This window comes from Miniopterus natalensis, chromosome 7 (assembly GCF_054644295.1).
Source record: "Miniopterus natalensis isolate mMinNat1 chromosome 7, mMinNat1.hap1, whole genome shotgun sequence".
In the NCBI taxonomy this organism is placed as follows: Eukaryota; Metazoa; Chordata; class Mammalia; order Chiroptera; family Miniopteridae; genus Miniopterus; species Miniopterus natalensis.
Genome location: NC_142087.1, coordinates 67,006,278 through 67,150,456, shown reverse-complemented (window position 1 = coordinate 67,150,456; position 144,179 = coordinate 67,006,278).

The following is a 144,179-nucleotide window of genomic DNA, read 5'->3' as shown; positions in this document are numbered from 1 at the left end:
GGTGTGTTTAGCTACAAGTAACAAAAATTCTGACTCAAAGCATCAAAACATTAAGGTAACTTGTTGTTTCGTACAATAAGAAGCCTTAAGATAGAGCCCCAATAATTTCATGGGGACCCTTTTCATCTTTTTGTTTGGCATCTTAGGTGAGGTGACCTTGTGTTCACAGGTTTGCCTCATGCCTGCAGGATGGCTGCAGCAGTTCCAGGCATCACATCTGGTTATTTCTTCTCATGAGAAAAATAAGCCTTTCTTATATGTCACTGGAAGAACTTCCCTCTTATCTAACTAGTTAGACTAAGTAGTTTTTTAACCATCTTTTAACTGGAAAGGTGAATAGAATAAAGATGATTAGCTTAGAACAGACATTAGCAAATGTTTCCTGAAAGAGTCAGATGGTAAATATTTTAAGCTTTGTTGGCTGTGAGGCAAAATGTAGGACATTATGTAGGTACTTATATAACCATTTAAAATATAATCATTAAAAAAATATGAAAACCATGCTATATGAGACAGGTTTCTCCAGAGAAAAAGAACCAATAAGATGTGCATATATCCACAGGGATTTATTTTAAGGAATCACTCATGTTATTATGAAAGTAGGCAAGTCCAAAATCTGTAGGGTGGGCTAGCAGGATGGCAAGCCAGGAAAGAGCCAATGCTGCAGTTCAAGTCCAAAAGCTACTTGATAGAAAAATTCCCTTTTACTCATGGGAGGTCAGTTTTTTATTCTATCAAGCCTTCAACTGATTGAATGAGGCCCACCCGCATTATGGAGGGGAATCTGCTTTACTCAAAGTTCATCAAGTTAAATATAAATCTCATCTAAAAACACCCTCACAGAAACATCCAGAATAATGTTTGGCCAATTATCTGGGCAAGATGGCCCAGCCAACTTGTCACATAAAATTAAATTGCATATTCTTAGCTCCAGGCCATGCAAAAACAGGAGGCAGGGCAGATTTTGCCAATGTCTGGCTTCGTTTGTACCTGAGATGAGATAAGATCATTTTTCTTAAGAGTGAGACAGTCAGTTAACAAGGAACAAAGATGATGGGTAGACAGCCAACACAGATTTTGAAATAATAGATACAGAAGTCCTTTGAGAAAGTTTAAAACATTGCATTGGAATGTCAGGCAGAAATCCTGATCCAGCACTTGCCCACAATTTTTTTTGTAAATGACTCAATATTTCTGTTTGTTAACTCATGTTTGCCGTATTCTTCCCTTTCCATGCAGGAGGCACTTGCCATCCTGTTCTCCAGGCTTAAGAGCAAGACAACCTGTGACTAATGTTGAAAGGAGATGAGCCGAGTCGCCCACAGTGGTGAACAGTCTACTGTAGGTGATGAGCTCACCAGAGTGTGCGAGCAGATGCCTTCCACCTGAGAGGGGCACTTAAGGGCCAAAGCTCTCTGAGTTTGGGTAGAGGTGCTGCAGCATGGACTCTCTCCCCGGAGGTAAGGTTGGGGACAGCTCCAGTCGCCCTGTGTGCAAGGGTGGGCCTGATATGCTAATTATCCTGGCCAGTCCTGTAGGGCTCTTTTTCAATTTAAATCAAATGATACGTACTCTAGTAGCACCATGCACTGTGCTGGGCACAGGAAATGTACATTTGTGGAAGGTCAGGTGCCTGCCCTCCTGAAAAGCATAGTCTAGAGACAGAAACAAATACAAACATTATCATGTGCTCTTTAACGTCGGTGGGTGGGGGGACACTGTCACCTGAGTGCACATTTAGAAATGTGGGAGGGGTGCTTTTGGTTTCCACAGCAACTGGGGCATGCCCCTGACATTTGGTGCCTGGTTGCTGGGGTGTCAGAAGTCCCACAGTGATGGGATGGCCCCCTACAGCAAAACATTGTCCCACTCAAAATACCATTTGTCCCATAGAAATGAATGAAGGGAATGGGTGATGAATTCCAGTTGAGGGGAGCAGAAATGTAACACCAGCCCCTTTCCTCTGATCTGAGGGGAGCTGACACCCACAAGACAGGAGAGCTGGAATCTGCTGGGCTGCCTACTTTGGATTAAGCTCACAGTTCTGTGAAATTCAGAAAAGGACTGGGAATAGCTTTGGTGGAACAGAGCCTCCACTAATGGTTTTGAAGACGGCGAATTGCACAACTCCAGGGAGAGCCACTCATGTTTCAATCACCATAGACTTATGTAACTATTACCACCTTTATCTGGCAGATGGCAATACAGTATCTTGAAGAAAGGGCATCCTTATTAACTCACACTGAGCTAGTGGCAGGGCTGGGCCCGAGGGTGGCAAGAGAGAGTGATGAGGTGTAGGTGGCTCACAATGCGAGAAGTTTTGGGCAGCAGGACTCAGGCAGTGACTGTGGCCAGGAGAGGACCTTGGTCTCTGACCAGCATGTTGTAGGAGGAGCCATGCACCAGGGCTTCAGCAGGCTTCAACCCGATGGGGGGACGTGTTTGGGTTACCACCCACAGTGACAGATACTCAAGGATCTTTGCTGTCCTTCACTGACCTGTTTGGGAGGCATTTCGGTCCCAGGTGGGAAGAAAAGACATTGTTCTGATCACCTGCAGAGACAGATGGAGCCCCCCCCGAAATCTAGCCTGGATGTTAGTACTGATGGTGCCTCACGCACACCGAGAGGGTATGAATAGTTTACTACTGACATAATAGAAGATTCTGGGGAGAGCAGGGCAGGCCACTCAGGCAGGTCTGACATGACTTCCTGGGGCACTGGGAAGGGTGGCGCTGGGGTGAGAGCTCCCAGGCACAGAGGCTTGTTGGGCACCAAAAGAGAGGGTACTCAGATTTTCTTTTCAGCTTGCCCAGCTGTGGGGCACCACTGGAAGAGGGAGGGGTGAGGCTTCAGGGCTGTCAGCAGTCAAACAAGAAGTGAACCCAGACCCATTGTTACACACATTCTCTCTTTGGGATCCAACCCTGATGATTCTCAGACATTTGTGATGTTGGCCAGGGAGGAGGGCAACAGGGCTCTCCGGGCCCTTCTTTCTGCATGGCCCCCACTTCCACCTGAGAACAGCAGCAAGGTAGGAAGTTGAGGCTGGCTTAGTGCCAGGAGGCATGGGGCCCAGTGGCTATAGCATAGTTAGGTAACAGCATAGCTAGGTCACTGGAGTCTGAGCCAGAACCATTGAAACTGATGGAGCTATTAAGAGCTGCTTTAGCTCCTGGATCCTAGAACTTCCCTTGTACTCAGCCCCTTGGGCACCTCTATTAAGGAGCACCAAGTGTTTGCTAAAGACAGGATCAGGGAGGTATGATTAAGCACAATGCAAATTAAGAAATGATGTGATGAGACTTGGTTTTCATACTTCCTGAACGAAAAGTTCCACTGCTCCTAGCCTTCCTCCAGAGGCTTAAAAAAAAAATTTTAAAAATTTAAAAAAGGATGAATTGAGCTTGAGATGTACCACAACCTTAATACACTTGGGGATATAAGCAAGTAAGAAAAGAAAGAAGGCAAAGTTATTGAGGCAACAATTCAGATTTAATTGCATTTGATATAGACCACCCTTTAAAAATAGTTTTGTCGGTTAAAGGCTGCAGTAATTTATGGAACTATCTTATTGCTTCCAGGGAAGTTGACAAGTCTGGACTGAATCAAGAGAATCAGCATAAATCTCAGCCGATGCCTAATTTTAGAGATGTCTGGTCCTTGAAGAAGTCTTGCCACAGCCAGATGGGGTGGGAGACAACATTTGAGGGTGGAAAAGCAGGAGGTGCTAAACTGAAGCTCAAAAGGTTAAACCCATTTGTGTGGCTGATAAATCCTGAGCAGAAATGAATTGGATCATGGGGAGTGTTATGCACCATCACCTGGAGCCCCCGGGGGGAAGCTGCAGAAGCCTCGGACGATTACAGAAAAATGATTTAATTCCTCCAGACCTGTGTGTTGTACGTCTACAAAACAACAACTGAGTTCCTTCTCCCTGAAAGCTGTCCCAAACGAGATAGCAGGGTGCCCTGGGCTCTCCAGGACTTTGCTTCTTTATGTGTTCGATACAGAAATGGATCTCTCCTCTGTGCAGCCCACTTCCAACCCCTGTGTGGGTCATTCCCCATCACTGAGCAGCTTTCCCTCTTATGACCTGGAGGAAATGAGGCCCCCTCCTCTGAAGCATTCTTCTATTTAGTTTTTGCATATTCTCTGCTTTATTGTGTTTTTTTAAATTTGTCCATTTGTTTACACCTCTGCTTCTAAAAGTTTCCCAAGGAAAGCCTGTGCCCTGCTCATCCACGTGGTGGCCGCTGTACAGAGCACTTGGCACGTGGGGGGAGTTCAATTGTGATAGAGACTGAGCTGAACTGAATGGATTAGGCTGGTGGTCTTGATGGTAAATTATAGCTTTTTAGCTTCTGTGATTTTAAATTCAACTAACTCATTGAGGCCAGACTGAAGAAGGGCACGTAGCTGTTGGCATGGTGTTTAGACTGCTCAGAACACTGGTTCTAGTGCTCTTATTGTTACGATTATGAGGATAATTATTATATTATTCTAGAGGAAGGGAGAACACGAGTTAAGAGACTTTCTGAAGCAGCTGACTCACTGCTTATTCATTTAAGGGGATGTGTTGCCAGGAACCAAAGCATCAAAGATCATGTTGTGACACATCTGAAGTTTAAGATTGTGATGGATCTGGGAAGTGCCTCTTAAGCTTTGTTCCCAGACCATCTGCATGAGAATCTTGCTTAATATGCAGATTCCTGGGCCCTTGTCCTAGACATATGGAATCAGAATTGCTTGGTGTTCCTAGCAATCTGCATTTTAAAAATTTTCCAAGTGACTTTGATGCACACTAAATTTATAAAGTAGTTTAGGCAGGGGCTTGGGCATGGGGACATTTAGCCTACGTAGCAGTCCTTAGTGTCTTTCCCATGAGGATGTAGAGTCTACTTCTGTGTTTTAAATGCATTGACTACTCTTCGTGTGGTGAGGCTGCCTGGTCCAAACACAGATTCATGTGCTTAATTTTGCTTATGAATTGCAGGGATTTCTTTTTACAATTTAATTTCTTGGTAATTATGTAAAATATTTACATAGTATAAAGTTAAGACTTCAAAACAAGGTATAATCATATAAGTCTTACTTTTATTTCTATTATTCCACCCTATTTCCTCCTTCTACATAGGTAACTAATTTTCTGTATTTTTATGGTTTGTCTCCCCATTTTTTTAAATAGAAGATTTATGCACACACACACACTCTGATGTGTGTGTGTGTGTGTGTGTGTGTGTGTACCATAGTCTTTTAACCTAGATATTATTGATGTTTGGGCTGGATAATTCTTTGGTGTGAGGGCCATCCTTTGTATTATAGGATATTTAGCAGTATACCTGGCCTTTACCCACTAGATGCTGGTAATATCTGCTCAGGTGTGACAATTGAAAATGTCTCTAGAAGTTGCCAAATATCTCCTGAGGGCCAAAATCACATCTGATTGAGAATCACTGGTTTGTACATATATGTACATTTACCAATATGGTCATTTATATATACATTTCTTTCTCCCATTCCTTAATACAGTAACAAACTATCCCTATTTTCTTCATCTTATTTTTCCACTCAACAAAATATATCCTGGGGATTACTCCTGAGTATTATGTAGAGATATTCCCCCTTCCTTTTCACAGCTGTATAGTACTCCATTGTCCCATTTTGTTTCCTACATCTTAGCCTTCTTCCAGATTTTATACACATGCATACAGAACAGGTTCAAATCATTTGGTCTAGCACTATGAGAGTTTCAGGTGCCCAAGTGATGAGGAAAATTGGGAAACAAATTTAAAAAACAGAATAATTTATCTTCCTCTTGACCCCACCTATCAACACTTTCTTAAGCTCCAGAACAAGTTTCTCTCTCTCTTACCCATCAATGACTGCTTTAAAAAAATTTTTTTTTTAAATTCTTAAAGCTCAAAGTTGTTCATATCTAAAAAAAGTACATTTTTGTCATCATTTTAATTATCATCACTGTTTTATCATTATTGGGTCTATTTCTGGTATGTCCAGTGCCAATTTCCAAATGGGTAGATTTGAACATGTAGGCTGCCCAATGATTTATCCATTTTATGCAGTACATTTATATTTTATCTTCAGATTTGGGGGGATTTAAAAAAAATCTTACTGTACCAAAGAGAGGGCTCTGTCCACGACAGTGGCCCTCAATTCATGTCACCAATTGTGATGACTAAGTAATGAATCCAAGTTACGACTTGGGATTAAACCTAGAAACTTAGAATCCCCCATCATTGCTATCGAATAGCAAATAAAAATGTAGATTTCCTCTGAAGATCAGCAGGTGCAAAAAAAAAAAAAAAAGTTACAGGATATGAATTGGGACAAGGAGCTCTCTTGGTGTTGAAATGACTCTCAGAACAGGATTCTGGGGCCAGCCGCGCGGAGCCCCAGCTGGGCCAGAGGAAATTAGGCCTCAGCTCCCACCAAAGGAAGACACAGAGGAGCCCTGGGCTTGGAGTGATGATGGGCCAACTCTTTCTGTGTCACAGAAGCCATGGAGCACGCACCCTGCTCCCTCTGACAAGTGAGAAGTCCAGGCGCAGATGAATTATTTTGACACTGTTATCATACAGACCAGCTCGGTACATTTACTCAACGCTGAATATTAAAACCTACTTATTTTCTCTCTTAGTTCATATGCTGTCTCCCTTCCCCTCCTGCCCTGTCCCCATAACACATTACCTTATGAGAGCTGAAACTTCAGGAAATTCTTTATTTCCATATGAATATCACATTCTGCAGTTTGGAAAAGTACTAAGGTATAAAATGTACCCCATTCTGACACGGCCCCCAGGGGAGTTAGAGGAGGTCTTGTTGAGGGGGGGGGAGTGTGTGCTCAGTTGGCAGAAAGGAGAACATGCAATAAGGAGTGTGATCTTTCCTGTTTTTAAAAGGAAATATTTTGTCAGAACGAGGCATGCAGCCTACTAGCTCAGAAATTTAGGATATCATTTTCCCAGTGGCCCCCGAATTATTTCATCAGAGCCTTTCCCTATCTAATTAATGAAACCCGCCTCTCTGAACCCTTTCCTACAGAACTGCAAATTTTTAACATCTGTTTTTAAGTGTCCCTCATCTACAAACAATGGGCCAACGATAACACGCTCAAGAGCAAAACCCCAAACATGACTTCGTAGGATGGAAAAGTGGGAGAGGTTCCTAGGGGGCAGTTGAAACGTCACCTCGAACAAGTCATTTGCTCTTCAGTAATCTTCCTCTCTCTTATCTCCCTGTCCTTAGGCTCCAGACGAACCTCACCAGTTTTTCGCTTGTCTTTAATCATAGGAATAGCATGTAGCCTGTTCTCCCGTCTCCTTGCCGCTCCCACCCTCTGTCATTAGAAGGTTCCCTCTGTTCTCATTTCCTCTCTTACTTCATTGTGAGCAGCTGGGCTCTGCGCTTACAGCAAATTAGCTGTAAAATAAAGCAGCCTTTCTCCCCTTTTTCTTTTTTTCCAGGGTGCTGCCGGAGAAAAAGGTGGTTAGAGAAATTCTCCTACAATAAACAAGTGTTGACAAGGATCCAATAAGCAGAAGCAAGCAGCCTGTCGGGGGCTCCCTCACCTGAGGACCCCCCCTTGTGGCCCGGATCCCCCTGGGGTCCCTTGTGCATTGCTCCCGCTGCAGCCTCCCAACTTCTTTCGCAGAGGCATTTTCCCCTCAGTTTTTGATTTTCACAGGCATTCACCAAATGAAGTCCCGGTTGAAATGTACGTTCTTTAAAATATTGAAATCCATCTGCAATCTTAACGCTGTTGGCCGCACTTTCTGTAGATGTTTAAAAATGCAACAGCCATTGTCCCAGCCATGCATCAATTTAAAGAGGCGGCAGCCACCAAAACTGCGTGGTCCCGAGGGGAAAATTCGTTCTAAAGATAAGGAAATAGAAATAAGTTGGATGAGCGAGCCAGGCCTGGGTAACGCCTCAGCGGCTGCTCTCAGACATCTGAGCCTCCACGGCCCCGAGGTGGGCTTTGGTGCTTTGTGCCATGGTCTGCAGATCCTCAGCGGCCGTCTCTCCTAAAGGTGCCGAGTGACCACACACTAGGCCTCTTTGTAAGGTCAAGTAAAATCCTCTGCGCTGGGTTTCAAGCACATGGACAAGGTGCTGCTAATCATTGCAACTTGGCCTCTCTCCTGGTGGCACTGAAATCTAACATTTTATCACTTGTCTCTCTATCTCTGGCCACCTAGCACAGGCTCAACTCAAGGTGGGTGAGCTGAAAGAACACTTCAGCGGAGGGATGAGTGGTCACCTTACTCCTTGCTGGACGACACTTCATCACTATACTCAGTGTTTTTCAAACGTTTTATTAACCAGTGGAAAAAATTGTGGTTTTCGCAAGTAATACATTACTTGGCATGTAAGCATGCAAAGCAGCAAAAGGAACATTTGAGTAACTGTAAATTATTCTGTAACTTAGAAATTTATGCAACTTTAATTTTAAACTTAATTTATTTTAAAGGCATTCAAAGGGAATTCTGAAGTATTTTGGCTGACCACAAAAAATTGAAGTTGGGAATTAAGGGTGACCGTTGCCACATTATAACAGCTTCATGTCCCAGTTCTATTCTGTTTATTTATGATTGTTGTTTTGGTTACAGGGCATGGAGACAATTCTGATTTAGACATTTAGGTACAGGGAAATGGTAAGATCTTTTTCTTTTTATTAAATTTACCTCGCAACCTCAGAACATTCTCTATTTCCAAGGAGATAGCTGCAGAAGCAGGGTTCCAAAGTTGGCCTAAAACCAAGTTAACCTGATACTTCAAGGTTATAGTTAGTGGTACCAGATTTGTTCATGTCACTTGAGTATTTTACATTATGGTTCAATAGTGGTTAAACATTTAGAATGTCATTTGGATCAAATGTTTGCAGGATCCCCGAAGCACCAGGTGTATACTCCAGGGTGAAGAACATGGGGTGGAAACTATTGCTTGAGGGTGTTTCCAGGGAGACCGTGGGCAGCACCAGCAGCTTCTCGGGAGCAGAGCCACCAAAACTGGTGAGACAGGAGTCACATGTGCCTCCTTAAGAGCCATGAACACTCTGGAAGGGGTCCATCTCCTACTTTGGGATTGTTGAAACAACTTTTCCATCCTGATTTTTGTTTATGGTAGAATTTCTCTAGACGGTGCCATGCAAGTTGAGGATGCTGGAGAGAGGAGCCTGGAAGCCTTTCCTGATTCTCAGGGTCCTAGAGCTGTGCGGTGCAATGCGGTAGTCATTAGCCACATGAGGCCGCAAACTTAACTTCTCACCATTTACGAAAATTACATAAAATTAAAAACTCATTCCTGCCTTCTCACTAGAGGCATTTCACGTACTCCATAGGCACGTGCGGCTATTAGATACCATATCAGACAGCACAGATTTAAGACAATTTTATCATCGCAGAAAGTCCTGCTGAGCAGCTCTGCTCTAGAATGAGACCCACCTCTCAGTCTGGTGGTCATTTTGAGGTTGCTCTTGAAAGCAGCTTGTCAACCAACATAGCGTCATCTTTCCAGTCAACACAACATCTCTACACTGAATGGGAACTATTGAAATGAAAGATAAGATGAGGGAGAAAGTCTCCAGGGATATTTTCTGACCCACACTCTATTCCTTGTTCTCAATGGCCCATTAGAATGAGAGAGAGTAAAATGAGGCTTATATTTGGGAATTTCCTTGAAGGATCCTAAAGGGAAAACCTGGTGATTAAGAGAAAGAACTCTGGAGCCAGGCCACAGGTCCTGAATCCACACTGTCACTTATAAGCTATGTCACCTTGGAGAAGTAACCTCTCTGTGACTGTTTTCTCTTTCAGGATAATAATAATAATAATAATAATAATAATAATAGTGCCTACCTCACCAGATCAGTGTGGGAATTAAATGAGATATTGTACAGTGCATAACACCTAGTAAGTATTTGATGTATCTTAGCTAGTTTTATTGCTAGCACAACCTGCTCAAATTAGAAATTACATTATGGAAGTAATTCTTTGAATAACAAATTCAAAGATATGAAACACGAGAAAACTGATTTTAAAAAAATCTCCCAGACAAGAGCACAGTAGTAAAACTGTGCGCTGAGAGGAGGGTGTCTGGCGAGGATTAGGGGCCACTGATTATCACAAAATGCCTCATTCTTGAGTTTCTTTAATTCATCTCTCTAAGGGCTGGAGGCTGTCTTCAAGCGATGCTTTAAATAAGAGAATTGTCTGAGTTCTTGCTTAGCTGGGAAAGTCTGTAATTGTCACACCTGAATGACAACTTGGATGAACATTAAATTCCTGAGCCCTAAATCATTCTTTTCAAACCTGGACATAATTTGCACCATGGTTTTCTGACATTCAGCGTTTGAGAGCAATGCGCCTGATTTTAGCCCTCTGTTGGGGATATCTTACCTTTGTGTGCTCCTAGGATTAGGAGGCAAGGACTCAAGTGCAGGCAGCTTCCTTGGGAGGTGAAAATAGGGGAGCGAACAGGCAAGGCAGGGCAGAAAGGCAGCTGCTGGCGGGCGCGTTGTTGAGAGCGTGTATCAAGCCAGATCCCGCGCTGCACCCCTGGAGCTTGATCATGTGGCATTAATTCTGGACGTCTGTCCAAATCACATTTCTCAAAGGTCCCCTCTCAGAGAAGGGAGGGAGCCAGGGCATGGAGTCACCAGATCCTGCCTGTCACTGACTGAACACAGCTCCCGGTGGGCACCAGTTTCTCAGCACTGCAGGCGCCTGCCAGAGGCTCCGGGAAAGGCCTGGTGAGAAGAACCCAGAGCTGGCAGTCGGAAGCCAGGCTGTCTACACCGAGGTGGTCAGGAGGGGGGCGCCCGGGGGGTGACCCGCAGTGTCTGCTTGAGGGATGCTTGTGTGGGGATGCTCTCTTGTGTGCAGATACTTGATGCTTGAATAATTGATGGATGGATTGATTGTAATTCCACATTTTTTCCTCTGTTCTTTTCTGTCCCTTTCACTTTCTCCGAATCTCACTTTCTCTTAGTTTTTCTCATTTTCTCATCTCTCTCTCATGCTCTCTTTATTTTTTTTCCTTTTTTTCTTTAATTTTGCTCGCATTTGCTCCTGTAGCATGCAGACTTGGCCCTGAAAACCTCTCCTAAGTTTTATCTTTGCTTATCTCTTTGGCACTGGTAGTTTTCTCTTGGTCTTCTGGAATAGCCACACTTCCTAAGTTTTAGTTATGTGTTCTGTCCTGTGTGTCATATTCTCTCTCATCATTTTTGTCTCTGTTCTTTCCTTTGCATTAAGAATCAATTTTCTGGCCCCCCTGGGCATGGCTCAGCAGTTGAGCATCCACCTGTGATCCAGGTGATGGAGATTCATGTCCCAGTCGGGGCACATGCCTGGGTTGCGGACTCAATCCCCAGTCGGGGGCGTGCAGGAGGCAGCTGATCAATGACGACTCTCTTATCATTGATGTTTCTATCTCCCTTCCTCTCTCTGAAATCAATAAAGATATATTTTTTTTAAAAAGAATCAATTCTCTGGTTTGTCCTTCACATTGCTGATTTTATTTTTTGACAGTGTCAGATCTACCTTTTACTGTCTCTAAATTAGATTTTATTTTGTCATAGGAAACTTAGTTTTCTTGCAATTCTTCCTAATGGTGTCCAGCTCAATTTTCATGTCAATCTATTCTGGATTTCTACTGCTGTTTCATAGAGACCGTGACTTCTCCCATTCTATTGAGGATATTGAAGATTTTTCTAAAAATATCTTGTCCTTCTAGTAAATCATTTTCATATTTTCTTTTCCTCTTAGTCTTAGGATAATGTCCATTTCTTTTAATCTTCAGTTATTTTCTATCATCTGTTTATATTATTTTTCTTTTTACTTAACTTCAAAGAAGGCTAAATCAACCCAGATGACCATTTGTCAAATAAAAATGTGCGTGGCTTTCTCCCTGATTCTATTTGCTGTCCTCTGTTGGCTGGAATGGCAGTAGGAGGGCAGGTTGATGTTTGTAAGTCTCAGCCCTGGCTCCACTGTGGAGCTGGCCTTCATCTAGTGAGGCTTGACTGGGCCAAAGAGAGATCATCCCTGCCCAGTGCCTAGTCCTCTTGTACTGTGAACCCATGAGAGGGGGAAACCTAGACTTGCAAACATGTGCAGAGACCAACACTATTTGTGTTCCCACCATTGTCCATATTCTGTTACTTGTAAAAACTATGCTTTTCAGAATGCAGTTTGCACCATGGGTTCCACCTACTTCCATACATACATGTATATTTAAATATTTAGTCTCTCCATGGATGTAGAAATATGAAGAATGATGGGAATAACTGAGTCGTATGTAGTAATTAAGAACTCAAATTCCAGAGCCAGGCTGCCTGTGTACAAATCCCAGTGTGCCATTTATTAGCTCCAAGACCCTGATAAGGTTACTTAACTTTTCTCTGCCTCTGTTTCCTCAATTGTGGTGGGGATAATAATGAAGTACCTACTTCACTGGATTGTTGTGGATATTAAATACATTAACATACATGAAGTGTTTGGCAGAGGGCCTGCCACATAGTAACTGCTCAATAAATGTTAGCTCAGATTCTTACCTCGCAGAGCACCACCTGTGTGATGGGAGAAACGGCCACCACGTTTCTGGTGTGAGTGGGTAGAAATGAGGGAGAAGGTAGTGAGGGAGAAACAAGGATTTTATAATTGACTCTTGGTTGATTGGTCAAGAATGGGGAATCTAGAACCTAGCTGCCTGAGGTCAGACCTGGTGAGACTGCTCTAGGTCATGATACAAAGTGTGCTAAGCATGGTAGCCATGAATGGTTTTCCCACCTCAAGTTCCATTCGCCTTGTGATCAGTAGAAATCCAAAACTCGTAGAATTAGAATTCTGACTCCAGGTCATCGGCTGAACTTAATTTTTGGTTTTGTGGTGAGTTTTGATTTTTTTATCCTGCTGATCTGGCAAATTGCTCATATCCTTCCTGTTTAAAGCAACAAAGGAGAGGCACTGGGAGGCATGGGGTGGCCTGGCGGCTGCCCTCACTCATGCAGTGTGAGAGGGAAGGGAGGTCACCCTGAGCCTTCTCAGTTTGGGAGTATGGGACACTGACCGTATGGCCACATGGGTAATGGGATGAGATGCTAACACGAGTTCAGAATGGGCACTGGTGCTACGCCTTAATTCTACTTGAGTAAGGGGGAATTGTTCCTTGGCTGGTTTATAAAGTGTTCAGGAGAGTATCTGGCAAATAGGAAGTGCTGGAAGTGTTTGAACCAAACAACCTTATGAGGCAGGTATAATTATTAAACTTACATTTTACAGATGCTGAACATAAGGTAATATAATTTGTCTAAGGTCACACATGTAGTAGTGGGTTTTCTACTAGGTCTGACCTCAGGCAGCTTGGTTCTAGATTCCCCATTCTTGACCGTTTGACAATTGCAACACTTGACAGTCATTTGGAATTTTGCCATGGGCCTCACTGAGACCACGTTGCTCATCTCCAAATGGAAAACCAATTAGGAGAGCTGATTCTGTCCCCATCAAGCAAGGTTTGCCAGATAACCTTCTCAAGTCTTAATGCTACTCTTGACAGTGTCATCTTCTAAACCGAAAACACCGACTCTCCGTTTCTCCCAGGCATCCTTGCATGCTTGGTGTTCACCGGAGCCAAATAAAAGGTGAATGTTGGACAAGCATCTCTGTAAAGGTCCATGAGGTACCTGAGATGATATATATGTAAATATATACATATTTCCTTAATATATAGGTGGATGCCTTCCTTCTTTAGGTATCATTAATATTCTGAGCACCTTAAATCATTTTTTTTAACTTGGGTAGAGAAGAGGTTTTGTGTGTGGAATTTAACTGAGCTTTAGCCACTCTCTCCCCACTCGTGAAGCGTAGCTGCACCGCCATTCGATGCTTATGTAGGTAAAACGCCAGCACGGGTCAGAGAGGCCTGTCTGTGGAGACATCTGCTCCCTGAAGCCCCGTGAGTAATAGCCTGGCCACGGCGTGAGTGGGAGAAACAGCTGCTCAGCACGCAGAACCGGACTGCTGTGCAGGCAGAAGCAGGCCACGGGGGGAGGGAGCAGGCCGGCGACAATGGGGCTGCAGGCGGCCAGAGGCAGCGTTCTAGCAACAGCTTCTCCTCTGCCTCTCTCCTTCCCTAATCGGAGCAGGATGCACGCTGCGATAGGTGAGATAGCACGCAGGCAGATTGGCCACCAGATGGTACAATCTTCTATTTAAGAAATATTTGAAAGGGCAACAAAATACAGCAGGAACCATCCGATAGTCCACATGGCTAATGCAAAATTAGCCAAAATGATGGCGGCGGCGGCAGTGGGGTGCTGTGGGGTGAGATGTGAGAGAGGCTAAGGGGAGGCCCGCTCTGTGATGGCCCGCGGGGCAGGTGTCAGTGGAGCCTGAGGGGCTTCTCCGTCATTGCACTGTGGTGCTTTCACGTGCTTCTAGGAACCCCACTCTGTCGCCTGTGTTTGAGGACTTCCAGGGCCAAGGTGATGGAGCGGCCACGGCGACCCAGCCTGGCCTGAGTCTCATGAGCCAGGGAGGTCTCCTGTGTTCTCACTTGGCTTGTCATTACTGTCCTGTGGCTCTGGATCTGTCGAGTGGCCTTTCCTTACTGAGGTTCCATTACAGCATTATTCGTCCAGGACTCCACGCATTGCCATCAGCATCATCGTGGCTGTTGTTATCTGACCTTTTATTTTGTTCCAGATACTATGCTAAATACACTATCTATTCATAGTTAATACACATCGAGTGGTTACTACATATCAGGCCTATGTTGCAATGACTTACATATATTGTCTTATTTGATCCCTACAACAAAATAATGAGGCAAACACCATTATTATTATTTTAATTTTACACACTGGGAAAAGGAGACCTAGAGGCCCTAAAAGCTTGCCCAAAGTTACATGGTTATTAAGAGGGAAAATTTGTCGCCCTGGCCGGTGCGGCTCAGTTGGTGGGGTGTTGTCTCTTGCACCAAAAGGTTGCCTGTTTGATTTCCGATCGGGGGCATGCAGAGGCAGCCGATCGATGCTTTGTTCTCATATCAAAGTTTCACTCTCTCTCTCTTTTCCTTTCCTCTCTCTCTAAAAATAAAAAAATTAAAAAAAATTTTTAAAAAAGAGGAAACATTTTTCTACTCCAGTCAATGCTTTTAAATGCTATGCTCCACGGCCTCTGATGTACATTTTCTATTTTCATCTTTGTGACCACCCTATGAAGAGGTTGTCATCATTCCTAATACTTAGAGAGTTGGAGGAATTCCCTGGGGTCTCATGTCTAAGATTCAAGCCTGTCTTACTCCACAGGGGGTGACTGGCCACCATGCTAGCCCGTCTCTTCTCTACCAGCTTCTCTAGCTCCTCTCTTACCCTGACTAGCTTCCTCAGCTTCCATGCCTGAAACCTCAGGGACATATTAACGATATCTTTAGTTACTCTACAAGTTTTATTTCTTCCTCTTTTTGGGTGTCCCTCTCCTTGTTCCTTCCTTCTCTATCCCTATTGCTATCAATCAGTCCAAAAGACGTGTCTTGTCACTCACAGTATTATTAAAATCTTTGCCACGTGTCTTCTCTCAAATAGCATGTTCCCCTGCATTGTGTCATGACTTCTGGGCATGAGCCTCAGAGACACACGCTGTCACCCTACAGTCTAGACGTAGGTGAATTATAGGTTGGCTTCTCTATTAACTAGCCCCTAAAACTACTAAAGAAGAGATACCTGTGTGTCTATATGTGTACTTACATTCACCTCAGTGTAAAAATGTAGAGCCTGGTATGTTTTCCACCGAAGTACACATATTAAGATGAAATCACAGGTAGAGACGGCTGTCATCATTTTTGTAATGGGCTCCAAGGAGACAGCTGCTGTCTTTAGGGGCGAGCCATCCCTCCTGATGGACTCTTCTCTTTGACCATCAAGGAGGGAATGTTGGGCACTTGGATGTTTAAGTTTTGGGATGCAGCGAGGTTTCACTGTTCATAGAGGATGTCTTCTTGCTAATTACAGCAAACAATGGGACAGAAAAGGGGTTGACTAACCCACTGACCTTGCATCGTAAGAGCAGAAAGAAATAAAAACTGAACAGACCCCTGTGTTTTTCATCCCCCCGAGGGCTCTGTCTGTTCTCAGGCCTGGGACTCTTTCTGCTTTCCCCTCTGGAGGGTTCCTGTATGTAGCATCTCTGTGTTAATTAACTCAGCATGTGGCACATAAAGGCCTGACAGCAGATAGCTAATGTTTTGGATGTGCACACAGTTTAAGGATTAGCTCAGTTCCAAAGGACAACTTAACGTTGCCACAGTACAGTTGACACTTGGTGATCCGAGGCAAATTCTGGGTTCTGGGCAATCTTCCCTCTGCCACGATCATGCATGTGGGCCCCCCGTCCTCACTCTTAGCTCTTAGATATTCAGATAAAACAAACCAATTTTAATATATTGATTCAACCTAGATAAAATCAGGAAGATACATCTTGCAATTGCCAATGAAAACCACCACCACCAACAACCACCTCCTGCAATACATTGGGTTGTCTTTGCCTATGCTTGTTTCTCTGACACTGAGAATTTCGTAAAATATATTAAAAATATATTAATATATAAAAAAAAAACCCTTAGAAGGCAGTTTCGCATATTAGGTAGCCCCAAAGCCAAATTCCTTAGGATAAGTGTGTGGTGAGAACATATCGTGGTATAGAAAGCCTTTGGCTTGATTTCCAGCATTTTTGAGTATTGAGCAATGTCAACTCTGCAAAATGGCAGCCCACAGGCCACATCTGGCCCTTTGACATGCTTAATTTTTGTGTGTGTAGTGCTTTTAAAAAGTTATAATTGAAAATGTGGGAAGCTTTTTTTTTTTAATTTGCATTTCTGGGTTTCCTTGCTCTAGACCTGAGTTTGTTTCTTCACGGCAAAAACTGACAGGAGCCAAGCAGCAACTGTCCCTCCATTAGGTGGGTAGGGAGCACATGCAGCACGGTGCTGACTTCAGCCTAAGCACACTATGTTTGAAATGCTGATTCCTGAACCCCAAATTTTGCTTCCTTGTTGTTCTGCCAACCCTGTTTGCTAAATATCTCCCTTAGTTCCTAAGAGTTTCTTGTCTATTTTTCTTAAGGTAGGCTGTGAAATAGGACAAACTGGGCGGAGTTGGGCAGGGCCCATCTTAGACTTACTTTTTTTTTTTTTTAATATATTTTTATTGATTTCAGAGAGAAAGGGAGAGGGAGAGAGAGATAGAAACATCATTGATGAGTGTGTCATTGATCGACTACCTCCTGCACATCCCATGCTGGGGATCGAGCCCACAACCCGGGCATGTGCCCTGACCTGGAATCGAATCACGATCTCCTGGATCCTAGATCAGTGCTCAACCACTGAGCCAAGCCAGGCCGGGCTAGACTCACTTTTTATTTAGCTTTTACAAAGTAGAGTTTTCATTAATATTGACCAATTGCCCTGAAATCACCTGGTGAGTTCCTTTTTAAAAAATCAAAGCAAATATGCAAATATAAAATATGTGGAAAGGCTGGCAAATTTAGCCATTTGGCATGGCATTTAAAAATGGATATAGAAACATTTTTAATGTACTCTTTCAAATGTCATGACAGCTGTCCAAATTTGTAAATTTAAAATATATTTTATGTTATCACATACATTTGCTATACACTCTATCAAATATATGACTAATATGTGAAAACAAATATGTTTGCCACCCAGCTGACTCATGCTCCTTGGGATAGTGGAGACTCCTTGAAGGATCAACAAAAGCCCTTTGTGGCTGGAAAGAGGGGCCCCAAAGCTAGAATTTTTTTTCTCCCCAAGGGATTTGTTCATGGATCAGCTTCTATTTCCTTTGAGATGAAAGGCACATACCACACAGTGCCACAGAATCATCAAGGTACAGATGAAAAAGCACAGGTCTTATCTTAAAGACATGGGTATAGTTATTTAAATCATTCATTCATGCACACATTCATTCATTCATTCATTCATTCATTCATTCACCTATTCATTCACTCAATGAATATTTATGGAACGCTTACTATGTGGTGCCTATTACCATGTTAGATGTTGTGAAAGGATATATATCTGAACAAAACTTCTGATTTTTAAGGAGCTGTGTTAGTTATCTAGGGCTGCCATAACAAAGTACCACAGATTGGGTGGCTTTAAAAACAGAAATTTATTGTCTCACATTTCTGGAGCCTGGAAGTTGAGTATTAAGGTGTCATCTGGGTTGGTTCCTTGTGAGTACTGTGAGGGAAGGATCTGTCCCAGGCCCCTCTCCTGGGCTTGTAGATGGCCATCTCCTCTCTGGGTCCTCATGCCATCTTCCCTCTGTCTGTGTCAGTGTCCAAGTTTCCTCTTCCTATATGTACACCAGTCATATTGGATTAGGACCCACTTCAATTACCTCATTTTACCTTAATCATCTCTGTGAAGGCCCTATCTCCAAAATTCTGATGTACTGGGGGTTAGCCTTCAACATGAATTTCTTACAGGGGTGAGGGAATAATTCAGTCCACAACAGGAGTTTATAAGATAACTATTTCTCTTCCATTCTGCTTATTGGTCCTGCTGCTTTCACTAGCAAGGGGGCCTGTCTTTGACTATTGCTAATAGCCACTCCATTTATTCCTAAACAATACTGGCTTAGACAATTTCAGAAGTTAGTAAGATGACAATAAACTGAGATTGACTCGTAGACACCAAATTTCAGTAACTGGACATGGAATGGAAATACAAATGAAAGGGTCCAGATTTGGGGTCTAGCTGTGTGTCAGCTCATGGCCAGGAGTAGAAATAAAAGGTCTCCATGGTGTTTTCTAGTAAAATAGGCTGCCATGAGATGTGGGTGAATGGAGAAGAACAAGCCAGTCAGGATAAGCCAGAAGAAAGTTCCAAAAAGTTGAAATATGGGGAACATAAAGGCAGTAACATGACCCATGTAACTCATCTCATATACGGACAAAGGGAGAAAGAACCAAAGAAGAGAGAGAGAGATCTGGGACTAAGAAGTGGAGTCTGTGGGGAATGTGTGACCAGGTACAGGTGGGATGCTACACTGTTGACAGGACTTGGCTAATACCTTCAGACAAGCTCATGCTGGAGCCAGAAGGAAGCTTTGTGGGGCCCTGCTCTGTGGCAGAACTGAGGTGAAGGCATCGCCTTCTTTACCTGTTTTTCAGGAACTTTCTCCTCTCCTGGCCTTTTCCCTCCAGCATCTTTCTTGTTTCACTTTTCTGGTGTCTCAGCGGACATAGGGTAAAATGAGAGCTGAGAAAAATCTTCATCTCTCTCAACAGTATATGGAACGCCCATAGGTTGAAATGCTTCCAAATGCAAAGGAATTAATGGTAAGCACTGGAGCTCGTAGGTTGGTCCGTGGGTTCCTCTCCAGCATACTCTCAGATCGCACCATTGATGAAGCCATTGTAACTTCATTTAGGTGGAAGGCGGGCTCTGCCCCCTGCTCTCTAGCAGCCTTCCTCAAACTTTAACCACTGGGCTAATCACTGGGATATTGTTAAAATGCGATTCTTATTCTGAGGGTCTTGGGCGAGCCCAGGCTGGTCCACTTACATTTTCAGTAGCAAAAGTCCATGGGTTGATGGAGTCCAAGGAGACTCAAGGAGAGCCTTGTCCCGTCATTCAGGAACTTGAGACTCAGTGAGGTTCCCAGGTAAAGAAGAGGAGATACCCCCTGGGCTCCTGCCATCACCTTAACTTTCCCTAGCTCCTGTACTCATTAATAAGGGCTAGAGAGAAAAAAAAAATAACAATAAGGTTCTTAATTGGATGCCTGAAAGAGATACTGCATTTCCACTGATTAAGGCAATTAAAGGTGCAGACGCTGCTGCTCAAAAGCTGACATCTTCAGGTGTCTCATAACAAAAATTAATACCACTGCTAGCTGTGCCACCAAGTCATGCTGTAAAGTAAATTAATTACTGCAACCAAACTAATAATAACGGTGTAGGCAGAGTCGTAGCAATCTTGTGGCTTGCCATTGGAGACTGAGCAGGGACTTTTGCCTCTCTGCTACCCATGAGCGCAACCCAGCAATTGCTGACTGTAACATTTCTATTGTATGGTTTATGCTAAATATGCATATCTTAATTGCATTAGTCAAAATAATTAGCTAATATATTTTTGCATAATGACGAGGTAAGCAAATATCACCATAGCTCAGTGGTTCTTGCATGAGTAAATTTGGAAAATTAATAGACTCCCAATTTCCTAATTATCTGTCTTTTATTCCATGCTCAAACAAAGAAATGCTACTGCACACTCCTGGGTGTCTTGTAATTTAGTTTGCACCTTGAAAATTTTAAAGCACCTGTGTTTGTTCCCCGCCCCCCCTTTTGCAGGAAAGTGATAGAAAAATACAGCTTCTCCCCTTTATCACCCTTAAATTGAAATGTAAAGGAAACAGCAAATCAATACAGCTTAATTCCTATAAGTAAGTGGGGCCTTGAGTTACAAGGCATTCGTAATGCATTAAGAAGTCATTATGAAGTTGAGACAGTGGTCAAAATTCTTTCCAACGTGACGGTGCACAGCAGGGGTCTGAGTTCTACATGCATGGTGACATTTCTTCCCACTGTCCTTCCCCTGGAGTCTAGCAATCTTCTCATTTGCATCTCTGATGACTTCCCAGTTTAAACTTAGCTGTTTTTCATTTCTTCACACCTACACTGCATTGTACCTTTCTTGCCACTAAACATAACAGTCTCCTCCGAGGATTGTGTGGCTGTTGAAGAGAAAAGCTCACAGTTTTGATTAAAATGCTGGGTGGACCCCAGCTGGATTCCTTTGGGTCCCAGGTAATTTCTTTGGGCTTGTGATTATGAACCAGGCTAATACGCTGAGCTCCCCTACAGAGCATCATGATTTAACAGAACCTGGCCATTCCTGCCGGAGGTGTCAGCTCTTCCTCATTTTTCATGAGAAAGCATATCCTTAGCATGCTAATCTAATGCATAAAGAAAACAGGAACCTGCCCAAGAGGACATTTGAGCAATATGCTAATGTCATCTAAAGAGCTTACAAGCATTCTTGCCTGTGTCTTCTGATGGCAGGTTTCAGGCCACCACTTAAGAGGAAGAGTGTGCTGGGGCCTGAAGCCCACCGCATCTGGATGAGACCCTCATGCCAAGTGCTAAGCCACCAGTCTAACAAGAGGCAAGTCGTTTAGGGGAGAAAGCAGCTGGGTGAGGATTTCCCTTAAGTTTCCGATGAGTCTTTAGATTTTGAGTGGCTTATGGGAAAGCCATCTGCGACCTGATAAGAAAGGAAATCTTCATTGATGTCACTTTGTCTCTAAATAAGCTCTGATTGGATCAGTTCTCTCAGCAGGTGCAGTACTTGTCAGGATTTCCGCCTGAGACCACTCGGGCTGCCTGTCAGCACACGCCGTCCAGGTACCTGGAGCAGGTAGGAGCTGCAGGCTGCGGCGTCCTCAGGCATTCACTTCCACACTCGCCTGCCAATCGCCAGGAACTATAAAAGGGAATGTAGGTAAAATTTGTTTTACTTTGTACATTTGAGTATAACAGGCTTTGATTAAGATGAGGAAAGAGATGAAGACATGTTAAATGGTGTGTGGAAGACCATGAAGAAGCAACATCCAATTTTATAGGACGATAGCTGGTACAAGGAGAATACACATGAAAGCCAAACTTGCAGTGTAGGCCTTGGCCGGTGGGGAAGGGAAAGCCGTTCATTGTCAACCATGCACCAAATTACCCTAAAGGCAGTTGAAAACAGGAGGCCAAAGGAAAGAGAGAGCTGGAAATGAAGGCTTGGAAGAAAAATTACTGATGGAAGAGAAAGAAAGGCCACAGAGGATATTCGGAGAGGAACCCCCCAATTCCCAAGATGGTAATGTAATGAGAGGAAAGTAATTAGGAGTTAGACCAGAGGATGGAAGAACATAACCAAAGCTGAAATTAGCCAGTACGTGGATGAAGAGAAATGGGGACGAGAGGAGAGAGGGCCCGAGGGGTGAAGGGAATAGTAGCTGTACAATCCTCATGCTACACGGCTCAGCTTCCTGTGGCTTCTGACATGAGAGGTCGTGCCTGTATCTGAGTTATGGAGATCCTTTCATCTGGGCTAAAGCTCGAGGGTGAAAGAAATCGGATTTCCTACCCTTTACTCTTTTTTGTTTTGTTTTGTTAATCTTCACCCAAGGGTATTTTTTCCATTGATTTTTAGAGAGTGAAAGGGAGGGAGGGTGGGGAAGAGACAGAGAGGGGGGAGAGAAACATCGATGTGAGAGAGGCACATCAGTTGGTTGCCTCTCGCACGTACCCTGGCCGGAGCAGGGCATCGAGCTTGCAACCGAGGTACTTGCCCTTTACCAGGAATCGAACCTGAAACCCTTCTTTGGTGTGCAGGCTGATGCTCTAACCACTGAGAACACCAGCCAGGGCTCCCACCCTTTTCTTAGTTCCCCAGATTCCTCAGGTGAGGCAACAACGTCTTGCGTAATAATAGTCAGGTATTTCCCTCCCCCACCCCCCACAGGAATAAGAAACATCACATAGGTGAAGGTGGGATCTCAGAGCAGAAGATCAGTTTAGAGAGGGAACGGGCCAGGTCACATGTGACCTTTTCGTCACAATCTGAGGAGTTTGAACTGAATTCTGAGGGTAGCTGACAGTCAGGAAAGGGCTTAAAGCAGCATGAAGCATACGGTCAGCAAGCCAGCTGGAGGAAGCCCTCAGTTATGAACAGCTAACCTTCACGTGGGAGGTGCAAGAGTGCTGAAGGCATATTTTTGGCCTTCAAAGAGCTGATATTCTTCAGTTACGTGAATAACTGAGTAATATTTTTAAAAATCCCCAAATAATAGATTAATAATAAAGAAACCATGTCAGAGGAGAAGTAGGACATGATTGACAGGCGGATTCCAGCTACTCAAAGTGTGGTCCATGGATCAGCAGCCTTGACTTCACCTAGGAACTTGTCAGAATGCAGGCGCTCAGGCCTCCCCTCATATTGACCTGAATCGGAATTTGAAAAATAACAAGATCTCCAGGTGATCTACCCGAGGTCTTGCCTAAGAAGACTTGCAAAAATAGCAAGTGCAAAGCCTTCGGTGTAAACACAGAGTTGATGAAGAGAGTATGTTTTGTTCAAGGGGTTGCTTTCATTGTCTATGATGCTTTGGGGCATTTACGAAGGCACAGGACAGGTCCCCTATAAAGGTGTGCAGCAGATAAAAGGGAGGAGCTCTCAGATTCTCCAGGCACTGCCCCTGTAGGAATTGGGGGAAGAGGGAGGAGAACCCTGGATTCCCTGGGATGAGGGGAGTTGTATTACAATTTCGACAAGCTTGTTCCTGCGCAGCTGGGTTGGAGGAACAGTTTCTATCTCCTGTACTATTTGAACCCAGGAAGCTTTGGGAAAAGCGGAATGATAGGAAATGAGGGAGATGAAATTCCTTAGGCACAGTTCTGTGCTGCACACTCCACTCAAGTAATTTTACAAAGATACAAGCGAACTAGACTATTTCTAGAGCGGCCAGATCCACCTTTCACGAGCATGGCTGTAGTGAAATGTTGGGTTCTCCCACCTTGCCCGCCTTTTCCTCCAGCCAGTGACTTTGCTCAAAGGGGTCCCTCTACATATAACAGCCCTTGTTACCCCATCCTTCATACCGTCCCTAAATTTCCACTCAGGCTTTGAACCTCAGCTTACACCTCATATCTCCTTGATGGCAAAATTAGACACTTTGCTCTCTGTTGTCCCATGGTAACTCATCCATTGCTCGGTCTTAGTCCTTACTGTGCCATAATTGAGAGTTATTGTGTGTGCTTCATGCTAGACTCTAAGTTACTCAATACAAATAACGTATCTCATTCATGTATTTCCAGCCTCTATCATTATATTGTGGACATAATAGATGCTTAATAAATATGAATTTAATGAAAAAAATAAATAAGTGAACCTATGAATCAATAAATGAGGAATGAATGAAATCAGATGATAGAGGCCTGAAGTGCCAGGTGAGAGTAACTGGAATTCATTGTGCAGCGGTTGAGAGGAAAATGCAGTCGTAGGGTGTGAGATGCACTGATTTAATTCACATGTTAAAGAGCAAAACTAGAAGAAAGAAAAAGAGAAAACGTTCACAGAGAAAACAGAAATCCAGCGAGAAACACAGCCACAAAAATCTGCAAACTCATTTGTCATAAAAATGCCTCAGCTCTGCATCTGGAGATTTGGGCAGTTACAGGCGACAGGAATATGTTACACTTTCTTTTTTACATCCCCGTTGGCAGACTCTCTGGTAACCTCAGTCGATGACAAAAATCATTAAGTAAGGGTGGCCTTACATTGAAGATTACCTGTGTCCTGATGATCGATGGGTGTGATTTCAGATTGCTGTGCATTTCCTCTATTATTTCCAGGATTATTCTTACTTAAGGTATCAGACACATGAAGTGTACCCAACAGAGGTACCACGGTATGGAATGCTAACCAGTGGTGTGTGTTGGCTCCTATGCCAGCTCCTGTGGGACAGGCCTTTTCTTTGTTGGTTTTACAGGCAGAGCCTTCAAACTGCTTCTGCTTCTTTCATTCATCGGTGTTGCAGAGCTCTTGGGAAAGTCAATGTACACATTGAACAGACTTTACATTGTCTTGGTTTGACTTTGAGCTGGCCTTCCAAGTGTTTATTACAGTACAATTATTAGAGCAAGGAATAAAGTCAGGGTCTTTCATTATCAGTTCCAAATTTGGGGAAACATGCTGTGAATTTGACAAAGGGGTCTGTCTGGGGGAATCTTGGAGAGCTCTCAAGGCAGCATTCCTAACACAGGACCTCAGTTCCCGTTGCACTGGATATGGGATTCTTAATTCAGGTCCCAATGTTTTCAGAATGTGATACTGGGCTGTTAAACAGCTGCTGTGTTTAACCACAGATGTGAGTGCATTTTATAGATGGGATTCCTGTGTGTTATGTGTGTGTGTGCGCCAATAAACAAACATGTATATATTTAAAACCAATATTGACACAGTGTTAAGACTGAAATCTTTGCAGTTAAATCAGGAAATTCCAAAGTTACATTTCCTATAACAGTATTATTTTCATCTCTTGCACATACTGTATTTTGAGCCACAGCCATTTAACTTTGAAAACACCTGGGAACGGATCACCACAGGCCTAAGCTGGACAATGTAAAGCACTTTCAGGAATTATCTGATTTCCGGGGTGTTTTAATTATACATCTTAGCTTCACGTTAACAAATCGAAGTTCAATTTAGAAAGGTGAAAGAGAAACAAATAAAGGAATCAGGAAAGATGTTTTAATTTATGAGTCAAAAACAAGACACATCTCGTTTTATTCTCTGGTTAATAATCTTTATCCAAATGGGAGCTGAAAATGCAGAGGAAATGTTCCTCGTCTTCAGCTCAACTCTTATTGTTTCAGCCTTCTACACTCAAAAATAGGAAACCATTTTTCTTCAAAATTGGCTTCCATTCCCTTCCTTAATGAGGACTACAATCTTGCCAAATTTGAAGTTCACAGCTTCAGTCATTTTTGAATTGCAGAAGCACAGATAAAACATTTTGATATTTTTTTATGATGGAAAATAGGCAGTTTTCCCTATCTAGGTGTATGGCAATATTCTCAGATAGAGCACATCTAAGTTTAGACTTGAATGAGTTCCACGGTGTCGAAAGTGCCGGATAACTAACACAAGTGGCTTTTGTTTCATTACTGTGTGTTGTCTTCTGGCTACCCTTCCATTGGGTTTCCTTTTATGGCTGTTTTCTGGTTGGCATGCTTTGTCAACAGGTGTTGATGGCCCGTCACGGTCTGGAACTTAGTTATCCGAGTTTTAACTTGGTGCCCCCCACGTTTTCACTTTTAATCTTACTGCTTATTAGGTTTCTGCCTTCTTTTATTCTGCTTCCAAAATCTTCTGAGAGTTGCCAGATAATAAGAGACAAATTGTGCAAATTAAATGTCAGGAAGTGGTGCATTAGTAAGTGAGCTTTTTGCCATCCATGGTACAGCCGATTCCCTCCTCTCTGAGCCAAATACTTCTCCAAATTGAAATAGGCTTCGTGAATTTCTTTTTTTTTTTTTAAGTTAAAGTATGACAGCTGCTTATTTTTATTTTTGTTCATCTGGTGAAACCAGAAGGGGCCCAAAGAAGTCATTAATGTCCACTGTGTGGGGGCTCTAGGAAATGCGTGGAGGGGAGAATGCATGAACAGTATTGTCCACCATATGCAGACTAGAAACATCCTTATGTTCAGGGTCCATGGGTAAGAGAGGGAGTGTGTTATAATTAACTGTATAGTACATATGGTGGGCTAGAAAGTTTACTCCTTGGAGACTAGTTTAGTTATAAAATCAAACAAACAATGAAAACAGAGTCAATTAACAATGGCTCTCTCAAATGCTGTTATGTAGTGCCTGTGTATCATGTGGAAGCCCCTGGGGTCAGGAAACACAGGTACCCACTTTTCTGGACAGACTGTATCAGATGAAGTTAACAAAGCCAGTTCATAAGAGCGAGGGAGAGAGAGAGACAGAGGAGGGGAGAAAGGGAGGGAGAGAGAGAGAGGTTTATTTGTCACTGAATGCCCTCACTGTGGCTTCATGAAGGACTAAAACGTCTGTAAGAGAGTCCTTTTCTCAGAGCCCATTTTACAATGGTCATCTGAGAGTCATCTGCCAATATTGCCCTTCATCCACCCACTGGATGACCAAGAACTGGGTTAGAACTCCAAAATCTGCTCCCTGTGGCTGCATTTTCAGGTCAGGCAGCTATGAGTCTCGCAGACTGAATCTTTGCTAGAAGAAGATTGCTCCGATTGGTAGCTTGTGTATGCAGGACAGTGAATATTTTAAACTCGATTAATCCGACCATCCTCTCGAATCTGGACAGGCCTCCATGCTTCTAGATCATGCCCCCTGCCAAGAGAGAAGGGAGGCCAGACCTGGCAACTGCAGCAGCAAATCTGGTTTTGAAGAGCAGTTTAGCAAGACGGCCTTTGATCACGTTCTTTCGCTTCTGATGCCTTCCAGACAACCCTGAGGGCCCCGTGGATGTTAATAGGAGTATCTGCAAAATGTAGACTTCCCTTTTGCATTAATTGTGATACTATTCATAGTCACATATGATCACATCAGTAGCTTGCTCAAGACCCTTAATGGCTCCCTCTGTCCTTTAGGATAAAGTTACAACTGTTAACAAGCTTATATGCCCCTTCTCTTATTTTTCACCTTCATCTTTCTTTTTTTTTAAAAAAAAAAAATTATTGAATTTATTGGAGTGACATTGGTTAAAAAAATTATATAGGTTTCAGGTGTTCAATTCTATAATTCATCATCTGCGTGTTGCACTGTGTGTTCACCACCCAAAGTCAAGCCTCCTTCCATCACCGTATTTCCCCCCTTTACTCTCTTCTGCCTCCCCTGCTCCATTTCCCTCTGGTGACCACCTACTGTCACCTGTCTATGAAGTTTGTTTGTTTGTTTGCTTAATCCCCTCACCTTTTTCATCCAACCCACTACTTATTCCTTCTAGCATATTCTTCATTTCTGACTGTTTCTTTTTTTATGGTTTCTATTTCCTTTTTAATGTTTGCTATCTCTTTGTTGAAGTTCTCACTAAATTCCTTGGGCATCCTTATAATGATTTATTTGAACTCTGTATCTGGTAGTTCGCCTCCATTTCATTTAGCTCTTTTTCAGGAGATTTCTTCTGTTCCTTCTTCTGGAACATTTTTTTTTTTTTGTCTTCAAATTTTGACTTCCTCTTTGTGTTTTTATTAGGTAGATCTGTTATGACTCTTTCTTGGTAGGGTGGTCTTATGTGCTAGGTGCCCTGTGGAACCCAGCGGCATAGTCTCCTTCGTCACCGAATGTGAGTGCTCCAGGGCTGTCCCTTGTAGGGGTTATGTGGGTCCTCCTGTTGTGAGTCTTGATTGCTATCGCTAGTTCGTGTGTGAGACGACCCTCAGCCTGCCTGACTGTGAGGACTGACCCTGACCTCAGTGTACAAGCTGCTGTGCAAGTGTTGACCACGTGAAGTAGAATTTGCCTCAGCTGGGTTGGGTGCTTGCCAAGATCTCCCACTTGTGAGAGACTGGATCCTGCTCTGATGTTGTCTGAAGCTGGCCACTGGGTGTGTTGATCCTGGGGCCTCTTGGGAGGGACTCTGGTGCAGGCCAATGTCAGATGCTGCCTGTGACTGGCCCTGGGCAACCTATTTGGAGCAGTCTTGATGTGGCTTCTTCTCTTAAACCTTGGTTATAGGACATCCATTCAGCTAGTCTTCGGTTGTTTGCTCAGGTCGAATGCTCCATATTTTCTTGTAATTCCACTCCACCCTCATCTTTCTTTATTCGTGTTGCACACGAGGCATTAACCCCTACTGATGTGCTTAGTGCCCAGAGATTCTTGGAAGCTTTCCGTGACCCGCTCTCCCCACATCATCATTCTCCTTCTCATTCCAGTCTTTTGAATTTGGTTAGGTGTCCTTGCTATGTTGTTACAGAGTCTTGAGTCGTTTTTTGCACTTCTCTTGTAATACTTACCATTGTTTTTTATTTGTTTGGTTGTCTACTCTTCCAGCTGGACAATAATAATCTCTTTGAGTTTAGGGACCACCATGCCTGTCTCCTTCCTCTCTGGAGCCCCTGACCTGGCACAATGCTTGGCACAGGGTAAGCACTCACTGAACATTTGTTAAGTGTTTGAGTGAATCGTTTTTATTACAAATATTAACATTTCTCTGTAGCTGTGGAGCACACATTTACTCAGTTGTCACCAAATTGGGACTAGCAACATCCTTCTGATGCCTTTGCTTGTTTTTAAAACAGAGGAAAAAAATTAACTTTCTGGGCCACATTTGCCCAGTTCCCCCTTTCTCATCCCCTCCTATGATGGATGTATAACTTGGGAAGATTCCCCAGGTGAAGAATATCCAGGGGGAAAATTGGACAGAAGACTGGCTAATGACCAGAGTGGATTTAACCCATATCTGAAGTCTCACTCGCAGTAACTGGTGAGGGTGACACTTCTCGAGTGTATGAACCAGCTGGTATTAGCAAAAGTGTGAAGATCTGCCGAGGGAGGCGGGGGAAGAGGAGGTTTGTGGGTGTGTTTCGAAGTCTGTTGGATGCAACTGGTTTCATCTCCTTTGTTCATCTGCTTCGGTGTCTGCGGTGACTTGAAAGGGTCGTTTTCTCCCCTCCCTAGCACTTTCGGCGAAGTCTGCCGGTGCCGTGTCACTCACTGAGCTGTCAGCAGCGTTAAACGCTGCACGCTCCGCTTGCACCAGGAAATCCTCTCCTAAGGGACAATGCAAGATGCAGAGCCTGCTTCTACCTGGAGCTCAACTCCAGGGAGACAGAGGCCGAGAGAGGGTCGAAGAAACAGGGGGAGAAATAACACGGAGAAGAGACAGACAAGAAAGAATCGGAGAGAGGGGAGGGGACTGAACCACACACCAAGGGAGGGAGGGACTGAATGTCATGCACTGCGAACTGGAGAGAATGAGAGTGGGAGGAGAGAGAAAGGGGAGACAGGGAGAGGGGAAACCAAGCTGAGGGAGAGACTTGAGGACTGGAGGACAGGAAAGGAAGACAAAGGGAAGGGGAGAGGAGAGGAGGGAGAAAGGCTGCTCCGGGAAGACGCAGTCTATTTCTTTAACCCGCCACATATTCTGATGTCAGGGATCGCCTATATGTGCATAAGGTCTTATCAGCAAACCAAATCCGGGAAGACGTGAGGGAAAGAGACTGAGGCACTGACTCACAACTCCTCCGAGCAGTTCTATGCATTGAGGCAAGAAGGCAAGCGAAAAAGCGATTAAAAAACAACTTTCAGAACTCTCTGAAAAAGTTTACATACAAGTCTAGTTTGTTGGTTGATTGGTTGGTTTTGGTGGTGGTGTTTTTTTTGTAATTTTTATTTTTTGCAACAATTTCTCTACTGAAACGTTAACTATGGAGTGATTTCATGTATTAAATCCGGATTTCTCAAAGTTGTACCAGTGGGGATCATTCCCTCTAGAAGAATTTCATGTTCTCTTTTAAAGAACTTGTCTGTGTTGTGTCTGGCTCATCTTGGCATTGTTCAGACACAGTTGTGGGATGTACTAGGCAAGGCAGTTTGGGTCACAGGGGGGAGAAACCCACTTAAGTTAAAAGGGAACCAAGTAATAAGGATGACATTAGTACTAATCCTGCTGTAGGTGTTAGAGCTACCCCTTGTTGGGCTCTTGCTATGGGCCAGGAACAATGTGAAGCCCTTTAAATGCATTGTTTCATTTTATCCTCAGAGTAGCCCCACGGGGTAAGTACATTTAATGGCCGAGGAACAGAGGTGCAGAGAAGTGAAGTTTTCCAAGATTTGAACCCAAGCAGCAAGGTTGGGCTTCATTTGATACAGATAACAACAGCTGAATGGGCATATATGTTCTCATGGAAAACAAACTGACCATTTCCTCTGCAAGGCAGTTAAATTTAGAAACAATAGATTCAATATCGGTCAGCTTCTTCTTACTGTTCCCAGTTCCCAGGGCTTTGAATAGTTTTGTAGACATTAGAAAGATATCACCATACATCTATCCTGACTTACGGAAAAATTCAAGTATCTTGGAAGCCCGCTCAGTCTGTCTGCTTTATCCAAACTGGCTTAAAGTACTGAGTTACTTTACATCTGAGTTGGCCAGTGGGACTAGAGACAGGGAAACCCTGGGCTTAACTAAATAAGGCATTGGATTCTCACTCTAGAGGCTGGAACTTGATTTCCAGGACAGCATTTTCCAAAGTGTGTTCCATTGAACATGAGTCTTATAAGATGTCACATGAAGAAACGTTCCAGGATCACATGTGTTTGGGAAATATTGGGTTAATCACATTTCGGTAGGTTTTTTTTACTGCAGAATTTCTTCTTAGAGACAGATGCATTTGTGTCATTCCAATAAGATTGTCCTTCCCCTTTATCCTGCCTACCCAAATCCACACATTGCCCACTTTTCCTTGGTTAGCTTATTTTAGTCATCACATACTGCCTGATTTCATTAGTTAATATTTGATGAATTCATATTTTACTTGTCCATCTAGATTGTGAGACCCTCACAACTAGGGGCTTAAACTTTATTATAGTTTAAGTTCAGCACTGTTATTTAGATAATAGGTACTCAATAAATATTTGTTTGCTGACACTTCAGCAAGTGAAAAAGCAATGTGTATTAGTTTATTTCTATCCTCATGCCCATCCCCAACCCCCTTCCAAGCAGTTCCTGGGACATCAATTTGGGTTAAAGCACAAATTGTTTATTTCAGAGGTAATCGCAAGAAGCCAAGGCAGAGAGTGGGGGATTGAGACTGAGAGTCAGGAAAACAAAACAAAAGGTACATTAATCAATGGGTTACAGCCACAGGCAACTGAGGCTCAATCCTGAGTCCCTGGTGGGGGACTCAATGACAGGTTATAGAATATACATCAGGGTTATACCACTGAGGAGACATGAATCTGGATTATTTTGTACCATCTTCTGGCCCTGATTGGGTGAGAATTGGTCCTGGGGTATTTCCAGCCTATGGGACAGTATGGCTGGAGCCCCCCCCCCTTCCCAGGTAGAGAGAGACACAGGAAGCCATCAGCATGCATTGAAACGCTACAGTTACCCCTGAGAACACAGGCAGGGAGCTAGTGATGACCTGTCACATTATCCAAGAACGGCAGCATTTAGCTGGCCTTCCATATTTCCAACAGTTAAGAAATACCTACTCATTCAGCCTTGTACCAACAAATGAGCTAACAAATTAACTTAGGTGTCCCCTGCTTTGAGAACCAGCTGCTACATTTCTCCCCACTGCCTCAGTGGAAAATTGTCCTGTCAACAATATCACAACATGATTTCTTTATCAAAGGTCATTTCCAATTATTCTGTAAAGAACTGATGCTTCAGGAGTTACCTGATCTTCATCTTTATTAAAAAATAGTTCATTTATATTTCATTATCATCATATCATGGCCTATCTGCCCATGAAGAGACATATATTAAAACCCGCAACTTTGCCTTAACCTCCTATTATTGCCCCGTCTTTTGTCCGTTTATCTACTGTTCTGGAGAAGATCATAGCTGGTTAGTTAAGTGCTCCATGAATGAATGAACACACAGAGATACAAGCAAACAGATGCTCGGGATCCTCCCTAACACTTCGGCTGACCTGAGCTTCTCATCCTAACAGCAGGAGATGATGGCCTCCACCAGAGAAGTCATAACCACTCTCAGCATAACTAGCTCCTAATGGCTGCTTGGTTATTAATCCCGATTGTGCTTCTTGCTGGATGCCCTGGACCCCGATTTCTACCTACTGCGGCTTCCATAAGGGCCAGGGCTGAAGCTCCTGTTCCATCTCGCCTTGACTTGTACTCTGAGGAAGAATCTACTTGTATCTTGGTTCTAGAAACATTTTGTGGTGGTTCTCTTATACCGCATGGCACTTACGAGTTGTCCTCCCAAGAATTAAGAATTTCTGGAGGCCCCAGACTGTGCCTTCCTCTCCGTCTCTCCCTTTCTCACCGTCTTCAGTACTGTGTCTGCCGTATTTAGATGTTCAGTGAATGTAATGGGTTGAACTGAGCTGGAATCTGAAGAAAAGCCTCCCGGTCCCTTTATCGGATGCAGAATTGGAGTGTGGAGTGGTTGTAGGTCTAGTGGGCTTTCTAGAAACGCCCCAGCTCCCTACTCTACACACATGCCAGCCGGGCCTAAAACTCCCAAGATTCAAGGCATTCATGTTGAAAGAAGCTTTTTGTAAAAAGTAGTTAAAAAACAAACAAACAAACCAGAGAGGAGGTAATGCTTTCATTTCTACCCATTAGTATGAGGCTGGACTATAGGCAATTGCTATTTTTAAGGTCACAAATGGTGGTTCCTACCCAATGGGTTGAGATGAATTTGTAGATTACAGGCATGGGAAGAATTAGGAAGTGGCAGTTGTGATATGGTAAGAGGAGAGCCAAGAACCCTGTTGTAAGGAGACAGGCTCCGGTAGGGTGTGTAGGAAGGGGCACGGGGAAATGATGTTAAATGGAGGGAGGAGGGTAGTAAAGATGAGTGGGTACACTGCGAAGTGAGTGTCCCTAACTCTGTAAGTTGCCACAAGCCACTCTGGCTCAGCAGGCCAGTGCTTTCAGAGGGGGGCTGCCCTAGATCATGCGGGCAGCTCAAGGTGTGACGCCAGGAAGGAGAGTGGCTCTTCTCAAACAAACACGGTATCTACAAGTCCCTACTCAACACAGATCATTTGGGGCCCCAATTAAATGCCTTTCTACCCATGAATATCTGCGACTTAGCATCATAAATCCAAACCAAAATCAGATTAGCAACACCCACACCTACCTCCTGCAGTCAACATGGGAGTGCCTTAAGAAGTCTTCAAGATAAAAGATCCCAAACTCTTCCATTAAAAAAAGTATAAAGTCCAACCAGAACCACAGAGTCGACTGACTACCCCAGTGAGTCAACACCCAACTGGCTGAGGCTTTCGCTTTCTAATACTAATGGGCAGTAATGTATGGGGACCTTCAGGTAACCTTTGGTCCATGTGGCTCTTATATATTCAAGGGCATGTTGTAATGAGATCCTGCTGAGCCAAAGAGGAAGAGTCAGCATTTAGTTAGGAACCAACAACGGTGCGTCCATTTAATGAAGTGCGGTGGGGGAAGGTAGAAGTGTGAATTATAGATTTAAATAGGGTAGTGGAGATAAGTGGAGAAATCGCAGTCTGTTTTTTCATTCATTCTAGGAAGCTGCAATATCCCAAGACGGCATCTATAAACCAAGATTTTTAAATGTTTCCCCTGGTAGCTTGCTCTTTCAAAAGACCATTAAGGATTTGCAGGGACTCGTCTGTTCTCCCTGGCACCTCCGCTGACAAGTGGAACTTTTCTATTTCATTGTAACCAAGAAACAGAAAACTGAGGTGTTCAGGGCCTTTTGATAATTCAGTAACACATATATTGATATACATGTATTACATTTAAAGGCTTAGGATAGTATAGCAGCAGCAGCAAAAAAAAAAAAGTGGCTTCTAGATTTAGCTCTAAAACTGACTAGGTGTGGAAACTCGGATCCAAATTCCTTAATTCTTGGAGCTTGGATTTTTCTCACCTGTACAATGACTACAGTGATCTTGAGTTCTATGACCCATCCAGTTATACTCTCCTATGATTCCAGATTAGGTGTCCACGGAATTATTTTCATTTCCAGAAAGACATCATTGTTTAATACGTGTGTTGTCACTTTGTGAATGAACATAAATGTTGACAAGGAAAATACTGACCAAGCAATAATCAAATAATTTTTCTTCTTGGCTTCCTGTATTTCTTATTTCTTCCCTCCATTGCTCTTCAAAATGCATGGAGGCCGATAGCAGGAATGTAGGAGTCCTGATACTTTAAAGCCATATCTATTTTTATTTTATGAAAATAAAAAATAAAAAGAGAAGAGGTAAATGAATAGGTTGGCATAAAGCAGCACAACAACAGAAAACATGGGCAGGTCTTTCTGGGGGGGAAGGGAGCCATGGTTCCAAAGGCTTTAACGAAGACTCTGAGAAGCATATATCCCCAAAGGAAGTTTCCCCCCTTAGAATGTCTAGAATCGTGTTAACTTTTTCTGTCTTTGTATTTCTCCCCTACACTCCGTCGGAATTGATTCAGAGAAAGGACTGCACCCAGAGTACATAATAAACATCTCCGGGAGAGGTGGGGAGGCCAGGCAGAGACAGGAAGGAGATGAAGGAAAATCAATTGCTCTGTGCTGACAACTTCTTCTTGTAATAACAGTATTCTGTCACATTGCATTAGCAGCACTTTGCAATTGTATGTGTTTTTGCTAACAGGCTGTAAAAGTGTAATCATATGAGCACTGAATGCATTGTATTAGTGGGGATGATTCAAGGGGAAGTGTGCTTTATTATACCAGTATGGTGCATAATGTGTTGCTTACTGAAGTGAGACTTATTTCAGAGCAAGAATATTTATTATTTATTTGTTTGTTTGTTGTGGCGTTGGTGCCTTCCAGGGAAGTGGCATGTTTCTGTTGGGGGGGAGGGGGGAGACTTTCTTCCCCCTATCTTTCTCTCCCCACTCTGCATAATGGAGCAGCATGGCCTGGAAATTGGGATAAAAAAATCACTTGGAGTAACAAATTCCCAGCCATCTGAGAAAGCAATGGCTCCGCGTGGGTTTCCAAACAGCATTTGTAAAGCTAATGGGATTGTTGCTGTGAAGCATCTTCTGCAACTGAAAGTTGAAGGAACAAAAGGGGAGGAATTTTGCAAATGTATGGGATGACTGTGCGTGGAGCAGAGACACCCCCAAACGATGTGCTGAGGAAAATGCAGCTGGAATCAGAGACAGGAAAAGGGGGCACGCAGGAGCCCTGATGAAAGATTGCTTTGCTTTAAAGGAATTTGCAGGAATTTGACTATTTCCACCTGGTGTGGGGAGCATTTGTGGCCTTTCTAGATAGAGCCCTTCCTGACTGCCTAGCTCTGAACTCTTGAAACACGGATAGTTCAGCCACTTAGTGGACACTGATTATACATTGAATTGTGGTGTGTGTGTGTGTGCCTGTGTGTGTATCAAGTGAGCATTGTCCCAAAAGGAGTTTTCCTTCCTGAACTTGAAGGCTACTGAAAAGCTGCTGCATTGGTGTTAATTATTTTTGAATAGTTTCCTTTCTGGTTAATACTAAAAAGCTCATCCTGGAAATAAATACCAGATAGATTACACAAAAAGCCGCCCCAGTTTTCTCTTTATGTGTTTCCAGTACATGCTTCATTTCCATGTGAGTTGGGATATGGAAAGTTTACTGTCTGAGAGCTGAGAAGGGGGAGAGAAACATGGATCATGTGCCCTTCGGGAAGATAATGCCCGTGTTCAGAAACGCCCAGCAGAGGAGTTTGCGGTTTCATGGGTGATTACTTCGTCTTTAACCGTGTTCTCTTTGGGCCCAGCGCTGCCTGAGGGGCAAGAGCCCACGGGAGCTGCTGGACCTCGGCTCCAGGGGCTCCAGTCCCCCGGAGGTCGCGGGTATGTGGCCGCCCTTCCATCCCCCCGGAGCGGGGTCTCGGCAGAGCGGAGCTGGAAGAGCAGCTGAGACAGCGGGCACGTCTGGAACGGCCTCTGCTAATGACAAACTGATAGTGTCTGGAAATAAGCTAATTTTTAATAAGCCTGCTTTGAAGGTATTATTTATGTTTCCCTAAACTAGAAACAACGGTATTTTAATAATCTACGTAGCACTTAATTATAATTCAGTTATCTGAGATGGAAGTGATTTCAGTGTCCTTAACGAATCTCCAGCATGAAATATGTAACTAATAAGAGATGACAGGTGGTCGTTATACTGTGAACCTCCCCATCTTTCATTAGCACTTGCTGCGATAAGTTAAATAAACCATCCTTCAGTGTGGGAAACTCCCTAGGAGGCCCTCAAGGGAAACGCAGGCGTTCAGCTCCCCAGGACCAGACAAATGGTGACATCTCTAGCATACAGACAAGGCTGCCAGAGGCAGCTGAGTGCTGTGTGAGTCCAGACCTGTAACAGTCCTCATCTAATTATCAAGGCTGGAAAGCTCAGGTTAGCACAAAGCAATGATGAGGTCAAGATCACGAGTTCTGTCCTGTGTGGGTTCACTTATACTTTAGGACTGATCCCCAAAAGTCATTCTTTTTAAGAGGGTAGGATTCTTCAAGAAGGTAAGAATGGATAGAAAATTTCAACTTCTTGACCACTATTGAAAAAAATAGCTTGAAAGAATTCTACACTGAATTGACTGGTAAAAGTCACTGATTTTATAAAGAAAGGATGTCATTTATGGGAGAATGTCTTTCAAGAATCTGATCCAGCATTTCCGGACCAGAGGATATAGACCAGCTCTTTTGGCAGCAGGAGTGATGTCTGCCGATGATTTTCTGTGCGCATAACCATCGATCCCACATTTCCTCGATCCCATTTGGGCTCCACTCACATCTTCATTGCAAACGTGAAGCCTGATTTGAGATTGAGAGGAAAAAATAGACATGAGGAACTCAGGAGAACTTCAAACACATGTGCCTTATATAAAGGCCTGTGGGGTTACTTGGTGTCTCAGGGCCTTGTCCCTGGAAATCACACTGGGTGGAATACCTGGATGACCTTAAAGCTTCATTATAAAGGGACAGTCTCTCTCAAAATCTAAAGGAAAACTGGAATGAAAATAAGGTCTAATGATCAGAAACCTGGACATGAGGTCAGTATTTTCCACGCCTTGACCAAGGGAGAAAGGCCACTGAAGTCTTAGGTCCTGGCTCTGATGACCAAGCCATAGCAAGGCCATGATGGAAGCAATGAGGTGGGAGAGTTTCCCTTCTCAGATCCCATTCAATCCTGGGATTGGATGAATCTGTGATACATAAAGTGCATTTGGAGAAAAACTTTTCACTTTTCTACTTTTCATCACCTGAATATTTTACTAACATTGTCTAGTTACTACCCACACATTTTAACATTTCTACTTGGTCCAGCCATGTTCCTGACCCTCTCGGTGCTGCATCGCTAAGAGCACTGCTAGTTCCTCTTTCACTGCTGCTTATCTGTTGCTGGATGCCTGTCCTTGCCCATCTTTCAAGGCACAGCACAAATAAAACATCACTGTTTCTCTAGGTTATTTGGTTTGTACTTGTCATCAGGGCCCTAAGTTAGGACACAATCTGTGTTCCTGTTACTTTTGTACAAGCCCTTTCCTGATTCATCTTTGCAACCCACACAGCTTCTTGCATATTTCAAATGTTAAAAAATTTTTTGAATGAATAAGTGATTTGGGATAAAGACTCATTTGGATCTATGAGAAATTTAATTCAAATTATAGAGATCCTGGGCATCTACTTAAATGATGGTGTTTACCTAAGCCCTTAAACGTATTTAATCTCTGAAGTTCCCTTCCAGATCTCTTCTCTCCAAATTGCCTTCGTTGACTCAACAAATGCTTTCTTTACAGTTACTGTAGAATATTTCAGATCAGTTTTTCTCCAGATAATAACAAAATATCAAAGAGTGTGAATTAATGAAAGTCTTACCTCTGTCAAACGCATGCTAAAGTCATGTAGGTTTTTCCTCTTAAATACAGTTGCCCTCCACTTGCATTGCCACGGTCTTTAATGCATTAAGGAATATCTATCTTTTCCCTGGTCTTCTACTCTAGCACCTTCATTGGCCTCCCAATAATTCAAACTATTCCCCCATTTGCTCACAAGGCTCAGCAACATTGCTTTTCAGTTCCTGGAACTCCTAAACAAAACAAAAGAATACCAAAAAAAAAAAAAAAAGAATTAAATCAAAACAAATCATTCCCTAAAACCTTGTGGAACTCCGACCATACTTTTTACTTCTCCATAACTTTTTATATGCATTTCCGCCATGGATCCGTGTTTCATGTCAACCTCCCCTCTAAATCACAGGTCCAGTGAGGGCAGAGAATGCTCTCTTTGCTCAGCACAGTATAGCCGGTCAAGGGAATGACTGGCTGCAGCTAACTTTTTGTTGATAGCATATAGATTCCATCCACGGGTCTTCGTTTTTTCTCTCTTGAGAGAAACTCAGTCTTCTTCCTCCTCTTGACAACGGTTGAGAGGTTGGGAAGCTGCCTTCATTCGCCACCACTTCTCTGTGCTCTCATGCATTTGCACCCATGTCTCTTCTTGCCGAGGTCCTCTTCGGTCCCTATATACGAAACTGCATTGCCTGCCTCCCAACCCCTGCTGCTCCCTCCCCCTGTGGCTGCTTCATAGCCTCTTCATAGCACTTACCACCTGCTCATATATCATCTAGTTTGCTTCCTTATTTTAAAAATTATTTATCTCCCCCCATTAGAACGCAATTTTTATGAAGGCAGGATATTTTTTTCTGTTGTGTTCACTGCTGTAACCCAAGTGCAGAGAACAGGATTGTTCAAGTAGCAAAACCCTCCCATCACTGTGTGAGAATCAGTCAGGGTCCTGGCAGGAAGAGATGGTGCACTCACACTGGGTATTTGGAAAGAGTTTAATCAAAGAGGTTTTTGCAAAAGCATGGGAAGGGTTTGGGGAAGCCAAGGAGGGATGTTGCAGTACCCTGGGGCTAGCAACATTGGGAGCCATTACCATCCCTAGGCCTGAAGGGAAAAGCAGAGGAGTGTCTGTGGGGAATCCAGAGAGAGAACCTAAATGGAGAGGACTTCTAACAAAACCTGTGACTTAGAGAGAGGCACCCAACCTACAGGAATGAAACAGGGCCAATACATACTCTGCCATCACCCCCTTCCCAACCTCTAATCTCCTGCCAGAACCTTCCATTGGCCAAACTGTCATTGCCAGGAAGCAAGGGAGCCTATTGACATAGTCCTCAAGGGTCAGCCTCCTAAGGCAAAGAGCCAGGTGGAAAAGAGTGGAGAGTGGATCTGGAGAGGCAAACAGATTATATCTGAAACATGTCTTAAAGCAAATGAGCTGTTGTCATGTGGTCACAAAGTTGCCCATAGGATTTGAGGAGCCCTGGTTAAATGGAGTAGAAAAGGAAGCTGCTGGGGTATGACTGAGAGAAAGAAAACCTAGAAGGGTGAAGTGATTGTCGAGAGTGGTGAGTGCAGGGAAGAAAGAAATCATCCTCTCTCAGAGAAGAAGATGAGTTTCTGAGAGTGGGAGTTAGATCTGGAGAGAGCTTCACCCATGAGCGAAGCTTGGTTTCAAGCTGGGATACTGATGGTCTCCATGCATTCTCCTGTGACTATTCCTTGGACATTAATGGCTGGAGAGGACATTCTATCCTGGTAGGAGGAGTCTTTAGGAAGCAGCACAAGCAATAGCACCCTGCACCCCAATATATTAGACGCAGCAATGCAAAAGCTGGGAGGTGTCTAGAAGAAGAACGTTGTTTATGGTGTGTATCTAGCAATGCCTCTCTCTCCCGTCTTTGAGGAGATTCAGGTTTGTTTGGGAGTGAACCTGTATGTCACACAAATCCAGAAGAGAATGAGACACATTTGGGCACTCTGATTCCTAGACTGAATGTGGCTTCTCAGAAACTTCCTTTACATTAGTATTCAAACCACTCTGAGAAGATTCCAAGATTGTGGGAGTGACAGGAGGGTTTGGCATCCAGGATTCTGGCTGTTGTTGACAGTTTTAAGCTGCAACCATGGGTGCCAGTCTGGTGCCCTGATTCGCTGCCTGCTGGGAGTGCCCTGCAGTGTCATCACCCTCCCCTCACCCTAGCCACCTGCCAGTTGGCATTCAGCAGTACACTGGGGTCAGAGTGGTCCACCTTCCTTCTGGGTGAAAGAAGAGGGCTGCGAAAAGTCCTGGGAGCCACCCCTAGTGCCAGACATGCAAACAAAACTGGCAGAGTGGAAACAAGCTGAAAACTAATGCAAATGTGGGTGTGTGAGACGGAGCACAGGAGGCCAGGGAAACGGTGCTCTTCATTTCTGCTTGGTTGAGGAGCCGCTGTTCTTTCTGAACCTCGGGCAGAGTGGCAGGAGCAGCTGTTTAGAAATGTCTCTACCAACCCCAGCATTCAAGTGGGGACTTGGGTGAAGGAGGGGGGTCCTAGAGTGGAAAGCTGCGTAGCATCCGTCAACAATCTGTGAGGCAAGGGAGAGCTTACGCTTCCTGTGATCAAAAGAAGGCAAGGGGAAGCAAACTCTGAGTAAGGAAGGAGTTTGTTTGGGGCACAGTGGCAATCACCCAGAATGGGGCTGAGGAAGGAGAGAGCTGGGGAAGACAGGAGGCCACTGTGATGTCACAGACAGCAGTGAGGTCCTCCACGTGGGAGAAGCCTGGAAAGCAGGTAGGAAGAGCCCCTTCTTAACTGTAAGATAAAGTCCCATCAGTGTGGCCCCCTGCATTTCCATGGCTTCCACCTGACTTCCATCTTAGCCGGTGACCCCTAAGTCATACTGATGGAAACATGATTTCCATCCCAGACCTCAGCCCTGAGATTTCAGACATAATTTTTTTTTTTTTTTAATTCAACAAGACATTAGCATCTGTGGCTTCTGGGCCATATGTAGTGTCTGTTTTCATGATGCATTGAATAGTTTTGATGATGATGATCCTGAGGGTAATATTTTGTTTCTTCTATGGGGCCAGAATATGTCAAACATTGAAGACACTTAATAAACATGCATTAAAGTTTTCCAGTAAAAAATTCCTCTAAGTGGGTCAAAATTCTGTACTGGGCTAATGGTTAAGCCCTCTCTTGGTCCCAGAGCCTAGCTTTTATACTTGAAGAAATGCAGAACTGAGTTTCCTGGAGCTGGGGACAAGGGACACAAACTTCTCATTGGTAAACGACTGCCTCTTACCCAGCCTCCATCATTCTCTTCTTTTTCTAACGTCCAGATACTTCCAATAAGGGTCAAATGATGGTCACGTTGCTATGGTTGTGAGGAGAGAAACTAGTACCACCACGCTATTTGACTTATGTCAGGCCATTCATATGATGTCTGTTTATTGAGTGTCCTTTGGAGGTATTATGAGAATAAAATAAGGTAATATATGTGATATGCTTAGAAAATTGCATGGAAAATTGTAAATGTTCACTATTACCAGCTGGTAGTAGCATAGTAGCGAGTAATGACCTATTCCGAAAGCTACTACTGTAGGTGCAGTAGAAGCTGTAGAAGTGTGTGCACTCGACATTTACACACCCATATGGACCTTAACATTCTGAGATATTCCAGCCTTGACCCTTATTCATGTTTCTGACTGATTTGGTTTATTTGAAGATATCCGTAGGCCAGTTGCTAATCTGGTTCTATACTCCAGAGAATCGAGCTTCTGCCTGCTTCTCCCAAAATAATAACATGAAGATCAGTTGTGCTGTATCTATGCAAGTGCCTTGGTAACTGTGGGGCTGCACAACTGGTAACTGCTGAGGGGTGTGGAAGCTGCCTGCTTTCACTTTTAAGCTCTTCCATTAATTGCTACTTCCTAAGTATCTAACTTTGCATATAGAACAAAAATGATTAGTGTCCTCTGAGCCCAATGAATGGTTGAGTCTTCCAGTCTTAAGTCAGCTGCTTTCCTTCCAGCCCAGGAAGTCTCCCATGACCCATGAGTACCTTTGGCATCTTCCTTGAAGTCCTTTAATAACATCCTTACTATATATTTTTAAATTATGAAAACCACAGAGTACGTAATTCCATCCTTAACTATCCCCCCCCCCCCAAAAAAAAGGTCTAGTCTATTATAAATGAAGATGTTTTATTTAAATACCAAAGTCTTCTGAAGTTGGATTCTGGAAAGTCAAGTCTGTGCTAGCAACAGAGTCCTGTATGCAGCGTCGTCAAATGAAGTGATCACCAATTCCATACGTAAGAGGAAATCAATCAGCTTTAGCCTGTGCTACTTGGAAAATTAAAGAAAAGGGGGCCTTCAACTTGGTTTGTTTGAGAATTATCTATTTCTGACATCATTCGATGCTCTCTAGACCTGAGCTTCAACGCTATTGAGTTTTTCCCGCCAGCTCTGAAACTTGAACACATTCATTCATTTGGAATTTTTCCCCTATTTGATTTAAATATTTGTCCCAGCCTGAGAAATTGCATGCCAACTTCCTGCCAGGAGCACCTTTCCACAGCTGTGTTATAAATATCTGGGAAAATATAGAGGAAGATTAAATCGAAGATCGAAATACCATTTCTCCCAGTGCCAAGGCAGTCCTAGTAGGTTCAGATAATAATATCTCACATTTACTATTTAGATCTTGAGCTCAATGAGCTAGGAGTGGATCCAACATTTTATACCTTCCACGGGGCTGATGGCATTTAAAGACTTGGATGGCTACTGAGTGATAACACCTATTATTCAATTAGATTATTCTGTATGATAAAGTATCGTGGGTTTTTTTTATAACTTCATTGTTGGATCACACATAGGTGACTGGTAAATATGCTTTTAATATCTAACATATTTTTGTCATCTGAATTTTATAAGCCACGAAGTGACGATGATTCTGCCCAAGGGTTCCTGTTTTGCAGACAACAAAATTGTTTTGATTTTATGAGTAAGCAGTTAGAGTGATCAATCTGTATGAGTTTTTTTGGGTATGGCCCTGAGAGGGGATTCCATGATAGGCAAGTGAGGAAGATCATGAGTTCAGGGACCTGAGCTGGTTCTCCTGGAGGTGGGCAGAGTGCACCCTGTGGAGGCTTAAGCACCCTTCCCATCCCCTGGGAGAGTGGGTGAGGAGGAGAGTGTGAGCCCTGCTGAAGAGGTAAAACAGCCCGAGTGGGAAAATGATAGCAGCTTAGTCTCTTTCATTTTTCCAGCTTTTGATTAGGGCCAGTCTTGTGTAGGGAAGAAAGCAAAACTGGCTTGTTAAGGATGTTTGTTTATGGTGAGACCAGAACCACACTCCAACTCTACTGACTTCTTCTAGACTTGAGTGATTTCTACCATACGCTACTGCCTGGTAGATTGGCCTCACCATTTACCAGAGAAAATGAGCAGATATAATTCCAAAATGTTTTTAAGATGAAACGAATCTTTTGCCTAATCATATAAACCAACTCTTCCAAAGAAACGCATTCATTCATTCATTCATTCATTCATTCATTCATCCATCCATTCATTCATTCAATGTGTGTTTATTGAGCATTTGCCATATGGTAGTCACTGCTCTGGATATTGGGAAATAGCTTTGAACATAAACAATTCAAGTCCCCACCCTTGTGGAGATTACATTCTGGCTGAAAAACATAAATAATAAATAAGGAGGCAAATATGTAAATGAAATGATTTCACAAAGAAGATTATAAAAAAAATAAAACAGTAATGGAATTAAGAGGGTGGGAAGTAGTAAATGCATATAATAGTGTGTGGGGAGTGGGGAATAATTTAGGGGTTTCCATTAATAATAACCAAGTGTTATCTTCTAGCAAGTGTCTATTAAGAAGATCTAGTGGGGGGGAAAAAGCCATTTAAAGAAAAACAGTAAGCTCAGGAGATAGAAACATCAATAAAGAAACAAAAAGGTATCTTTCCAGAATACTAAGTACTACTTTTCTAGTATTTTAAAAAATTACTTTTATTATAGAAGTAGCACATTTACTGAAAATAATTAAACCACATAGAAGACCATGAACAAGAAAATAAAATTACCATGATAAAACCACTCTTAAAATTTTGATATTTATCATTTAGTTTTTATGCTTGTGAAGATGTGATTTTTACATATGCTGTTTTGAAACTGACTTTTATGAACTAGCAGCATATCGTGAACATCTTTCCGCCATTTATTAGCCAACTCAGAGTATTGAGAAAGATAATAATAGGTAAAGTGGTGAACTATTATTTTAATTTGTATTTATTTTTTTACTGGTGAGTCTGATTCTTCTTGATATTTTAAAACTGGCTTCTAATATTTCTTCTTTAAGATTCATGTTTTTTGCTAATTTTTAAAATTGAAGTGCTCATTTCTTTCTTTCTGACTGACTTACCAGACCTCTTTGTGTAGCCATTTATTTGCATACCTACCATGTGCCAGGCACTGTTGTAGGATCTAGGGATACATTAATGAGCAAAAAAATATTCTCTCTCTCTTGTTTTAAAAACAACAACAACAACAGTCTTTCTTAGTTTATTCTTTGTTCTTTGATTTTTGTCAGTAGACTTTTTTGGAGGTCAAACGTATCCTTACTTTTTTTAGGACTTTTTTTTTTTAAATATATCTTTATTGATTTTAGAGAAAAGAAAAGAGAGGGAGAGAGAGAGACAGAAACATCAATGATGAGAGAGTCATTGATCGAGCCTGCAACCCGGGCATGTGCCCTGACCGGGTATCGAACCCTGATTGCCTGGATCCCAGGTCGACGCTCAACCGCTGAGCCACGCCCGGCTGGGCCGTATCCTCACTTTTTTATATGATTTCAACTTGTAGTGTCATATTTAGAAAGCCCTTCCCAACTTCAAGATTATAAAAACCAGTCACCGTATTTTCATTGCCTATTAATTGAATAATTTATCACTTCTCCACAGATTTGAAATGCCATCTTTATCATACACTAAATTCTTATGTAGATATAGGGCTGCTTTGGGATTTTCTGCTTGATTTCACCGATGTGCCTGCGTTGGCACCAATGTCAAATTATTGTTAAGTATTGTGACTTTGTAACTCATTCGGATATTTGCTAAGGAAAACACCAGTTTACCTCTGTTCTTTTTCAAAAACATTTTTGCATGTTTACCAGAATTTTATCAAGCTCCAAAAAGAAATTTCGTTGGATTTTCAAGAGGACTGAGTTACATTTACAGGTTAATTTGCAGAGAATCTCTACAACATTAGGCATTCTTACTATAAGAATGCAACTTTTTTGTATTCAACTTATATGACCCCCAGCGAAGTTTAATAGTTTTCATTTAAAAAGTTCCTACATAGTTTGGTTTGGTTCATTTTGTTCCTAGATATTTTGTATCTTTGGTTCTGACTACAAATAGGATCATATTTTACCAATTTTTTTTTTAACACGTCATAATTGTTCAGTAGGGAAGCTGCTGGTATGGTTTTTGGGTTATTATAGCCTTCTTAACTGTATAGCTTACAAGCAGCCACAATTCAAAATACTTAATCAGTCGTGCAGTCTGGGAGCCAACCAATCAGCACAGATACTGGTGTGAATGCTTGTGCAGATTTTCCCTGGCATCGCAGCTGAACACTCACCCAGATGTCAGTTCTAATACTTTTTCAGATAAATCTTCTTTTCCCAGTATCTTTTGTAGGTAAGCAACCATAGCATCCATAATTCCTGGCTGTTTTTCTTCCTCCTTTATGATATTTTGTTTTCATGTTTAATTGCATTAACTAGACTTGCAGAATAATTTAAAATAGAAGTGGTGATGATGGAAATCCTTGTATTGCCCCTGATTTTATTGGAAATATTGATCAGGGATAGATACTTCTAGAAATAATATTAAGGAAATATCTATTCTATTCCATTTTACTAATAGCTTTTATAAAAATTAGTAAGTGATAGTAAAGTTTATCAATTACTATACTTCTATCCTCTATCAAGATGGTCATATGGATGATCTCCTTTGTCTTATTATATGATCATATATGAATCCATTTCCAAGTTGAACCAATATATGCATCAACCCTACTTCGTCATGATGCATAACCTTTGTGTTAACATATCTGAATTTAATTGATTAATGTTTATTTAGTATTTTGTATCTAATAAGCATAAGTGTGCTTAGTTACTTTTTTTTTTCTTGTGCTTTGGCAAGTTTTGGTAAAAAGATTATCTTCATTTTGTAATGTGAATTGATATGCTTCCATCCTTTTATTTGGAAAATTTAAATGATACGGGGATTTTGTGTTTTGTTTCTTGAAGGTAGTTAGAATTCCCCCCCTCCGCCCCCCAGGCAATATTATGGGCTGTTCATGGGCTTTTCAATTGTTTTAACAATTGTTTTTACAATTGTTTTTAATATATTTGTTTTGTAATCTTTATTTAAAAAAAGTGTTCCTCTTTGTCCCATTTAATATTTTGCTTTGAATACTGCTTCTGTGATATTGATATTGCAATCTCTGAATTATATATTTTTTGTATTGCCTGATCTATCTGTATCCAGACTTTTTATTTTATTTTAATTTTTGTGAAGTGTTTTTTTTTTTGGATGGCATGGAGAAAGATTTTATTCTGACACATTTTACTGCCTGCTTAAGGAAGCATTTTCTCTTATGAAAGACCTTTTTTGTTTTGCAAAATATTTTATATTAATGTGTATTACTAGACAGATAGATGTGGAGGTTGCTGAGATTTTCCCAAATGACTGCATTTGTTTCTAGGACAGATGTAAATAAAAGTGGCAAGTTGCATGAATTATGCTGAGATGAGGTGTATGATAGACTTGGTCTTGGGCAGGTGTGGTAGGCAGCCTCCAATACACCAGTACCAATGCCCACCTTCTGGAAGTCACACCCTATGTAACCCCCATCCCAAGAGTGAGGGCCGAACCAAAGGATGGTTTCTGATCCACAGAATGTGGTAATAATGATGGGAAGTTACTTCTGAGATCTGGTTATAAAGGAAATGTGGCTTCTGTCTTGCATGTCCCCACTTGTTCTGCTGGCTGGCTTCGTGGAAAAGCAGCTGCTATACTATGAGCTTCACCGAGAGGTCCACATGGACAGCACATGAGGAATTTATCCTGCCAGCAACTGCTTGAGGTGAGCTAGAGGCAGATTCTCCCCAGGTAAGCCTCAGTAGGGACCACGCAGCTGGGCGGTGCCTGGATTTCAGACCTGTGAAGACTCTGAACCAGAGGCACCCTGCTAAGCCCGGCCTGGATTCCTGGCCCCAAGAGACTGTGAGATAATAAATGTTTTTCGTTTTAAGCTACAAAGTTCTGGGGTAATTTGTTATTCCGCAATAGATAACATAATGGGAATTGGATTTCTTGGATGCTCCTAAGCTCTTTCTATTTGGTTTATGTGGACAGGCATTAAGGTCCCTGAGTTCTGTTGTTATAGAGAAATCAATCAGCTAATACTGGCTAAATTAAAAAAAAAAAGTGCAAGGCAGAGGTGAGAGCCTCTTGGTGACATATATCTGTTCACAATGTCAACCTTTTATAAGTTGTTCCATGGGGCCAGAATATAACTTTAGAGATACAAAAATATTAGTGTGATTCATAGAAATAGACAGCATCTCCTGGCAGAGATGAGTCTTAGGAGTGGAGGCGCGGAGGCAGCAGGACTTACAGGAGGGAAGGCCCTTCTGCTCAGTCCCATGTGGCTTCTGTTACCATGTGGATTCTCACTGCACGATCTTGCGTTAGTTCAGTTTACGAGTTTCATTTTCCACTTTGCTTTCTTTTACTCAGTACTAAAAATGGACACAATTGTGGCAAGAAGAAGACCAGCTTGTAAGTATAAGATGAATTTATAATCAAAAATGAAAATATCAAAGAAATATAGTTACCCACAGTGTTTATTGCCCTTGAATCTTACTTGGCCTCTTGAATAGGGAAATGTATTCTGAAGGACAGGGTATAAAAAGCATAAAATTTTTTTTTCACCTTTAAACCCACAGCGTTGACAAAGTTCAGGAAGGGAAGTTACTTATAAAAATGGCAGATTTAGTCACAATGAGGTCGGTGAATCAGAGTTTAAAGTGCAAGTCACTAATGGCCATTTAAGCAAAATCTTGAAGTAGAAGGAAGGAGAAATACAAGGGTCTCTTGCAGATCGGGTGGGCCAAGTAGGAATTTAAAGTTGCAAAGCCATGGGTGGTATGACTGCTAGAATAGACATAAAAGCAACGAAAATATACGTGGGAATGTTAAGAAGAAATACGGAAGGAGATTATACAGCACAGAATGTCTTTCTGTGCATGAAACTAGATCGACTTTGGAGCAAACATGTCACCAAGAGTATCCATTGTCAAGAGTTAGAACCAACTCCAGGATTGAAGGCTACAAAAGATAAACCTGGGCTTGGGGCTAATGCAGTGGGAAATTGCAAACAGAAACTGTAGTCTGTCTTTCACTCAGAAGAGCATTTGGTAGTTCAAAGGCCTTCGTTAGGTACATGTACTTTAAATGTACAGCAAATTTATGCTTTGGAAGCCTTCTTGAAAAAGACAGTGATGTAATTTGGTGAGTGCCTGTATAATTATGATCCTTTCCTTCAAGGAACCCATCTTTGGCCATTAAAAACAGTGCTCACGTGAGGTCCATAGATGATGAGAGTCAAGTTCATAGCATAGTGGTGGTGGTGGGGTGTCCACCGCTGTGTTTTAGGCTATGAAAACTCCCAGCCATTTTCTTGCTTTACAGCTGAAGAATTGGAGAAAACAACAACACAGATTTTATATATGTAAACAAATATATGCATATATTTAAATAATTACTTCAGCTCTAGGAGATAGAAATTATTATCCTCATTTTATAGCTGAGGAAATTGAGACATTGATAGGTGAGTAATTTGCCCAAGTGACTGATGAGACTGGAATTAGAACCCTGGTGGTATGAATTCAATACCCATATACTCAGTCTCTCTTGCCTTCCCTGATCTCTATATCTGTCCATATCCATCTCCCAGTTGGGGAGATTTAGAGAGTGTTCACTGGTTGTGAGAAAGGAGGGGAATGTTCAGGATGGAGCTGTGTCCTGCCTGTCTAATGTACTTTAGCCGTGTCTTACTAGATCACAGGCCTCTTGCCAGCAATGTCTCCTGGGTTTTTTTCCCTCTACCACACTCGGATGTATTTTAACGTGAGTGTATGTATCCAACCAATCAATCGTTTTGTTTGCTCAACTATACATGCATTTGGGTTGTCTTTCTTGTTATTGCCTATGGCAGATGCCATGAATTTATCAATTTAAAGGCTACCACTAAGCCAGTCAGTTTATATTTATAAACTGGCAAGGACCCCAGAAAATTCGAGGGGTTTCCGCCTGAACATGGGGACTATTTACAAGAACACCAGTGAGTTCTCCAGAACTCTGAAAGCATGTCCGTGGGGCCCTCACCTGCCATGAGTATTGTATAGAACTTGATATTGTACAATGAAAGTTTGTGGAATGATGAAATGAAAATAGAAAATTCTGAATGTATGATTGCTTAGAAACTAGAAGCATAGAAGGAAACTGTCTTGCTGTCTTAACTCTTACATGCAGGTGAGAACCGAGGCAGAAAAAAAAAAAAAAGAGGGAAGGAGAGTACAATATTTTGCGTCCAGTGCTTATTTAATAACTCTTTACTGAAATGCATTGAGGAATACAAAGGAGGGTTTGTTTTATCAGTTCAGCTAATGATCGAGGTCTTACTATGTGTTAAGTTTAAATACCTTACAGAGCACACTAGTTCTCAAATCTGGATGCACAGTGGAATCCCTTGCGAAATGTTAAAATTATTTACTCCTGAAGTTTACCCTCAGGAATTCTAATGTCATTGGTCTGGGGTGTGATGTGGGCCAAAGGTGCGTAAGTTCCTCAGGTGATGTTCCTAATGTGTAGCAAACTTTGGGAACTTGGGTGTTACTCCTCTTGTCCAGGGGTCCTCAAACTTCACTTCTGTAAAAGGTCAGATAGCAAATATTTTAGTCTTTACTGGCTAGATGATCTTTCTCCCAACTACTCAACCCTGCTGCTGTAGCACTAATGCAACCACACACAATATGTAAGTGAATGAGTGTAGCTGTGTTCCAATAAAATTTTATGGACACTGCAATTTGAATGTCAAAAATTTTTCACATGTCACAAAATAGGATTGTTATGTTGATTTTTCCCCCCAACCACTTAAAAATATGGATTGCAAGCCACACAAAAACAGACAGTTGACTGGATTGGGTCATAGTTTGCAGATCCCTGTGCTAATCCGTATAACTCCATGAAGGCAGACACAACTACTATTCTCATTTTTATAGCTGAGGGAAGTGAGACAAGATCCAAGGTCTGCTGGTAGCTGAGATGGGATTGAACCATGATGTTAAGCTTCTCTTTAAGAAAGTATCAACATTTATACAAAAATTATACTCCCGGTTTTTGTTGTTGGTTGACTGATTTTAGAGAGGGAGGAAGGGAGAGAGAGAAACATGGATGTGAGAGAGAAACATTGATCGGCTGCCTCCCGATCGGGGATCAAACCTGCAACTTAGGCATATGCCCTGACTGGCAACGGAACCCATGACCTTCTGCACAGGACGGTGCTCCAACCAATGAGCCCCACCAGCTGGGGCCAAAATGTATACTTCTGGTTATTTTTGAGGTTAATTAGGATAAGTGATGTGGGGCAAGTTCTCCTCCCAACCCCTATCATTTAAAAAAGAAATCGTCATTGAGTTCAAATGAAAATTTAATAAAAAAAATTAACCATTGTTCAACCCTCTGTTTCCTTACATTGCTGGGTAGACCTGGCTTTTACATGTTCATTAAGAGACTTAATTTAATTGAACTTACAGTTTTTCTTGTTCTCCATGTACCACCAAGTCAAGCAAATAGTGTTAAAATATTTTGGTCAATTGTACATATAAATCTTGCAGAGTTAATGAACATATTCTCTAGATTGTGGAGCAGACTGGACACTTATCTTACTCTTTAAGATAAAATACCACATCTATATAATGCATTGCTAAGCTTTCTTCTTACTACACACTTTGCCTAGAATCCCATTTTCCATTAAACAATAATCACTGTAATTAATAGACTGGTTATTTTATCTCCCTGATCTGGTTACAGTAATTTATCAAAGGCATGTAAATGAATGCTGGGACAGTAGTGTATTCTTCTTTTTATAAAAAGATAAAGAACATAAAGTGTAATAATTCTCTAGGGAATATAATAAGATATGTGGCTTCCTGTAATTCGCCGAAGGAAATACATAAAATATTTACCATTGTTTTCAGGGAATTTGATCAGTTTAACTTATACACTTCTCACAGCTAGTGATTACAGGTACACTGATGGGTGACTTTAATGTTTCCTTCAGATCTTCAAAACTTCCTGGGATGGATCAGCAGGATTCATTCCTAGCTCTGCATCTCACATGTCTCAGTACAGACCAGCTAAAAAATGCAATGCCCCCAGGCAGTACTGAGGCTAATTCAGAGCCTGGATGTTCTTGAGAAGGGTTTCAAAAACCTTTTACCTTGCCTTAAATCTCCAGGAAGGATACCACCTCCATTGCTCCAGTCCCCAGGCACTGACAATTTATTCAGGCAAGAAAAGAGAGGGGATAAAAGGACCAGCCAGCTAGGACTCTGGGCTCCCGTGCAAATTCTGCTCCATGTCTTCCATGGGGCCGACCCACCTGACCTTTCATTCCAGGGCATTCTCATACTTGTCCTGCCTAAGCCATGGGACTCTCCCAAGGCCCGGACAAGACATACATGCGGCATTAAATGGCACTGGCCCAGGATGATGGGGGCAGGGTTTTAGTGCACTGAGTTTAAAGAATCAACTTTGGAGCCAGGCAGGCCTGGAATCAAATATCAGTGACACTCCCCCCCGAGCTGGTGACCTTGAGGATGTTATTAAACCTCTGAATGTTTGTTGTGAGAAATTTGAAAATGCACCTAAAGCTTTAGAATAATAACTAAACTAAAAAAATGGGGAGTATTTATCATCGTCTTGTGCTGTTCATCGTCTTTCTCCCTTGTCCTTTTCAGTGGGCTACGTGGACTGATGTGGGGCAAGACGAATTTACAGTATTTTTAGTGCTACCTGGTTCATTTTTATCCCACCAACGCTATAAACTCTTGAGCACGAGGGCTGTGTCTGTGCCGATCACCCTTGAGTCCTGCACTTCTAGCACAGAGCCTCGCAGGCAATAAAATACTCATTGAGCGAATGAATAAATGAATGAAGGATGACAATACCCGTCCCCCCCCCACCCCCCGCACACACACACAACTTATTCTTACAGTCTCTTGCACAGATGGAGACCACCTTGGGTTGTGTAGGGAATTTTATCTTCAGCGCAGAGTAGGGCCTTCTTGAGTGAGTGAGAATGCGATATGAACCAAATGGTCCCCTTCCTGAATTATCAACCTGATGCCTGAACATTTTACTTTCATTTTTATAGTTAGAGTGATGAGAGTAGAAAGGCCAATATTTTTCAAAGCTACTGTACTGTCCCTGACAACTTAACCTAAAACAACTTAGGTCACTTGCAATGGCCTTGAAAGAATGGGACAAAGGGCAGGCGTCTTCAGTGAGAGCAGAGACTGAGGAAGGCTGCACCCTGAAAGCCTGTAGGGACAGTAGCCACCCCGGGAGGCCTGTGGGCAAGGTGGGTGTCAGGCAGAAAGAGAAGATGCTGCCTTCCCCAGGGTCCTGCTCCCCGCCACCCTCTGTTTAAGTGTCATTCACTGCAGTCGGGTTGTTGAAATCCATTAATGGGTTAAGACAATATGCTAAAACAACAGCTAGGTTGACGTGCCTTCCTCTCTCTAATGGCTATTTGTTGGAGGCCTAGGGGAGTGGGGGGAATGAAGATGGTGGGGAGAAATATTTCTCTTCTCTGAAGCATCAGAACAGCTACCTTAATTGCCACTTATGTCTGGGTCCCAAGGTTTTCATTCAAAATGATAATAAAAAGACAACGTAAACCCATAGGGAAAACCCATTCACATAGAGCAGCTTTGAGCCAAATCTCCGAAGTCTCCAAGCTGAAAAGAACCTGATTAATGACAGCACCTGAGATAAGTGGCACTTTATCCAACCTTAACTGTTGATGTATGATGACATAATGTCCCCTCCAATTAATGACAAGGATATAAAACACCTGTATTTAGCGGAGCAGATGCTGCTTTTATGGTTAGATGCGCAGATAAAATTGACTTCTAGAGGACCATCTATAACTTACTTCCCTATTATTTGTTCTATATTTGTTTCATTATGTGTGTTATAGGTAGGAGGAGGAAACTTAACCTCAGATTCCACACCTGTGCTGCAAAAGGGCATACGCTATACTATAATTCACCTAAAAACTTGTATCCCGTGATTGAGCAGGCTGGCAGTAGTGATCTGCCTCATTTACCGAGGGCCTTTCATACTGTATGAACCCCCGATTTTTTTAAACATAAAGATGAGAGAGACCTTTAATGAAGCAGCCGATCAATCATCAATCTATAGAAGCCACCTGTTTAAATCCTCTATAAGATAAACAAGGTATATGTTGTTATAAAAATGAAAATGTTACTGCATACCAAATATATACAAGATGCTGTATTAGCTGTTTTGGGCTTACCAAGGATTTCTTTATAGAGTTGTAATTTATCAGGGTAAGGAAGTCCTCTATACATGAGCATAATTGCTAAATCACGGGGAGGACTATATGATATCATGATTTATAAAAGGAAATATATATATTTTGGTGTTCCTCCTGATTTCTGACACAGAGCTCCTAAAAGCAGGGGAATTTCCTAAGTGAGGAAAGCTATCAAGGTGTCTTTTGTTATGTTAATGTGACTTGGAAAGCACTTGGATAACTTTGGGAAGGCAGCTGGTTGCCAGGAAACCAATCCTGTGATTAGATGGTTGAAAATTTCAGTCCCATCATTTGACCTCAGGAACTGGGAGGGGTGCCAGACGTTGAATCAATTGCCAATGGCCAGTTATTTACTCAGTCATGACTATAAAAACCCAAAAAGGGTACAGAGAGCTTCCAGGCTGGTGAACACTTTGAGGTTTGGAGGAGAGTGGCTCACCTGGAGAGGGCACAGAAGTTCCTCTCCTTCTGCATACCTTACTCTATGCATCTTCCATCTGGCTCTTCCTGAGTTACATCCTTTTATAACAAACTGGTGATCTAGTAAGCAGAATGTTTCTCCAAGTCTGTAGCAAATTAATTGAACCTGAGGAGGAGGTCATGGGAACCTCCAATCTATAGTCAGCCAGAAACAGGAATGAGAACCTGGACTTTCAAAATGGAAGGGAGCAGTCTCATAGGACCGAGCTCTTAACCTGTGAGATCTGATGTTATCTCCCCGTAGGCAGTGTCAGAATTAAGTTGAACTGTAAGATACCCAGCTGGTGTCAAGACTTGCTTTTTTTCATGTGTGAGGGAAAAACCTACACACTCACCTGTTGGAATTGGGTCTAGAACTCTTTGGCTACAAGTCGTGGGTGTTCTGTGAGTTCAGGTCAGCTGGAGAAAGCCACTTGGAAGAAGAGGGATGGGAGAAGGTACTATGTAAACAGGTGGGGAAGAAAGAGAGGACAGATCAAGCAGGATATTATGGTTTTGAAGCAAAAGCTGAGAGATATACAGGCCAAGCCAGGGTCTGGAGCCAACAGTGTACAAAATGTACAAACTGAAGCTCAAGATAAAAAAGATAGATTGAGTTAAGATCATGAATGGTGTTGAAGACCAATTTAATTTCTTTTATCCGATGATTTGGGAATCGAAGGATAGGGTAAAAATATGGGCAATCTTCTGTCTTCTAACTCAACTTGAAGCATTTTATATTACTATTATTTGGGTGAATTCTGTCCTCACAGGCTAGGACACAGAATTGAGAGACTTTAACCAGGTATTTAAAAGGCATTTGTGGGTTCAGACTGCCCACTGGTTGGTTGCAGGAGGAAAATGTAAGAATAGCAGTAAGAACTGGAGAAATGGCGTCATGAGTTGTGTGCAAGTCCCCCATGAGAAAAGGTGTGGGCTGTTGGTGTGGCTTTCAGACACATGGGTTAGCAGGAGAAACAACAACATGAGAGTGAATTTTGGTTTCTGGAAACTAGCAAATTCATGGCCCCTCTCTTCTTTCTTCTCAATTTTTCTCCGCTTTCACAGAGTTTTTATGGATTGGTCCAGTTTTAAGACATTTAAGTGACCGCTGCCTAGAGGCTTTAGCCTCTCGATGTTCAGAGTCAGGGACCTAGCACGTGTGGGCGAGGACTCTTGCTGATCTCCCTCGAGTTCTGGAGGCCAGAGAGGAACTAGATCTGGGGTACTAGGCCGGCGATGAGGCCCAGCAGCAGCCCCTCCTCTGCATCTCCAAGCCCTCGCCAGGCTGCGGGCATCCCCCCCCCCGCTAGGGCAGGTGGCCTTCCCCAGTTCTGCTTTCATCGTGAGGGCAAACGTTCAGCCCCTTTCACTTTCTCTTGCCCGCCAGTGACAGTGGCAGGTGTAGCCATTCTCACACGTCAGGGTGGTCTCCGCGGCGGGGGCAGGCAGAACAGGCAACGCGGGCTGGCAATCCGAGGTCACACTTCTCTTGATGAATTTGAAAACAGAATGTAAATCCCACGAGAGCAGGACTTGATTTTGCTCATTGCTGTTTCCCTAGCAGGTGTACCTGACACACAGAGTGTGTAATACACATTCATGGAATAAAAAAATTAAAGTATCAGCTTTGCTTCCTTTCCTGATGCGTATTTTTTAAGGACCCAGGCGGTTGACTGAGGGCAGCATCAGCTGTTTGGGGTCTGATCCCCAGACTTGCATGTTTCTATCTATAAACATCTGTAGCCACTGGCACCCCATTTTAAATGCCCGCCGGTAGCCACGAACAGTTTGCAGCCAGCTTTTCCTGGATTTTTCCTGCAGGAGCTCTCTGTGGGGTCAGTGAACACCCCAAAGATGGCCTTCAGTTCCTATGCCCACTAAACTGCCTCAAGATTCCACTCAGCAGAGGCCATGTGGGACCCATTGGCATGTCATCTTTGTAAAAGGAAAGGGGCCTTTCCTTCTCATCAAGGCTGTTTTAAGATTGTTTTTCTCCATCCCACACCCTCCTGTCTAAGTAGGACCAGACTCACATTTTATATGTTGTCTCTCTCTCTCTGGTATTTTCCACCTCTCACTATTAACAGGTTACTTCTCTGCTAACTATAGATGTGCTGATCTTATCTTTGGGAACATCGCTCTTCCTCTCTGTGTCCCAGTTGCTGCCCCCGCCCCTTCCACCGTTTCCCTCATAGTCGAGCTTCTCCGGGGAAACACACTCATGTGTTTACAGCCTCCACTTCCCTTCCCTCTCGGGGCTCCCTAACAGCCTCCTGGGTGGCTGGCTCAGGGCTGAGCCTCCACTATCTGGTCTCTCACGGGTCACCGAGGGCCCTCTAGCTTCCCAGCTATCTGAGCTGGATCATCGCTGGTGATGCCCAGCCCCTGGGTGGAATCTAAGAATCCTTATGATACCTGCGACCTAAGTTTCTATTAAAATGATGCTGGAAGAACTGGGACCTCATGCAGTTTTCTTGTTTGTTCTCATAGTTGTATTTTTATGGAAACTTCCTCTTTTTGGAACAAGAGTAAACCATGGTTCTATGCTCCTTTGTGTAATTTTATTAAGAATTTAAGACCTAGGACCATTTGGGGGTGGGTGGTTGTAGGTAATGGGAGAATCTCTGTGCCCCATCAATTATCCAAGAAGACTAGAATAGCTCTCTATAGAAATAGAAGGGACCTTGGGGCCACCTGGGTAGATGAGGTAAATAGGCCTGGGGGTTGGGCAGAGAGAGGAAGAATAGAGTAGCCATCCAGACCTCATCCTCTGGAACCTGAATTCCTGAGTTCAAATCCCAGCTCTGCCACATAGGAGCTAATTGCTTTGCCTCTCCGTGTCCCAGATTCCTCATCTGTAAATGGGAGCAATAATAGTAACCATCCTATACGATTGTTGTGAACATTAAACTAGTTAACATTTGCAAAGGACTTGGACAGTGCCTGGCAGATAATAAACATGTGTGAAGTGCTGTTTTCTATTATCGAACATTAATCGACTACCCACTGTATGCCCCAAGTTGTACTGAGTGCCAAGGTAATGCCATGATTAAATCATAGAAACAGAAGCCATAATGCAACATGCATAAGTTACTGGGGGTTGCAGAGTCAAGGCACCCAGGGGCACTGGGATCTCCTCACTGCCAGCATCCAGTTGCTCACACCCTTGACAAGGATAGCTGTGCACTCCACTGCCCCAGATATCTGGGTGAGGGGAATGCATCCAGGTGCACATGCAGGCACTGTCTGTAGACATTCCTGTTGACACATTTAGGAAAAGAAGAGATGGACTGAGGGGCAGCTCATTAACACATACACAAAACAGAAAGTGCGCAGCTTGGCCAATGGAAATAACGACCTCTTTGTCTGAACCCAGAGCTTCTTTGTTCTTCATTATCATGAATGTTTAGTCTTCAGGGTAGCATTTAGGGATGAGTTTATTATTTCTAAGAGAAGAGCAATATTTTCTTGACCAGAAAGAGGTACAGTTTCCATATGAGGAAGACCTTTGGCTTAGTTTAGGTGGAAGTGAGCTATTCTGCTTTTTGTCTGTTGTGTTTGTTTGGGCATTTGTTTATTTACTTATTTATTTTTAATGGCAGAGATATAGGAAAGTTGTCTCCTAAGCAGAAAATAAACAAATGCCCGCTCTCAGACATTTGTGCTCATAATAGAATTTTTGGTCTGTGAGTTGGGTCCTGAGAGAGTAAAGACAGCTGGCGCGTACCACAGCAGCCGAGAAGGAGCACGTTTCCCCGTAAGTGTACGGAATGAAATCTAAACAAGGCTAACTGGTCACAGACACTAATTAAGGAGCAGGCCAGGAGCTGGGGGCTGCTCCGGAGGAAACACTCTCCTTTCTTCACTCTGTTGACATAGAGATACAAATAAGTTTCCAGAAAAATTGAGAAGAGGAGTGTGGGCACTGTAATCTTGTCTTCTTGGTAAATTTGCCCAAATTAAATAACAGTGAGAAGGAATTGATTCAAAGCCACCAAGAGACATTGTTAAATGAGGGCTGAATTGGTTTTTTTCTTTAAGAAAAAAAGAAGTCATGCAGCTCAAATCCCCCAAATCTTCAGTTCTCTGCCATCATAATTTTATATTCACTGGAAAGAAAATTTCACTGGGAATTCTTTGCCATGTCTTATGTAGTTTTAAGTATGATTGTTTGTTTAAAAGGACACAAAAATCTGTAATAAGATAAATCCTCAAAGATTACTCTGTAAGGTGGTGAAAGGAATTTAAGAATACATATATATTTTAAAGTTGTCACCCAGCCATAAAACATTGCAGGCAAATTCCTCATCTTAGGAAGCCTAGGGGTGTCCTTGAAGGCTAAGGAGAGAACATTTCTTCTGGCCAGTCAGGTGACAGCTTTTTGGCTTCATTTCACTTTTTTTTAAAAAGTATGTTTTTATTGGTTTCAGAGAGGGAAAGGGAGAGGGAGAGAGAGACAGAAACATCAGTGGTCTACCTCTTGCATTCCCCCTCCTAGGGATTGAGCCTGCAACCCTGGGAATGTGCCCTGACCTGCGACCTCTTGGTCCATGAGACAACACTCAACCAACTAAGCTGGTTGGCTTTATTTCAGTACAGTTGATTAGGCATGAGGACCTAGTAGAAGCTGGTGAGTTAGGGGAGCCTTATAAGCCCAGATGGAGTGCAGATAAAGAAAGTGAATGAACCATTGCCAACTGCCAGTATCTCTCCTTTCAGGAAGTTATTGCTGCTGTCCTCCTGGACTCTATGGAGAGAACTGAACCTTGTAGAGGCAAACCTATTTAAGTTAAAAGGATGAGAAATGGGGATGATATGTATCTTTGTGCCCAATAGGTTTTTTTCTGTCATGAAATTGGAGCTTGGTTTTGTGTGATGGTTGGAAAGACCATGTTCTGTCAAGGCCCCTGTCTACTCATCTTCTCCAGTGGCAGAGTTATCCCTCATCAAGATCTTTATGACTTTCAGGTTTTCTCTTTTGGGGTAAAATAATAGGTATAACTTTAATTAATACTGCTTGAGGAGTTATTATACCTCAGGCACCAAGAGCTCTACATGCATTATTTTATTCAATTCTTACAATAACTGTACAAGATTATTCTCATTTTATAGGTGAAGAAATTGAGACACTAAGGAGTTCAATAAATTTCCCAAGGCCAAAGAGCAGAGAAGTGGTGGAATTAAGATTCAAATTATGTGGCCTTGAACAAGACCAAAGCTAGAGCCTTGAAGAGGGTCCCAGGAAACCTGTAAGATCACATGGCAGGACTGGAGAGGCAAGCCTGAGACCTTGCCCTGTGGGTCAGGAGAGGAATACAGCTTCAGTGGGTGTGGTAAGGTGGGTCTTATCCCACTAGGAATATTCAATGACTAGATATAATGAGCATATTTAATATTTAACATGTGTGTTTCATACTTTTTTGTTGTTAGTTAAATGTAATTTTTTCCGTACATATTTAAGAGGGTGGGGTGACATATACCTAACCATATCAGTTATGGTTTAGGAATATGGTATTTGGAACTGACAGAAAATCCAAGTAGCAGTGGTTTAACTAAGGTAGGAATTTATATATATATATATATTAAAAAAGTATCAGAGCAGCTTCATGAAGTTATTATGGATCAGGCTCTTTCTCTCCTGCTGCTCCATCATCTTCATGTGTGGGTTCCATCTTATGGCACAAGATGGCTGCTTGGGCTCCAGCCATCACACCCATAGTCCATTCTGCAGGAAGGAGGAAACGATAGGAATCATATGTGGCACAATTTACTTACATGCTGTTGGACGTACCATTACATACCATTAATTGTGGCTATGTTATGCTACTATTTGATAAAGTAATTCAACTGGAAGTGTTAATACTAAAGGGTATTAGCATGTAATAAATTACTCTCTCCATGTACCATTTTGCATTTTCAAAAGATCTTCTTGGTACATAGCATTTTCGCTCTAGAATTTTACTTTTCTGTAGACATCATATAATTAGGTAAAAGAACTATTTCAGGTAGGCAAATCTTTGGGAGTTTCATGTAAAGTTTAAAGCAAATAGGAAAGGGATCCTGGCTTGAAATTTTGGACTAGACATCTATTTACTTACTGTTCGGGGGGAAAAAAAGGCTAAATAAAGGCAAGACGCTGGTTATCAGATAAACTGCAACAGGAATTGCTTTATTTCAACTTTGGAGTTTATGATTAGAAAAAAATATACAGGTAGAGAAAAATACACTCCATCTGAAGTAGTAAAGACCTACACAGCTTGCTAAGAGCCTTTGAAGTAAAGCATATCAAAGCCTAAGTAAATTAAGCTAGTTATTCAAGAGGCGAGATTTTATCAGTTAAGTTTGTTTGTTTGTTTGTTTTAACAGCAAGTAACCAACAGTAGTTGTGTTAACATAAGCAGGGAAAATTAAAAATAATTTATTGGAAGATTAATGAGGGCTTACTGATTCTAAGAAAAAGTGAAAATTGGAGATTAGCATATCTGCAGAAAACTCCCTAGTAATTAATGGCCTCAGGAAAGACATTCACTGTGGAATATGTTGGCTTCTTTAGCTGTCCCCCAGAATGTATCAGCTTCAACCATTTTCCATACTTGGTTCACTGCTCTCTAGATTCAAATCCCAGGAAGTCTGTTTGGCTAAGCTTGACTCCGGTGCTGGGAGAGGAGGGGACACCTTGATTGAGAGAGCTACGGAGATTGGAAGGATTGGGGGAAGGGTGGGTTCTCCATAGAAAAATTAGGACACTCTTAGCAGAGATGAGGGAGGGAACGCTGGCAGGCAGAAATAACAGATGGCCTGCTACCTACATACACACACAGAGTAGCTCAAGTTGAATCTCAAAGGATGGAAAAAACTTAGGCTCGGGTTCAGTGTGGTTAAAAAGCAAGACCATGAGCGAGTCCGACTAAATTGTGTAGAAGTTCCTTATTTAATGAAACAAAACCTACAGCTGGACAGTCAGAAGGGCCCCTTTGGTCGCTCAGTAATGGAAAAAGGCAGGGGGTGAGGGAAAAAGAAAGGAAGTGTGTGTGGGGGATGGGCGTGAGCAGCCAAGGTCTATGCATGGTGTGGCCTGGCTCCACCCAATGTACCTAAATAAAGAGCAGGACTTTTTTTTTTTTTAATAAAAGATGCTCTTGACTAACACTGTGACATCAACAAATGGGGACACGTTAATATGTCATCCGGGGATCTGGTGACACGCTGATATTGTTAGGGCACCACCAAGAGCCCATTTTCACCCTCCCATTGTTCTGTGAGCTTGGCCGAGACGATAATAAAAGGGCTATGGAGGCAAAGAGTCTTGGAGGCAAATCTCAGGTATTTAAACCTAGGAAAGTTTCTTAATCTCTCAGTTCACACCTCTGTAAATTGGGGATTTTCCTATCTCCCCCGTAGAGTATGTCTGTGTCTCAGTCCCCAGGAAGACCTGGCGGGCCCTGGCCCCTATCACTTCTCTGGCCCATCGTCCCCCTCTGTCTTCTTTCTCACTCAGGCCCATCCACACTGGCCCCGATGCCCTCCAGGCAGAGTCTCAATGTACAGAGCAGCGAGCCAAGTAAGGAAAATGGCCAAAGCTGCTTTATTCCAGGTGAGAGGGAGATCAACCCCCTCCCCGGTGCCTGTCTTTCCTGGAGCCTGAGGTCCTGAATCTTTATGAAGTTTTCTGTAGACACGCTTATGTTAGTTTCCTATAGCTGCTGTATAAACTGCCACAAGCTTAAAACAATACACGTTTCTTACCTTATAAGTCATTAGGTTAGCCTTCTCCCCTGGCTAAAATTCAGGCGTTGGCAGGGCTGTGGTCCTCTCTTTTCAGTCTCTGAGGCTGCCATGCCCACTGACTCATGGCCCCTTCTTCCATCCTCAAGTCTGGCAATGTGGGGACAAGTCCTTCTCACAGAGCCATCTCTTTTTTGCATCTCTCTTGTAACTTTAAGGATCCTTACTGATTACACTGGGCCCACCTACATAATCCAAGGTCATCTCTTTATTGTAAGATCAGCCGATTAGCAACCGTAATGCCATCTGCTATTTTTTAAAAAAATTTTTAAATTGATTTGAGAGAGATCAATTTGTTGTTCATTCCACTTACTTATGCATTCATTGGTTGCTTCTTGTATGTGTCCTGACCAGAGAGCAAACCTGAAACCTTGGTGTGTTCTAACCAACAGGGCAATGCCACCTGCAATTTTAACTCCTCTTTGCTATGTAACTTAATACAGGCACAACTTCCTGGGATTAGGGCATGGACAACCCGAGGACCATGAGTCTGCCTACCACAAATATAGTACCCAATTTCCACTCTTTCTTAGATTTTGTAAACTCTCTAATATTCTTCCTATAAATTATTTTTACTTTCCCCACTTATGCTAACCCAAGTCAGCTCTGGTTGTCTCTGCTTGTATCATTCTTCCCCCAAGAAGTTGCATGGCTCACCCTCTTGCTCTCCTTGTGTTGGTTAAAGTGTACCCAGCCCCCAATGAGATCTGGATACCCTGTCCTTGCCACACTCCGGGATTCTGGAAGCTCTTTCTCCTAGTCAAATATTTCCATAGCTCTTATCACTTCCAACCCCAGGGTATGCTTTACTTATTCAATATATTTATTTTGTGTCTCTACCCACTAGAGCAGCATGTCTAGTATCCAGGACATAACAAGCACTCGACAAATATATGCTTGATGAATGAATGAAGAGTTGTTGGGATTAAATAAAATTAACTGAGATGATTTATGTGCAATACTTAGGACATTACCTGGCTCATGGTAAGTGCTCCTGGGCTGATTGCTCCCCCCCCACCAATGTGTTTTTTATTGATTTCAGACAGAAGAAGGGAGAGGGAGAGAGAGATAGAAACATCAGCAATGAGAGAAAATCATAGATTGGTTGCCTCCTGCACACCCCCTACTGGGGATTGAGCCCACAACCTGAGCCATGTGCCCTGACTGGGAATCGAACTGTGACCTCCTGGTGCATAGGTCAACACTCAATCACTGAGGCACACCAGCCAGGCTGATTGCTCCTATTTTTATTTCCCAAAAGTCTCTGGCTTCCAGAATTCTTCACAGAAAGTCCTTCAGCCCCAACTTGAGGCCACCACAAATATTGCTAATGAGCCCCAAGAAACTTAACTTTTAGTGTTTCTTTGACTGGAAAAGAAAACTTTAATTCTTCCAAAGCCACAAAAATCTTTTGAACAAGGCAGAGTTGCCCGCCTGGCTTTGTGTTTCTGGAACAGTTTGGGATGGAGTGGCAAATCGTGAATTTAGGCACCGACAGATCGGTGTGCTTTCCCTTTAGGGAAACAGCTCTCTGGTCCTGAAAGTGAGAGGCCCTGTTCGCCTCCCCAAGATTCCAGGCGACCGCTCCAGCTGTCACAGAGCACGGGGTGGGGTTGAAGAATGTGATCAGAAAGCTGTTCAGTGAGAAAAGGCAGGAAAGAAAGACCGGCCCTCAGTGCCCTGTGAGTGATGGGCTTTTTCAAACCAGCCTGAGGCACCACTTCCCTGCAAATGCCCAGGCTTTGACCCTGCAAACCAGACAAGTTCAGGTTTACGCTCTAGGTAAAGAAGATTTCCTTAGAGCAGCCCAGCAGCTGCGGAACTCCGAAGCAAAAGAGGAAGACAATACATTTTCTTCCCCAGTCTGCGGTGGCAGGTGCACACCGAGGGTCATGGCCTCCAGAAGGAACGGGGCTTGGCCACAGGGCTGTCAATGAATCATCCAGGAGAATTCCCATGACGGCGGCAGAAAACTCCCATTCATTTCCCCGGGACTGTGCTGCAGCCACGAAATGCAGTGTTCCCACAAGTAAGAATTCAGTCTCTGCTCGGCGCTGGGCGTCATTTGTTCGCGCCTGCCCATTGGCAAGCACGCCCCCCTTTGCAGCCCAGTGGGCTTATGCTGAGTCCTTTAATCACATTGGGGGCCCCCTATCTGTCTTATCTCCTGCCGTGCCCGTTTGGCAGGTACCCCTCTCTTCTCTTCCCACCTACATTTTTCTCATGTTTCCTGTCCCACCCGGTTCCAATCCCCAACCCCACTACTTCAGTTGACCTCCCCTGCCCATTTGACCCCATTTGGTGAATTGCACGATCATGTATTTTATTTGTAATGATAATAATAAAAACGTGGTTTAAAAAAATTCCCCACTTCCTCATTTACTATCTGTGTCACCTGAAGCGAGTCACCACCTCTCTGAGCCTCTGGCTCCCAACCTTTAAAACGGGGATTCCACCTAAGTCAGAGGGGCTGTGAGGATTGGAGGGGATACCCTGTGAAAGCTGCTCTTGGGTCGCTTTGCACATAGTAATTGCTCAGTAAATAACGATTGACTCTGAAGCTCCGGTCCTCAGGATGGTTTAGACGCTAAACTAGGATGCCTGACATTTAGTGTTTTGTTGATAGGCCTTTGGATGAGTGAGTCACCCAAGCCCTCCTCCTGCTGGTCCTGCCTTTTCCCCCTTTACCCCTCCAGGCCTCTGTTTGTCCGCTGCCACGCCTGCCCACGTTACAGCCACATTGCGCCAAGCCACCATGGGCCCAGTCTGGAAGGATGCCTTATTTCGAGGCTCTGACATGACCCTGCATAGATATCACAGATCCAATTTCCAAGCCAGTGGGGAGTGCGGACCAGGCTCTGTCTGCTCCTCCTGCCAGCTCAGACAGCAGCTCAGAAGTCCTCAGTCCCCGGCAGTGTGGCTGCTTTAAAAAAAGTGTTATTTGCAGGGGGCTCATCGCAGTCTGAGGTTTCGTGCCATTCACCTGCCCGCATTCCCCTGCCTTTCTGGTAAGCAGAGTCACTCCCTGTCATCCCACAGGACTTAATTTCCTGGACAACCTGTTTCTAGGCCCAGAGTCCTGGGGTTTCTGCTTCCTCTCTGCTTGTTACTATGTTTTGTTTTTTGTGGTCCCATCTCTGATAAATGAAATATTCATCTTGTTTTTGAGACTGGATTTGTCTTTTATTATTATTTTCCCTAATTTGGAGGGTATTTGAAATCTTTGGAAAAGGGGTTAGAGTAGTAAAATTAAAGTCTAAGATTCACCTACTTTCATCAGCTGTTAACACGTTACCAGGTTTACTTTCTCCCTTGTCTTTTTTTCAGGACCGTTTGGGAGTTAACTGTAGACATGATTATGTGGAACTTCACCCATAACTACTTCATGTGTCTTATGAGCAAAAGAACATCCCCCTACATAACTTCACTACAATTAGCACACTTAGAAAACATCATCTAGCACACGTACCAGAGATTTCCCCAATGGCCCCTGTTACAAACATGTGTTTGATCCAGGATCCTACCATGGTTATGCACGGCCTTTCTTTTCATCTCTAAGTCTCTTTTCCCCAGATGTTTTTGTGAGCGGGAAGGGACTACCAGGGGACCTTCATGGTAATGACAGCTTTTGAAGAGTCCAGACCAGTTCATCTGCAGAATGTTCTCAATCTGGACTTGTTTGATTCTTTGATTCTAACTTGGTTCCAATTAAGCATTTTTTGTCAGAGTACCACACGGGTGATGTGACATGGAAAGCACCTAGTATTCTGCTGCTATGGCTTTTAAATAAAAATTTTACTCCTTTCTTTCTCTGTTTGGGGTTGGGTAGGGAATTCTGCATGAACTCTCAACACCATATCGAGTGGAACTCTTTTTTAAAAATATGTTTTTATTGATTTTAGAGAGAGAGGAAGGGAGAAGGAGAGAGAGATAGAAACAGTGATGATCGAGAAACATGGATCGGCTGCCTCCTGCACGCCTCTCACTGGGGATCGAGCCCGAAACCAGGGCAAATGCCCTGGCTGGGAATCGAACTGGTGACCTCTTGGTTCATGAGTCCATGCTCAACCGCTGGGCACACTGGCCAGGCTCAACTGGAACTCTTGATGAGCTTTTACTGTTGCACTAGGATTGCATTAGTCAGGCAGCATCTTTTAAAAATAAGCTGATGGAAGATTATTTTGAAAACCTCACGCCATTGTCCTCTTGAATCCAAGGTCAGAGATGAGAAATCAAATATTGTTTTGTTTTCTTACGCAGGGAAGCTGTTTTTCCCCATTCTGCATCACTTTGGGATGTCTCTGTATACCTGGTGTGCTGATATGCATCTAGGTGTGGGTCATGAGGTTTCATTCTGGCCTGCACTCAGTGGGTCCTTTCCCTTTTCAGCTTTCTCTTCACTGTCTTATGATATGTTTTTGAAAACTCCTTGGTTCTGCCTTCCATGCTACTAACCAAGACATTCAATCCTTGATGCAGGTACTTTGTTGTTGCTCTTCATTCCTCCACAGCCCAGGGGTGTCCTCCTTTCCTCTTTTCTTACTTTGGTCCATTTTGAACCCTTGCAAACACTTTTCTTTGCTCCATTTCTCACTTTGTTACATTTAGTTGCAAACTCAAAACCCCATGAAACTCAGTCACCAACATAGACTGCCCCTCAACCTATACAACTGAACATTGTTGGAGAAAAAGGAAACACACTTGTTCTGACAGTTCCTATTTAAAATTCCCTACCCCAGGCCTCCAGTGGACACTCAACCAGCATTGCAATGACACCTCCCTGTGGATTTGCTGTACTATCTCCAGAACAACTCCTTCAGACTGTCCCCTCTCTCAGCGGACTACCTTACTCCTACTCTGTCCCTCCAACAATTGGTGACTTCACTGCTTATTTACTAAGAAAAGTAAATCAGTTAGCAGGTAGCATATCTACTGGCATCCATACCAAAGCTCTTTCCTTTGGCCTTCTCCCTGCTTCAACAGATTGATGTCCTGAGTTCCTGCTCCAATGCTACTACTGCATGTCCCTTCTCCTTCTATGGTCACTATCTCAGCTGGCTGTCTTCTCTTTCTCTCCCATTAGCTCCCTTCCATACTGCTTTCCACAAACTGCTATTGTCAATATCACCAACAACCATAATATTGTGCAACTTCTTTGTTTTCATCTAATTTGACATCTCAGCCACATTTGACACAGTGACCGTTTCTCCCCAGAGACACTGTGCATGCTGATTGTCTACCACCTCTCCTTTCTTCTTAAAACACTCTCCTCCTAATCCCATCTGGTCCCCAATGCTTTAAACACCCCCTTTGTAACACTCACATGTACACACACACACACACACACTCACTTTCTGACCTCTTTTCTGATCTCTGGAGTAGCCAACTAACTATTAGACATCTTTACTTGGACCTTTCAAATTTGATACATTTGAAATAGAGCCTTTGCTTCCCACTCTGCCCAAGCTTTTATTCTTTTAGACTTTAGCATTTCACAAAGTGAAACCATCCACCCAGTTTCTCAGGTTTAAAGCCCAGAAGTACACAGGAGCCCAATACTCATGGGGCTTCACCCTTTGTGGAACACTCATAGAGCTGGCTTAGTGACATAATTCTCTAGACTGGGCTGAGTGATCAGAGAAACATGGGTGGTGTCAAGGAAAACTGGGAGTAGGTAGACGACTTGAGTTTATAGAGACAGAGAGAGATGATGATAGATAGATGATAGGTAGATAGATAGATAGATAGATAGATAGATAGATAGATAGATGATAGAGAGATGATAGATAGAGATAAGGTAGATGGAGAGAAAGAACAAGAATATGGACAGTTGTCTCCACATAGGACACATGTGCACTTCCCAGGTATGACAGAGCCTTTTTTTAGGACCCTTGGCCCCTGACTTCAGAAAGACGTTCAAGCTGTGTCCATACCACGGCCTGCAAAATGAACTGCCTACAGGGCCCGGGCAGGGGATATGTTAGTGCACAGGCTAGGCGGGGACTATGATGACTTGAAGATCTGGGTTCCATCTAAAGCAGACACTCTATAGCCAGCTCTTGCCTGCTGTGAAAACATAGGGCCAGGGTTGTCAGATGATGGTGTGTTTTTTGTTTGTTTGTTTGTTTTCAAAGAGGTCAAGAAATTAGAGTTTTAAAAATAAAAATTGCTTGATTTTTAAAAGTTAGCAACTAATAAACTTAAAAAAAAATTAAAACCTACTATGCTGAAAAAGCAAAACATAACTGTGGACATGGACTGGATGTACGACCTTTGGCCTAGACATACAAATTTGCTGTAAAATTTAAAATTTTAATTTAGCAAGTGGTTATTCTGAAAATCAGTAGTCAGATTCAATCAAGGAGCTACATCATAACCAAGAACTAAGTAATTCAAAATAAACTGCTGTTTGACTAGACTTAGGCTTTAAAAATATCTTTTCTAAAATGTCATGGGACTAGAGACAAGTGAAACAACACATCCAGAGATTTCAAAATTTAAAAAAAAGCATCTTAGCTTCTAAATGAGCAAAGGTATAACTGAAATGTGATATGTGTCTTATATACCCCCAGGTTTATAATTAAACCTATAACTTTTTATGCTACACAAATAATTATCCCTTACTTTGCTTTTTGTAAATTTCTGGCCTGAGAGAAACTAAATTATATCCCACAACATAACATTGTTTAAAATATTTCTGTAAATAACATTGTTTACCATATAAAAAGTGGGTCTTCAGAATGATAGGCATCTTATAAATTAATTGCTACTATTATTTCTAATAATGATAATGATAGCACTTAGCACTAAAGGCTGAGTTGGAAAGAACCATGTTAAAAATGTTTATCTAATATAGCCTGGCTCCAACTTGTGTGCTTGTCTTTTCCTTGTGCTATTAAAGCTGAAAGATCTAACTTAGATAAAGCACAGTGCAGATAGGATAAATGCTTCCAGGTTTGCATTTTTCATTAGATGCCAACTTAGTTTCAGGTCTAAGAGCTCATGGGAGAAGTGGCCTTCAATTGCCACGTGTCATTTCAGGTTATATAAGGTCTTACCGCAGATTCCATTTTTAGCTACATTAATAAAAGGAATTGTTCATTGTTATATCAGCTTAGCAGGCACAAATCACACACTGGGTCAAACCTTTGGGGGAAATAAGGTGATTCATTCTATTAATTGTTGGCCCTCGAAGTCTTAGTAAATCTTGCTTCTTATGTTGAGATGCAAACTTCGGGACCCGGAGATGTAACACCTTTTGCTTTGCTGACTTTGCTATTATAATGTTATACTTAGAACTTTATTTGGATCACATAAAAGGTTGCCATGACCACATGCCTAGAAAAGCAAGAAAACATATTCTTGATGTATTGTTTAGCGAAACAGGTTCTTACAAAGCAATGTGGTTCAAAATGCAAGGATTTAAACATCATGGTGACCAGGCTCACATCTGTTGTCCTCTTCAGACATCTCTGAATTGTGGAGACAGAAGCTCACAGATGCAGAAGTGATGGCCTCTCATTCTCAGGGTTACCCAGGGCCAAATGTTATGAGCTCTTTTGTGGGATGGGGCACAGAAATGAAGGTGGAGGGGGAACGAAGAAAGACTTGGTTGTATTTTTTTAAAGCACTTTTGAGTAGCAGGAGGATCTTAAAATACTCTAGATGGTGAATTCAAACCTTGATTGCATTATTCTTTTCATACAGCATAAAAAGCAGCATTGGGGTAGTAGGAGAGATAATTGGAACCAGGAATATTAATAAACACTAGAGTCAACAATGGGATACCTTGATGTGGGTTACTCCCTCTATTTATTATTTACAGCAGCTCTTGGGCCTTTCTCCACTTCTCAGTTACAGGCCCATAAGCCAGTCCTTTGAAGTTCGGCCTAATTAAGAAGAGGGTGGGGGTGAGACATATCTGAGATATGTGTGTGTTTAAGCCTGTGAGTGTTGAAGAAATGGGGACTCCTATGATTTGTTTTTCCTGCAGAAGGTGGTGAGTTATAATGGCTATGATACATTCTTGTTATGTTAGCTTAGGCAAGTTTTTTAAACCTCCTTGAGCTTTAATTTCCTCCCCTGTAAAATCAAAACAATAATATTAACTTTGAAGTGTTGTGATGAATAAATGAGATAATATATAATAAATTACTTTCCACTTGCTTGGTATATATATAGTAGGTACTCCAGGAATGGTAGCTGTTATAGTTACCCTAAATTTGGTTATTAGGGAAAAAGTCATTCCAGTTAATACTCATACCATATTACCAATATTCATTTTAATCTTTGTGTCTTTCTCATCTTACTAAATTACGCTTTGATTTATTTTCAGTATTTGGGTGGGACAGCATTGCTTTATTGATAGTTCATGTTTCTTATATTTTCATTTTAAGATTTATCAATAGGACTGGGTTTCAAGTCATAGAAGAAAGAGAACTTTGCCTATAACTAATTCCCATTAAACTTTTACATTTTAATAAGGCTATTTCCCAATTATCACTGCAATTCCAAGGGAAAGAAAGGAAGAAATGTTTATTAAAGAAGAAGAGTCTTGAGGTGGAGTGTCTAAGTAGGGTCCTTCGGCTTGTAAGTTGATTCTCTGTTTGATTTCAGCCAAATCTCTAGCCTGGCAAAGAGATAGACTGTGCTGAATGTACTAAGCAATGATCTGAAGTATTGACCACTTTATCTAGGGTGAGTATCTTCTTAAAATGTACACATGGCTTTATCCTCAGACATTTCCATGCATTGTTTAATTAATTCATTTATTCAGCTAGTAAATATTTCCAGTAAGTATTTACCAAATGTAGACTGATTATAAGACACTGTGACAGATACTGGATGCAGCAGGGAACATGAAGATGTTTAAGATCATAGTGTGTATATTGTAGGAGTCGATACATGTAAATATTTATATATGGGAGAAAGTGCTAAATGTTAAGAGGGGATCATGAATGTTCTAGGGAAAGATCATACTTGATCTGGATGGAGATTTGGCAGGGTTTTCTAAAACTGGCCTGTGATGGATGCTTTTCAGGATGAAGAGAATTTGGACATTCAGAGGTGAGCTCTGTGCAATGGAGACAGAGAGAGTAATGTGACCAAAGCATTGAGCCAGACACATGCAAAGCCTATGCTTTTTACTTAGCTGTCCCTATTCTGTGATTTTTTTTTTGGTCTTCAGTAAAAAGATGTTTTTAAAAGTAAAAGAGCAAAAAGGAAAATAAAAACTTGAAATGCAAAGTATATTCATATTTATCAAGCAAAGAGCAGTACATCTGAAGGCTTTCAACAGGAATGACCTGGCAGCCCAGATTGGGACATCTTGGTATTACTCTGAGCCCCCAAATGCTTAGCTAAACTAAGGTCACTAACAGTCCCTGCTTGAGGGATGGACAAATGATGTCCTCTATGGCATCTGACCTTTGCAACAAGTATGTGCTTTGGATGTGGAAGACTTTCTTTGAATAGGTAACCAATTGCACCAAACTTCAAAATCCCTAAGTGAAACGTGCACCATAGTGGGCACTTTGCAAAATAGTGTCTAATCTATTCCAAGACATTAGAACCAAGCTATCCAACTACCCTTTGCCCTGTTTCCTAGTACAGTATTTCATGTGTGAGTCTTATTTTCCATGCTAGATTAAAGTATCCTTGAGAGCACACCCCTTCCTCTCACTCAATATCTTGAATGAAGTATGGTGTTGAGCAGAATCAGTACTCAATAGCTATTTATTGATGACTTTCAAAAGAGAGCTTTAATGTTGCTTTGTTTTTTTGTGGTATTCTGTGTTTAGTTGCTTTTGATTCACCCTAGAATGGTGGATACCCTACAGGAATGAGTATCCAATAAGTGCTTACGAGTTGACTCAAGGTTAAATTAGGATTTAGCTTAAGTCCAGGTTGATCTAGGTAAAAACAAAACTCTTTTCCTGTTTTTTGTGAACTTCTTCCAGAAATATAAAACTGCTACCAGAAAAAGTTATCCAATTTAATCAAACTCATAGCACTTTAGTTCAAGTTAACAAACACTGTGCATGAACCAATGAGCCAACTTGACATGACTAGAGCAGGTGAATAAGTCCTGAGCCTTCTAAGACTACCCATGAGGTCAACTGGAACAGTGTTAGCACTTGGCTCAAGGTTTCATCCAGGAGAAGTGAGTCATTGTGATGCCACAGGAGCCGGGCTGACTTTGGGGAGAATTGGTTTCTCTTGTATGGGTGAGACCATTGTCTTCTGTGGAATACAACTCAGACAGACCCCAGGCTTTAAACTCTGAGAGGAGATGGCACTTGGTTAGGACCTTGGAGGTTGTATGTCCAAAGTAATTGGAACCCCCAACCAATGATTCTCCAGGGAAATCTTGGCTGACTTCCATGCTCCCCAGAGGCCATCTGCTGCTTTTCTCAGAGAATTTGCTGCCAGCAGCCTGTCCTGGGAGCCTTGGCAGCCAACAAACTTCCCTTCAGTCTAAATTATCTTGGATAAAGGAAAATCCCAGTCATGGATGTAGTAGACTCTTTTCCCCTTTTGAATGTTGGAAACAGTTTATCAACCTACTATAAAGGAAGTTTTGTATGTCTATTTTCCCCCCAAAGAAAAAAAATTCACAAAAAATAATCCTCCCCAAAGAAATGGGCATTGGTCGGGTACCATATACTCAGTAGAACTGGCAAGCATAGAGGGTCTTAAGACTGCATGTGTACTCAGAGCCTGCCAGTTCTGTGACTCATGACATGGCAGAGGCTGAGTTGGCAGCAAAGCCCTGTCCCAAACAAATGCCTCCTGCCTGCACAATCTAATTCTCTACCCACTTCTGAAAGAGTGTGATCTCTGAAAGCACACACACAGTCTCATCCCATTTAGTTACCTTTGTTCATTTGCAGATGTTTGTTTGCCAAAACATGAGATGCATTTAAATGGCATATGCAAAGTGTGAGCTTAACCATCACTGGTATAGTTGGTGACAGAACCTCACTCTAGTGCATTATTGTAGCACTGCCCCACCCTGCAAGACTCCTCACTGAGCCTTCTCTTCATCTCTGGCTCGATGTTGCGACATAAGCAAAACTAAACTTTGATCTGAATTCTAGAAAACCACTCTTTTTTTTAAAAAATATATCTTTATTGATATCAGAGAGAGGAAGGAAGAGGGAGAGAGAGGAACATCAATGATGAGAGAGCCATGGATCAGCTGCCTCCTGCAGGCCCCTGACTGGGGACCGAGCCCGCAACCCGGGCATGTGCCCTGACTGGGAATCGAACCTTGATCTCCTGGATCCGAGGTCGACTCTCAACCGCTGAGCCACGACCAGTCAGGCTAGAAAACCACTCTTGAATCCAACCACTTTTTGACACAAACACTCTGATTGTGGTAGCATGATCCCTGGGCATTCCTTGTCCATTCCTATCCCCATGCATTTGCTTAAGCTGTTCTTGCCTGGAGTTTTCTTTCTCCTCTCTGCCTGCTAATCTAGCCACTTCCCATCTTTAGAGGGCTCCTTCTTTCTTCCCTCCCTTCCTCCCTCCCTCCCTCCCTCCCTCCCTCCCTCCCTCCCTCCCTCCCTCCCTCCCTCCCTCCCTCCCTCCCTCCCTCTCTCCCTTCCTTCCTTCCTTCCTTCCTTCCTTCCTTCCTTCCTTCCTTCCTTCCTTCCTTCCTTCCTTCCTTCCTTCCTTCCTTCCTTCCTTCCTTCCTCCCTCCCTCTTCTTCTTTTGGTCCCTTGTGAGTTGATTTTGTTAATTTTAGAAACTGATACAAGTTGTTCTGAGACTATTTTAGAAAACAAGTTGGACGGTCAGATTGGATAAAATGATGTTGTGATGGTAAAGTAATGAGACAAGTTTTCTACACTTAATTAGTAAATAGTTATCAAACTCAAAAAGCTCAGAATCTCGCAATACAGCAAAGTAAAAAGACAATGCAACCCCTGAAATGAGCTCTGCTATTGAGATACAAAAAGGAGCTTGGGGAGTACCTGGAAAGCAGCCTTTGAATCCAGGGCTGACAGTGCAGAAGCTACAGATTGACTCTCAAATGCAATTTTCATGAAGGAAACTCAGATGCTTTTAAACAATGACATGATTGTTGGCATAATGCATCGTTCCTCAAGGTAGAAACCTCATTTGGAAAGGTAAAATCTTGTTCCATAAAAAATAAATTTCTTTGTTCTACAACCACATTTCGAAGGTCTACAATTAGATAATGAGCCTGTGAAGTTTGTGCTGACATGGATAGCTTGAAGATGCCCTTAACACACTATGTCTAAAACCCGGCTGGAATCATACTGAACAAACCCGTTTCTCCTTCAGCGCTCCCTGCTCGATATCTGAAAGCAGGATCCCAAGAGCAATCCTCGATGCTTCTTTCATCTTCTACTCCTGTGTAAGCAACCACAGAGCCTGTCAACTCCTAAGTATTTTTGTGAATCCATCTACTTCTCTCCATCTCCACTGCCACCACCCTGACTCAAGCCACTGTTGTCCCTCCCCTAGATTTTCACAATCACCTATAAATTGCTCTTCCAGCCTCCACTCTGGGTCTCCCCCCAATTCATTCACCACATACAGGGGTGGGCAAAGTAGGTTTACAGTTGTGAGTACACGAAACAGTTTATTCTTGTATTATTATATTATTTATTATTATTAACCTGCTTTGCCCACCCCTATGTAGCCTGAGAGATCCTTTTAAATTCCAATCAGATCAGATCACTTTCACACTTTAAATTATCCAGTACTGTTTGGATAAAGATCAGCATCATTGATACGGCTTAATAAAATAAGTGATTAAGCTTTTTTTTTACTCTTCAACCAAATCAGCACCCCCATAGCCTCTGTTCAATTTGTTTCAACCTCACTGCCCTTTCTGTTCCTGGAACTAGCCATGCTCCCTTCCACCTGGAGACTTTGTTCCCCTCTTCACTTCCTTCCTCTAGTTAAACACTGACTCACCCTTCACCTCTCAGTACCGAGTTCCTCACACTAAACCAGACTCTTCTGTTTTAGTTCCCTAGTTCCCCGAGCTTTACTTTCATGCCAATTACTAGTTGGTTAATGTTTATCAATGTGACAATTTGATTAAAGTTTATTTTATCTACTGTACTATAAGATTTATGACATCTGAGTTCACATTTGCATTTGCTTAGCATTATTTCCTGGGGACAAGCATTGTGTCTGTCACCCAGTAGGTGCTCAAAAAATATATATACAGCTGGAATGAATGAATTGAACCTTTCAGTAGTGCAAAAAGAAATGCACCTCTGGAAGCACCAAACAGTATAAATAAGTTCTCAATCAATAAGCTCCAAATAAATACAAGTAGTAAATAAACAAGGGCTATGTGTCATATTCTATTAATACTTCTATAGAAATACCCTCACAACACACACACATAAAAACTACTAACAAGGCAATAAATATAACATGTGAAAATGGAGGCAAGAATTCTGTCCCCCAACTTTCATTACATATATCAAATATATATATATAATATGTATAATATTATGTATAAACATATAGAAAAAGTTGTACATCTACAAACATTGAATTAATTATTTAATGAACCCACACATACCCACCATTTAGATACAATTGTTAACATTTTACTATATTTATTGATACCTTTCTCTGTGTGTGCACTGTGTGATTTGAGTAAGTTGAGTTAATCATGAAGAGATACTTCTGCAAATATTCCTCAAGTATAAAACACTTTGTATACATAACTACAAGATCATTATAACCTAAGAAAATAAGTAATAATTCTCTAAGGTAATCTAATAGCCAATCCAAATTTAAATTTTCCCAGTTGTCCCCAAAATATCTCCTATAGATGTTTGTATCAAACAAGAATCAAAAGTTCACTCACTGCTTGTGCTTATTATGGTTTTTTAAAAAATATTTTTAAGCATTAATAGTTCCTTGCTTTTTAAACTTCATTGCGTTGACTTTTGGAAGTAACTAGGGCAGTGTCTTGAAGTATCTGATCTCCTGGAAGAGCCTGATAATTTCCTGCTGGAGCGCTTTATATTGTTCTTGTATTTCTTAAAAACTGCAGGTTAGGTTTAAAGACATGACTAGAACTAGGTTAAACATTGATAACAAGTAGACCTCATAGGTGTTGGTGGGTCCTTCATAGTGCATCTCACAACACCACTGAGAGGGTTCCACTATTTGTGATGCTAAAATAAGGCGGTCAGATTCCTCCTCTGTAAGGATTTATTTATTTTCCTTTGCAATGAAAAGTAATCTTGCAAGGCAACACGTTAGATGACATGTGACACCTTGGGACTACCTTTTCCTCCCCACAACATTTTATCCAGTGATTTTGACCCCTCCTGGTGTTCCTTGTCTGAATCAATGCTTTTTGGGGCAAGGAATTTGATTTCAAAATGGTAATTTTTAAAATTTCTGTAATTCCTTCTACTTTAGTCACTTGGTATTCATTTGTAAAGAGGAGCTTTCCTACATCAACCAGAGATAAATTAAAGTTTTTCCTTTAAAGATGTTAAAATAGTTAATTCTTTGTGAGAAATATTCCAAATGTATGAATCAACACACTTTTAAGGCAACGATTTGAGTAGTTGTTTTAAGGAGTTGGCTCGCTGGTGATCTGCAGTCGTGCATATGCCCAAGCCAATTATGGTGCTTTGGGCAACGATCCGTGAATTTCAAGTTCTAATTAAGTCTTGACATCTTAGGTTAGAATGAGGCAAAAGTTCATTAGAGATTACTGGGTTTGTAATACCTGTTTTAAAAATACTCTAATTATGTATTTAGTCAATTACTATTGTAGATGACTAAGTAAATTCTGTGCATTTTAAGAAATCTCTCAACTCAATATTTACATAAACAGCTTGGAATGGGCAGAATATCAACTAATTAATATCCATTTTTAAATGCCCAAAATATCCGTGTTTAGGAAGTTAATTATGTATGTATGTGATATGGATGGGTGGGCAGCTGATATGCATGTTTTAAAGCTCATTGTTCCACATCTTTGCAGAGGCTTACTATGGTTTGTAAGGAGCCACAATGGTAGGCCCCTGTCACATCTCCTTTTGCAGACAGAGCCATGGGTCCCTCTTTTCATCCTGACAGGCATTTAATAAGTTTCTCATCAGGCTACTCCTCCTTCAAAGAGCTGAGGGAAATAAATCTACGATAGCCAAGTGTCCCACTTGCAACTCCCTGAACGCAACCAGAGTTAAGGTTGGCATCTTCTAGTTGAGGATGTTGGAATCTATAAGTGAGGCACATTTGTGCAAATTAAAATGAGGTTGTCAGTTCTGATGGGAATCCCCAAGACAGATTTCTCTCATGTTTTGGATTCTCATTTATTGAAAATGGACATCTTGGGAATTTATTATTCATTTAGTTTCAGATATCTTTATTGTCTTTCATTTAGAAGCATACTATTATTTAGAAGGTTTAAGATAGAAGATCTCTGTGTACTACAGGCTATTTTTTTAAAGTGGGATCAATTAGTATTAACTGCTAAAATCCTCAAGTGAAATAAGAGAAAACATTATTTCTTGAGCTGATTGCATGCTTCATGGTGTGCTGATACCCTGATGACGAAATAGTGAATTTTTGATAGAAAATGTTACTCATCAGAAGAAATCTGATCTTTAGGGCACAACTAAGAATAATCCTTGACAGGAGAGTTGGTGGACTTTAGGGACCCAATAGAAACAAAAACCCACAGTTCCCTTTACAACAGTTTTTGCCACACAACTTTCATGCACAATCACTCAATCAAAATTAATTTAACTAACATTTATTGAACTGTATTGGTCACAACAGGCTAGGAAATGCTAGAGAAACAGACAACTCCAAAATCACAGCCACTTCACTCAGTAAAAGTTATTTTTGCCTACAGCATCAGTGTTTTATCTGCCTTGTCTTTTTAAATCCTTTTAACGACTTAGGAAGCAGACAGTATTATCATCATTCCCATTTCACAGATAAGAAAACTGAAGTGTGGAGAGATTAAGTAACCTGCTTAAGATCGCACAGTAGAAAGCCCAGGAGCTGAGCATTGACCTCAGACATTTTGGCCCGAGAACCTTCTCTTACCCTCTCCACTCTGCTTCCTCCTGGTGCAAACGTGGGAGCTAGTGAGCAGTTTGATGCAAGGGAAAGAAACAGGCTCACCAAGAAGTACGAGCGATTCTGCAAGTAGCGGTGACACAGATGTACACACGGCTAGGTTGGAATCTCTGCCAGTTATTAGTTATGACCTTGACATTATCTGTCTGGCTTTAGTTTCATCATCTGGAAAATGAGAGTGATTAAAATTTATTCCAGTGTGTGTGTGTGTGTGTGTGTGTGTGAGAGAGAGAGAGAGACAGAGACAGAGACAGAGACAGAGAGAGAGAGTGAAGAGTTGAAGGACTGATACTTAATAGAGTTTTAGCCCTTTGTTGAGCACTTTATTGGCCTTTTAGGCTTCCAGATTGTAGCTCTTGAAGCCTTCATGTCTCTTCATCATCACACTTCCCAAAGCAAGGGCCTTAATTCATTTGGAGAGCCAAATCCTGGCTGCTCTCTGAGAACGTGAGCTGTCACCTCGCATGACTGGAGTCCTCAGGAATGATGATGGTGTGAGGACTAATCTGTGTCTTACAGAATGGGGACATTTAAAAAGTCACTCTGTTTTCCTACCATGAAGTAAAGACAAATTTATTCGACAGGGGTTCAGACACTTGGCCATCTCCGTGACAGGAAAAACCTCCAGAGGGGAATTTACAGCAGAAACTCTTCTTTTATTTCTGTCTCCAATGCCCGTTCCTGAGGTGGTCGTGATTTTTATTAGTCTGGCATTTGGACCTGAGACAGAGGCAGAAGGAGGACTTTTCCCTCCCCACAGGGGTCATGTTTGTAAGCCCCTAACCCACCTCCTGCCCAGGGGTCCCCTGCCGAGAATCCTGGTTCCAACAGGTGCTTCCTCTGTGATGAGGTAAAGGGGTTCTGAGTGCCAGAGAGGTGGGCTCGACTGCCTTAGGACCTGAGTTTTTGTCTCAGTTATCCAGGCCTGGTTCATCCAGAGCCTCAGAATACAGGGCAGAGGCCTGCAGGCGTGCCATTCATTGCAGACATCTAGGAGAAGGCAGCAGGAGATGGTCTTCCCAGAGCAGTCTCCACCCAGGGAGCAGGCTATTTGGGTCCTAACACTTTAGGAGGGAGGTTTCCCTGGAAATTGGCCAGTCATGGCTATTGTGTGTGCTCCTCAGATAAGAGAGCCGATAAAAGAACAATCATGCTGTTCTTGTTGGGGTTTTTTTTTTTTTTTGGTGCTGTTTTAAAGTAAAAAATAAAGAAATAACCCCTCTCAGATCTAAGTGTTTGGTGAGACCATAACAAGGACAAATACCTTCTGGAGCTTTCCCCAATTCTTCTATCCTAACTTCTCCATTGACACTTCATCGGGCCCAAGGATCAATGACAGATCCTTCCTTTGGGTTGTACAGTAATTCATGTGTCCTACGAGGAAGTAGTCAATTTGAAGGGCCTAAAATACACTTTCAGTGGGGATGAGTTTGAGTGCAAGATAGATAAGTCAGAGTAAATCTTAAAATGGTGAGAAAGAAACTGACATTTTGGGACTGACTGTGTACTGGACATCTTTGAATTGTACGCACTGTGGGTGCATACAATTGGGCATATGATCCACACCCAAACTTTGACAGTGATGGACGAAAGAGCTGTGGGTCTTTCTCCGTCATAATGATCCCTTTGAATGTGGACTCTGGTCATGTACTTTCTTTACAAGTAAATTGAAATGCTGAGATAGCCTGGCACCAGGACATAGAGGCTGAGAAATAGGTTCACTTCCTGTTTGGTTTGAACTACACCTTGAAGCAAAGGTGCTATGTGGAAAGTGGGGGAAAAGGGAGGGGTATGGGCCGGGTGGACATATGAGCATTAGGTGAAGCAGGAACCCTCGGGCCATGTCTCAGTGCCTAGTGTTCATAGGAAGTGGTTGGAGGTAGATTTGGGAAAGTGGATGGGCGTAGGCCTGGAGATTTAGGATATCCCATGGGTTTGCACATTAGAATCCTGTTGGGAGATCAGCAAATGTAGCATTAATTGGGCTCAACTTCTGTAAAGTCTGAGGGTGGGCACCCCAGGCTTCTGTATTTTTTAAGCACCCCATGCTAAGGGCAGCCTGGGCTGAGAACAGTGCCATAGCAAAGGGAAGCCAATGGATATGCGAGATAAGGGCTGATCCAAGCAGTACCTTAGGTGAACCAGCAGATACAGAAGCACCAAGTGCTATGACCTGTGTGGGGCTGGATGGAGCTTGTAGATGCTGGTATAGAAAGATTTTTAAACGTTACTCTACTCATATTTTTTCACTGCTTAATGGGAGATGATTAGAGATGGCTCGGTATTTGAGCTCATGAATTGATTTAAAGAAACTTAAATACCATGTATTTATGCATGCAAATGCTTCCTGCTGGGAGTGTGTTTATTTACTGAAGGGGCAGTCTTGGTTTTGTAGCTACGGGAAGAAAAAATGCTAAATGTGGCTCTAACCTGTTACACTCGCTTGCTTCTCTCCTCCGATGTGTTTTTAGTACGACACCTACACATCCATTCTCATTTTCCTTCAGGAAACTGGCACTGCGCCATGTGTCCAGGAAAGGTTCAGTAAATGTTAATTAACTTTGATTTCCAAAGAGAAAAATTCTACGGAGAGGGGTGATCAGTTTCTTCTCTTTTTTGCTGGAGGTAGAAAAAGAAAAATTGCAGCAGTAGAAAATATCTATTGAGCCTGAAGTGTGTGTGTGTGTGTGTGTGTGTGTGTGTTTGGGTATAAGGGTACCCTGCTTCGGTTAATTAGAAGAGAGGGCTGGGCCATAATTTGGGAGGTTAATGAAGGATCTCCTGGTTCTCACTGTGTCTCTCCAGCTGTCAGGTGCTGGAACAGGGGCATAGATGGGCCAGCACCAGCGTGATTTCTCTGTGTGCAGTATGTCCTATGCCACACCTCTCACCTTCCCTTCAGGTCCTCACTTTTCAACGAGGAGTGCAGACCTCCCCTTCTTTAAATTACATTCATTCTTCTTCCCAGTGCAATCTGGCTGCCTCTCCAGAGTTCCAAGTTATTTTCTTCCTTAAAGGTTGTTTCTTACTTTTGAATATGACAGACATTGCTCTCTATTGCCACCCAAGCTAAAGCCTGAAAGTCACCTAATCGCCTGCTTCCTCTTCTTCCCCTTCCTTGGCGTCTCCCGCTCTCAGCCTGCCATATCCAAAATGTGCTCTCCATCGCCACTGCCACGGCCTGAAGGGGCCCTCCCTTCTGCATTGCCCTCTGTCTGGACTCTCCTACCTCAATGCACCCCCTGCGCCCTCCGCAGGACTCATTTTTCTGAAGCATATCTAGGAAGAACTTTCTTGAGCTGTCTATGGGCTTTCTTATCCCATCAGCACATGTCTGCCCTTCCCTCTTGGTCTTGCGGCAGCCATGACCCCATGCTAGAGGCTCAGCCCAGCCACACTCCCATGTGGAAAAACCCTTTGATAATGTTCAGGATATCTGCAAACCTCATGGAGCAAAGCTTGAGGCCTGAGGCATTGGAGGAGATGCAGGGGCTGTGGATGGAAAAATCTCCAATGCCTCTATCAGAGTCGGGGGTGAACAGAGACTGTTAGGCTTCCTCACATACACTGGGTATGTGAGGAAACCCATATGTGGGTCATCTGATGTAATCATTGCTTAGTTGATTATTGCGTCTATGGCCCCCAAAAGTTTCACAGACTCGGGTTTCTATTGCTTAGTAACAATTGCCCCCAAACTGAGTGGCTTAACAACAATAATCATTTCGTTATCTCTTGTGATTCTGTGAGTTGACTGTGCTCAGCCGTGTGGTCTTTCTGCTCCATGTGATGTGGTTGGGAGCTGGACTTGGCTGGACATTCAAGACGGTTTCCTTAGATGGCTGGCAGTTGGTGCTGGCTTGGCTGGGGACCCGGCTGGGGCTGCTGATCAGTGAGACTCTGTTCTCTTCTATGTGGTCTCTGCAGAAGATTTGGGCTTTTTACAACATGTCATCTGAGTTCTAGGAGAGAGCATCCCCAAAAGACAAAAGTAAAAGCTGCAAATCTCTTAAGGCCCTGCTTCAAAGGTACTCAGCATCACTTTGGACACACTCTACTGGTCAAAAAGAGTCACAGGGCCAACCCAAATTCAATGCGTTAAGGCTATGGCTCACTGGGCATCATCTTTGGGAGCTAATTATTGAAAATATTAAGCAAGTTTGCGTGCACAATAAATCCCTAATTTCTGACGCAGGGTGGGATTTACTCCGGTGGCTCGGCATCTGTTAGTCACCTATTGGTTTCATTTCTAATTCCTGTTCTTTGGGCTTGCTCTTTGTGACTGAATCCTACCTGGGTATCACATTTAGTCATTGACCTCTGCCCCTCTTCTCCAGTGCCTCTAGCTGACTATGAATCATGTGCTACCAAGTTTCTTCCTTACTGACTGCTTAATCCATCCTTAGACATTTTCCTCTTTCCCCGTTTCTTTCAGTGCTGGCTCTCCACCTCCTGGGCCTCCTCGTATTCACAGAGAAGTCTGATTTCTCCCTCTGGGGCCTATTTGACTTGGACCCAAACATCAGTCTCACCTAGTTCACTGCTACCTGAGTTCCACTAATGTAGGGGCTTTTCCCAGAGACTGACGTTGCCTAGAGCCTGTGTCTGCGTATGTGGGGTGCCACTATATCCGACTTGCTCCTAATGCAGTTTAATAGATTTAGATAATAAATTTAGAGCTCTTTGACTTGTCAACCAGGCCATATTTGCTATTTGCTTAGCTGTGTGGACCCTCTCAGAGTCACCAGGTCCTCTCCCCAGGGCGCAGTAGGCCATGCTGAGAAAGCTACAGAGGTTTATGCTCTTACCTATGTGGCAATATTCCCCTAGCACCTTATTTATGTTGACTCTGGCATGTCAGCTTGTAAAACCAAAGAACCTCTGTAATAAAATAATCTTGCAAAGGTCAGCCATACCTCTAACACTGGACCTCTTTCACGATTTTTAGAAGGTCCAGCGTCTTAAGGAACATTCGCGTTCTATAACACAGGCCCCTGGGTCAGACCTAGTCATCTCATTTCATTCTCTTCCAAAAGAAACAGAACACGGGTTGGCATAAAGTGGATGTAGAATGTTTATGTAATGACATAGTTATTTTAAGATTCCTGACTAGGAAGCAGCTTGTTGCTGCTAAAAAGCTTAAAAGAACACCCCAAACTGCCAGGATAGTCTATTAACAAAATGTCATTTTAGCATGCATGAGCTTATGTGTATACCTTAATTACTGAAGTCACAATTTATAAATAGATATCTTTAACCTCATGTCTGGACAGGTCCCAATTTGAATGATTGCATCCTTCCTGACTAAATTCCCCTACTTCCAGCCCAGTGCAAGCAGAATAATGGGCCGACCCTCGCTTGCTGGGTCCACTCAGATGACCATGTCATGAAGGCTGAACCGAGGCTCACTAATGAATGTGTGTTTCCTACAATAGTGACTCCATATAGAAGAGAAGCTTTCTCTTACCAGTTGTAATTCAACAACAGAAAGCTCTATATAAACTTCAGAGGTGTCTCATCACAAGGACCTTCTTTCATCCTTTCTAATGTCTATAGAGGGGTGGGTTTTAAGGAGCAGGGATAAACTGGGCAGGACTCTTGTTATAGACTCTGTAATAAGACAGAGGCTAATAAACTTGTGTGTGTGTGTGTACATGGGTTTTCTGTAACACCAATGTACTTATAAGAGTGTATAAATATTACGAATGGCTCCAAAAGTCCTGACAAAAATAAGAAAATTATAAAACATTTAAAAAACATTTAAAGATTATAAAACATTTCTTAAATAAAGGAGGTTTGCTCTTGATGAATCAAATGGGGGGCTTGTGCTCCCGACAAATGAGGCTCAGTTAGAGGTCCCCGGGAAACCATCGGGTCTTGGTTTCCTATCTCCCCTAACCTGGCTGGCAGTATCTATGGTCTCTTTAATGCTCACATTTTTGTAAATTCACAACTATGAGGGGAATTGAGAAGAACAGCATGCCACCTTTGCCTGCAGAGGGTGCCTTACCCTGTTCATCCAAAGCAGATCCCACAAAGAGGACTTTGGTGGCTTTGGAGAGCTCTAAATGTTTCTTCCATTATAAGAAAAGCTGAAAAAGCTATAACTATTGGCAACCCTCTGTTTCTATACATGAGACACTGGCCAATGTTATCTGTAGATGGGGACATCTTTTTCTAAAATCTCTGTACAGACCGTGCACTCCTCAACCAGCCTGCTTTGCTCACCCCTGAAAGGTCCTGGAGGCCCCCTACCCCCACTTTAGTTACTCCTTTACTGTCATTGTCTGCACAGTGATATTGTTGTCACAGCCAAACAAGCACTGAGTCTGGGTCTCCTTCCAGTATCACAAGCAAGTAAGTTATTTTGGCTTAAAAATTATTTACATAAAAAGTATCCCTATAAAAATTATTCTCATAAAATGTCCCATAGCAGGGAGTAAGAGGAGAACTTACTGAGAGTCAACGGTATCTTCTAAGTTCCCCTGTTTGAGGTTCTTAGTAGAAGTTCAGTTGATTTGACTCAACTGCCTCTGAGTAGAGGACCAGAAGGTCAACAACATATCTATGCTATTTGCTTTGGCAATATTAGGTGTTAGTACTGTTGTTTGGTTTAAAAGTCCCCCAAAACATTAATGCCAAATTGTTAGTGCAAGAAAGCCTTAGAGAATGGTCACATTCCAACACCAGTCCTCATAAAGACTCAAACTAATAATATTGTAAAGTCGATAATAATCTCTAATTTTTGCACGAGTCTCCAAAGCAGAGCTTGTCCCAGTCCTTTTCAAACCCTGCTTTCAATTCTTCAACCTAATCTAGGAGTCTCCTAGATTAAATAGAAAAACAACAACGACCAGAGTTAAGTCACACACACTGGAATCCAAGTGCTCTCTGCTAACAAGGCTTGATTCTATTGGATAGCTCACAATACTATCGCTCTTTTGAACTTTCAAAATAAGAAGTTATATGGAACAAAGATGTTATATGAAAGCAAGAGATTGGGAAACACCATCAGAGTGTTGAAATCTAGCCTTGTGAAAGCAGTTAGAAGTCAGCTCAAGGTTGGCTCGTCTTTCCCAGGACACCTTCTTCTAGGCTAGGAGCAGACCGGGGAGGAAAATGCAATGCCATGCTTGTTCACGGGCCGCAGATGGACAACCTAGAAGCCATGCATCTTTATTAGCATCCACTGTGAGGCAGAGGAATGGAGCAGCAGGAAAAGACTGTCATTATGTTTCATTACCTGTCCCAGGACACGGTGTATATGGTCCTGCCACAGGCTTGGGTACGGATGTCAGAGATGGATGAACACCATTACGTGAGTGTGTGGTCAGCCCTCGTGACAAGGAAATCTTATTCCTTTTTTAGGCTTGCTGAGAGCTTTCATCAAGGCCTCGGATGGGAAAACTGCCACTGTTTACCAAAAACACCCCGGTCTTGTTTCCTGTTATTGGGTCGTGTTCTGCAATTCACATTTTATTGTTTAAGGTGGGACAGGGCCAGGGCTGTCAAAGTGTGACTTTTTCATTAGTGGTCTCATTGTCATTTCCTTCCTGTCCTGATTAAGATGCTGATCCAGAGGCTAACATCTGGCTTCTCTATAGATGCCCAGCTCCCACCAATGTAGCCCTGGGCACCCATGGTACAGAGGCTGCAAGCAAGAGCTGCCACTGGCCCCTGCAGCTGTCACCTGCACGGGCTCTTCTTTCCTACGTCTGAGGGCACTGACGTAGGTGGGAGACAGTGCCTTGGGCGCACTGCCAGGATGTGTGTGGGGCTCCCCACGTAGAGCGTTACAAAGTTTGCCTGGTCTGTCTTTCATCCCCCCCCTTAGAGAACCCTTAGCTTCTGGGCCCACCGAGGTTCTCAGAAAAAAGAAAATTGTCTCATATGAGTAGGAAGAGAGTTTATTTTAAGTTATGCATGCCAAAGATTTAGTCATTAATTTTGTTCCTTTTTAGGAGTATTTACATTTTCAAGGAAGGTATCTGGAAAGAGCAATGATTACTGCAAACAATCATTCAATAATAATCGTTTTAGGCATTATGAAGGGAGATGCATCTATGCAGAGGTGGCCCCACCCAGATTAAGTGGCTGACCGCTGTTTTGTTTTGTTTTAAACCTGTATGGTGTATAGGACTGGAAAGTGTCTTCCATCGGTTTTATGTTTTCAAGTCTGCTCCTTTATTTACCCTTCCCTGCCATATTTCTCCTCTACTTAAAAAGCAAACAAAATCTCCCCAAATCCCCCCTAAAACAAGCAAACAAACAGGGAAACAACCCATACTGGAAGCCAGGGATGGTACAGGGCGGCCAGGGAGACAAGAAGCGAAACACGATTACGAAGTGGTATTAAGTGGCTGAGGCATGAGGATGACTCGTGTTTATTTAGGAATGTTCGGGATGCTTCTCACCTGGAGCAGAGTGCAGTCACAGATGGTGAAGAATCTGTCCACGTGATGAGAAAAAATGTATAATGTGGCCTAACTCTACAGCCCTGAGGAGGAAAAATATAACAGAATTTATCCCCAACGTCTGCCTTTCAGCTCTTTTTTCCACTTATTCCATTTAAAAATTTCCAAGGGATGTGAAAAAAAAAAAGACTTGATTTATTTCAAAAAGTGCAGTGTACACTCTCAAGGTGTCCCATATTAGCTAGCACTTTGGAAAAACAAAAATAAGCATACCCGTAGGACAGGAGACAAGGCTGAGAAAAGAGTGTGGGCATAGATCTTAAATGGGTCAGGTTAAAATTAAATTAGTTCACTGTCTTTATGCTCAATGTTAAATCAGAAATCTAAGAAAGTTCCTTGCACAGAAATAATGTTCGATGTCTTTCACTCAGAGTTTCCACAGTATTTTATCTGGTTAAAAATATTAAACTTAATATGCAGAATTTTTTGAAACGAAAGAAGACCCAAGCTTAAATGAACGCTTCTTTTATTTTTCCTGATCATAAAATAATACATGCTATTTATAGAAAAGCAGTAAGAATACTATAAAAAACAATTTAAATGATTATTAAAACAATCACACAACCAAGAGATAAGCATGGCTAATATTTTTGATATATTTTCTTCTAAACATTTTCTTGCATGACTGTGCACATAAAAAACACACACAGATGTTTTACAAAATTAAGTGTTTTGTGTTTGGCTTTAAAGCACTTTCTGCACTTACAAATTAGAAGATTCCCACACCATTATATATATATTCTTCAAACAATAGTTCACTTAACATTTTTTATTACAAGCTGAGATTAGTCCTAATTTTTTTTTAATGTTATAAATAAAGCTATGACAAACATACAGGTACAACAATTGTGTGGTTAGATTTTACTTTATCAGTTTATTATTGTACTCTGCAACACCTCCTTTATACCTTTTTTAATTTAGGTTGCACTTTTTTTGTTAAGTTGTAATTGTTCTTTATGCAGTGATTGTATTAACACTTTGTAATATTTGTTGCAGATGTCTCTCCAACTTTTTATGCATCTTTTACATTTTGATGCATTTTATTTATTTTTGTTTATTTTTTAATCCCCACCCGAGGATATTTTTTCCATTGCTTTTCAGAGAGAGTGGAAGGAGGAGAGAGAGAGACATTGGTGTGAGAGGGACACATCGATTGGTTGCCTCCTGCACGTGCCCCAGCTGGGGCTGGGGATCGAGCCTGCCACAGAGGTACACGCCCTTGGCTGGAATCGAACCCAGGACCCTTTAGTCCACAGGCCGATGCTGTAACCACTAAGCCAAACCAGCTAAGACGATGCTTTTATTGACATACAGAGGTTGTGCCAAATTTATTGATTTTCCTTCGGTGTTTTTTCCGTTACTTTTAGGTTTTGGAAGCCCTTCATCAACCCCCAAGATCAATAAAGTATTCATCTACCCTTTCCCCTCATTCTGAAAATTACGTCTGGTTGTGGCTTATTTTTTTTTTTTTAAAGACGAAGGAAAATACCGAAAAGTAGAAGTGCCTTTGTTCCTTCTTCCTTCCGCCAATCCTGATCCAAAGATGCTCCTCCAGTTTTGGATGGTTTTACTTTTCACATTTCTCTTTTTCACATCAGCTGGAATTTATTTTGTTGTGTGGTCTGAGGTGAAAATCTAACTTGAGGATTTTTTTTTTTTTCCAGATAGCGAGCCAATTTTCCCAACACCATTGTTCAATAATTCATCCCTTCCTCCTTGGTTCGTGAAGGCCCATATTTTTTGAGTTACAAAGACAGGAAACTCACAATGACATTATGCAACAAAAATAACCTGCTTTCAAGGGCTTGACTCCATGCCTGGCTAAGCACGTGGCTCTCTCCACGCCTCCTCTCTGTGTGGAGGCAGAGCGTGCGCTGTAGGCCAAGCGACCCGAGTGTCCGTTTTTCACAGAATGTTCTAATTTGCTGAACCACACAAGTCTTTAATTTTTCAGTTCAGTTCAGTTCAATTCAACTGACTTAATTTCAACCAGTGTTTACTAAATGCTTATTATGTGCATCCACTGCAGTATGTGAATTATGGGTGAGTCAGTTTTGGATTTCAACCCAGCTTACGAACAAATTGCCTGATAACTCACGCAGGAGCCAAATAAAATTCCCCAAACGATTCTGGAAAAAGAAGGAGGGGCCTCTGCTGAAATCATTTGAAATGACAATTTTCAGAGCCCGAATCGATATGGTTTTAGGGCTGCAGGGTCCCTTCGTGTTCTCCTCTGAGAAGCTGACAGTAACAAATCGTCCAAGTCATTTGAATTACGCCATGGGAGCAGACCGAGAGCTCATAAACCCACGATGGGGCAAAATAAATAAATAAAGCAACATATGTAAGTCAAGGAAACACATTCCTTCCCCAGTATAAAAACATAGGAAGACAAAGCTGCCTGCCACTCTCGGATAACTACCCCATAGTTCATCAGGTACAGAGGAGCGGGCAGGAACAACATCCTTATCACAGATGCCACATGAATATCTAACATAATCATGTCCACAAATATTCCCTGTGACTTGTATTTCTATTGCTTATCTTTTCTTTTCATCATGCTAGTGTTCGCTTCTTCGCAGAATGATATAAAAACACCCTGATGAGATTATATATACTTTTTGGGTTCCTATTAGAGAAAACAAAATTATTCATGTGATCCCATTAGTCTGACAGAAAACTGCTGACAGGATGGAAATGTACCAAAGATGTGTTTCTTCTGTTTGTAGTTACGCTGCCATTTTTCTTTATTACTCCTGACACGTTGCCTGTCGCAGCAGGCACAGTACAGGAGACCGAGGGATGCTGTTTGAAGACCTCACTCCTCCAGGGAGTTCAGAAGCACCTGCTAATTGCCCGAGACCAGTGCATTTGCCTTCACCCCTCCCATTGCTCTCTACGTCTTGAAATCTCCACAGGGCCAAATTTCCCACAGTCCACATGGCAACTTTCTAGTAGTTTATCCAACAACATTGTGTTTAAAATTTAGTTATGAGTATTTTTTAACACAGTGTGTTTTTGCTTCCTAATATTCAGCGTAGTTGCAATTTTACACTTATTAGTGTGACTGTTTCACCTATCGTGTAAATTCGGCATGGTGAGTTCAGAGTATTTCCACACCAAGGTACCCCCAGTGCTTAAAACAGTGCACATAATAGGAACTCAACAAGTATTTATCAACTGAATGTTGAATGAACCAATTATAGGCAAGACGTTTTGCTGGATACGAAGGGAGACACAAAGATGCGTGACATATTGTTTCTATTCTCGAAGTACTTACAGTAGAACTGGGAGCCATGACAGACACGAAATTAAATAGGAAGACAAGCCAATAATACAAGAGATGTCTTTCGAAAGCATACAAAGTGTCCAATTAAAGGTACCACAGTCTGTGCTTGTGTCGGAGACAGAGTTTCCCAAATGAAACACTCCTGCATTTTTCTCAGCCTCCCTTGCAGTCACCGGGCCAAGCCGCTAGTGCCAGCTCCGTTCCCCAAACTGTGAATGGAGTTTTGTGTGCGTCACCCAGACGGAGGCTGCTAATGACCAGTGTGCCCCATGAACTTCAAGCGATGGTCTGATTAAGGCTCAGATCGCAGATAACTGGTGAGGAACCTGGAAAAGCATTTCAGTATCAGAATAGTTTTTAGGTCAAACAAGGCCTGGGGAGTTATTATTTAATTTGATCCATTTCAGCAGGGAAACAAGCAAAGATTTAAGGATTTGGTGGCACAGGTCCTACCAGAAAGTAATATTCAGCTCTCTGGGTCAAGCCAATATTTACTTCTATTACTTAAACAGAGAACTATTCTAATATGGGCTTTGTGGAAATGCACTTTCTATATTTAAAACTTTGCATGCCACGAACTTACTAGAGAGGAAAATTTGAGTTTAATAATATTTAAAGCCCTTTAGTAGATGCACCATCTATTCCTCGACTTGCTTTGAGAAAGAGAAGCGCTGTCTCTGGAAGTCTCGGTGGGAGCTGAGCTGCCCGGGTCCGGGCCGTTAGCTCAGAGGTGCTATGTGGAGGTGAGCACGGTAGCTCTGCCAGTGAGGGGTCCTGAAGGTGAGGTCACGGTACACGCGTGATTAGCCTGTGTACCTGTCCTCACCTTTAGGGAAGCTAAGTAAGAGCAGTGGTTCTGTTACCATTTCATTCTCTCTGAGTGAGGAGAGTCGCCCGGCTCCTCTCCCGCCTCTGAGTCTGCTCACAACGCTCATGGTAACCCGATTTCCCTCGCAGGGCCCGAGGAACACAGCTCCCCAGGGGTGCCCCAGTTTTCTGATTCCCTTTAGGTACATTGCTTCTTAATCCCCACCTCAGATCTGCCAGACACTTGATGAGGACTTGAAAGTATTTTTATTCCCAGGCTGGCAAAACCTTATAAAATCTTATCATCTGTTGAAATATTGCTGCAAAACTTTGCTTTGAAAGGTGCACTCTGTCAGATTGATGGGACGTTTCTGGCTGGAATGTTTAATTATCACCTAATTAAGATGGCTTGCGATAGTCTCTTTTTTGTATGCCATGAGATTTGCCAGTGGCGGGGTAAGTCTTGCTTGACTGACACCTGTCACTGGCCTGTATGGAAATGACAAATAATGTGATAGGATGAAGAGACAAGGTTTCGCCTCGGCACTGACCTGTGCAGTATTCCTTTTCTCTGCTGGTCTTTTCAGGCAGGTGCCATGGCCACGGCGTGCACTGACTTGGCCACGAGAAGGCTGCGTTCTGGGCAATGGCCGCAGTGGCCCGAGAGGCTAGTCATCCTAGCTCAGATGCTGAGCTGTCTGGGCTGGACAGGCCAATCCCTGAATGATCCACCGCTTTGCACTCAACCACTTAGATGGCTGAAAACAACTGATTCTGCTTAGAAGAGCTGAATCAGTGCCCACTGAAGCCACACCCTGTGTATTTAGAGTAATATAAAGGTCTTTATAAAATCGAGACGGAAGATGACAGGTCAACAGGTTCTTATTTGAAAACTCTGGTGTAGGAGGCCAAAAGTGTTTTCACAGGCCCCGGGAGACATAGGAGATACTGTTTCCCATTTCTTGCCTATTCCATTCATCCTGATCAGCACCCCAAACTGATTTCTTTGGAAACATCAGCTTTTGTTAAACACCCTCTTAGAGGTTCCCAGAGGACTGCCCATTGCTGACCATCGAAGTCCAAACTCAGCTCTGATTTGAGGCGGCATCATTAACCCATCCATCCAGCCGCATCTCCTCCTGCCCCTGGAAGGAGCTCCACTTGGCCAAACTCTCTCCTCTGCGTTTCCTGAACCCACCTTTCCCGTTGTTACTTCCAGTCTTGACTTGGGCTTCCTTCCATTTCCTCCTCCGCCGCCTGGTTGTCTTCCAAGAATACTCACTGCACTTCTTGCCTTATAACTGAAGTTTGGCTTTCTCTGGGGGCCAGGGATTCCCCCGGGGCTCAAAAGAGCAAAAGTGGTTCATTTCTTACACCTCAGATGACAAATGTACACTTACATCTTTTCTCTGTGCTGTGTAGGTCTCACGGAAGGGCCCCTGTTGCGACTATTAAGTCACCTGCTCTCACCGAAGCTCATCAATGCACAGAGCTTTCTCTAGGACACACTGGCCAGTGTGGCAGCTATTAGGTCTCTTCCATCACTGTGGAAAGTTCTGTTGGGCTGCTCCGGTCTAAAAGCTGGTCTTCCTTTGCTCTTTTTGCCCCCACCAGCCTATGCCCAGGCCTCGAGTCGTGGTCCTCCTCACTCCCGCCCATACCTGCAGCATCAGGCAGGGTCATCCCAAGGGAAATGTGGTCCGTAGCGATTACGTGCCCCATGCTTACTCTGTGCCAGGCTCTGGGCTAAGTGTTTTATATGTATCATCTCATTTAATCCTCATAACAAATGTTTGAGGTGAGCATGATGCGTCCCATTGTATAGACGAGCAAACAGGGGCTTAGAGAAGAGAGCTAACTTGCCAAAGGCCACACAACTACGTGGCAGATCTGAACGCAACTCACTGTGTCTAACTCCAAAGCTCCCGCGGCTCTGAAACACACGACCTGCAACCGTTCCTATTGGAATTGCCTGGAAGCTTTCAAACGAGCAGATACCTGGGCTTCATCGTAGGCTCAGAGACTTCATGCGGTGCTGGTAGAAAATAGGCTTATCAGGTCATTCTGAGCATCCAATTAGTAGTTATTTAGTCAAATTATAAATACACATATTATTCTACTCCTGGCTCTCAATCCCAAATAAATTTTCAGAAGGGCCCATGTGGGAGCATGTTCATTGGCCTTTCTTTGTCAGGCCAAGACAGGGAAGATGTCTGGTGACCACCACAGAGGGACTGGCTGGGGACTGTGTGGTAAACACACACGTGGGCTAGAGATACGCATAGAGCAGAGGTAAATCTTAAAAATATAGTGCTGAGTTGGGGGGGTGGGGTATGAAAAGAATGTAGTTTAAGGAACTGTAACATTTTTTAAGTTAAAAGTACAAGTACAAAATCGCAATATATGTTATATTTAAAGATGAATAAATGGCTCTAGCTGGTTTGGCCCTACTCCAAATTTATTAATGCAGACTCTCCAGGGGATCTGCGTCTCCCAGATGATTCCTATTATCACGGAAGTTTGGGAAACCATGAGCTAGAATGATCACTGAAAATTTCAGGAGTTGCTGGAACAGGAGAAAAGCATTATGGGATGGGCAGAAATTAGGCAGAAAGGCCAGAGGGCAAGCATCCAGGGAAGACTTCTTGGAAGATATAGAAACTGAGTTTGAGGCCGTATCAGCAGAAAGAGGGGAATTCATAGGACTTAATGAGTCCGGGGTGAGTAGCAGAAGGGTATTTCATAGAGGCGGTTAGCCTTTGAAGTCACAGAGCTTTCTGGGTAATGAAAGAAAGGTGATTGTTAAGTAAAATCTTGTCTCTGTCTTTTTCTCTTTTAGAGTGGAGCATGCTGTGGTCCAACCTCCAGACCTTTTGAAGATTTACATTTGGACTTGCTACCCAGATTTTGAAATGAACGCTGGAGCCAGAAGGGTATCGTGTTAAATTCCTGGGCAGAACCATGAGAAGCTATCGCATACTTTTATCCATTTACATTAAACCCAAACCATCCATCCTCCTGCAATTTTTCTCTGCCTTCCCCACAGGATTAATATAAATCATGGGAGATAATTTGCAAAGAAGGCTATTTAAAATTGCAGCAGAGCAGTTCATTTGTTTCGATAATTCACTTTGGTGTAAAATTCAATTATTACTGACAAATAAACGTTAGTAACTTAATCATTATAAAGAACAGACGTCTGGGCAAGGGACAAGTAAATTAGGGGATTCCCAAGTCTTTTCATCTCCCCCTGCCTCCCCCTAGTGATTCTAGAGGATTTTCAAACCTCATAAGAGCCCTAAAAAAATTCTTTCTTCTTATCTCTGGATAGAACTCCTCTCATCAGTTTAGGTTTGAAATGACAAATGTGTAAATACACACCACAAGTCTATATGCTTGCAGGACGCTGTAGCATTTTAAAATCCAGCCTAACTTCCAGAAAATTTGATCTTGATTTTTTCCCCTCTGGCACAGACCAGAGAGAGAAGCACCGCCCATTCATCGGAGGCCCGACACCTGCTGATTTGTCACTTTTATTTAGTTCAAATGGATTCACACGCGTGAGGAAGGGGGCCCTTCAGAGGAGCCAGCGCTGGAGAAAATTAGCTCTACTTTGACCAACATTAACTCCTCTGATTTTCCGTTAATTGGGATCTGCTTTGTGACTAGGGAAACCACTGTGCACAAGGATTTGGTGAATTGAAGAGGTTTCATAAACCCAAATGAATAGCAGTAGGAAGGGTGGGTGTGACAGAGGCCACAGGCCAGGACACCATACGCTTGAGGCAAACAAGGCAACCCTCTTCTGCCTTGTGTGTCCTGCGCAGTGACACTGAGGCCTGGGTCTGATGAGCCAGCGGAAATTCTAAAGAGCTAGAATCTGTCCTTTCCCTCATTATAGTTTCCCACTTAGGTAGTTAGTATGCGTTTAATCCATTCACAGTCGTATTGGAATCCAGGGCTCTATCCAGGCCCCAAAGGAGTGCTACTAAAGAGTTTTCACAGCTCAGCATTTTTTTTGCACTCAGGACGAAAGCTGGACAACCAGTTTATAAAATGCTGACAGAAATACACAGTAATTTAGAGAGCTTCTATGCACGGTCTTCAAGATGAACCGCCCTACATCTCCTATTATTGTTTCAACTCATCCTTCTGAAATGGTCCAGCACGTAGAGGAAGGCTGTAAAGGTGTGGTGAGCAGTGAGTTATTTGCAGGCAATATAAGAATGGTGATAAACATTATAAAACTTGTACCTATAGAGCGGGCACTTCAGAAAGTAAATAGGTATAATAGCACGTCTATGGGTCCCCCCGTCTCCCGCCCTCGCAGGCACTTCATTTCAAAGTGAAGAAAGCCTGACTAGGTAGCTGGCCTTTAAGCCTTCAATTAATTGAACAAAGATTTTAAAATTGTTCAATTGGTTTCATTAGGAAGTGTACAATGAAATAATAAAGTAAAACAAATGATATAAAGCAGAGCCACTAATTAGCTCGACATGATTGATATAGCTTTGGACCAGGCATTTGATCTCAAACAAAATGCAGTTCCTTGTTAAGAGGATTTTTAATTGATGTGCAGAGAGGTATTAGATGATGTTGGAAAATAATTACTCCAAACCTATTCATGCATTTGGCTGAACAGAACAAATGAAGTTTGGGCACTGGATCTGGCGAAGTGGACACGTGCTAATTAATAACAAGAACAAGCATCTTCCATGCGTTTTTAACCCAGTATTTGCTAGGAGATTGCTGAGCAATTATGCACCATAATGAGGTTGTCATATAAACAAGATTAACATTACTCAGATGTCAGAGGAGATTGCAAATTCGTGCAACCCATATGTATTTTCCGGTTGTTGTAGGTTGTAATGCAGGCCTAACCCGTCAAGGTCGCCTCTCCAAGTTCAGGTACGATTAAGGCAGTTTCATCATGAGATAGCAAATCTTTGCTGTTTTCTGATGGTCAAATGAAGACTGGCCTCTTAGAATAAATAAGCAGGTCCACTTAAGCTTCTGTCAAAGCACCGATGCACTAAAAAAAAAAAAAAGAAAAAATAACTTTTCTCAAAGATATGGATATTGACTGGGATAAATATGCTCTTCATCTCTAAAAACTTGATGAGCATATGCACCGAGTTACACATAATTTGTTAAATCTGACAAGGACGTTAAATTAGCATTTGGTTGATCTCGGCCAAATTCTTTGCTCAGAAAAATGTGTGCGTGTTGACATGAAATTAGAGGGATTTATGGGTGACTATCTGAAGGCGGAATTCGCCTTTCTTTGTTTTATATAAGGCTGTTTTCCCTCCCCTGCAACGGTAGAAAGATCTAGCTAACTTGCAATATGTCTCCATAGCCAAAAATGTAGCACTGATTCAAGTATTTAGATAACCTAGACAAACAATTTAAAACTGCAGTAAGGAAATCTTGAGTTTGGCGTGAGTTAAAAGTATTGAATAATTGCTCACCCTACTCCTGCAGTATATAAATTCAGTTCGAGCGACCGGTTTAATATCTGCCTTTTAAAAAGTTCATTTTTCTCAATTACTCGTCACAAATTCTTAAAGTTCTGAGAACGTGACATTTCCCATTAAATGACGGTATACATGAATCAAACTCTCTCAGTTCTTTGTTAGACCAATAAACATACGTGTGTGTAGATTGTGCGTGTGTGTGTGTGTGTGTGTGTGGAGAGCAGGAGAGGGCTCACAGTCAGCGGGGAGAGGAACCCCAGACTAACTAGTCTCTCGGTTTCTTCACGGAGCTTACTGCTCATCCCCTTGCAGACAATTGTCTTTTCCTGAAATGCTATCTCTTTATAAAAATGTGTGTTTATTTACAAAGACTCTTTTTCTAAAAGAATGGGTTTTTAAGCCACCATCCTCTCTAATTATTCTGTTACAGTTTTCCTTGATCACCTTGATCATTACAATTAATTTCTTTGCTACTCAATATTTGACTTTAAAAACCTAATAAATGATGTAATTTTCCAACAGCAAACCTCATAAAATGGGGCAGTGATTATTACAGGACGCTCGGTGCCCTGACCGTGTCCCCCTGCAGTCCCAGTCCCTGTTATTGTGTTTACTGCACAGTGTCTGCAGCAGATGCGGAGACAAGAGGGCAAAGGCCCCTCACCCAGGAGTTCTCCAGGCTCCGTGGGGCCGCAGAGCCGATGGCATGAACAGGAGCGCAGGGGCCGCTAGAGCCCCGTGAGAACTCGCAATCTCACCCGGACGGGGTGGCCTGCAGACCGTGGGCAGCGGGGTCGATAGGGCTTGCATGGAATGAAGATGAATGTGAAGGAATTCTGGTGGGAAAAGTGCGCTTCTCCCCCAAATAAGTGCCAGAAGCATTTATAGTGAAGATAGTAGTGACGGACTCTATTGCTGCCCAGTTCTACGGAGACAGGAACAGGAGTAAAGGAATGGAATGAGCCACCCAAGCAGTGAGTTGGCCTCTAACCAAAGGATGGGTGGCTAGTTTCGACCTGAGAACTTGGAGATAATCTAAGCAGAGCTGGAGAGGCCCCCTCCTCTTGGGTGAAGCACTGAACCATCTGAATAAATGCTACAGAGCGCGAATGAACAAACAGAAAATTCCCTGGGGTCTAAGTGAAAGGTTGGTCCATCTCAGACAGGACCGTCGAGTGTGTTGTTAGCGTCTGAAGGAAATGCTGTGGATGTTTAAAGACTCTTCTGTACGTGGAGCCTCAGTAATTACATGGATTATTATCCTGTATAATGTTAAGTGAAAGGAGAGTTATTGACAATATAATTATAAATTATGACCATATTAAATAACATGAATTGAAATAAGACTAGGAGGAAATAAGCCAGAATGCTAATATCGGTTTTGTTACAGCGGTGAGATTACGGGTCATTTACCCCTTCTTTTCCAAATTGCCTGTAAAATTTTAAAATTATTTTTATAATGAACACATTAAAAAACAGGGTTTACTACACTAACTTATTCCAGAGCAAACTTGAGGAAGCTCCTGGAAGTGGATGGGGTAATCTCAGTGTTCTGTATAACTGGAAACTCCAAGCTAACTGATATTGTTCCGCAACTTCTATGGCCTCAAAGAATTGCGAAGTGAATTGCCATCCCCGCCGTGAGAGCAGGTGGTCTTTTCGCTGGAGTTGTGGGATGAGACTGCACGGGTGGGTGTCTCCACCTCCACACAGAGCACGTGTGTTTAACAGGCAACCGAGTCTTTCCTTTAGGAGACCTGGGTTTGGCAGCACTGGGCATCTCTAGCTGCCCAGGAAAGGAACAGTGGTCCCTAAGTCACTCCTGTGGTAGAACTGCCAGCATTTGCTCCCATTACCTGTGAAGATCGAAAAGAAACTATTTGTGGGTAGTTATCTTCGCTTCCTGCAAGAGATCACAAGGGTAAGATTCCTTCTTTTGAGTGAGCAGAGGTGCTGGGAAGATGAAGTTTCTCTCTGCAATTAGTTTAACATCAGACTTTACAACCTAGTCAGTGGCTCTCAAAGTGTTTTCCTGGACCAGCAGCAGTGACATCACCTGGGAACTTCTTAGAAGTGTGGGATCTCAGCCCTGGCCGCTGTGGTTCGGTGGTTAGAGTGTTGGCCCTCGCGCAAAGGGTCCTGCATTCGATTTCTGATCAAGGGTACGCACCTGGGTTGTAGGTCCAATCCCCGGCCCTGGTAGGGGCGGATTTGAATCCCCTTGTGAGGGTTTAGATCCTGGCTCTATCACTTGCTAGGTGGATATGAGGTGGGGTATGTGGTGCAATCAGTAGAGCTACAGGAACTTTCAAGAAGGTAGTAAGACCATCCCCACTGGGTTTATGGCTTAAAACTGACAGAGACCAGCTCCATACAAGGTGGCAACTAATTTCACCTAAGGGTTCCCTGTGGCCTTATTATACCCTCATTGAAATACATTAGCATGCTAAAAGACACATGCCAGGTGGGAAACAGAAAGCCCATATAAAGGCACAAAACGGCCCACAGGGCTCCTCTGAGAAATCTCCATGCCTTTCCTGGGAAGATCCTGAGTGTTCCTCCTCCTTATTGAACACCTTACCCCTCCATTAAAGGAACCTCAATAAAGGAAGCAAATTCTGCTAAAGGGGGGCTGGTCTGTCCATGGAGTAACCACTCTCTGTCTCACTGTTTCATGAATAAACTCACTTTCACTGTAAACTCTATGGTGGCTGGAGTTTGAATACTTTCCCACACAAAGCCAAGAATCCACAGTGGGTCTCAGACTGTGTAGTCCCCAGACCCCCCACTCCCCGGACCTCCAGAATGCCTGCATCAGATGAACATAGCATGAGAGGGAAGTGGATGAGAGGAGGGCAAGGAATTTCATAAAACGTCATGGGGTTCATCATTGAATGGGAAAAGCGCAAATAAAGAAGTTAAATTATTTTACTTTATATTTTATTTTATTGTAAATATGTTTTTATTGATTTCAGAAAGAGGAAGGGAGAGGGAGAGAGAGAGAGAAACATCAACAATGAGAGAGAATCATAGATTGGCTGCCTCCTGCACGCCCCCTACTGGGGATGGAGCTTCCCCCCCAGCCATGTGCCCTGGCTGGGAATGGAACCGTGACCTCCAAGTTCATGGGTGTCAACTGCTAAACCACACCGGCCAGGCAGGAAGTTGAATTACTTTGAATTTTATTTCTTGTTAATGGAGTATACTTCTTTGATCACTCTTAGACTAAACTGTTTGGGTATATTTATAAAAAGTTAAAAAAATAAAAGAGTTGAAGAGTTATATTTTATGAAAGAAAACCATGTCATGGTCTTCCATGATCAGCTTTGTTCCAACCACACAAAAGCCTAGAAAGAGAAAACTCCACAGGTAAAAATAGTTCCTAGAAGGTAGGAAAACAGAGGGAAAGAAGACCTGCCTGGCCTTGGGATCTGTAAGAAATGTAGGCAATCATCCCAGAATGGAAGTAAATGGCAAGATTCCTGGGAAAGGCCTGTTCTCACAAAAATTCAGCAAACAACTGAGAAGTGAGTGTTTTAAACTATGATTCTTTTTAATGCTCCATCCACAGCTTTTGCCTGGGCCATGGTAGCAGGGCAAACTACAAGACTGGCAGGACCCAGTGTAAAATAAAAATGCAGGGACCCTTGTTCAAAAAGCAAGGGGAAATTGCCATTAAAGTACCAAAATATAAAGCTTTTTCCTTTCTTCTGTCCTCTGTCTCTCAACTCATCAGGTGTTTTATTTGCTATTTAATATGCTAAATAAAGAAAAAATTATATTATTAATGTGAAATTTCTTGTTCATCTTTATAATACACAGTGTCAGTTTTAAATGCAAATGGAGCATTTAACTCCCAGATAAAATCACCAAATTTATACTTTTTCCCCCCCAGTGGCTTGTCCTTGGAGGGTGCCTCAAGCTCACCAGAAAAGACCAAAAATAAATAAATAAATAAAATTAAAATAAAAAGCCAAATTGAGAAATGCTAGAAGGAGGAAGAGAGGATCCCTGAGGCACAGAGCTGGCCTAAGGGAGTGCTCCCTCCTGCACTGGCTACTCTTGGGGTTAGTGTGGACTCTCCAAGCATCTAGGGGTTCCCTGCTTTGAAAATCTGAGAACCCGAGTGAACTCAGGTCTGACAGCTGCTGCATTCCCTTCCTGCCACGACTGGATTTATAAACTGGACCCCAGCCGGGGCAGGGTGAGCGGAGAACAGATAAGCCAGCTTCTCTCTTTCCCATAGACTCACTGTCCTAACCCACAGCAGATGGCAACCTCCAAGTGCAGGGGCGCACAAAGTACGATCCTGCATCCAGGTGAGCAAAGTGCTCACTCCTGCTGAGTTGCACATAGAATGTGCTATGACTGTCCTGTCCAACCTGGACCCTCCTAAGCCCCCTGGTGGGACGGAGGTGCAGAAGTGGGTGGGAGGCAGTAATAGTCAAGGTACAGGGGGTGGGGAGAGTGCAGCCAAGTGGGACTGAGCACCAGGAAGGGGGGCCAGTGCAGGGAGGCTACAGGAGGTGGTGCTGCAAGTGTCCCAAGGCCTCACGTTTCCGCTGTCCCCATCCTATGAGACTTCACTTACATAACACTATTCAAAGATAAAATTAGGATTATCAAGGCAGCAACTACAGAGTATCAAATTGCAAGTATGGGGCCCTTCTGAGCACAGAGCCCCGGGGTGACTGCACTGTCACTGGCCCCCAAGACCGGCTCTGAGTGACGAATGTGGCGAACTCCCAGGTGAGTCAGGTGGCAAGATGCCTTGGAGAAGGTGGCTCAACCTACATCATTTGTATTTGGAATTTATCTTCTATTTGGGAAGGATTCGAGACTTATAAAATGAGATTTTATTTAATTAAATGGGGCCTGACAATTGGGTTAAACATCTGATTGAAACGATTTACTGTGCTGCTTTGTCAGATCAACGGCATTGTTTAGAATCAAAGGCTCTAAGAGATGGAACTTTTCATGCTCTCCGGGGTGCATAAGATTGCAATGTTTGAATGATATGGAAAAACATTTGAATATACTGAATTTGGAATTACAGGGGGGAAAAGCACAAACCCTTATAATTTAAGAAAATTGTAGGTACTCAGATCTCCACTGGGAGATCGGCAACTGAATTTTCCCCTTTATGTTCATTTCTCATTGCTGACCGTTCTGGGAATGGGTGACATCACCAACTGCATGTGTGTAACTGAAGCACATTCATTTCACAAGCACCCCCAGGCTGACACATGAACCTTGTTCTAAATTTCCCCGGCTGCCTTTGGAGAGCTAGCCTCAGGGCTCCAGCCATCCATGGCATAGAGGAAGTGCCACCCAATACTGTCGCCTGAAGCTTCATGAAGCTGCTCTGCTGGCAGGGTTCAGCCCATCAAGGCTCACCAAGGAGACACTATATGAATCCCAGAACCATCTTGACGTTTCTGGCTCTTGGGCAAACTAGGCCAACATTTGGTTCATAATCTTCTTCATGATGCAGCAAAATCAAAGCCAGGTGCTTCCCTCCATGGTTCAAACCTGGAGTCAGACACAAGATGTACCGAGATCAAAGTCCCAACTGTCACAGCAGATGAGGAATTGGGAGCAGCACCCCAGAGCCTTCTCTTTTGATTTAAACTGTTGTAACATTCCCCCCAACCCATCTTTTTTTCCTTTGTTCACAGGTGCTTTATCTGTGGAAGCGAATTCAATGTTTCCATGTTGAGTCCAAAGTTCTCACTCCCAGCTGGTAGCAGTGCACATTTTGGTCTGAAATCTATTTCAATGACTAAAAATGTCCACTATTTCCCCCAGGGCTTTTGATGATAGAGAATAATCCAGTTTGCCAAGTTTTATTGTTTGAATTTATTTGCTCCCCAAACTGACCCCTGCCTAGCAATTTTACATATAAAAATTATATTATTGCATAAGTTTGATTAAACTACTTTTGAAATACTTATGCACATTTTAAATAAGGAGCTATATGTCACCAATCGTGAATGGAAGATTCATGCATGTGTGGTAGGCGGTTAGACAGACCTGAGCAGAGCAGGTACAGAAGGTCACCAGGGCAGAAAGCCCCAGATGCCTAGCATAGTTCAATTACAGGGTGAACCTCGTCCCCGGGGTGACCTTTCTTCTCCTAGCACATCGCTGGCTATGTGGTTTGGACCCCCTGACATTTCCTCCCTAGAGGTAACATCTAGGCCTCAGTTGTATTTCAGCTCCAGGCCCAGAAGAGCAACAAAACCAAGCAAGCAACACCACAGCTGACCTCAGGGGCCAGCTGCATTGGATAATGACCCCTGTCCTGGCTCTGACCAATGACCCCAACCCTGAAAGGACACACCTGGAAAGCTGCTGAATATTCTATTGAGATTCTTCCCTGAGACCTCCCTTAAAATCTCCACCCTTAAAACCCTTGGGCCAGAGAACCCAGAGTTCTCCCTCCTGGGAGCATGACCACTCCCCTCCCTTCCCCACCCTTCCCTATCCCCCCTGGTGCATCACCTTTACCTTCCTCGATTCTAGGCTCATTCAGTCCCCTGGCTGATGCCTCCCCCCTTACATTCTGGTGACTTTGCTTTTCTACTAGAATACCTGGGAGGGAGAAAGGTATGGAAAGAGAGAGAGAAACATCGATTGGTTGCCTCCCACACATGCCCCGAATAGGAATCCAACGAAAACTTAGGTATGTGCCCCGACTTGGAATTGAACCCACAATATTTTTGGTGCATAGGATGACGCCCAACCAAGGGAGCCACCTGGTCAGGGTCAGCCTTGTTTGTTTTAAACATAACTCACTGTTTCCTTTCTGGATGTTTAGGCTTATTGTGAAGATAACATAAAACAATGCCGAAATCCCGAATAAGCAATGCTAGAATCCAGATAAAATAGCCAGTGCCTAAAGGCCAAGCCTTCTGGAAAGCGCAAAGGTAACCCTCCCACAGGTCCTGTTATGGGGTAGCCTCAAGTATATTCTCACTAGGCGCCTCTTCTCCTCCAACATCTGTATGAAATCACCAGAGTGAGGGATTATCACTCCTATTTTGCAGATTAAGGCACCGAAACCCAGGTTTTAGAAAGTTAGTGGCAGAATCAGGATTAGAACTCAGTTCTTCCCTCTCAGCAGGCGGTGCTGGTTCTAGCAGTGGACTCAGCAGCCTCTCTCCAGGAAGGACCTGCCCAGCCCTTTTCTTGGCCTGGGGCCTCTGCTCTCTCCAGCAATCCTCTGATCTGCCCTTCTCTGCCCTTTCTCAGCCACATGAGTCTTTGATGTAAAAGAAAAGTGAGAAAAATAAATTTTCAGCAAAAACAACTGGTACAAGCCTGAGGAAACATTTCCATCAATGTGTGGGACTCTTGTTTGATTATTATTTTTGATGTTTGTGCAGTTGTCTGTGTGTCTTTTGTTGTGAGCCTGTATCAATATTTTTTGTTTTGGAGGGCGAGTTTCTAGAGAGAAAGAGAATTGTGTCTATTTTTCTTTGCCAGCTTTCCAACAAAGCACCCAAACTATGTGTGGTTACTTTACAGAATTTTTTTGATGTCAAATTTTCTCTGCCCCCTCCCAACTTTGTTCTAATTCATGGTTTTTGTTTTTGTTTTTTAAGAATTCTTTGACTCTAGGAAGTATTTGTTTAAATAACAGTTCTTTGAAAACTCCCAGCTGCGTTCTAGTTCTGGACATATGTAACAGTGGCCCATCATTTGATTCTGCTCTCAGTATCTAAGAACTATAGATGTACAGATGGACCAAAGAAGTTAGCATTCACTTAGAAACATGTGTTTGCCTGTAATATATATTACTGTGGGTCTTGGTTCTCAGGATACACCTGACCTTTTAATTATGAAGGATGACAGAGCAGAGAAAATTCCTTAGGGAGCTGCTAGAAAGCACAAATAAATGATACATTTACAATATAAAATGAATTTTCTTAAGTTTGACAATTTTCACCAAGTGGTGACCCTTCTGGGGCCAGCCACATACTCTTGTTTCCTCTGACTTCTGGAAAAGAAAATATACAATGACCCTGACTATAGAACAGAAGTCAAAAAGGAGAAATATCCAGCCAGTGGCCCAAATATTTGATCTCCATGATGCCAAATAGCTGGATGCTATGGTATAAACATAATGGAAATAGCCTGGCTTCTTTATGGCAATAGACTGAGCCTGGTTGGAGGATTCATTCATACTTTACACAGCCCTGTGTGTAAGAACTCAGATTCTAACCTGTCCTCCTAAGTTCACAAGAGTAGTTCGTGGAGGGGTGTGCACCCCACCTGCTGCTGGGGCTCCAGGTTCCTCCGGGGTGGGCCTGTTTGGTCAATGACACTCATCACTGAGAACCCCACCCCACCCAGTGTCTCTGATGAGTGCCCTGGGGACAAATGGGTGCCTTGCCAAGATCTCTCAAGCTGAGGGCAGACCTCACTTGAAAAATAGCAAAGGCACTGAGGCTACAGTCAGAGCCAATGACTTCTAGGTAGACCAGGAAGAAGTGACATTGCTGTCTGGCTCACAGGAGTCTTACAAAGTCATCTTCCTTCTGTTATTCTTTCCCCATCTCATCCCTGCTCTGCACAGCAGCCACAATGATTCTTTTAAAATAGCAAATTAGATCTCAACACTTCATTATTGAAATCACTGCACTGACTTCCCGTTGCACAGAGAACACAGTCTGATCTCTGCATGGCCTACAAACCCACACATCACCTGATGTCTGGATTGCCTGCACCACTCCCTGTCTGCTCTCCTGGGCAAAGCCCCTCCCCAGTTCCTTAAGTCTCCAACCTCTTTTTGACCTCAGGGCCTTCCTCAAAGCTCTCCCCTTTGCCCCAAATGTTCTTTCCTCCCCACTCTTCACCCAGCTGCACCCACTCAACCTTCAAGTCTGGGAGGGTGTCCCCAGAACCTCCAGCCTAAATCAAGTCACTCCCCTCACTTCCATAATACATTGGACTTATCTTTTCTAGAATTTATCACACCTTGTGATCATTTATACAGGGGTGGGGAAAAGTAGGTTCATAATAATATAAAATAATACAATAATAAATAAATAAATAAGAAAGAAGAAAGAAAGAAAGAAAGAAAGAAAGAAAGAAAGAAAGAAAGAAAGAAAGAAAGAAAGAAAGAAAGAAAGAAAGAAGGAAAGAAGGAAAGAAGGAAAGAAAGAAAGAAAGAAAGAAAGAAAGAAAGAAAGAAAGAAAGAAAGAAAGAAAGAAAGAAAGAAAATAAAAGAATAAATTCTGTGTTTTGCATTCTCACTACTGTAAACCTACCTGTGCCCACCCTTGTATTTATGTGTTGGTCTGTGTAATGTCCATCTTTCCTGCTGGACCATAAGCTCCACGGTTCAGGGAAAATCTACAGAATGAGACATAAGGGAGGTTTTCCTTTGTCAGTTCCTCAGTCCATTTATTAAACTTTTTTTTTTTTATCTCCACAAGGCTTCCCGAATGTCCTGTGGTGTTCAACTTTTTGTGGAGAAATGATATTTTCATATGTTTGTTACACTTACCCTTTTCCTGGACATTCTTTTGTCTGTTTCCCACCCTCATTACTTACCTTTTCCTTATTTATTTACAAAAATTCTTTATATATTAAGGATATAAAATATCTGTCTATTATAGTATTTTCATATATTTTCTTTGCATCTGCCACTTATCTGATTATCAGGTTTTCTGTACAAAAATTTATATTAAATTACAGAATCAGATTTGTCAGTATTTTGTGTATTTTTAGGAATTCTTCAGTATCTCTTATAGTGAAAATTTTCTTTATAATTTGTATAGTTTGTTTTAATGATATATAAGTGTTTTGTTAATTTGTATATTTGCATGATATAGTATCCAATAACTGTGTAATTCCTTCAGCCTCTGTCTTTATTATGAGGCTTTAAACTTGGTCTTCCCATGTGTTCAGAAAGCGATCACCAGAAGAGTCATGGGTTTGAACCTTGCCTCATTTAGGATGCTAGGCCGCCCTTCCTCCCAGAGTGTCCATTTAACTAAGCAGCTATTGCTATAACCTTCGGTGGCGTGTTCATTTCTTCTCTTGCTACTTGAGGGTGTGCTTGTGCTTTTTTGTTTGTTTTTATTTTTAGAAATCACTCAGAGATAAAAGAGGTGCTGCATTATCCTAGCAGATATCAGAAGAACAAAGTGTTTCTAAAAACAGCCTTTGTGCTGGTGGCTGCTTTGCGAAGAAATTTCATAACCAAAGGCCTGTGAACAGGACCGATTATTTCAGACAACTGTGGTTCCTGTGTAGCTCTCTCCTGCAATGTGTGAACCACACTACTAATTTACTCTTTGACCAAATGCTCCTCCTCCGGAATGTGCCGTACTCCCCTAAAGCTTGGGAAAACAGCCTTAAGCTTCTCACTTCTTTAGTAAAGAACTTCTCAGTTGATTTCAAGTGAAATGCCAACAGTCTCACTTTTTTCAAACACACTTCACAGCCATGGCTGTATATCCACTTTAAAAGTGTATGTTTTGTGGGTGGGGGTGCGGTGTGCTTTGAGCAGTTGTCTGATGTTTTATTTTTGGAAAATTCTAAATTGCTTTTTGGAAGATAATTAAGGGTTGCTCAAGTTTCTTTCAGAATTAAAATAAGGTATATTTTACCTCCTTTGTGCATTTTTGCATGCGGTACTTCATTCGTCACCTCCTCCTCTATTTTATAAATCTTTTAATTAATGGTGTTTATTCTCCTCTCAGTCTGGTCTGAGCCGTGTTTTTATGATCGTATTATTAGGAAGTGATAACATGTGTGGATTTTTTTTTTCTGGATCTGGGCTTGCCAATCACTATGGAAACAAGCAAATATTTACATAGCCCAGATACTGATTAATACCTACTGGTTATTTTGACATTATAAAGTTACTGTTTGAATGTAAAGAATTTCTCCTGAACAGTAAAGCGGTCTATTCTAATTTGTTTACATTTGTAATTTTTCCCATCAGAAATTAGTCCAGTAACTAAAGCTCCTTCAAATTACAGCCATTTCCGAAAGAGTCACTTTTGCCAACAAATGACTCAAAATCAAGTGCTAGACGTTTAAAAATGGTAGTTTTAAATTTTAACAGGAACAACTTTGGTAAAACAAAAAATTCACCTGACATTAGTAATACAGGTATTTCACTGAAGATAATATCAGTGCTATACTGTGTACAAGATGGTGAACATCAAAAGGACTCTTTAAAGAGATATTTTATTAAGGTCTCAGAGGACTGTTTAGCTAGAAATGTAAGCCCAGAAATTCAGCCTCTTGGGGGGCACTTTGTAATCCCCTCTGAAAACAAAATTACCTCACCCTCTGTCACTCTTTCTCCATTTGGGTTGTCCTCTTTTCCTAAGAGAGATATTTTTAGTTTTTTATTAAAATAAATTTCTTTTCTGCCCTGGCCAGTGTGGTTGGGCATCGGCCTAGGCACGGAAACTTTGCCGGTTTGATTCCCAGTTAGAGCACATGCCTGGGTTTCGGGCTCGATCCCCAGTAGGGGGCGTGCAGGAGGCAGCTGATCCATGTTCCTCTCTCTTCCTCTCCTTTCCTTTCTCTCTAAAAAAAAATCATTTAAAAATAATTTTTTTTAATCTTAAAAAGAATTTTTTTTTCTAGCTGAGGATCCAAATAGTTGTAGTTTGTAATGCAGAACAGTGGCTCTCAAACTTAGCTGAGTATCAGTAAGACCAGACAGCTTGTTAAAACACAGATTGCTGGGCTCCTCTTCACACTTCATGAAACCATTCCCTCGAGACTATTATTATTTTTTTTTTGTGAACCAAGTTGGGAAGTTTTTATAGATATTGCAGAATGGTTAGAAACAATCTTTGAAATGACTATGCAGCATATTTAGTAGCAGAGTTGGAGCTTCATGAAATCCAAACAATATGGGTTTATTACCCTAATAAAGCTGAGGAAGTGGTACCTTAGGGGACCGAGCTTCAGAGTGGCCCATACAGGATGGGTCAGGAGCCCAATAATAGTACAGTCATAATCTTACTCTTTTTCTCTTAATGTTTTAAGGGAAAGTGTTTCTCAAAATACTATGGAAGCATCTCATCTTATTAATCAATTCAACTGAACTCTTAAATCACACAAACCCATAATTACATGGTGTGTGGGTAGGACAAGTGGAGAATGAGTCTGTGAAGATTGACTGTTTTTACATTTCTCATTAATATTGTCTCCCATCCTTCAAAAAGATGGAGTTTACCATAGTGCCGACTTCTATAGAACTGAATGTGAATCTTAGTGTTCCATCTTAGCCAACAAAATCATTAGAGTGGCACATCTTGGTGGTATGTTCTAGTAAGAAAAGACTAAGGTTTGGAATCCGAAGACCTGGAAGATTCTTTGTTCTGCTTTTTACTTATTATATGATCTTGGAAACACTTTTTCCTTTCTAGATCTTAGTATCCTTACCTATCAAATGAGGCTAGTATATGGATTCCATTGAGTCAGTAAATATTTATTAAATGTGTACCAGGTACTGTGCTATGTGGTGGTGAGGCTGAAGAGAGTAAGGCATGCTTCCTACCTTCAAAACACTCATAGAATTATTTTAATAAATAAATGAGAGTGTGGGCATGAAGAGTTTAGGAACCTATAAAGGCCTAATGTAAAATATTATTGGTCCTTACATAGCAGCTGGCCCTGACCATGGATGGAAGGAGCTTCATCTCTTCATGGCAAGAAGCAAGATTGAGGGCACCTCCGTGCTGAATGGATTCCTCCCGAGAGAAGCTGCCACCATTGATTTTGGCATCAAACTAGTGGGTTGCAATTACAACAGGTATTTTTCCTCAAAATACTTTTGACCTCTGGAGAATTTAAATTATATTTTATTTCAAGAAAATATTGATTTAGCTGAAAACCAGAGAATCTAAAAAAGAATTGTTGGAATATTTGCTCAGCAAACAGCATTCAGATCTGTGATGTGAAAAATAAATTGAATAAAGTTTAACGTAGAAAAAAGGCATTGAAGAAACACCTCTGTTAAATCCTTCTTAACATCAAATGATTTGGTGTCTTATAACAAATAGTTGTTTATTTGTTTTTGGTTTGTTTTGCTTTGCTGTTTGATGAGTAGGACTCTTTTAAACTCCAGCTCAGAATAGAAGGTAGATTTCTTCGTATCCAAGGAGGCCGGGCGATGTGGTAGCACCGAAGGCACTGGGCTTCACTTATTGAATTTTATTCTGGTAAAGCAATTTCATTCTCAAATTGAAGATGTCATTTCTCCTTTATTAAATTTCCCAGTTATTCTTTCGCCTCAGGTTTTTATGTTGCCTTCTATTTATTTCTGGGCTTCTTCACTCAAAATGTGGGAAGGCACAGGGTTTATGTCAAGTACCATGCACCCTGCACCTGTCGCTTAGGCTCTAACTTGGAAGGACAGGACTCACCACCCAAACATATGCTGTTGGTAGACTCGGGCGAAGCTCTGAGGGAGAAATCACATTTGGCAAAGACAAATGGCCCTCATGTGTCACCACATCTTTAAGTAGGTCTTCATTTCAGTGTGTTTTAGGGAGGGGATGGTGCAAACGTGTCATCACTCTATGAACATGTTTTTTCCCAAGATGCCCAATGTCTTCCTGGGAAATACCAAGCAATAACTTAAAACCTAAAGGAGAAAATTGCTTGAATTACTTGTTCAATGTGCTCTAGGTTTTGAAATAGTTCAGATATATATGTTTTACAACATAAATGTTTCTTTAGTTTAAGTAGTTAAATACCTGTTCTTTCCTGTTTGGAATTCTGTAGTTTTTTTCTCCTTTACCTCCAGTACTCACAACATATCTGGAGCCCTGCCATCATATTAAACTTTTCCCTGAATTTGTTGATTTCCTTATGTGCAGTGAATTCTTAATACTGTTAAAGAAATAATCTTCGATGGCATTATTTTATTCCTTAAAAATATCATCCAGCTCATAATCTTCACTACGAGCTTCAAGGCCAGTGTTTAACTCCCCTACAAGTTTGCCTCATTTTCCCACTGGTCCCCCTGCTCATTTGGGAACCTCTCATTGGGTTTAACTAGTTTACTTCCTAGAATTGCTCTCAGTTGGCTAATTTCAGAGCTATTTATGCTATCCAGTTCCAGTAAGTTAAATCACTTTCAGTCTTCTAAATCCAGGGTGTCAGCTACTTCTTCTAGAAAGGTTTCAGGAAGGTGGCAGATATTGAGACAGTCTTCTGCAGATAATGTGCGATGCACAATGTAGCAACGCAGGGAAATCTCAAGGAAGGGGCTTAATTATCCAATTGCCTACAGTCACGCTGATGTCTTATAATAGTTTTTGCTTTTCTCCCTCCCTCCCTCCCTCCCTCCCTCCCTCCCTCCCTCCCTCCCTCCCTCCCTCCCTCCCTCCCTCCCTCCCTCCCTCCTTTCCTTCCTTCTTCCTCTCACCTTCCCTCCTTCCCTTTCTCTTTCTCTATGTGTCTCCCCCCACTCTCTGCTACCTACTTTCCTTTTACTTAGACTCCCCAAAATGTAGATTAGGAGAGAAAAAAGAGGCAAGATTCAACCATCTGTTGTTTTGATGATTTTATTAGCACTATGGCCTACACATTGTTAAAAGATTTTTTTTAAATGACTAAAATGAGCTGTATTATTCAGACTACCTTGATTTTTTGTAGGCTGTGAGGATTTGAACGTCTATTTTAGTACCTCTCCATGTAGAACAAAGACTGTTATTTAGCAACATTATACAATATTAAAATGTTAGTTAAATCATATCTTCAAATGCAAAACCTACCCAATAAAACTTTAATAAGAACAACAAAATTCTATGTCACTGCCTTCCTCACAAGAAGATGGGCAGTGAATACAACTAGATCAGGACAATTCTATTCACACTTCAGACAAACAATTCCAAATGAATTCCTGCTCCCTTCATCTTGTGCACCGGTATGTATGCCTCAACAGTCTCCAGTTGATTCAAGGCAAGTTCTTCTTAGTTCCTCAATCACAAGACATTTATCATTCATTAAAGACAATTTTATTGCCTGGCTGGTGTGGCTCAGCAGTATGATCCAGGAGATCGCGGTTCGATTCCCGGTCAGGGCACATGCCCGGGTTGCGGGCTCGATCCCCAGTGGGGGATGTGCAGGAGGCAGCTGATCAATGACTCTCTCATCATTGATGTTTCTCTCTCTCCGTTTCCTTCTCCCTTCCTCTCTCTGAAATCAATAAAGACATATTTAAAAATAAAAAAGACAATTTTATTGATGTCTACTTGAGTCAGGCACCGTGTTAAACATTCAGGATATAGGACTAAAACATAGATTCCTCAGTTTAATGGTAGGTGAGTTGCAGGGGTGAGCAGAGAGAAGAAAGCAAATGCACAATTATACTACAAAGTTATAAGTGCCATCATAATATAAGTTCAGAAAACTACGCAGAATAGTGAAACTTTCCTTATTATCAGCATCAAAATAATCAACATAAATAAGATAGAAATTGCATAAAAACACAATGAAAGAAAAACATGATGAAAGAAATCAGATTGAACTATATGAAAATGACTTACGAAGAACATAATGGTAGACTAAGCCGTTTCACCTAGTTCAACCTACTAGAAGTCATAGTTTTCCCACTCAGGGATAACATCTAATAGCATATTGGAATATAAATCTTTAAAATGCTTTTCATGATATATATTCTCAGAAAATATACACATATATCCACATTTAATGTGTTTTGTTCTTTTTTTTAATACAAAAATTTTATTACACTATAAATTTGTTTCGTGATTTTCTTTCACTGAAGAATATTATAAACATCTAATAAAATATAGGTCTACATACTTCTTAATAACTGGCTATTATCCCACAGTATGAATGAGCTGTAACTTATTACATCTCCAGCGTTGGATATTTATGCTATTTTCCAGTTTTTACCTCATACACTGTCATCACTATATACACAATGCTGAAATGAGCATGATGATGTGGCTCTGAATTATTCTTTCTTAATGATTTTTAAAAGGTCATCATAAATTAAAATGATTGATAAAGGTAAGATTTAACCAGTAAATATTTTGTCCCGTGATTTGCATCTTCCAAGATGCAGGATGTCTGAGAACATTTAATAAAACCTCTGTACCTCGCTGCACTGATTTTCAAACGTCATGATTCTTTTTTTTTTAAATCAGGAAAATAGGCATAACAATGGAAGGGTGAGGCTACTGAAGACAGGTCCAGGACGAATAATAACTAAGAAAAGGAGCCAGATAAACACCACTTCCCAATAAACAAAGAGCATCACGTTACAGTACCAATTGCCCTGGGCCTTCCCCTGAGAAGAAGCAGGCACTTGCAATTGTTTGGCTCTCTCTCTGCTCCCACGTTATTGACTTTAGAGCATGACACGTCTGTAAGATAGCAACTAAGTCACCAAATGGGAAACGTCTAAGTCAAGCTGCAATTAACGTGTCCTAAAGTGCTGGGTAAAAAGCTGCGCATTACCTCTAGGAGAGACACATTTTTAGAACTAAACCCCAGCGTAAGTCTGAGGCAGCCGCAGAAGACGGGAAGGGAAAAACAATCCTTGCCAGGTTATTGTGGGGCGTGAAAGCCACGCTGTTGTGGAAAGGCAGTGTGAATCCATATTATGCAGAAATCAATGGCAGCCCAATCTCTGCAGACTGCACGAGGCGCCGTGTGACAAGGGCACAGCGATTCTCCTAATCAAGCAGGTTGTGTGAAAGCAAAGAGTCCAGCTGAGCTTGATATATCCAGCTGGACTTTGTTTGCGACTTAATGGAGCAGGTCATAGTTATAACACCCCAAAGAAATCAGCCAGCCTCGGCTCGAGGAGCACACGGAAAGTGTGGGAACTCCAGCAGGTCTATGTTAAATCACTTCTATAGGTCGTCTGCAGAGAAAGGACTTGGCAAAATAATAAAGGACAGTCATTCTGCTGTCTGTGTTTATGGTTCTCCCCCAGGGAAGGGAGCTGGGTGGGGAGGGAAAGCAGTGTGGCTGGGGAAACATTTCGTCTTTTTTATTCCATGCATTATAAAGCTCTTGGCAGGGCATCGGGCACTGAATTTAGCTCCCCCTTCTTGAAAGCCACACGTTGCAGGGGTTTATAAGCCAGAGTGACAGTGATAAAAGGCCAATTCAGGGCTTGGGGACAATTTTTTCCTAACAACATGCTTTTGCCTCTTTGCCTTCTTAAACACCTGCTGCTTTCCGCAGCCCTCCCCAGTAGCGCCTTCAGGGCAGCTCTGACTCTGAGCTGGGATGTGAAGTTCAAAGTCGATGTCCTTCTCTGCGGTCAGCGCCTGGGGTGTGCGGATGATCAATGCCGCTGGCCGCACCCTGGCACGAGCAACGCCGCCCTCAGAATGCATATGGAATTCGGGAGGGTGAGATGGGGTTCTTGAACCTTCTTCAACCTGGGGCCGCTTTCTTTACAGGCATTGAGACCCCTCTCCCATTCTCAACAGCATCCCCCAAATAGCGTTTGTGCCGCAAAAGCTCTTGGGTAAAGCATGCGGTACAAAAGGTGCCTGGTAAATAGATGAATGAATTGGGGAGAGGAGTGAGGAGTTTCCTGAATACAAGTATGTGGAGGTCGCCAGGGCAGAGGGAATGTGCTCTGCCGATTGCAACACTAACTGCACTCTCCCTGCTCTCTCCACGGGACAAATCCTCACTCACACGGTGGAAGAGCCTGACCTTGGCAGCCTGCGGGGCTTTAGCCACCAAAATTTGTTGACAGTTCAACAGGAAAAGCCCAGAGCCCTGATAATTAGTGCTGATATTCTGCGAGGCTTCCTGGCTGGAGAGAATGTATCCAACTGACCACAGCCTGTTTGCCTGCTGAAACCCCGAGCTCCCCAGGGAAGCAGCTACGGGGACAAAGAAAAATTGAACAGTGGAGGCTCCCACCCTTGCAAGTCTGAAATCAAGGGACACCAGCCAAACCTAATTCCTGCTCACGAGCTGTGAGAAGGGCAGAGTTTTAGGTGGACTGCTGCTTGTACCTAAATGAAAGGGTGTGGGAGATTGGAAAGTCTCCTCTTCGCTAACGGAGTCCCTGGGTCTGGGCCAAATGAAGCGTTGGCCTGTTATATAGGAGGTGCCCCGGTGGAATGTAAACCATGGTGCTGCAAGGGGGAGGGCTGGGTTCAAATCTTGGCTCTGCCACATCTTGCTCAGAGCCCCTGCATAGGTCTCCTCCCTTCTCCTGGACGAGGGAGGGAATTGGAGCCCATGGTTTTAAAACCCTGCCTGACATCCTGTAATTATCCTTGTGAAGTCCATCTTCTGAAGTGCTTTGGTGGAACTGAGAACATATTTTAGAAAAGTGGGTCTCCAAGTCTGGATGCCTCTTGCAGGCCAGTCTTGCTCTCTGGGCCCCAGGTCTCCTTCCCGTTGCATGGTCCTAGGTAGCCCCAGCCTTAGGCCACTCTCTTCCCACAAAGTCCTGGTGGCTGGAAACATACAGTGAGGCTCCCTGCTCCTGTCCTGGTTAGAGCACAGCCTTGCACTGTCAGCATCTTTAACGCCCCACAGTGAACATTCACTGTTCACTATCATGACGCTGATGTGGTGCTTAACTTATGAGGTAGGAAAGTCAAATTATTTTATTAGAACAATTTAGAAACAGCAACAGTTGCAAAAGGAAAAGTTAATTTGTGACATAGGCTGAATAATGCCCCGCCCCAGGCTTCCAAAGACATCCCCATCCTAAGCGCTGGAACCTGTGGATGTTCTTACAAAGCAAAGGGATTTGGCAGATGTGATTAAGGGTCTTGAGATGGGAAGATTCTCCTCAATGATCAGGGTGAAACCCAATCACAAGGGGCCTTATAAAAGGACTCAGGAGAGGCCAAAGTCAAGTGATAAGGTGATATAATGACAGAAGCAGAGGTGGGAGTGACATGGCCACAAACCAAGGAATATCAGCAGCCTCTGGAAGCTGGAAGAGGCACAGAATAAATCCTCTCCTGGATACTCCAGAAGAAACCAGTACTGTCTACACCTTGATTTTAGCCCTTAAAACTAATTTCTGACCTCTGAACTGTAAGATAATAAATTTGTGTTGTCTTAAGCCACCATATTTGTTACAGCAGCAATTGGAAACTAATACAATTTTTAAAAATACAGTTAAGGAGAAAATTAAATTTTCAAAATGGACATTCACTGAGGAGTTTGGTTAGTTTTTTGTCTTATTTAAAAGCAGTTCTTCTAGTGAATTAATGCTTTTCTAAATATATGCTTCTCTAACTAGACCTAAGAATTTGCAATTCACACTCCCTTTCTTTCAAATTCTTCCCAGGCACCAGAGGTTTATTTACCAGAAATATCCCACCATGTCATGGAGGGCAGCTGCCATCCACAGAGCAGGATGCCCCCAATTGCACCTGTTTCCCCCATGCAGAGTACTTCCTGTCCTCAGTCTATCAGTAACCCGAGAGAAACAGCCTCTCAAAAGTCTCTAAGTCCTTAATCTTCAAGCTGCAGGTAGGAAAATTTGGCTCCTTCAAACTCCCAGAACCCCCTGAGAAATACAGGCACGAAGCATTGGTTCTCTGTTAAGAAGACTGTGGAGTTATAACTACGAAGCAAAGAGGACCGCAGCTCTCAGACGTTTGCTTTTTCTGCTTCCACTACGTTACCCCCTGGCTTTTCTTTAAAAGCTATTTCTGACAATCCTCCCTTGGCTACTTGATTCATTTCAATGTGGTTAAGTTGAGAGAGTGTATGGTGTGATGTAGGGTTGGATGTCTAAGGCCTATATAAAGATTGATTGTAAAATAACCGAAGAGAAACAAATTTAAAAACTACCCTTCCTTAAAACTTCAAAAAGGTCAGTATCCTTAATTGGAGATGCAGGTGTTAGACAACAGTGGTTGCTGCAAATTCTTTGCAGATGTCAGCTTATAACCCCACCACAGCAATTTTCAGATAACATGGGCCTTGAGACGGAATGGTTACATCCGAAAGGCGTGCTGTTGATTCTAAATGTGATGCTCGTTCACAAAGTTGAACACAGTTTCCACGGATGATCATCTGCATGGCTGAATTTTCCACTGGGAGGCTGATTTTGGAGTTTGCTATCTGTGGAGACGTGTATTGGACAGTGACTATGTAATTAATTTTAAAAGTTATATATAAACTGAAGACATGGTTACCATCTGAAAAGCTCTCAGCAAGTCTTGTTAACTTGTTTATTTGGTGTAAACCTTTAGCTGTATAGAACTAAATTCTGTTTTTTCTTCTTATCTCTTTTCTTCTCCTCCTCCGTCTTCTTTTTTCAACATTTATTCAAATTCCATGGATGCTCAAAGTATCTTTTGTTGTTTAGCAGACTACCCCAAAGCATGGTGGCTCAAAATAACCTTCCTCATGACTCTGTGGGATGGCTGGGGCTCAGCTGGGTGGTTCTTCTGTTGGTCTCACGCAGACTCTCTTATGGTTACATTCAAATGGCATCTGGGGCCCAGCTGGCATGGCTCAGAGGTTGAGCATAGACCTAGGATCCAGGAGATCGAGGTTCGATTCCCAGTCAGGGCACATGCCCTGGTTGGGGGCTTGATCCCCAGTAGGAGGCATGCAGGAGGCAGCCGATCAATGGCTCTCTCATCATTGATGTTTCTCTCTCTCTCCTTCTCTCTGAAATCAATAAAAATATATTTTTAAAAATTACAAATGGCATCTGGGGTTGGAATAACTGATAGCTCCACTCATACATGTGGAACCTTGGTGGGGATGGCTTAAAGTTTGGCAGTCCTCTCTCTCTTTTTCTCTCCTCATGGCTATTTTAGACTTCTTTACAAGACAGTTAGATTCCAAGAATGAGCATTTCAAGAGGATAAGCCCTAATGAGCAAGCACTTATTTATCTCCTGTACACATTGTGTTTGCTAATATCCCATCAGTCAAACCCAGTGGGAGGGGACCACACAGGCATAGCTACTGGGAGGTGTGAGTCATTGGGGCTATAGTCTAGTACACTTCAGATCCATGGTGCCATATCAGAAGAAAACCCTGTTTTTGTCCCAATATCAAGCATGTAATTATAGAATTTATTGGAAATAAGGATAGAGCCAAGGGTTAGAGTCATTCTTCAGCCATGAAAACAGATAAATTGAGCTAATGAATTTGTTACTTACTTGTCGCGCTTCCTATCTGGTTGTGACATTCTGATGCTGAAGAAAGCAGAAGGCAGGAGGCAGACACCCCAGCTTCCTCACTAAGAATCCACAAGATTCTCCGTCAGTTGTCAGAGTTAACTTTAAGGTCCAATTGGGTGGTAATAATCAACAGTTTTTATAACAAGAGTCCTGGTCAAGTACATCAAAGTTCCACTGCTTTCACCCACTGCCCATGAGAAAGAATTTGCTTCTCAGTTATTCCTACCCATTTTTTACCTCCACAGACACAAATCTCCTTGGACGTTGTCTGTTCATCAGGTCAAGGGGTGTCTTTGGACATGCATTTGCCCTTAGCTATTTCCTAGGGATAGGCCAACTTCCTGGCAACTTGCTCTAACTGTAGCGCCTAATGCAGAGCCTGGCACATAGTATGTGCTCAATGAATAATTCTTCACTGGATAAGTAAAACATGAGGTATAATATTTCAGTATATGTTGACTTTACTCTTTGGTTCCACTTAGTGAAAAAAAGTTTTTTTTAGCCCATTAAACCTACTTTGACAATATTGTCCTTTGGGTTAAAACTAGGATAGGCCTTTTTCTATATTAGGATGAGGCAGAAGTTAAAAAAAACTTTCAACCACCCAATATGTTTTTGTGAAGGAAAACTTTCCCTTTGTCATCAGTTAAGGTTATTCAAAATAATCAAGTAAAGAAAGTTGCTAAAGTTAAAAAAAAAACACATGTCACCGAAAGGAAGTCGGAACCTGAAGAAAACGTGTTGACTTGGACTCTGCTATTAACAGCCTCCTATTTAAGGTCTTTGAAAGTGGTTACAGTACAAAAAAAATTGCAAAGCACCATGGTTTTTACCTGTGACTCTGAAACATGCTGATAAAGTGCTCTTTCATTTCCCTCTCTTTCTTGGGCCATTAGTGTTACTCTGCTATATTTGGAGCTGAGCTCCAACCAAATCAATAAAGTCTTTTATTATAAAGAAAACAGATTTAAGAAACAACGGACTTGACGACTCTGATAAAACACAGCAAGCTCAAGGTTTGAGTGCAGCATTGAGTGAAGGATTTGATTTATATGCTGTACAGGAAAATCCAGTAAGCAGAAATGGAAGTTTTTATTGTCTTGTCTATAAATGACTGTCCATAAATATAAAATTATTATTTATTAAAATAAATCTAGCATTTTATTGTAAATATGGCCATTGTAAATAGCAACCCTTTATTATCTTCTACTCACAACAGTGCCTTTTAAATTTTAATCACCTCTGTAAAGTAGTTGCCTCAGTTTGCCAAGATTTACGTAAAAATAAATATCTATTTATGAGTCCAATTTATGCTTTACAAATTGCTCACCATGTAAAAAGCTTTTGTTTGCAGGAGGGAATAGTACTAAAGGAGCAAGAGGGGAAATCCCATGTCTCGGATACCATCTGGTGTCAGGAATGATAAATCCTGGTGTGAGTTATAGATGTCTACACCACGCTGGGACTTCTAAATGCCAAAGTTATTAGCATTTCAGTTTGGGAAGGGCTGGCTTCTTTTATGGAAGAGGCTGGGCTGTTTCCTATGAAAGGTGACTCCAGGGATGAGGGAAACTCCTTGCTGCAAAATATTTCCTTTACCCAGGTACCAAGGAACTGGAATTTTCCTTTTTTTACCTCATTTTTAAAATTTTCCCCCCATCCTGGAAACAGAGAACACATTTAAATAAATAGTCCTAGGGAAGGAGGCATCAATCACATTAATAGTGAAGCATCAATGAGACTTTCCCTCCCAAGTGGTAATATCTCAAGGCCCTGGCAGCAGATAGAAGCTCAGAGAAGGAGGAGAGACAGGACGGCTCTGAAAAAGCCCTGGGGTCACAGTCAAGAGGCCAACAGTGCTGATGACAAGCTGGGCCTTCCACATGCTTTTGCCAGGGCTGACCCTGCAAACCTGTCATCACTGGTGATATCATTTTATTGAGGGGTGACAACCAGACAAAAGGATGTGACACAAAAGAGCCAATGGGAGGCAACATTCCTCAAATACTGGCATATTTTGCTGATAACTAAGAAAAGGATTTGAGACTTTTCAGACCTGAGCTCGCATCTCAGAGTAACTCTGACCAACTCCAGTCGCAGCACCCAGCCTTGGAGTCATTTGTTAGGAGGAAGGGAGTTGTTGGTGATGGATTGACCTGCAAAGTCCCCATCAGCAACCATGAAAGACCTCCTTGTGATCAGAACAGCGACTACTAAGTGCTTTCTTCATAAATGTAGTTGTTAACATACATGAAATAAGTATTAATAATTATCAAGTTGTCTGAAGTTAAATTATTAATTATTCCTGCACTAGACCTTCACTTTGTTCCTCCATTTTTTCTTCAAAGATTATCTATCATCTATCTATCTATCTATCTATCTATCTATCTATCTATCTATCTATCTATCTATCTATCTATCTATCATCTATCTATATCTATCTATCTATCTATCTATCTATCTATCTATCATCTATCTATCATCTATCTATCATCTATCATCTATCATCTATCTATCTATCTATCTATCTATCTATCTATCTATCTATCTATCTATCTATCATCTATCTATCTATCATCTATCTATCTATCATCTATCTATCATCATCTATCTATCTATCTATCTATCTATCTATCTATCTATCTATCATCTATCTATCTATCATCTATCTATCTATCTATCTATCTATCTATCTATCTATCTATCTATCATCTATCTATCTATCTATCTATCTATCTATCTATCTATCTATCATCTATCTATCTATCTATCATCTATCATCTATCTAATCTATCATCTATCATCTCTATCATCTATCATCTCTATCATCTATCATCTATCATCTATCACCTATCATCTATCTGGGTCCTAACACTTGACTTGCATTTCCAGAAGCATTCTCCTCTCCGTGGATGGCCTTGGCCCCTCCCCCACCTGCCACCATGGGTACTACCCTTCCTTCACTCCCAACTGTAGTGGGTTAAATAGCGCCCCCCCCCAATTTTATCTCCATCTGGAACCTCAGAACATGATTGTATTTGGAAATAGGGTAATTAAGGGATGGGATGAGATCATGCTGGATTAGGATGGGCCCCAAATCCAATGGGACAGAAAAGGACCCACAGAAACACAGAGAGGAAGGTGTGGAGACCAAGGGAGGGAACACAGTGATAAACAAAGCCAAGGCAGCCCTGTGACTGACAGGAGCCGCCAGAGCTGGGCAGGCGAGAAAGGGTTCTCTTCTGGGCCTTCCGAGGGAGCGCAGCCCACTGAACTCCGGCTTTCAGACAGTTAGCCTCCAGGACTGTGAGGGAATACATTTCTGTCATTTTAAGCCACCCAGTTCATGGTCATTTTTACGGCAGCCCCGGGAAACTAACCAGCAGCAAAGCACTAACATAAAGCTGCGTCAGGCCCCTTTGCTGAGGGTGTGGGAGAGACCCCCCAAATTGTACAAGTATAAGGTCACTCAAAACCTAAATTTACCCTTGAGGGGACAGAGGAAGACTACTGCATGACAGAGGGGAACACAGAAAGTCAATACCCCACAGTTCCAGGGCTATCCCTCCACAGGAAAGCTCTCAGTGGCTATTATGTTCAGTTGGCCGCCCTACCTGTCCTGCTCCTGAGTTATCACCCCTTGTCCCCACCTTCTCCCCTTTCCCAGATTCCCCATGTTTCTTCTTGCTCAGTTGGCCAGTGAAATAAGCTACTTTTCTATTACTTTATTTTTCAAACTTTCTTTGATTCAAACCCCAGCCCATATCAGGTTCAAATCCTGTCTTTTATGTCAAAGAATCACATTAAAGAATTTTCTTATCAGAAAATCCATCTTCTCTCACTGTACCCTTAGGTACACACAGAATGAGCAGAGGTAGAGCTGAGGAAGAGATACCCAGCTGTTCACCGAATAGTTGTCCCCTGCTTCCATGGGGTAGACTTGACACTGGGAGGTGGCTGCCCATCTAAGGTTCATGTTTTCCAACACCTGGCCTTTCACTCTCACGTTTGAAGCTGTAGCCTGAACCTGTCACTTGAACTCTAGATACTTATACCCAGATGCCTATTCAACATCCTCCTTTGGCTGAGCTTTGCGTTCCGCTGAGTTCTGCCCAGTGGAATGGAGGTGACAATGATGTGTTTCATTTCTGGGCTTGGTTCATATTCATCCTCTGTCCCCTACACATGTACCATTCATGGCCCACCATGCTTTTCACCCTTTCTGGAATGAAGATAACCCCTAATGTGAGCTTGAAGGCCCCATGTTACAAGAGGCATCAGTCTGGGTGCTAGAGGATTGCTCTGCTAACCTGTTCATCTGCTCTGTGCTGTTACGTGATCAAGAAAAAGCATCGTGTAGTGTGTTAAGCCACCAAAATCTGGGGCTTTACTTCCTAGAATAGCTAGAATTACCCTAACAAATACAATAGTTTTCTGCTTGTGATACCATACTCCTGGATAGAAATTCTTTCTTCTCAACCAATCATCTCTATAAGTAGAAGCAGGCCAGTAGAATATTTATTCTCTCTCTTGTTAGAATGAGCCAGAAAGATTTTTATTATTTTATTTATTCCTTTATTCTCTTTAAAAAATAATTATAATTACAAATCTATTTAAACAAACGTCATTAATGAGTGCTTACCCCGTGCCAGGCTCTGTTCTAAGTCCTGTACATGTTTTATGCCATTGAATCCTCAGGTGCTACTATTGCAGTCTTCATTTTCCAGCTGAGAAAGCTGAAGCAAAATTACATCAAGTGTGGGGTCAGAATGTGAAGCCAGAAGCTGAGCCCTTACACAACCCAGCACGTATACAAAGCTCAGGTCAATACCACATTTATAGATTTGTACTTAGATTGCATCTAAAACATTCTTGTCCTGTCTCCCCCACTCAAATATACACTCCAAAGTGGCTCCTTCACCTCACGAGTTCCTCAGCCACAGAAGGTCTTCCAATAATGCTGAGTGATATATGGCCCTGAGATTGCCATGGAGCCTTGGTTTTGTACATTATTTTATTCATTGGTAAAATAGAGCCCAAGGAATCTGACTCCTTAAATAGGGAGGAGCAGGCATGAGCTAATGTCTTTAAGGTCCATGGAGCTCCTTGGAATGCAAGGTTAGATAAACAGGAGGTTTATTAGTTCTGCCACTTAACAAGCCCCTTCAGTCTTTGCTTTCCAGCACACAGCGTGAATAAGCTACAGTCTCTCTCCATTCATCTCTCCCACAGGCAGGCTGCCCATTTGAACGTGGACTATGCTTCTGGACCAACCGTGGAGGGGCTGGAGGGGCTGGAGGGGCTGGAGGAGGAGCTGGGAACAGGACTAATGGAGGCACTGATTTAACAAAGATGAGTTCCGCTTGTTAAGCATATCAGGGGGGACCAGCAGCTCAGACAGAGCTGACTTCTTGCTGCTGTAGGAGCTTGGGGAGCTTGCAGTCCTTGTGCTGGATTGCTCAGGGCTGGTCCTTTTCAGAGAGAAGAGAAGGTGGTTTCTCCGTTTTGTTCTGTCCTTCCTAGGGACCCATCCTAGGCCGTAGAGTAGAGGCTTACAATTGTCTATATCGGAATTCACTTGCTCTGGGAGCTCTTCTACCCCCACCCCTTTCTCTGTTAACCATCACACGAAGGTCCCACAGACAATGACCTCATCAGGCACCAATGGCTCCCACATTCCAGGGCCAATGGCCAATTCTCTCCACTGACCACTTGCACCAGACACACTCTCTCTTGCTTGAAACATTTCATTCAACATCCTTCTTGTCTTCCTCTCTCCCCAATGATTGTTTTCATTCCTGTTGCCATGTTCTTCTCAGATCCATGATGTCTAAACCCTAGAGTGCTCCAAGGCTAATTATTGCCTGCCCCTCATTTCTCGTCTGTCTAAAATCCCACCCTAGGTGATCTTATCCAGTACAATGGCTTTAAGTGTCATCTCTGTCTATGACTCTCATATTAGCAGCTTCATCCTTGACTTACTCTCTGAACGCCAGACTCTTAGCTCCAGTCACCTATTTAACACCTCTCTTTGCTTGAGAGATGTATCCCACACAGGTCCAAAACCGAACTCTGATCCCCATCTCCAAACTGCTCCTCCCACTATCTTTCTCATCTCAACATTATTCAGGTCCCAGACCCCGGAATCATTTGACTTTTTTTTTTTTTAACACTCCATCTCTAAATCCCACTGGCTTTATCCTCAAAATATCTTCAAAATGCAACAGTTTCTCCCCCACCTCTGCAGCTAGTTGCTTGGTCCAACCCAGTCTCATCTGAACTATTGCAGCAGCCTCCCAACTGGTCTCTCAGCTTTCACATTTGCCCCTACAGTCCATTCCCAACACAGCAGCCAGAGGGTTTCTTTGGAAATGTAAATTAGATCTTATCACTCTTCTGCTAGAAATTCTCCAATGCCTTCTCAAATCTTGCAAAATCAAATCCAAATTTGTGATAGAAGATCATGGCTTTTCCTGTCACCATCTCTCTTACCTCATCTTACTCTCTAACTACGGTGGCCTCCATAACAAGCCTTAAACATGTCTACCATGCCCTTGACTCAGGGCCTTTGACTGGTTATTTCCTTTGCCTTCATGACCTTTCACCAGATGTCCACACGGCTTCATTTCTTTATTCTGGTACCTGCTTGAAAGGCATATTTTAAGAGATGACTTCCTTGGTCATCATATCCAGTAAAGCATCCTTTCCATCAATCTATCAGCCTCTTTGCTGTTACCCTGCTTTATTTTTTTCTTAGCATTTTATGATAATATGATAGATTATATATTTATTTTATTATTTATTTATTTCCTTAAAATAAAAAATATAACTTTATTTATATAAGAGTTGTCTCTGTTTTCTGTACCATTGTACCTACATGGGAGTCACAACAAATATATGTTGAATTAATAAATGAATTTCTTCTGATTATTAGAAGTTAAAATGTTTGTGTGTGTTGTGCATATGTGTTTTGTGTGTGTGTGTGTGTTTTCTGACTCATCAAAGGCTATGTGGATGGGAGGTTATATTTTATTCCTTTCTCAGGAAGTCAGTATGTTTTATTCTGGACCTTTGTGCCATTATGACCCTGGGGAAAGGAGCAGAGTAATCATGTTCCTGAAAAGAGAGGATATGATGTAGGGGAGGTTATTGCATAGAAAGGGGAAGGAAAAACTTACTTCTGCTAGTCCAAGATGACTATGGGGAAGGGAGACAAAGAGATCAGATACAAACATGACATTCTCACCCTTCATATCCACCTCCCACCTCAGTGGAGATCACAAAAATCTGAGAGTACAAGGAGTTTTACTGTTTCTTATATGATATTCTGAAAAGAGATCACATCATAGAGTAATCTCTTATCCTCTCTACATTGATCTATGAATAAGAATAAAATTATTGCTATGACATAATGAGAAGGACAGGATGAAATTAGTACCCTAGAACCAGGTTCCCTACACAACTTAGTTTCCTATGCCTTCAAAAATATCTAGAAGTTCCAACTTGCTTCTGGTTGGTGAGATTACTGGGACTCACTGCAGTGATGGTGAAGTGGTCCTGTTGCCATGCCTGCTGAGGAGGTTACTCAGGCTAAATAGCAAATGCAAATCATGTTCACATGTCAGAGATAAAAAGGGTAAGCAAAAGTTGATTTGGGACAGAGTCAGTTGAGAAGGTCACCAGGTTCTTGCTGTGCCAAGAAGGAAAAGACCACAAAGCTACCAGTCACAGGTTTCAGCAGCAGATGCCAGTAGGGCAAACAGTGACCAATAGAATATTAGGCCATCACAACAGAGGCCAACTATGATCCAAATGCTAATCCAAGACCCTCTTCTCCTTCTGGTACAAAGATATGGTGTGTTATTTCACACATCCATTTACCCAGAGGTGATATTTGACACAGTGGTATAGCTCAGGTAGACACTGTCTATAGGTGGGTTAATTTTTTCTTTCCTGCCCTGAGGTTATGAAGATATGTTCTTGTATTTTTTTAAAAAGTATATCTTTATTGATTTCAGAGAGAGGAAAGGAGAGGGAGAGAGACAGATAGAAACATCAATGATGAGAGAGTCATTGATCGAGCCCTCAACCCAGGCATGTGCCCTGACTGGGAATTGAACACTGATCGTCTGGATCCTAGGTCGATGCTCAACCGCAGAGCCACGTCCGGCCGGGCCTTGTACTGGTTTTGTGTAGTATGAACTTTATAGCTAGTCCTTTCATCCTGTCATTTTAATATACCTGGAATTTATTTTTGTGTATGGTGTGAGGTAGGGATCCAATTTAATATTTTTCTCATTATTGACCCATACAACTTGCAAAAGTTCCTAGGTTTTTTACCATGCAAGTGATGACATTTCCTGTAATAGAATGGGTTTGATGGAATGTTAGTGACCATTTGTATATATGGATTATTTGTAAGTCAGGTGTTTATTAATTGGTTGCTTATTTCTATTCCGCTTATTGTCCATGAATGCTCCATGCTGCTTTTAATGTCCAGGACCAAGTTTTTATAGGTTGACAGACTAAATCAAGTACATTGGCTGGTTGTAACACCAGTACATTTTACATTTGCCAAAGTTCCTCTATAGAACTAAAATAGAAAATAATTCTGGCTCAGTATGTGACACATTTCCTTTCCACATTACTTTGATAGAAGCAAAGCCCAAGGCAGAAAAACTATGAATCAGTAAGAGTGAAAATAAAATCTCTGAAAGCCCCACTCTTAAGAATTTCTTTGCACTGAGGCCATACATTTTTTAGTAAACAATAAGCATTTATTCAGCATCTGCAAAATGAATTTTAAGTTTACAGAGACTTAAAAAATGGCCAAATCCCTAGTTCTTTGCAATAGGCAAACCAGAATTTCACTTAATTTGTTACTCATCGTTTTGGCCTATAAACTCAAATACTTATTAACGCTGTAAATATGCCTTTTTACTGGCTGTCTGACAGCTCCCATGCTTTCTGTGCTGTCTCCTTAAACATTTATGAGTGTTCATGAATATGCAAATACACAATCTAATGTCTGCAAATGGTTGCAAGTACAAATGCTATGTTAATATTTCATACAGTGATGGGAGCAAATCAACAATCATAAATTCTGAACAAATATGTTGCCTCATTAATAACTAATGAAGCTGTGCATAGAGCTGAGGATTTGGCATTTAATGCTAGAAGCCTTTCAGGCAAGGCCCTGTTTCCAAAAATGTCACCAAGATCTTCTCCTTCCAGGGTGGCTTCTATTTGAGGTGGTGTGGGGAGGTTTTTGAAAAGAGAGGGTTCCATAATAGTTGTTTTAAAAACTGAAACTCACATTACATGGTAGCAATAAAAACAATTCTTATGACAAATGAATTGTCCTAAAAGTGGACCTTCATGCACAAGGTGTGTGCTTGATTTGGTGTTTCCATTTTTCTGAGAGCTGATGAAGACATGCAATATCAGCCAGGAGAGCATAAATTCTTAGTGGGAACCTAGACATGTATCATCAAAGAAATTTGATGGCTTAATCCCGTTAGCCTCTCAGGAGACTCTGAGAGATGAAGGATTGCCTTGAGTAGCAGGGACTGTTCTGGGACTCATAGCGTTTGGTTCATGATCTCATTCCTGCCATACTTTGCCAAGCTCCCACCTCTCTGGAGCACCAATTTCTTAAGGAATCCAGTGTACTGTTTAATCAAATATTAAAGTGAAAACTCACAATTACTTTGTATCGGAGAGATTATGTCAAAGATTTAGAATAGAATAAAATATCAAAAACAGATTCAAAAGTCACTTTATATTTCTGGGCTTCAGTATATTCATTTATAAATTGGATTAAGAGCCTGTCTATCTCCAAATTGAAAACTCTCAATGGGCTCTTCCTTGAATGAGATACAAGATGTTTTCAAATTTTTCAGCTTCCCTGAATTATAAAGAGCATTGGTGACCACTTTATAGGCCTCTACGAATAAGACATATGATGATAGGATAAAATGGTTTTGACCATATAGTATATCCTGGAAGATTCTCTTGAAAAATAAATTCTTGGGGATGAAACTATTGTGTGTCCTGACTATGTTGTATTATAGGAGCCTACACATGTGATAAAATGGCACAGAACTAAATACACACACATATTAGTGCAAACAAAACTAGAGAAATCCCGGTAAGGTTGGTGGATTTTTATCCTTGCTGATTTCCTGGTTGTGATATTCTACCATAGTTATGCAAGGAGTTACCATGGAGGAAAACAGAGCAAAAGGTTACTTGGGGTCTCTCTGTATCATTTCTTATAATTGTATGTGAATCTATAGTCATCTTAAAATTAAACTACAATTTATAAAAACTATAATTAAAATATAATTAAACAATTTTTTAAAAAGCCCTTTGTGGTCAGTTGATATGGAATTGTTCCCACAATTCTTAAGGACACTTTGGACTCAGAGGACCATAGAGGGTGTAGGGTATTTCAATATGTTTTATGCTCAGATTTTGACTCTTGACACCCAGGGAGTGTTGACAGGGGTAGTGAACAAGTTATTTGGCTTAGGGATCTGGACACACTGAATTCTTATGTTCTCTAGCAATGTCATTTTGAGCAAGTTACTTTCTGCTTGGAGCCTGTTTCCTAACTTAGAGAATATTATGATGAGATTAGCATAGAGCTAGCTCTTAGTAATCAGGAAGACACCCCTTCTCCCCTTCTCCACCACTCCAACTTTACCTATCTCACCACATGCATGGTAGTTATTTTTTTCTTTTCCTTTAAAAACATCTTTGTTTTACCTTTAAAAAAATAAATTTTGAATTATGAGAAAAATGTGAGCATATGCAAGAAATATTTTAATGATTCCTCAATGATTATGAACTCAGGGCCAATCTGTTTTTCTCTATACCTCTACCTACTTCCTTTTCTAGCACCTTATCCCACCTCTCGCCCCCAACCCCTGATCATTTTGAAGCAAATCAATGATATAGCATTTCATCTGTAAATATTTTAAAAGGTATCTCTGGGTGAAACTGTCACAGAAACATAATCGGAACACCATTATTATTTCTAAAACATTAACAATTTCTTAATATCATCGTGTTCAAATTTCCCTGATGTCTCATGATCTTTTAAAATAGATTGTCCAGCCCGGCCGGGCGTGGCTCAGCGGTTGAGCATCGACCTGGGATCCAGGCGATCGGGGTTCGATTCCCTGTCAGGGCACATGCCCGGTTGTGGGCTTGATCAATGGCTCTCTCATCATTGATGTTTCTGTCTCTCTCTCTCCCTCTCCTTTCCTCTCTCTATTTTAAATATATATTTAAAATAGATCGTCCAAATCATTTTCCAAATGGGGTCATAGAAGATACTTCTAATGCATGTTTTTGTCTGCTGCTTCAGAAATGGCTTCAGAATCTTTCTGAACACAGCATTCTAAACCACGCTCACTCTGCAGCTCAGAGTCACCACACAGCAGAATTAAAACCAATCGCTTACCCCTGACTGGAGTTCTGATAAGTTCACTTGGACCAGTGGTTTCTTATTGATTTTTGAGTCACTCCTGAGACTCTGACAAAAAGCTAATGGTTCTTTCTCTTATGATTAATCTTTAATTTTTTCAAAAAGTTTTTTATTTAAGAAAAATATAAAATATATATTTCTATATATTTTAAAAACATATGTTAAATATAAAAGTCATATTTTTAATCTAGTCTTCTATGCAAGGGGTAAAGAGCAAGACAACTGGGGTTCAGCCATCCAGGTTTGAATCAAAGCACCATCACTTGCCAGATACACGACTTCAAACCCGTCTTGATCCCCTTGAGCTTTAGCTCCCTTATTTATTAAATGGAGATAAAAGAATATCTGTCCCAAAGGACTGCACTGAAGATCAAACAAACTAATTTAAGTAATTGATAGTAATTACAAGCAATTAATAAAAATGAAAAATAATTGGCCTAATAACAAACATGGGATTGGTATTTATACATTATATTTACTATTCTCCTTACTGTATTAATTTAAACATTACTCTAACATCATTTTTGGAATCCAGAATGATAACCCTAGAAATTCCACTCGTCTGAGGCCTGACTTCTGAAAACCTCAATCATTCTGAACACACCATAGTCCTGAAAATTATGAGAGGGAAAGAAAAAGAATTTGACTTGCAAGGAAAACATCTTTTCAAAAAGTCAGAAGTAGAGCTGCCGCTACCTTGAGAACTGCCAGAGCAGGTGGAGAGGCCAGAAAGAATATCACTCCTGGGCTCTTCAGGGTGGGGCAAATTGGGCTTTCACATCTTCTGAGGGCATCCTTGAGTTACAGAAGAACCAGAAAATGATGTCCCTAAGATGACCCAAAGAGCTAAAAAATACAAACACTAAGAAATAAGTAAATTGTGTATGACTTTGTGGAACTTAGAGTGAGGTGTAAGGTACAGAGGATACACACACACACACAAACACAATGAGCAACACTTCTGATTCAGGTAAATATTTTTCAGAGTGTTTCAAAAACTTTTTTGCATTTTTTTTTTTTTTAGCAATTTCTGGAGCTTTGCCAGCTGCAGGGTATATACCAGACAGAACCTGGTGCTCTCACGGTGTCTGAAAAGGTATGGTTTTGCCCATATTCTGGAGTGTCTGTCTTTAGGCTCTTTTCAGAGCACTATCTTTTTTAAATATGGCCACTTGGTAGTTTTCTATTTTTAGCATCTTCGGGGTAAGAGTGGAATGGAGTCCTGCTTGGCCCACTGGCAGAACAAAGTCACAAAAGAAAGAAAACAACACCAAGCCAGGAGAGGGCAGGAAATTCCTTCAGAGCCAAGAACACAACATGGCTTAGCCACATAGGTGAAAACTGGATCTGAGCAAATGGGTCTCAGTGGAGGGGCACAGAGAGCAGGCTAAGTTAAGAACCAACCCTCTCTTGACCCTGAAATTGCCCAGGAATCTTGAAAACAGATTGTGTTTGGAAGACAGGGTGTCTAAGCCAAGAGCTGCCTGAACCAGCCCAGGACAGGGAGCCAGCCAATCTGTATGGGATGTTTTTCCTCCCCTTTAATGATGTTGTTTGGAACTTTGCACTGACATAAGGCCTAGTGGGTGGCAATGAGAGACAGAGGATGGGAGAGCTTTGGGATTTTTTAAATCAGAGAGTGAGCGAGAACAAACCGTGGCCTCCAAACATAGTGAGTGAATAGAGGACAATAACATTTTCATAAGGCATAGCCTGACCTTTACCCAGACATTGGAGTGGGGACTAGGTTCAGAATTACCAGGAACCTTTGTGAAACAGCAGAGATGAATACAATCGGTGAAGACTTTTTTCTCTTTGCCCTTCAACTTAATGAATTCTTATTTTGAAATTGTAGCGCCCATGACTTCACTCCTCTACTCTTCCTCAGATTTTCCCAGCCTTGACAACTATTCCTAAAGCTAGGATTTTGTGCTCACCACTTCTTTCAGGAGAGGAGAGAATTAAAAGCAAGAATAGGGTCCTAGCCAGGTAGCTCAGTTGGTTAGAGCGTCAACCCAATACGCCAGGCCACATGCAAGAACCAACCAATGAATGTGTAAGTAAGTGGAACAGCAAATCGATGTTTCTCTCTCTCTTCCTTTCCTCTCTCTCTCAAATCAATAAATAAAAATAAAAAGTGTTTAAAAACAAGAATAGGGAACAACAAAAAAGAGCATCTCTTTTTTTTTCGACCCTTCCCTTTCAAACTTCTTTGCTTCCACAATGGGTCTCCAATTAATCTGCTCTAAATTGTTCTCTGAATTGCTCAAAGTTTCCCTTAACTGTGAAGTACCAACTGCCCTTGAAGTCTGAGAAAGTGTTGTTTTTTTTTCTTGCTAGACTAAACCTGTATATATTTTACAAGAGGCAGTTTTTTCCTTCATAAACCAAACAAAGTAAACCAAAAAGACGACAGCACAAAATGAGTAGAATAGAAAGTATGAAGATTAGCCTTAAGGTAGTAGCCAGGCAGCAACAAGGAAGAATTTCCTAAGGAAAAATGGTCCAGAGGCCATGCACTGCTGTTTCATAAACCAGATGGTGCCTTTGGGGGCCAAGAAGCCCTAATTTACTCTGTGGTAGCTGAACTTACTATGAAATATATTAGTGAACTAAAAAAAAAAAAGTGAATGTAACCTCCAGAATTCTTAATATGATTAGGTTAAGAAGCAACTGAAAAAGGAAGGATCCAGAACAAGTGAGGTATAAGCAAGATTCATCTGCCCACCTAACATGCCTTGATGTCCTCTCCCTTCCAGCAAGGCGTCTCCTCCTGCTCGCTGCTGAGCTCAACCCTTTAAGGCCCCTCCTCTCATCTTCCACACCCATTCTCTGACCATCCACGCAGGCTAACAAAGCACTTTCCAAACATGGAACCCACCTGACCAGGCTTGGAAATGGGCTCCTCCGCTTACTAGGTGCCTTCCCTGGCCTCAGCTGTTTATACTCCTTCAGCTTGTTGCTTCATTTGTAAAATGGGACTGATAATGACTCCCCCAGTGGGTAATTATAAATGTGAAATTGGAACACAGTACTTGATTAACTAACAGTAGCCATTGTTATTTATAGCAGTGGTAACATTAAGGCAGATCATTTAGCACCTATACAAACTCAAGGGTCATGTTCAAAATACGTAATAAAAGTCAGGGCATGGGCTCCATCCCATCAGAGCAAACAGTTGTCCTGGTCCAGGAGCACAGGTCCCTGTAGCATTAACACCTCAGTTGCTGGATTGTGGGGCAAAGGGATGGGTATGCAGAGGGAATGTCTGAAGGGATTTGAATAGCAGATGAAGAACTCAGCAAGCTTAGAGCATGGGTCATATACTAAGCATCCAAAGGAGAGGCACTAAAATATTTTAATCACCAGTACCCCTGTAGTGGGGGAAATATCAAATATTAACCCTACATAGAATGCCTTATACTATTACCATGTTATCTGTACATGACTTATAGTCTCAAATAGATTACAAGCCAACAATTGAATGTTGAAACAAAGACTCTCCAAATAATAGTGTGGACTATCAGAGGTGTTCAAGGAACACTTACCATTTGACTGTTAAGTAGAAAATACTGTTATATGTTATTTTTATGTATCACTCATATTTTGACCACTTTCTTTTTTAAAAAAATCCTCACCAGAAGATATTTTCCCCATTACTTTTCAGAGAGAGTGGAAGGGTGGAAAGGAGAGAGAGAGAGAGAGAGAGAAACATCAATATGAGAGAGACTTGTTGATTGGTTGCCTCCTCCACATGCCCTGACCAGGGCTGGGGATCAATCCTCCAACCCTGGTACTTGCCCTTGGCTGGAATCGAACCTGGGACCCCTCATTCCACGGGCCAGTGCTCCAACCACTGAGCCAAACAGACCAGGGCTTGACCACTTTCTAAAAGTGATTTATGGTGGTTTAATACAGAGGATCATCGATGCCTTAGAATCACATTAGGTCAAGGGCAGTAACAGAGCCCAGGAACAAAATGTGGTGAGCCAAGTTGTGGTTTGTCCACAGCAGACCCCCGAGCTTTGTGACCCACCCAAAGAGAAAAGGGAAATTGATTTGTTGCACAGATTCAATTATCGAATAAAAGGAAACAGAGAAGCACACGAATATTTCCCTCTAAGAGGAAGTCATTATTCTGGCATGAAGGGTATTGGACACCACTATGGGCATTGTTTTCAAGAGCGGGCCATCCTCTCCCTTTGCACCTTGGCTCCTGAGCTCCTGTCCCTCATAGCCCTGTACTCTACGTCCCAGCCGCTCCAGAAGTCTTGGTGTGGTCTCATCACTCCACAGCCTTCCACAACTCAGAGTCTTTGCAGAGATTGTTCCTCTGCCTGGAGTTCCCTTTCCTCACGTCCTTCCTCCCTCACACAGCTCAAATTCACCTCCTCTTTGACACCTGTCTCTATCAGGATGGCTCAGTGATGCCTCTAATCCCACCCACAAACTAGTCATTACAGTCATTGTAGCTCCATCATCAGTGCAGGGGATTTATCCCTCCCGCCTTCTCCCCACAGCTTCAAACCTTTATGCGCCTACCTGGTTTCAATTTCAGAGCCTGGTACCTGGATTCTTTCTCTCTGACGTTTCAATGTAAAATTCATGTAGTCTGTTGGCTTTTGATTTTGCTTCTCGCCAAGGAGAACATGTCTTTATAAAACATATTAGAGTTCCAGGAGGGCATCAGTTTACCTTTTGTGAATTAGAAAAAGCTTCCCATAGGGAACAGCCACACCTTAGAAATCTTACAGTTGCATGTTGCACGTTTTCCCTTCAAGCTCCCTGCCAGAGCACAGGGCTGAGGGAGTGGAGTATGAAGGAGCCTGTGTGCGTGGCAAAAATTCACATCCCAGATTCCTGGGGCACCTCCTCAGCCCAGGCTCACAATAGAAAGCGGCCGTTACAAAGCTGTTCCCAGTTCCTCCAAGAGAAATCTCCCTCTTGAGCTAACATTCTGTTAGACATGCAACTTCTTAATGTGAATCTTTGCTGCATGTCTGACTCAAAGGATTAAGAGACGTGAGTCATCTGTATATTCCTAGAGCTTTTTGTTTACCTATCACTGCTCCATAAATTTCTTTCAAATGAACCAAAGAATTAATACACAGCAGGAAGTTTTCATGGCTCACCACCATTTTCTTGATGAACTAACTCCATTTCACCAATATCAGTCAACAGAACTGTGGTTATGCTTTAAGGCTTTCTGTTCGCCAGGCAAATATTAGATTGGGAGGCTCTAGACAGACTTTGTTGGGTAGAAGCTGGAGTAAAGTCTAGACAGGATATTCAGCTGATATTCAGCTGTTGGGCCAAAATTTTGCCAGAAGAGGGAGAATGTCTCTTTATTAGCAAGTTAATTAGAAATAAATCATTGTGCAAGGTTGGGGTATACCACTTAGAGAAGGATTTAAAGAGCTCTGGGTGAATTTTCCCTCTTTCTATGACTCATACCATGTCTCTAATGCTCTCTAAAACTGTAAGGCCAAAAAAGTTTCTCATTCAGGGCCGTGCTTTGAACAAGAGTGGTCCACAAGTCTGCAGATATTGTATGACCCAGTAATTAGGGATTTTACTCAGAGATGAACCATCAGACCTAATAATAAGTGGATTAATTTGCTCCAAGTAAGTATGCCCATGTATGTAGGTATCTTGTTGTGGTTACTGTTTCCTGACTCAGAGACAAGCATTTAAAGGATAATGTTCTAACATGATTCTGGGGGATTTAGGGAGCTGGCTTATGTCTAGGCTTTATCAACCCAGGGGAAAGGGAAAGCCAGTCTTGTAGATTGCCTAAGCAAGGTGCATTTCAGTTTATAATTAGTCTAAATGCTTCTCTCAGAAGGTAGCCTGACTTGAGTGTTTTGAACCATGGAGGCCATGGTTCATAGAGTTCTCTACCTTTTTTCTCTGGTTCAATCTTCCTGATCAACCAAGTTCCCCATCCCACTTTTTTGAACAATTAAACTAAGAGAATTTGTATTTAGTGGGGAAATTTTATAATCTGTGATCTTCATGTCTTTTTCTGGGGAGTGGTAAAGAGAGAAAAAATACTTAAATAATAAGAATAAGCAGTAACTTCTATGGAAAAGTTTTCGTTTGAAGTGAAAGTGAAGTTGCTCCTAAACATTTCTCAATGGTCAAAACAGTGTCTGGCACAGAGAAGGAAATATGTATGTGAAGGAATGAATCTGATGGACTACAATTGGATTGTATTAAACTGTGATTATCAAAGAATGTGACTCGATGGCTAGCCTTAGAACAGAAGCTTATGAAAATGACTCTCCATTTTGGGATTTATGATAAATATGCATCAGCAGGTCCCTATATCACCTTTACATTTCTGAGTCTTATGATTCCTGGGTTCAAGGGATTCCGAGTCCTGATTAGCCTTCTAATAAATTCCCAGGCTACCTTTTGGTGGAATTATATAGAAGGAATAATCGTAATAATGATAATGAAAGTGAACCTTAAGTTCCTATTATGCTCCTATCCCTGCATAGCCTTGAAATACAGGATTGACTATCTACTTTCATATGTGAGGCTAGAAAGTTAGTGGCCGAATCTCAGTTTGAATCTACATATGTCTCAAACACAAAACTTGAGCTCTTTCCTTTATATTTGCACCAACCAAAGAAATGTCTCCTTTGAAGGAATCAGATTAAGATTGAGAGTAATAAACCCAGGATTTATGATCTGGTGACTTAGACACCATTCTATTGATATTAACTAAAATCACTGTGACTAGCTCATCCTTTCACCTACCAAAGTTACATTTTCCTATCATTGAACAACAATAACACCACCACTATTACAACAAAAAAATCTGATACCCTAAGATGTTGACAGGAAACGTGTCTCCTAAAACACAGATCTGTCATAAAAAAATAGTGTTAACTTTCATAAGGAAGATGATCTAATTAGAATACTTGCCTTTAGTACTTTATCCTGCTTCATCCAAAAAGAGGTTTTTTTTTTTTTTATGGAGTTTTATGTTTCATGGAGCCCTCAGAATCTAAACAAAATTCAATTATCTATCTTTGAAATTTAAGCTTGAATGGTTCTGTGGCTGCTGGTGTCCTAACACCACTTGAGTAGGATGTGTCTAGACGACCATGACTCACCGATTTTCTCATGAAGGTGAGAGCTGACAAAGAATCTGCTGACTGGAAAGAGAATTGGCTTCTACAGTTGGTGAGCATGGAATTTAATGTGGCTAGATCAGCAAGAGAAGGATTTTGATGGCATCACATTGCAAGCCCTGAAGGCAGAATTATCAAAAAAGCTGGCAGAATTTATAAGTGATATACAGTACCCAGTTGATGACTCATAGTCAGATGTTGCTGAATGAAGATCAGATAAGTTTGATGAAAAATATAAGATTTAGTATATTAATTTTAGGAAGAAAGAGTCCAGGTTTCTTACCATGGACAACTGGATGGATAGCGAGTGCCCTTAATCTTAGAAAACAGAGCATTTAGTAATGGTGAAATGAATAAGACAAAATAAACTGAAAGTTTACTCTCTAGAACCAAGAAAAATAAAATTAAACATATACAGTAAAAACATGGAAACACATCTTAAGGTCTTTATCTAAGTCAGAAATAACTAAAATAGTTGTACCATGAGTAAATGACTAATCTGAGTTATAATGGCAAAAGTAATTTTTTAGGATTAAGGAAGGAAAGATTCCTATTCTTTAGCATGTGCCATGCTGAGCCACATGCAATTTTTACAATCTCCTGTGCAAAGCAAACCAATCAGCTTGCCTCTAGCAACTGGCCAATACTGCTCCCCGGAAACCACACTCATAACTTTTAGAAGTTACCCTACTACCACCTCAGGTTGCAGTTTGGGGCTAAACACTTTGGAATCCATTAATGACCCTATGGCATCTTTGTTTGTTTGACAGATAACATTTTAGAAATTTGTCAAGGAAAGCATCTATGACCCTTGTTAATCAAAACCATAAGTACCATAAGAATCGGTGTCAGAAGAGTCATTAATTTTCTTTGAGGTTCTGTGTGTCTAGCACTGAAGGACATTTGTCTTTCAAACCCTCAAAATGTTTATTTTCAGTGCCACATAGTTTACCATAAATCATTTATTCTTTTAAAAATGTTCTTTGTTGAGTTTCCTCCAGTAACCCCAAGCTCTATCATTATCCCCTCTCTGTGTCTAATATTTCTTAGAGCAAAGGATAGGACTGATAATTAAGTTATGGAAACTTTATCATTTGTAGCTTAACACCAAGGAAAGAAGATTGTTTAAATAAATTGAAAAGATTTTCAGCAGTGTATTTCAACAACAACAACAAGCCATCAAAGGAAGAAAAAGACAAAAAGCAGGAGAAAGCATAAAGGTACAATAAATTGTTGATTGGAGCATGAAAACTGAAGAGGAGGGAGAAACAAATGTTTGTATCTAGGTTCATATATCATAACATTACAAAGGAAAAGTGTAACTTTGAAAGGAGTTTAGTAAAAGCGAGCTTTTAAAAAGGTTTGTAATATTTGCCAATGACACATCTGATAAAGGGTTAATATCTAAAATATATAAAGGACTCATACAACTTAACAAAAGGAAGACAAACAATCCAATTAAAAAATGGGCAAAGGACCTAAATAGACACTTCTCCAAAGAGGACATACAGATGGCCAAGAGACATATGAGAAAATGCTCAAAATTGCTAATCATCAGAGAGATGCAAATTAAAACCACAATGAGGTGTCACCTCACACCTGTCAGAATGGCTCCATCAACAAATCAAGGAACTACAAGTGCTGACCAGGGTGTGGAGAAAAGGAAACCCTGGTACACTGCGGGTGGGAATGCAGACTGGGGCAGCCACTATGGAAAGCAGTATGGAGGTTCCTCGAAAGATTAAAAATTGACCTGCCATTTGACCCAGTGATCCCACTTCTAGGAATGTATCCTAAAAAACCCGAAACACCAGTCACAAAGAACTTATGCACCTCTATGTTCATAGCAGCTCAATTCACAATAGCTAAGATCTGGAAACAGCCTAAGTGCCCATCGGTAGATGAGTGGATAAACAAGCTGTGGCACATTCACACCATGGAATACTATGCAGCTGTAAAAAAGAAGGATCTTTTATTATTTGGCACAGCATGGAGGGAACTAGAAAGTATTATGCTACGTGAAATAAGCCAGTCAGAGAAAGTCATGTACCACACGATCTCACTTATATGTGGAATATAATAAACAAAATAAACTGATGAACAAAATGGATCCAGGGACACAGAAGCTTGGAACAGACTGAGAGATCTCAGAGGAAAGGTGGGGAGGGGGCAATGAGGGGGAGAGATTAATCAAAGAACTTATATATTTATAAGCATAACCAGAAAACAAATTAAATGATTAAAAACAGATTATATATATTAATTGCCACCAACTTCAACACAACATATTGGAAGACAATATTAAGTCATGGAAAAGAATACATCTTTAATTATTTGTCTATTCTATAAACAAGTCTAATTGGAATCTAAAAACAGCAAGGGACAAAAGCTCAGTTCATTAGAGACCAACTAACTGTAAAGGGCAGATAAAAACCTTTTGTGTGATCCAGATGTACCTCCCAAGCACCATCAGAGAGCACCAGGTAGCACACTAATCAGTGATAAGAGGTGTTCTCATTATTAAGCTTATAAAACATAAACCAGGTCACTACAAGCTTTGAAGAGAGAGTGGAAGGGGAAGAGAGAGAGAGAAACATTGATTTGAAAGAGACACATCGAGAGCCCAAGGGGTCCAGGGATTAAGCCTGCAACCAAGACAGTGGATTAAACCTCTTAAAGGAAAGCAGCAACAAATTGAGGATAACTATTAAATTCAAGTTAGCATGAGGCATTGACGCTGGAACACGATGGAATTCCAGAATAATACTGAATTTTCTCAGTCCTAACCAGGAAGATAAGAGAAAGAGTAGAAGGGGGTTGGAGAGGGAGAGGGAGAGAGAGATCGATGAGAGAGACACATCAATCTGTTGCCTCTCACACACTCCCTGACCAGAGGCAGGAATGGAGCCTGCAACTGAGGGATGTGCCCTTGGCCGGAATCGAACTTGGGACCCTTCTCTAGGTGAAATAATCATATTTGTATACTTTTGTTGCTTGTATTTCTCCCTACATTATTTTCTTTAAAGGGAAGGAAAAATGGGGGGGGGGGGGGGGAGGATTGTAAAATGCTGATAAGAGAAACTAGGAAGAAAGTCTTAGGCACCAATCATTTCTTCTAAAATAGAAGAAGGAAGCTTGTATATTTGTATTGCAAAAGCCTTTATGATAAAAAGTGTCTCCAGGAAACGTCATACATCGGAAATGAGTAAAATGTGACTTGTATGCTTTTATGCTTTTAAAATGTGTAGATTTAAAACAATGTTGGTTTTAAACAAGACAGTTGCTCTAGGCAATTCTAGAGACTGAGCCTCTATGGCAAATATCGTGGTAGATAAAAGCAATTATGGGGGAAATCATGCATCTTATATTAATAGAGCATAAACCTTTAGGGCAAGACTTTGTAGAGTCAGAGTTTGCAGTCATTGCCTTGTCCCAGTGTGGTTAAGGAATCAAAAGACTTCATCTGTCCCCAAATATCTTCCTTACTGAATTGGAATTAATACCCTTGAGGACCACTCATTTTAATCAAAAGATATTTAGAGAGCGCCTGCTAGAATGCGCATCTGCTACTCAGGAGGGAAACACAACACAAAATTACCTGATACTGCAGTAACTTGATCTAATAAAAATATTAGCTAGAGTGAAACTCTGGGTGCAAAATCCAGAGGGTCTAGTACCTGGACAGAGGAAAACTATTTCTAAAGTTACAGACCTGAGAGAGCTGCTCAGAGAGGAAAACATTGGAATCCTGTACCTTGAATGGGGTTTCATCAGGGCACAGGGTGTCTGAGGAGAAGAGTCCAGTAGACGGGCATGGGGTGACAAATATAAATTTTGTCTTTTTCATGATTTTCTTCAGGGATGTCTCTGCTAGACTTTCTGGAACTATTCTAACCCCTTTCTCTATAAAACAAGATTTAGGATAATTTGGTCTGCCTTGGTGCTCATCCAAATATACTCCAATATTGAAGTATCACAATGACCCGGAAGGAGGCCCAGTTGTTAGACACTGCCTTGTAGCCCGGAGAGTTGACCCATCTTTGGGATTTTATATTCAGGTGGAGCAAAGAAGTCAAGACTTGAATGGTACACCTCCACTGTCACCTTCTTTCCCCCACCCCACCCATATATTCACAAGGAAAGGAACAACAAAAGACCAATAACTAAAAAGAGATGGTCATCCCATGACCAATGAGCTATAGAGTTTTATTGGATCCAGAGGAAAACAGCTTTATAATGGAATATCAAGATATGCTCTAGTCAGGAACCCAAATTGCAAATTAGAAATGATAATAGGAAACAGAACCTGAGCTGCTGTGTTGGTGACTTCAGTGAATGCTGCTGGTAAATGGGCCAACTTCTGCAAGAAGTCAACGCACTGCTTTTTCTCCTTGGTTCTACTTTTCCTCTCATTGATGAAAAACAAACAAACAAAACCCCAACAGCCCAGTGTGTGTCCCTGAGCTCTGTATTTGGGGAAGGGTGGTGTGACCTTCCAAAGACGAATGTGGCAGTCAGCTAGCTTGGGGGATGAGAGTGTGCTTTCACCGTTGGTAACACAGACGGGAAAACCTCAGTGTGAAAATATTCTGGCGAGGAATTTTATGGGTTCCCTGGTTCTCCCCGACTCCTGCTGCCAGCAGTGGTAGATGGAAACAACCATCACAATTCAGAGCTGTGACAGTCCCTTAATTGAAACATTTAAGCAAGAATGCAGTTGGTGTAGCCTGAACTTTGACCATGATTTACTGCTTCGGTGTGATTTAGTAGAGATATTTCTAGTACAATAACTGTAATGAAGATGTTCTTGGTTTGATTTGACATTTTCTCTTTGGAGACTGTTAACTCTGACATTTCCTTAGTAACCAGCCAAGTTCGCTGGTAGCATCTTGGTTACCTGGAGTGGAATCCCTGGAGGAAGGGGACAAGATAATCATGCATGCGTCTGAGGTCAACACTTCCTTGACTCTGGCTTCATTGGGAAGCAATTTACTTCATATCTTTTCATCAATATTGAAATAAACATAAGTGCAAATCTACCCCAAACTCCCTGTCGACAGGTAACATTTTTTATTCATCCCAATGGATTATTTAGAAAAATACAGAGGCAGAGTTTCATTTCAGACAGCTTACCAAAAATAAAAAATTGCATGTCTTTTGAGGGCCTGCTATGGAATGAAACTTGTTAGAAGTGAATCTATTTATTTTATTTAACGTTGTTGGCAGCTCCATAATCCCATTGTGAGAGCTCCTAACTCTTAGGAGAGATACTAAGCCAAAAAGAAGACTGTGGGTTTTTAATCTTACCCCCCTCCCCTTCCCTTCTGTTGCTGAATGCTCTTTGAATCATAGAGATTGAGTTCTCAGTTTAATACCTTCTTGTTAATAAAATAGACGTGGGTGAGTCTTCTAAATTCCTGCACATATTCCTCACAGATAAAAACCAGCCTATTTACTAAATATCCATGCTTTTCTTTTCTGTTGGCACTCCCTCAGCAAGGACTGTACACAGCAGGGTGAGCTGCTGCAGTAAATGTCAGGGGAATGGAAAGAGGTCAAGGGAATACTCGTTTGAACCTATTGGTTAGTTTTCAATTGACCCAGCGAACAATTCACCACTACTCTTAAGGGAGGGGTGGGGTGATGGTGACAGACAGCAAGAGTGGGTTAAAAAAAATACCAACACCTGTCAAAATATCTCCTTTTTTACGGATGAAGAGTGGTGGTTTGGAGGAGATGTATGAACCTTACCTAATTTAGCAGAGCTGATTGTTTGTAAATTCTTTTTAAAGGAAACTTCCATTCTTGGCCCACCCTGATAGAGTGGTGTGACTGCTAAAGTACATTGTTTTTACCCCTTGACACCAATTATCACGTGACAAACTGGGCCTTCCTTTCAGTGGCTTTGAGATTTCTTCTTCTGTGTTGTTGCTGGCTTTTGGCACTTTCCTTTAAGCATAGTTAAAAAAAGAAAAAAAGGTCATTCTTCTTCCTACCTTGGTATAAAGATGAACCAGTCAATCATTCATGGAGTACCCTGCTCACATCCGATGGTACAATTTCGGATGTTGATAATTTACTTTTGATGCTAATTAATTACAAGTAATCATAAAAACAAATTAAAACCACTATACTTATTGCAGGTTTTCTTATGCTCCTGAAATAATGCATTTTTATGCATCTGTTTACTTGCTTTGTAAAAAAATGTAATAATCTATATTCATAGAAAAACAACTTTAGTGCTCTGCGTCAAAGCTGTAAACTGTTATTGGTTATTTGTTTTGGTTTTCCCCCCCTAAGATATGAAAATGGAAGAATGAAAGTGAGCCACATCAAGTGAAAGAGATTAATGCATTTTAGGACTAACCTAAATGCAGGAATTCAGGAGTTTTTTTTTCATTTCTGTTTGTTGTTCATGTGTTTTTCTCCTTTTGAGGGACAAAAGTATTATTTTGCTCCTGAAAATGAGTAGGAAGATGGAGTACCAGCTTTGGCTTACAGGCCTAGAAGAGACATAAATCTCTCAGAGACCCCCACTACATTTTCCCAGTGGCGGAAGGGGTGGGGGATTACTCTCTGGGTTCTGTCCTCTCCAACAAAGAGGCCTTTTCACCCTATTTGAGAAATGCAATGAATGGGACCATAGTGTGTCCTCGGCAGAATCACTACTTGAGCTCTGATTTCTCATTCCACTCCTTCCACGGCCTTATAAGCTCCTCTGGGAAGCAGCAGAGAGTAGTGGGGAAATGATGGGTGGGAGTCAGAAGACCTGGGCTTCTGGTGTGAACACCAGTCCTCTATCTCAGAGGGTGCAACCCAATGCAATGAAATAACCTGGGAGTGCTTTGCAAGGTCCTACTCATACCATCATGATCATGAGCACAGTCCTGGGCATCATCACCATCATCACTGTAATAGCTCATAGGTAATGAGTGGTAAAGACAAGTACTTTACTGGTAAGCATCTCAATCACCCCACACCCCTGCAAAGGCAGATTCTATTTTCTGTAACTTTGCAAGTGTCTGCGTATCTAGAAAGGGTGAAAAAAACCTTAGAGAAGAGACTGTCAGGGCCTGCTTTGCAGGTTTCAGCCCCCATGACTTTCTATGGGATTCCTTTCTGCATCATGTTCACAGTTGACAAGGCACTGCACACCCTCAGGGAAGACTTGGTGGCAGCTTTCCTTGCTCCAGGAAAGATATGATTTCCACCCTTTCCCAACTCAGCAGTCATTCCCTGTTTCTCTTCCCAAATACCCTTTGAATGCTACCTTTTTACTATTTGGATATCTGCTACCCTTGGGAGGTCCAGGTTCTACTTGGAAGTGATATTAGGTGAAGTTGGGACTTGTCTAGGAAGATAGTTAAATTTCTTCCAAATATGTTAAGATAGCTTAACCCAATAACCACCTCTGGGGTAAAGCCAGGGCAAAATATAGTTTCTTTACACACACATTACCCGGCCCCCACTCCAAACCAGATCCTATCTCAAGACATATGTTATGTGTTAAGCAGTGGGAATAAGCCTAGTCTGACCCTGAAGAGGCCTCTGAAACCTGGTCATTTGATTTGTAAGTGTTGGGACTGTTATGAAGCTGTTAGAAGTCAGCCAGGCATGAGGACTTTAATTTATATTACCAGTGTTTTAGGTAACTGAAGCCTCAGTTGTCAGTTTCAAGCCACTGCTTAGAAAATTATTGCCATTTATAATTTCAATTGATTTTCACAAAAATGTGTTTGGTTTATCTACACGAGTAATTTGCATTTATGAATGTTTGGGTTGCCCTTTTTCAGTCCCTGAAAATCTAAAGGAGTACCACGTGAAAGCATATGTTGCTTACCCTATTTCTAGACCTGTAGAAATAGCAGGGAAATCATACACGCGGGGAGGCGATGTGCTGGAGGGATATGCAGGCGGGCCAAATGGTCCAACCTGGCCGCCTCATGTGTGACCTTCGGTAATTTAACCACTGCGGACCTCGGCTCCTTCCTATGGAACGATTAAAAAACCCACTGTGATGCCTGTGAAGTTTAAACGAGGTCAAGTTAAAAGTGCGAGCAGAATGTCTGGCGCAGAATTGGCACGTAATAAATGTTCCTTCCCTCTTCTTCCACCCCCTGACTTTTAGAACATGTAGCAAAAAGAAGGAAATATTCTCT